This window comes from Tinamus guttatus, unplaced genomic scaffold (genome assembly GCF_059628265.1).
Source record: "Tinamus guttatus ecotype Peru unplaced genomic scaffold, ASM5962826v1 Tinamus_guttatus_pri_ptg000301l, whole genome shotgun sequence".
NCBI lineage: Eukaryota > Metazoa > Chordata > Aves > Tinamiformes > Tinamidae > Tinamus > Tinamus guttatus.
Genome location: NW_028288835.1, coordinates 4,131,546 through 4,275,724, shown reverse-complemented (window position 1 = coordinate 4,275,724; position 144,179 = coordinate 4,131,546). Strand labels below are relative to the sequence as shown.

Below are 144,179 nucleotides of genomic sequence, written 5' to 3'. Positions count from 1 at the left end.
AAAGAAAGTAATGATCTTGCAGCCTGGTTTTCCAGAGCACTGTAAGGTGGAAATAACACTACAGCATTACTCACACCTTTGAAATATTTATTCAGTCAATCTAATTCCAGCACGATTATATCCTGCTGGGTTAGACCCGGTGAAGGCGTCATTGTACCTCTCCCATCAAGGCTGGTAATCTTGACCAGTGAGAAGAAAGATACACTGGCAAAAGAGCAAAGTCAGACAATTTATTGTGCAGTCGCTTTGCTTTCTGCAAACCTCCTGGGGTATGTGAAGATGGCAACAGACTAGGGCTTGGTATGATCCAGACGCATGCGAAGATCTATTCAGAAGGCCTTCCTCGCAGCTGTCCCCTGAGACAGTCTGTCAGAGCACAGGTTTGCAGGGTGAAGCCACCTCACGGGTGAGCTGTAGGAACACAGCACCTTTCACTGCGGCCCTGCCCCGGCACGTGGCACGGGCAGCAGCCATCCCTCCACTGCGTGGCTCCTAACCAGCTGCAGTCACCGCTTGGGCCCTGCTTGGACAAAACGCCTCCACTTTCTTCTCTAAACAGGCTAGATCAATGACAAAGCTCCTAAGTGTCTAAAATATATAGTTAGTGATATATATATATATAGCATACACATCAGAAAGAATCTGTTCTAAAAATACCAGAGGTGTCCTCACTCTTTACACATGTTGCAGTACTGCAAATGAACACTTTTGCAAAGAGCTGGAAAATGCTCAGTTTATCGATGCCCAGCACATACCCCATGGGCTACAGCAGCCACAGAACCAAACAAAAACTCCTAACACACCCTCACAGTGAAAGGAAAACGCGACAGTGTGGTCAGTCCTACCTTGTGTCAACTACTGCACTTAGAAGGAAGAAGACGACACCCTGGAGACTTTGCTACAGCAGCAGACGTAACCTGACCTGTTCATGCAGACTGGTAACATCTTTTTGGTTTATCTATTTTTTTCTACCAGCAACTTGTATCAATGCTGGTGACACCTGTTTGATAAATACCTCTGTGACTTACTTTGCAGAGGGAGCAATCACCTAAGCCATGCACCTCGAGTCTCCATGCACCTCAATGAATTGATTTTGCAAATCCAAATGCAGTTTTATAGAGCACTACCACTTTTCATTTAACTGAACACGTAGTTCGGGAATATGAAGGTTTTGTTCACTCATTTGTTAAGAAACATGCTCCTCAAAGTATAGTTCAGCCAAGAGCAAGCCTCAAAATGTTACTGAAGTGCCCTTAAATATGCAAAGCTACTGCTTGCTGAAATTGCAGGAAAACATAATTATAATGAACATGTTATAGAAAAATCCTAAGTAGATGTTTTGCAGCCTTATTCTATGATTGAATCCTTTACTTCCCTATAATTTTCCCATTTTTTTGTTATAAAACAACAAAAAAAGAATATCTATCAGCAGAATTATTAAGCAAAGGCAAATACTGCACAATTTACAGATGGCAACCCTGTTGCCAAGACATGTTTTTAAATATTCCAAACTTACACTGTTCCTGAATAGTTCTGACCAGGACCATTCACGTTATCTATCATCACAAGGAGAAACACTGTATATTGAAATAACATACATTTGGATACAGCCACTCAACTTTAACTAACTTACCATGCTGGTCACACACAATTTTAAATCTATTTCCATGGTAAATAGATGAAGTAATTTTACTGTGAGAACTTTTTTAATTGTTAACTATAGAGCCCATTGTGCTGAGAAGTGCAAATGGAATACTTTCATATATAAATTACAGGACGTATAATTACTTTTGTACTCATAGCTAAGAGTGAAAATACATTCCATAAAGTTGATTCATTTTAAATGCTATTTATTTCTTAATTTATCAAATAACCTTGAGTATAGGAGATTTATACAACAAAGGCTACTTCTCTGAAGGAAGGTGTGTCTTAAATGACGTGGAAATTAAAAAAAAAAAAAAAAATCACAGTTCAGTAAGTGTGTGAGGATAAACACTTGTTATGCCCAAATACTGCATTCTTCATTTTAATCACAGAAAGTTTGTACAAAGATAGTAAGTGTGTTTTTCATGATTTTTCATGATGTAAACCCATTTTGCCTGGCACTTCATGGAAGAAGATTCTCTCTTTATAAACATCATTCTGAGTACTCAGGCAGCTGAAATCAGCTAAATTATTTGACAATTCATACACATTATGACACAATTTTCATTTAGAACAAGCAATGATCACATGAAAGGCAAAAAAGATCTTTTTAAAATGTTGTGGTTTTTGTCACAGAGGACAAAATAGGGCAGAGGCATTTTAGTTCTCTAATTAGTGGGCTGGTATGTAAAGGAAAGTATTTGGTGAGCAGATTTGTAGGAAGACTGAGCTGCTTGCTATATTGGCTTAGAGGAAAACAAGTTCCTCACCCTACACTCATCCTCTTCCACGTGCCAAGGTCCTAATGAGCACATACACTTAGACTTAATTACATTCTCACGCCCTAAAGGCAATATTGTCTGAAGCTGTCCATTTTTAGGTCATTTCATAAACCTTCAGAGACTGCTGTTCTCCAAATGGATTTCCAGACTTCCAAATTAAAGTTACTTAAATAATAACTAATTTGCCAAGCCTCAGTTTTGAAAATGAGGGAATAAACAGGGATTGATAGCACATAGTTCTTGCTGTATGCTGTCCAAGCAATACTTCACAGATTAGCTATGTCTGATCGTCTACACTGGGGAGAACTTTTGTCCTCAAGAGCCTAATACCAGAAATGGCATCTCATGATCCAAGTTTTTTGTTTTGTTTTGTTCAATTGTCTTTCATGTAAAATCTGATATTTGAAATTAAAATGAATCTGTAAGGCAAAAGGCACAGTTTGATTAACACACTTCATAATTGCAGGAAATGTTTTTTGACCCCTACTTGACTCAAACCTTTTTCTCATGATTATTTAGCAGAATGATCTACTTCCCTAATGAATCACTCAGAGCAGCTCAGAAAAGATCTGCATCATACTTGGAAATAGCAACAGTATCTTGTTATCATTCTGAAATCGTCTCTATATTAAATAGCTTTGTATTTTTAAAACAGCCTCCAGATGTGAAGAACGATGATGCTTGATTTGTGATAGGCCTAAAAGCTTGCTTGCCTTTTCTCTGGCCTTGTGGCACTTGAGTTTATGGCCATGGTGCTCTAATACTTCCAGCTGAAAGGACACACATAAGGAAATATTGTCATCATCTCATCTTAGGCTTCTCACTTCCATGAGCAGTGGAGCCTTCAACATAGTCAGGGAAGCCTCCAGAGAACAGTTCAGAGCTTGTAAATTTGAGGCTAAATGTCAGAGTGCAAGAACATCCTCACACAGAAGCATCCTCAGAAGCTATTCTAATACAGCACACATTTCAAAAGGCAGACAGGAGATTCAGATCCAAGCAGAAAACAAATGCAATGGGCCACACATCCTCACCGATGGGGCGGCTAGAACCCTCCACCAAATGCTTATGCTTGTCCACAACTTAGCTCTGGAGTCAGCTGCAGATCTCAAGCTCGTAAATCACAGCGTTCCACAATCACACTGACCCAGCTCCCAAAGATTTACAGCTATGTATTAATCTAAAAGCACCGAGCAGTTTCTTTCATACACACTACATTAATAACTAGCATGAGAGCCGTTATTTAGAATATTTGCAATACAATGTTCCCCAGTGCAGCTAAGGAATGGACTCAGCTCCTTTTGATGGGGAATATTCTTTTAGAGAGCCTGAGCATTGGGGAGGATCTGTATTTCCAACACCACCACACCCAGCCAGGGTCACCACGTAGGAGTAAAATTAATAGAAAAGGTCACACTGCTCAGCAGCATTACCAAGTAACATTGTTAGAGTCAGGAAACAATTTGCTGATTATTTATCAAGACTATCAGCTGTACTACAAGGAACTGAACAGAAACAGGGCAACAAATTTTTGCTCATTAATAAAGGGACTTCACTAGTTCTAACAAAGCTCAGAGAAGGTAACCAGCACAAGATAGCTCAGACTGATTTTAAATATCACCAAAAGGCACAGTATCACGTCAGGAGGAAAAGATTTTTCAGACTAGAAGATCAGTCGAATGCGTATTTCAGGGCTGGTTTTGGCCATATAAATTTAAATGTTAGTGTATTTGCATTGTAAATCTAAAAAGTTGTATCAATGTAAGGAGCTCTGTATTTTGTATTCTTTTAAACAAATCACCAAAACAAACAAAAAAGTCAAAGAATGCTTTTCAGCACAGGAATGACATATTGTAAGTACAAATGCTAAAAGACACCCTAGAGTCTTTCTATATATAACAAGGGCGAATTTAGTATTTACATTTCCTGAGTTCAACCTGTTTTATTTCAGTAAGATACCCAAAAATCTTTTTATAATTATTTCCATTGCATATAAACATAATCTCCTTGCATTAGTAAATTAGCTTGGTTAAATATAGCAAGGAGCACTCATGTTTTATGGGGCATTTTCTCTGGTATGCAGCTAATATAAATAAAATGAGCAGAGAGAAGCTGGCAGGCTTCCATTGACATTACATCACTTTTCCTTAATAGGAAACTTCTCTGCAACTTAACATCTTGCTTTAAACACTCAGAGGTGTCTGTAAAGTCTTCAGTGAGGATCATCATATAAGGCCAGTGGTCAGCTGGAGAAGGACTAGGACATATGCTTGGAGCTTATGGTAAAATACTGAGGAGAACCTCTAATGAAAATCACCTTTAAGCTGTCACCAATGCACAGCAATAGAGCTGCAGTAATCTCTAACAAAAGCATGTGTGTGTATATATATATGAAGTTCTAATTCTTATAATTTAACTTTAGTAGAACCAGGATTTCCACCAGGAGCCTCAGCAAGTGAGGCCTAACCCTCCAGCCAACCACAGGAGGAGAAAGAAAAAAACAAAAACCCAAGCATCTATGATATTCATTTACTAAGAACAAAACGTTGCCACCCACATGCACGTTGAGCTTTCCACCACAAACAAGAGCACTCCTCGATGGCACATGATAAAAATGATAAATTAAACGAGCAGAAAATCCAGTGGCCCTGCAAGGTGTTTCTGAGAAAGGGCCTTGCACTCGAGTTACTGAGACTGCTTTTCATCTTACAGTACAGGACACAAACCATAAAGTCAACATAGCTCATGAAGAATAAAACCACCCAAAGAAATATATGTTCACGCTCATGCTATAATTAAGGTAAAGATGAATTCCAGTTATTCTAATTCTAATGAGCAACTACTGAGCAGTAACCCAAATCCTGGTTCAGATCTGTGTGCAGTGTTTGCTGGCATGGAATTCCACTGCAAGCATAATTCATCTAGGCACCGTCACACACAAATATGTATTTACCACAGTACAAAAAGTCAGACAAAAGGTCATTTAGCCCTCTGCATCTTCCAAAAAAGCTGAAGAGTTTACTGTGTGGCTCCCATTGCTTTTAGTGGCAACTATGTAGCACACAGTTGAAAATTTGCAGGAAACGTTGCCACGTTTATGTCAGCGACAGGAAAGAAAGTGCTAATCCACTATGTGATCAATAAATGCAAGATATGATACATTGGGTATCACCATAAATTTTCTCATGCAGGAATCATGTGGTCTTACAACACTATTTCCTATATCCCATTAACACAATAAGACATCTCTAAACACTTCTATGCAACCTTTCCTCTTATATCCAGTTCTGGTATCACTAGTTTGGGCATCCTCATGACAGAGTGGGTAAACGAATTAAAAGCTGAAAGTTACCCTGGATTAAAAAAAAAACAAATAAACCAAAAAACACACGAAGATTAAAGAGCAGCAATAGGATCTGTGGGTGCAAGAGGGAGGAGCTGATCCAGGAGCAACCTTGGAGCCCGACCTTCCCAGTCAGTGCTGGGAGGGAATTCCTGCTCAGCAAGGCAGGGTTTGGGAAATGGTACCTTTAGTTTGCTGTAAGGGAGGATGAGCAAAAGCCTCTACATGCACTTCCTTTCTGAAAAACAGCATCCAAAGCCCTTATGCTTTAATTTGAGCATACATGACTTCCCATTTTTCGAACTGCCCTAAAAACCCCGCAGTCCTCAATGCAAATAAAGCCAATGTTCAAGTTGCAACAGGGAGAAGGGATTTCAAGCTAAGTACAGCGCACAAGGGTTAAGTCGAATTAATTTCACTTCCATCACAGGTCTCGTGTGAGATTTCAAACAGAGGATATCTGGGCAGCGTTAACACATGCCCTCCAAGCAGTGGCCTTCATTTCACTAAAAGTGACGATGTTTAACTTAAGTCTTGATGGTCTGAATGACGGAGATATAAACAGCAATATTAACCTGACCAGCTTCATCTTCAGCGTACCTTTATTGATCTGTGAGGGAACTGGCTCCTTACTAAATAATTCACTTCATTCTAAAACTAAGTACAGAATCAATGTTGACTTTTTAAAAAAATACTATTTTTCCAGTGACTTCAATTACTGCCCAGGCCTCCTTTTCAGAAAAGGGAAAGCAGCACTAGTTAAATTAACCTGAAAACACAAATGTGCATGACACCACAGCTGCATTTATGTAACATAAATTTAAGTTACGGCAAAACCTAACCAAACCCTGCTGATCACTGGATAACACAATTCCTGCTGAGCAAGTTGTTACGCTTCCCTGTTAAGTCCCAACTATTGTTCCATGTTGCATTGTCATTTTGAAAGCAGAGAATACACCTGCCAAAATAAGCTTTAATGGAAAAACTTCAGCTGAGAGCCTCTTTTGCTCATCTATCCTAGCCCTATTATTATGCAAGTTATAGTAGTCTACTATATATAGCAACCAGAAGAAGAACTGATGTGCTAACTGGCCACATACACATCATATCTATCATCTTTTTGCTTTATCATAAGAAAAATACAAACCAAACACAAATTGCAACAGCTTTCCAAAGTGAAAGGCATTCAAACTGTGCTATCAGCTCAGGCATGCAGACATTCCATCTAAACTAATGGGCACAGTGCTCCTTAGCAGCCGTGAAAATCAGGCAACCTATGTATAAGTCTAACTTCATTCAAGGTCAAAAATATAAGTGTAAAATGTCATCAAGCTATTACAAGAATTTGTTTCAAATTTTAGTTCCCGCTCTTGAAATATTTTTTTTCAGGTGAATTAAGTATCTCAGTAATTTGTCTGTGTTAAAATGGCATGGAAATATTTGGAGATGCAAAGGTTTCATACCGAGATTCCAAAGTAACTCCAATTGGTAGTGACAAAAAAATGATAAACAGCTGTTTAGCATTTGGTATTATGAGTGAAGTGAGTCAATCTCGTTCTGTTCCCAGAAAGTTATCACAAAATCTAAAAATATCACCACTGATCTCAACCCTTATGAGCAGAGGTAAGTAGTGAAGACATACAAGATGGAAGATGTACCCTGGGAGACGTCCCTGTTTGTGAGACAGTGTGGGAAATGTTCTCTGGATGGTATCTCATTTTCCCAGGTGTCACACTGGAGTCTTTTACAAGTCTTGATTAAATATTCGGATCCCAGGGAATGCTCATCCTGGCACACAAACCCAGGTGACTTAGATTAAACCGAAGTTAAACTTTAACAGAAAATAAAGGAATTAGGAAAAAAAAAAAGAGAACCTGAAGAACCTTCCTGTTGAACACAACAGTGGCACAAGTCATGCTGTCTTCAACAGAACTTTTAGGCTACAAATAAAATAAAGCGTTAATACTCTTGGTTCTTAACCACGTGCCCTTGTGCTGGATGCAGAAAAGCCTACCAGTGCCCTATGCACGTATAGGGCGTTTTGCCACATTACTCCCTGTACTTGCACTGTTGATCCTAGATGAATGGGAGAGATGGAAAACAAAGACTCCAAGAACAAAACCACAGGAAAAATGACTTCTGCTATTGAAGATACAGCTTCATTATCAGCGGAACAAGAGGAGTTAATAATGCTGCAACATTTGTTTCTCATTAGCTGCACACAGGCCGCAAAGCAGGGATACTTCATGGCATGTTTTGCAGAATGTCTCCCCCAGTTGCACAGCCCGGAGCGCCTCTTGGAACGTGCCACGGATCCTGCAGCCCAGGGGTCTGGGATTGCTCTCCAAAGAAACCAGGGTAAACAGGGCACGCCAGTCTCATTTCAGAGCTCCCTGGCACTTGTGCTGCAGAGGTAACCCACAGTGCTGAGTCTCATCTGCTGTATCTGACAGTGACAGCAGATATTAGTGCACTGCAGGTTCTCATAACATCAGTAGAACTTGTTCATAATCTGCCATCACTGTAAAAAGTTAGCATGTAGACCCATTTGCTCACTAAAATATGAGGGGGGTTTATTCACTTACATTCTTCTGGAGGACTCCATTCCAGCCTTCAAGTTTTGCTAAAAGTCTTGGATACGGAATTTTATATCATTAGCTAATTCACACGCAAAAACCACAGTTCTCTCAATGGATAAGTTTTTGCTAAATGACTAAGGAAAAGACCATAATACTAACACAGAGATCCGTGAATGGGATAATAGTTCCATTTTCTGGTATTGTTACTATGTTTTCGCAGCTTTCATAGTTCACACTGTGTGAAGTTCTTGCTTTATTACTATTTACATATTTATTATTATTCAATTATTTAACCACCTTAGTTTAAGAAAAAAACATGAAAATAGGAACTTGGCCTAAGATGCAGAATTGTAGAAAAATTAGGAAGTTTAGAGTAAAACAAGTACCGTGCCTTGCAAAACCACCATAAAAACACTGACAGGCAAAATAAATTATATCTTGAGGAAGATCAGACAATGGAGTCTAAGAAGAAATTCTGCCACTATAAGGCAAATTATAGTTTAAAATGTCTAGAAACATTACATAAATCAGATCTCCTTCAAATGGACCTTACTAAGTATAATTCAGTGAATTGTGACTTAGCAATCACTCATATTTTTATTTTCAGTGGTATTTTCAGCTGACTGTACTGCAGTCTGGAAATGCTGGTGGGTATCTACTGTATTTTGGACTAGGCACCTACTTATGCTTACGCATTTCTTCTAGAACAGAAGCATCCAAATCCAGAATAAATGATACATAGCCAACTAAACCCTTTCCAGAGACAAGCTATCATGATTTTGTATTATTCCCAGCTGTAGCCTGACCTGACAGACACATGCGTAGGAATACAATGAACAGCATCGCTATTTCTCATTATGTGTGACCATCAAGAAAGAGTACATATAATCCTAATTTTACTGGGGAAAAAAAAAAAGGTCCAGAAAAGGCATTTACTCGTGTCCTAGATAAATCTCAATAATTAGTATCTCAGAACAATGAGATTTGATTAGAAAGGCAGTTATTAGAGATGCTTGGGCAATATACACTACTACTGTTTTCCGAACAGGCACTGAAATGCTTTAATTAAGCCTAAAGCATGGCAGTTTGTTTGTTTGTTTGTTTTTCTAAAACATACAGCCTTCTCACCACAACATGCCAACCTCCACAACAATGTGCAATATCTGAATGACAGGAAACGACACGACTGCAAGATAACGGAGAGGAAAGTTTTGTGTACAATCAGCAAGTTATGTGACAACAGATTCATTTAGACCTCAACAGATGCATCCAAAAGCTTCTAAGGACAACTCTGCTGCATGGAACTGCTTCTCGCACCAGTTAGGACAATACGTTTTTTCAAGTGTCCATGAGCTTTCCGAAAACTTTTAATGTGAAGCTTTTCAACAACTCTCTCATATCCCTTATGCAGGACCCTACAATTACCTTTAGCCACTATGAAACACACACAGAAGCTTATTGTTTTCCACAAGCTTTGCCAAAAGGCAATGGTTGCAGTAAAACAACCTAAATTTTCTAATACTAAGAGCAATTAACTCAGAAAGTAATCAAATCCTTCCTTTTTAAATGACTCGCATCAAAGCCAATTTCATTCAAAAGAGTGGACAACCTGTAAAAAAATTCCAGAGGAATTTGAGGTAATTAAGAAGAGGAAGCATTTGAAAACAATAACCAACAACAAAGATTAACATCAGTATCTTGGGAAGCCTGACAACAGATTTCTGTGGTTCTTATTTGCAAAACATGTGAATAGCACCTTCTTAATTAACAGAAATTAAAAAAAATGTAAAAACACAAGGCCTGTGCCTCAGATAGAGAGCAATATAAGACAGAAATAACTTCTCTGAGAGATGACATTCCTTGGAAATGCATAATTAAATAATACTTAACATGCTTATGGGTTAAGGGTATTGTCTCTCTGGCATCATTGGTGGTGTTTATGATAGCTAAGAATCTCCCAAGCATCACAGTTTCACGCCAATTCACCAACTCTGGGATACGCTGCATAACCAACTTTGGGATTTTGCCAGCAGTGGAATATTTTGCAAACTTTCTTGATAAAGAGGGGATGCTCAGTAAAATATTTCAGATCAATTTTGTATGTTTGTACAGATTCTCTGGAAGGGTAAAAGAACAAAAACACACACACAAAACTCGCCCAGATCATTTGAATGCATTAGAATCGTATTCTGCTCTGCTCTTTATCAATGAGTTTGTTACTTTAAATATTAACACTGCAAACAGCTCCTCTAATTCAGTACACACTCAAGAATTCACTCAGTAAACAAGGCATGACTTTTGCATTTGTTGGCATTAATGCCTAAAACACAAGCATCTATCTTCTTAATCCAAAAAAGGACATGATGTGACTGCTGCTTATTGTTTGCAAACTGATAATTAGCCTTATTGGCATTTGGAGCTCTTTTGTAACTCATTATAAATAACTGTCCTGAGATCACTCCTTTTCTCTAGTTACAACTTTAAAAAATAAAAAAAATAGCTTTTCATGGATATGAATATTAATGTTACAAAGTTACGGAAATACTCTAAAGCAATCTTTACAAACAGCCAAAGGGAAGATGAAAGAGTCTGGCCTGACAGTTTGTAAAAGATGCAGACTCCAGTTAGAGGAGGACGAAGGAAGCATTTTGGTGACTTTCACTAAATCTAAATCTAACATTAAAAAACAGATACTTTATCTGAACTGCGTGCTTCACCACTCCTAAAAAGAGCCGTGCCCATAGATAATAATCACATCTTTGTAAGTAGTGTAGGAACAGCTTGTCTCATCATCAAGACTTCCATGGCAAAAGAATCTGAAACTAATTAATAATGGGTCGACAAACACCCCGATTTATTACTGCAGCCTGTAGCAGAACATAGACACTGGCGTGGGTGTGTGTTTCTGGGGTCTACATTTCTTGATATGTCTTCTGCAAAATCTCCCAATCGTTTGCTTGTGATCCAAAAAATTGCAGTGAAGTATTACAGACCAGCTGGATACACTGAAGCTTAGACAGGCTGAACCCAGGACCCTTGAAATGAGAGCTCCTGCTCCAGAAGACATTGTTTCTTCCCCTAGAAGATTTCCCAGAGTTGAAACCAGGCTCGTGATCCTGGTCTAGCCATGATACATGCGTTGGTGAGGGCTGAGCTTGGCCACCTTGGGAAGGGCTCCGCAACATATGGCACGGCCGAGCGCGACGCTCCAGACAAACACCGTTATTCACCTGTCGGAGCATTAATTGCCTTGTACTCTTGCTCTCTTTGTAGCCAGCTATTAAGATGACTACTAAATTTTGAAAGGATGGGACACAAAAATGTAGATTTTCAGAGCTAGTAGCATGGGTTTTGTTTCTAACATTTCAGAAACACTTAGGGATACTCTGTTTTGGGAGTTAGAGACAACCACAGAACTAACCTCACAGTCAGGAGCTGAAAGTTCATTCTTTGTATCAGAAAGTGTTGACAATTTGTTTTGGTTTTATGTTAATATGCACTACGTTTTCTTTCCTTCCATGTAGGCAAATATGCATGTAACACACAACTAACTTCAGTTGTACTTATATGAAAGTAGATTCTAAACTTGCCTTTTTTTCCTGAAAGTTGTATGTTCTGTTAATACAATTATCCTTAAAATACAACAGATGTTAAAACGCCTTAAAAAAAGGGGGGGGGGGGTGGTTTCAGAGGGTGTTTATGATACAAAGAAGAAAAGAAAAGCAATCATTTTCCAGAAACTCCTGATGAACAACTTAAGAAAGTTAATAACCTTAAAATCTCTCACAGAAATGCCAAAAGCTACTGAAGATAAAAGAATGGAAACCACGTGTAACATCCTGGACACTCGTAAGGCAACACAACCTACTTCCAATATAGCTTGAATTTCCATAGTTTTACTTATAAATTGGATTATCTCTCTCTGTACTTCAGCTACAGATCTCTAGATTTTTATGAAGGTACAAAAACATGAACATTTATAGGAAATGGAGATTTCCCAGAACAAAACCAAACAGTATAGCAAAATAGTGCCTGAAAAAATAGGCAAAAAAAGTTATACATGAAAGAAACATTGTGATTTGGTTCAAGATATTGAACCAGGACATACAAAAATTACAACGTACATTAAAATTATAAGATAGTTTCTCCTCCTCCCCTCCTCTTTATGGAAATGTGTGAAAGACATTTTTAACACATGTATCAACATTCTCTGGCAGTGCAGCTATCAACACTCCTTCTAAATCTTCTTTACATCACTTTGTTTCAGGCAAATAAAAGGCATCGTTTGCAACAGACAGACTTGCTCTTGGTAACATAATACCAAGTACCTGGTGCTTTCATTTACCTGGCCTCATCATACACACAAATAGAGAGTGCACAAAAAATCCCATCCAGAAAACATTTTGACCACCTCTGAATTTTTCAAAGCCCCACTTGTACTAAAAAAATAATAATAATAATAATAATAATAATAAAAAAAAATCACTAGATCTTTGGTCGCTATGTAATACATCTATAAACCAGGGTGCCCTCCTGAAACCTGCAAACATGGAAAACAAAGGCTTAATATTTCAGAGCCAAAATAAGTACAGTAGGGTGGGCTAGAAGAAATACAGCACCACTGGGTTTCTGTGCAAGGAAACACTTCTTTAATTTGTGCAAAACTTTCTAGGTTGCCTTGGTGAATCTGTTCTGTTCGCCAAAGCTCAGCTTATTAAAATTGTTTTGCACTTTAATAGCTGCTTTAAACAAACCATCCCCATGAGTCAGATGCAGATTTTTACTGATGCTCTGTATGGACACACACACATACACACACATGTATATATTCACACACACATATACACTTATGCACAAGGAAACAGACTTGCAGTATCTCTTCTTATAAAGATGTGGAAGATATATAACTTCTCTCATAAATAGATGTGCACTACGTACTTTTTTGATGTTAGACACACACGTTTTACATAGGAGCCATATATAGACATGCACATGTCCTTTGAACAAGGACTGAAAGAAACTACTTGGTTTCTAGTGCCCACTTTCAAACTATGATTCAGCCCATTCGGAATAACTAATTCCACCATGGAGAAAAAAATTTAAAAAGACAACAAAATCCAGCAAGAAGAACATAATGATCATCTTGGTAAGGCTTAGCTCTTCCAAGACACGAGTAAGGTGCAGAAATGGGCAGGAGTAAGCCCAAATTAAAGCTTGGCCTAAAACGGGCAGGTTGGCTCTCCTGGGAGAAAGTTGCTGTAACACGTGCAGATCTTGATTTAAACCAGATTGCTGCATTCAGTGTTGTTGGAGAACTGGGGTCGTGCTTTTTAAGTGATTCTGTAACAGAAGAATCAGAAAAAAAAGGGAAAATATTCCATAACCTTTCTCTCTTCACTTGAGTCTAGGCAGGAACTCATAGTGAAGTTTCTCCAGACCACTAGATACTGTCCGGATGCATTTCTTGCTCTCTGGAGTACATTCATCACAAAAGAGAAATTCTTTTTTTAAATTTCAGTTTAAAAATCAAACTCTTCTGAAAGAATCTTCATCTCAATTCTATATTTTTAATGCAAAGTTCAGACATCTTGTAAATGCAAGGATTAAAACAATCTGGCCTGAGACCATAAAAACAAGGAGTTAAATACTAACGTTGTACACTCGATTTCCTCTGTTGTCCCACGTTTATGTGCGTGCCTCTGACGCTGTGCTAATGAGCACAGTAGCATACCAGAGGAGATACATTTTTCATTCTGAATTTGATGAGTTTTGTTGATTGATATAAATGTTAACATTACTAAAACAGATTTTTGTGTATTCATCTATTTTTACTTTTCAGTCTGGAAAAAAAAAATGTAATGATGTTGCCAATGAAAACCAAAAAATTATTTTCCTGTACATTTCTGTTGGCTGACACATCACGTCTGCAAATAAGTGTCTTTCTCTAGTCTTTTCATCACACAAAACCACCAGGACGAATGAAACATGTGCCATGTTATGAACATTTACCAAAATGTGAATACTTAGGCAATGTAGTATTGCAGTTCCTTATACACAGACTCAGCTCTCCAACTAACTCTTTTGTATTTTTAAGGCTGAAGTATGAGCTCAAGTTGACATTGTCACTTCCTGTTTGAAATATTCCATACTGAACTATAAGAAAAATGAGATTCATTTCTTCACTCTCACATTTTAGAACAGCACATTTAATACAGACCATATCATGAAACTAATAACAAGCACAACTCTGAGCCCATTCCGGAGTTGTGAGGGAGAGAAACATATTCTGGAGATGTGAAGGAGCTGGAATAAGAACCCCTAGCCTAAGAGAAATGTCTTGAAAAGACTTGGAAGGACTTCAGGATAATTACAACCAAAGGGTAGTTTAAGCTAATGCCATGACCTAAAAGTTGATCTAAGCTAACTGAAGATTTCTCATTTGGATCATCGTGGAGATAAACTCACACTGTGGCAAAGAAATTAGTTGCTCTGCGACTCATGGGATTCATCTCATGCTGGTGCACCAGATGGAGAAAGGCCAGGTAATAAATTGAGCCCTCTCAATGTTCTTTTGTTTTTGCTTTTTCTAAATAAACTTCCCTTTGTGGAAGGGGAGAGTGGTGGGGAGTGCCATAAAGATAAACCAACTATATCACTCTCTGCTTCAATAAAGGAAGTACAAACTTCCCATCTTGGCAAGGACTAAAACGTCTCAAATAGATGGAACAATGACCAGGATGAATGTCTATAGATCAATGTGGAAGAAAAATGCTTCCTATTTTTTTATTCATATTCAATCCAGAAAGTATATTTCAGATATGTGAAAAGATCAGCCTTAATAATGGTTGTCCTTCTGTGATAATGATGGTGGTATAGAAATATTTCTAAAATTATATGAAATCTAAAATATTAAATATTTAAAGCTCAAGTGACTTGCAGTCAAAAAAGATTCCCATTTTTATTTGCCCTAGATTAGATTAAGATTATAAATTAAGGGGTTAAAAATGAGTCTTTTGAGCCTATTATAGCTTGGCTAGCAATTAGCCTATATTCTTCCTAATTCTTCCAGACTGATGCATTATCACCGAGCAATCATTGCTTGGTATTGCAGTCGGTACTGTGGAGCATCACTCCAAAGGGAACTTCATTACACAATGTAGAACTAAAATTCTAGCTGTCAAAAATACGGGAATATTTCCAAGAGGGAAGATGATTCATGAGCACAAAATTCCATAGGCACATTTTGATTAAAGCATATTCCCAAGATGAAAGATTTGCAGCCAATGATTATGTTATCAAGAACATATGGGACTATCAGATAATCGATATGCCACTCATTACCCTGTTTTTTTAATAGGAAAATAAGCATCTTAGGGCCACTGCTTCTTCACAGGTCAGTAAAGCTCCAGTAGACCCTGAAGTAAGAAAACACTCCTTTTTGAAAATGTGTTTACAGAAAAGGAGCAAATGAACACAGGACATTTCATGTAGAAGTTGTACAAGTAATTGTACATATGCTTATGTTCATCTTTCAGACAGAGAGCTTCTTCTCATACTGCACATTTTCATCTTGGAAACTCACATTTTAGAAGGAAAGGTCTTTTTCTTCATATCTTTCAGGTCTAGTGACCACCACTGCTCATAACCTACAGGAAACAGTGTCTCAGTTGAACACTGAGAAAATCTACACGCACGGCATCACACTGATTGGTGCTTTGCTCTCAGGACCATGGACCCACATCAATGCTTGCATGGATAAAATCACAAAACAGCCAGTTTCAACTGAGTTTGTTGAGGAACGGATTTGCTTTTGAAGAATACAATAATTTCCCTTCAAAACAACGATTTTACAGAGCAGTATACTTTGCCCAGCCGAGAAACACGTGTAAGCAGTTAGGAAGTCAATACAGCAGAGAAGGAGGGAACTCTATTTCCGTGGGCTGCCCAGCATCCCACAGGTCTGCTCCAGCTCGGCTGATGCTTTTGTCTCAGACATGCAGCGCCCAACAGCTGAGCATTACTCATCAAAACTGCTGCTGTGTCCTCGCCGGCACGGAGCCTCGAGCGTCTAACGTGGCTGCTAGAAACTAAAGCCATCCAGACCGAAGCGGATCACGGAACTGGAACCCCACTCCTGCTTCTGGAGAGGCTGGGCTATCCTGCCCTACGCAGCTCTCCCCTAAGCTCAAAAATTCTCCAGTGCAGAGCAAAAGCCAAAAATAAAGCTGTTTGCTTTTGCCTGGACCTGTAGCTCTTCTATGTTGTCTACACTAAGTAATAATTGCTATGGAGTGCAACACTGCAAAATCTTGTATGTTGCAGTGATCACAGGATCTCTGCGAAGAGAAACCAGTAGGTTCTGCCTAGTCTAATGGTCCCAGTACACGAGCATCCAGCAAGCACCCATCTGAGCCTGCCAGAACAATATATACAGCTGCTCTTACACAGAGAAATAGAAGAACAATTTCAACGTAATACACAATTTTGTAGGACTTTCATTTGAGAGCATAAAATACATGTTCTTACCCTAGTGCTTTTTAATGACATGCTGATACCTCTGGCTGCTTATTATTAGTTAAAGTAAACTTCATATTTGCAGAAGGGTTTTTTAATTAAAAAAAAAAAAAAATCTCGGTCCTCCTAAAGCTACAAGAAAAGCTATGCTGCACCTATCTGCCAACTGCTAATAAACAATTACCAAGCATCTCCTGTTCTGGTTTTAGGAAAACTTTTATAATGTCACATTCCACTGTAGGGTAACTCTTGGCAAATCCTGACTTTGTGATAAATAAGCCAGCATTCAGCTATCATTCTCAATGACTGTTTTTACCCAAAAGAGGCACTATAATTCTAGTAAAACCTGTATTTTTTAGGAGTTTCAAAAGCTGTAATCTATATGTCTCACCTACTCTTTCTCATTCTTTTCTTCAGACTCTCATTCCTTTACCCACCTTTTCCCACAGAGTTTCCCCTTCTCTCCAGAAAAATCAGTATCAGAATAGTATTTCATAGGCAAATGTTTCAGAATTCCTTGTCCAGTAAAAGCAGGACACAACCAAATCTCTCTTAGAATGCTGTTCTCCCAAGAATTTGACCTGTTTTTCAGAGGCAAATGTTTTAGATACAATCAATGGACAAAGGCTGAGAGTCACTGAACTTTTTATATGTTTTTTCCATCCTCGTGTTATCAGTCATGTATCTTAATCCTTCTATGTCTGGTATGTACTGTGAATCACAGGGGAGCTCTGGGTGCCAGTGCTGGATGCCTGGAAGCTGCTGGGCTTCCATAAGATCATCATCATCATCGTTTTTCCCCACTCCAGAACTCCAGGGAGTTTTGGTGCACAGACACACCGCTTCCCACATCCTATGGGGTTCATGTCACAAAGAAGGGTTTGCTCCCAGGAACCACAGTTCCAGTTCAACACAGCCACAGAATACCGCAGCGGGGGGAGAAGAAACCTTCCTTGACCTCAAAGCCTAACAAAACATAGAATGTGTCCACCTCTATTTTTAGCTGGATGCTCTACAGTGCCATATTCCTTAATCTAAGGCTGATCCAAATGTTCCAAGAGCAGACGTTGGTTTCTCTTTGATGGCCAATGCATATCTCAGCTTTCCAAGTTTCTGTAAACACATCATTATAAGGAAGGCCAGTCTTTCTTTTCCCAGCCTTCTTTCTAATTATGTGCCTGCTGCCAGGAAACTTTCACGTCTTTTTTTTTTTTTTTTTTCTCCCCTCTTTGCTACTAAATTTTAAACAAACGCCTGCTACAGACCTAAAAAGAAAGAGAGAAAAAAAGGAAAAACGCCACATCCTCCAGAGCGGTTTCTGTTATAAGTTGCAAAGTTCCTAGGTAACACTAAAGTCTCCGCAGCACCCAATTATAAACACTCGACCAAAAAAGTCCGCAAGAGCGCATCGCCGCTAACTCACCAAATATGTCTCCCTCGCAGCCTGCCCAGCTCCCCGGCCCCAAGGCGAGGCTGCAGCCCGGCCTCCCTTTGGGCAGCGCGCCCCAGCTCCGCTCGCCGAGCGCCCCGCTCGCGGGTGCCGCCGCGCTCCGCTCTCGCTGCCGGCGCGGGGCTCTGGCCGCGCACGTGGCGCAGCTGCCGCGCGCGGCGCGATGCTAAGCGGCCGCCGGGGCCCGCAAACAAAGTCCCGGGCTCAACAGCGGGGGCCGCGCGGGAAAGAAGAACCTGACGAGGGCTCCCCCGCTCGGATCCCGCTCTGCGCCGCCCTCCCTGCGCGCCCCGCGGCTCCCACCCTACCTCAGCGCTCAGCGGCGCGCGGATCGCATCGCCGGGAGGAGCGGAGCGGAGCCGCGCCGGGCCGGCCGGGGAGCGCGGGGCGGGCGGAGCGGCGCGGCGCAGGTAGCGGCCGCTATATGGGCCGGCCCGGGGCCGTCACTCACGGGGCCGCCACCGCCTCCCGCCTCCCGCCTCCCGCCCGGCGGCTTCACGTTAAGAGTCCCGCGGAGGCGCTGCGGCTCTCGGGGCCGCCGTCGCCACAGGCTCCGGCCCCGCGCCCGCCCGTGGCAGGGAAACGGCCCCGAGCCGCCCCGGGAGCGGACGCGGCGCCCCGGCCCTGCTCAGCGCGGCGCCCCGGCTCCCCCGTGGGGAAAACGTTCCCCGCACTTCCCCAACGCTAAGTTCACAGGACAGAACGGGCAGGGCATCTACGGGCTTCAGAGCACAGACCTGTGCAAGCCTATCTCTGTTTAACCCTCTAAACTTCCTAATGCTCTTTCAAAGTAATGACTTAGAGCACTGCTCATCTTTCAGCTTCTCAAACTTTTCAAAATAAACCCAATGTAAAATTTTCTCAGAAGTTCTGTAGCACTGCTGCACACTGTAGGCACTTGCTTCACACATGGCCTCCAGCGTCCTGAGCTGCCAGGGGACAGTGTCCAAGCTCAGAGAGCACTCGCTCTTTGGCAGCCTGATCCTGCAAACCAGAGTGCCAAAGGAGTAGGTACAGGACAGACCCGTATATACACCACATATATACACATATTACTACTGCGTACTCCACTAAGAGCATCACTTGAATGCAGATGACAACTGAAAAATAGATTTCTACTGTGGCTTCATACCCTTCCTCTTACCGTCAATTTGGTCTGGAGCCGGGGTTTTCCTGCAGATTACATGACAACTTCAGTTTCATAAGAAAGCACAAAACAAGCCTTATGTCAGCAACACATCTATTTAAAACAAAACAGACAAGCTCAAAAGACACATCTAGAAAACCTCTGCTCTCAAATTCATGCATAATCCACACTGGAGACGTGGGTATCACTTTAATGTTTTACAGTGAGGACAACAAAACAGCACATAAATGCTGTTAGATCTCTATCAATACCGTTAAACATCCTAAACGCGCAGTTAAGACATTCAGGGTAATTGACAGTAAGGGTGTCCTCATCCTTTTCTCAGATCCACTTTCCATCAGCCTGTTGTGAATCATAGCCCAGCTCTGGCTGCCTGACATCTGCTGAGTTTCCACAGCAATGTCATCATAACTATTTTTCTCCAACGGGTGTGATTGTGCAGGACAGGAGAGGCCTTTACCTACAACACTTCATTTGAAGGTGGCCGAGGAAGGAGAAGGTGGCTCTGCAACCTCCCCTGCTTAGTCCAACACCTTTGTCCCTTACCCCAGCCCTCCTCGCCCCAGCACCAACAGGGGAAAACCAAGAATTGCTGCCAACTGTGAAAACAGAGAGGGGGAATGAAGCATTTCCAGCTGCAGCCACAGGAAGTCACACAGCAGAGCTGGTTCTGTGAGAACTAGTCCCTCTCTTTCCAATTCTGGTGCATGACTAGGGGTGGAAGCATGGTAGCTCATACACAGGGTATTTATGTAGTGCAAAGATAAAAAAGAGTATCATTCACCACTGTTCAGGTCACTGTATGATTTTGGGAAAGTATACCACTTGAAGACAGCTTTTTATCTAATAAGCAGAACACAATTCAGCCAATAATGAATTGGATAACGGCTGTAGTAATCACAAATAACCACGAATAATAACACAAATAATAAAAAACTGCTGCTGGAAAAAGCCTATTACAGGAAAACACTACCTGGATTTAAGACTCCCATCTGCACGTTCTCATTCACATTTCCTTTTAGCAGAGACAGTTAATACTGAAGTAAAGAAAAACTCCTTTGCCAACATCATGTCTTCTATTATCACAATTCTTAACATTGCCTGTACTTTGCACATACGTTTCAAGAATTTTGGAAAATAAGTTTATGCCTATGCACATATGCTCATGTTCCCTCCATGGGGATGGGAGATGGAAGCAAAAGGACAGCTTGGGCACATGAGCTTAGCTCAGGACGCTTGCTTCACTGTGACTCCAGAAGCATAACTGGATGTTGGAACTGGCACGGAACCCAAAAATGAAGCTTGACTTACTGGCCACCAAATACGGGGCACAATGCGAGACAGAGATCCAAAGAAAAAGGAAGCAAATCATACGCTTTGCTTAAAACTTATCATGATCATCATGTGCATGACTTAAAATCTATCATGATCTGTAATTCTTTCTCATGAACAACTTAATATAACATTACAGATACATAAATGTTTCTATAGTTTAAATAATTTCCAACTATATGTAAAGAATATCCTGTACACTAAACTCTGGGAAATTCATTTATATACAACCATAGAAAAACTGCATATGACTATAATGAAATAGCAATATTTAACTGAAATGTTTAATTATAATCACAATTACAGCAAACATTTTGGGAAGAAAAAAAACACATCAAAAAGCAAAAGAACAATTAACTGCCAACTGATGGGGATGATGGTAGATGCTGTTAGTGAAAACAACTGACAGAACAAGTCTTGAGAATTTTTGGTCAGCATTCATTGAAATTTAGAGAAATTTCACAGAGATGTGATATTGTACAATCCCAAGGAAAAAGATGGGTGGAAAAATCACAACTGAATATTGCACGAAATCAAAACATCAGTGGCTTACTATGATGATGATAGCTATGATAACTACAATTACTATATTAATAGTAACTACTGTACCAACTGCTCTTTAGTTTGTTTTGCAAGAGAGACAAGTTAGTTAACTAACTCTCTTTTGGAACAAATTGAGAAAAGTGTAGGAAGGATGACACACTTGGCACTTTATAGGATGCCACCCTAAGCAATATTAGTACTAGTAAAATTAGTTGACTTCAGAAAAAAAGTTCAATTTGAAAATGCTAATGGAATGCTCTTACACAAACTAAACACTTCTAAAGCAATCTGAGAAAAAACAAATGATTATAAAAGTTCAATGGATTTCCTGAGAGCCTGTCCAATCTTTAAACTACTAATGCACAGTATTTAAATGTTGTCTTTTTGTTTGCAATTTATCTTCAGTGAAGGAAGTATATTTTAATATGGTGTATACAGTGTCATTCACAACATCTAGTTTCCATGTGGTAGTATGCTACAAATAAAGTTGTATTGCCTTTCTTCTACTTGCCTTTTTGGCCTTTTTTCATTATGATATTTAAATTTTTTATAATGCTAGCTGGTGAGTAACAATGACATTATAAACTATGTGGAGTGTATAATTTCTAAGCTAGGCTTTTAAGAGTAGCCTTAAATCTTAAATTCTTTAAATGCCAATAAGCTATTTTCCAAAGGAAAACAAAGAAGTAGAGTTTAAAAGCTCTGAAGTCTAGGATGAAATTACAAGTGAGAATCAACTGGCCTTTCCTAGATTGGGTGGACATACATGAGACTAGATTCTTTTGATCTTAAAACCTGGACAGTAATTCAAGAGTATATATTTGCCCGTAAATCAAGCCATGTAGTTTTCAACTAGCTACAATGGAGCTTTGCATCATATTACAGCTCAAACATAGCTAAGCTTGGATGGAAATGCCAGTGACAGGCAGCAGCGAACTAGGAGAGGGAACTGAGACTTCACAAGGGCTCAAACTGATTCATGTGCAGCTGACTGCAGTCAGTGATGTACCAAACCCAACTCAACGATCTTCCTGGTTTTCTCATGTAAAGGAAATACATCCCATGAAGATGACTTGTACCAGTTATGCAAGCATAAATGACATGCCAACCTTAAAAAAAAAAAGTAACCATCTCCATAAAATTAAATCCTTTTCCATTTGTCATCTGTCAAAATTTAAAAGCTTTGAAGGGGGGCTCTTGGGAGGACAGGAACCAGACACAAATTATATTTGAATGCAGAAGAGTTAAAAGATTTATTCAGAACACTAGAACCCAACATCATGTTCTCTTGAAAACAAAAAAGCACTATACCTCTAAAGCAGGCAACTGCCAAACACCTGCCACTCCTAAGTATTTAGCACCATCTCGGAAGAGTCTCTTGAATCCCATGCTACCGGCATCCTGTACTAGCTAACCTTTCGGGTGTTGACAGATACTGGGGTCACAACTGTACAGCACTTTGCTCGGTATCACTTCCTGCGGGTGAAAATGGCAATGTCAGAATTGCTGAGTTGTACTGAGTTGTTTGTGGCATGTGTTTTCTCAATGCTTCTGGAAAACAAAGCATCACATGCTTGGTAAAAGACAGACTACAGGAATAAACATTTTCAATCATTTTCAGTTCTGCCAACACACTCCATCAATGCCATGTTTCTCACAGAGAGGAAACCATAGCTACAGACAACATCTGAAAGCAAGTTATCCTATGAAGCCTCTGATCCATTAAAAAATAATGCAACAAAAATCAATAAAAAAACCAAAATGACAACAGAATCTTTTCCCGAACTCCCAAATATAGAGGAAAACAGAAATCAGTTGTTGTTCTTTACTGAGACAACTTTCATAAGCAGGAGCTCAACTTTCTAACTGACATAGAGACATGTGACTAAACACAAATACACATGCACATTATCAATGGTGATGACATGACTCATGCTTAAAAGTTCTTTGTGGTAGCACTGATTACTATTTTCATCTGAAAGGTAAAGGAAGGGCCTTCAGGCACTGAATTGTTTAAATGATATTGATGAGACTTACTATGCAACTCCTACGAAGGCACGGAGAATGCCCTGAAAGCCCAGAACAGCTGCAGAACAGGTGAGAGATATAACTCAGGCATTCCTTTAGCCCAGTGGCTTCCCTGAAGTACCTGAATATTTCAGGCAACCAAGTTCTCAGTCCATTTTGACTGTGGGCAACCCCAAGGAGTTTCCTAGTCTGTAAAACTGCAGGGGTAGCATGCTGCTAAGCTCCAAAAATAGTTACATTAAATATAATAAAATAAAGACCTGGAAGGCACTGATCTGTCAGGGCGAGAGACCCCTGGAACAGACTGCCCAGAGAGGCTGTGGAGTCTGCTTGTCTGGAGATCTTCCAAGCCCGCCTGGATGCCACCCTGTGCCCCTGCTCTGGGTGTCCCTGCTGGAGCAGGGGGGGCTGGACTGGATGCTCTCTAGAGGTCCCTTCCAACTTCAACCACTCTGTGATTCCATGTGATTCTGTGAAAATGATTCACTCCACAAACTCGGAGGAGTAACAAACAGATCTGTGCTAAGGTGCCCATTTAACCCCACAAAGGAGAAGCATGTTTTAACTCCTGTCAGATTTCTTTTCTTTTCCCGGCTCTACATCCAGTTCTGCTCAATATTTGCCTCCCAGCTCTTGCAACTTTTTCTTGTACTCTCATCCCCTCTTACACTACCATTCTTCTCAGATTCTCTATTTTTATTCAATGAAGGAAATTACAAGGTCAGTTCCAATAAATTCTTTTGTTTCAGTGAGCATATCAGGAGTAAGTGCAAAATAACCCTACCTGGAGCTTACCCTTAGGGGTTTTGTAAGCATCGTTCCTCCGGTTTCCCCCTTTAGACCATAGCAAAACTTGCCTGACACTCTTCAGCTGTGACACTGCAAAATCATATTTGTAAGCATCAATATGCGTCTGTGATCGACTACCTGTACTTCAGATGGTTAAATTGTTAGGAGGCTTACATCAGGTTGCAGGTGGTTAAGGAGATTGGAATGTGACCCTTTAGGCCTAATTCCCATTTCCCAACTCAAATCTCAAACACTACATTCTCTCCTTTAATACTCCTGGTATGGTAATACTGCGTGGGTTATATCTTTCAATTAGTTACACTTTAGTGACTTACAGCTGCTGTAATGGGAGGCCTGTCAGGAAAGACGAAGAAGCTGTTTCTTTTGTGTCAGGCTTCACCCATAATATTTAACATGTTTTTCAGTAACAGTTTATGAGCTGATCTATTCACAGTTTCAAGATCAAGGCATTTCCTTTCATAAGGGTATCAAACCTACAGTGTCTTTAATTATGAATTTCAGGAGACAGTCTCTTGCAAACATTTTGAAACCACAGCAAACCAGGCCAGCAATGCTAAATGTTACTGCTGAGGTTTGCGCCCACAGCTATTTAGTTTTCCCTGTTCCAGCATTCGCAGTTAGCAGAAATCACAGCTGCTCCTTCAACCCCTGCATCTTGCTGCTGTGTTCACTGTCCCTGCAAGCTCCAAGTGGAAAGGTGAAGAGCGCCCTGTATCCTTTCCTTCAGGAGTAAGACCTTTCAAATCCAGTCCCAAATAAACAGAAATTAATAATAATGTCCCACGATGGTGAGTTAAAGTTGCAGGGTGTGAATTCCATAAACTCAGCGGGGTAGCTCACTTGCATTTCTGATATCTTGGACTATCTTCCCACCAATTCATTTTGAAGCCCTTTTCTGTCAGGATTGACAAGATCTGGGTTGTTAGTTTTTAGTGCTCCTTTTCTGTCTTTTCCTAGTGCAGTTCTCCACTACCAGGCCGTCTCAGTCACTCAAGGGGCACATACTCTTCCTAGATTAGCTTCTAGGTTTTGCTCAGAGCACGGTACTAGGCAGCAGTTACCCACAACCCTTCCCCAAAACTGAGAGCTGGCTGTGATGGGCATTTCTGCATGGGCAAAGGGGGACTCATCACCCTCCAGACCGCTGCACAACGGGGCCACCAGAGAGGCCTCCTCTGCAGGCCGCGTGCTCGGAGGAGCTTTCGGCAGCAGCAGGACCCAGGGCGAGCGCTGCTCCGTCCCGCGGCGCTGCTAGCAGAGGAGGGCCCAAGAACACGGGCAGCTCGGGCGCCCGCGGCTCCCGTCGCCTTATTTGGCGGCCGGGGCTGCTCTCGGCGCCGCGGCCGCCATGTCCATGTAAGGAGCCGCTTCCCTTCCCCGCCGGGCGCAGCGCGGCAGGAATCCTTTATAAACCTCCCCTGCAAAAACCCGCTGAAATTAGATCCTTTCCCTCTTTTTCGCGGGTGTTCACTGACTCTCTGAATACAGCGAAAGGAACTACTTTTAGCAGTAGCACAAAGACAGCTAATCTGCTGGACGAAGGTGCACAGTCAGGAGCTGACATTTCCTGCTCTTAGTGCTGTTGTTTCCTACCTACACAGCAGTGCTCGCAGCTATCCGGGTGATGAGGAAGCTCCCGGGAAAGAGACACTGCAGCCAGACACACACGTTCGCACGAGGCCAAGAGCGAGCTCGGACGAGCACCAGCACCGAACTGGTCTTGCTGGCCACAGCACTTCTCTTTTCTTGTTCATATCTTACAGATTTAACCGCTTTCAACTGGAAGATCTTGGGCATTTGTGGGGTAGTTCTGTTTTCTAAAACAAATAGCAAGGAATCCTTCATGAAGCAATTTCATTCCTTATGCTGAACTGTGAAACGATAACATCTGGGAACACACACTAAGTATGTCTGCAGTGATAGCTGAACCCAGCAAAACTAACACGCACAGATACCTCTATCTGACTAAGGACATTCTCGAGCTGTGACTCCTTAAAAGGAATACGCTGCACTACGTAATGACTCAAAACTAGTAAAAGTCTTGTGAGACAGCCTGCCCAAAGGCCGCAGGACAAGAAACAGTATCTCGCAACAAAGTAAGAAGTTGTAGCTGAACTTCTAACTTCCTAAGTCTATTTGAGAGCCTGGAAGCATGCCCTGATTTCTCATTAATGTTGCTTAGTATCTAGTTGTGAAAAGAAGTGCTTAGCAATGCTAAAAGTTTTTCTTTTCTTATTGCAGCCTCCAGCTGTTGGGATGAAGCGGAAAACAAGTAGCAGCCTGGAACCAACAGAGCACTGCATTACACCACTGACATACAGGGAAATAAGCCACTGCTCCTGGTCTAAGAGATAACAATTAGGGGGAGTACAAAGGCCCATTTAAAGGAATCACTTTTCTGCACCACTCCTCGTGCTGCACCCATCACACGGCACCCATTATGTTTTCAGCTTGACAGAAAAACTCGCCAAGGTATTTTCATATTGCATGCTTGCCCTCAGCAGAGACCTGGACAAGCTTATTTGTGAGAAACTCTCAAATCAGAGAAGACAAAAAAAGAAAAGAAAAAAAAGGCGGAAAAGAAAATAAAACAACTAAGAAAACTGAAATGTATTGACCACATCATACATTACATCCTTAAACCTCCTCATTTAATTTGGCTCTAGAAAGATTTCTCCGAATGAAAAACTTCTTAAAGGAATAACTAAGTAGCAGAACTTACATCCAGAAAAAGCTGCTAGTTTCAGATTATCCATTTCTAGATTAATTTAGTAAAAATATCACCTGCAGCAGGTAGTTTGCACTGCTGACAGTCCCTCACCACTCAGGCTGCCAGCAGCGCCATGTCCTTTCATCAGTTCTCCCGGATGAATCACACCACACAGGATATGCTCCGGCTGGAAGGATACAACCTTTGAGGTGCTGTCCTATGTTTGCTCTTTTCCTTCATATTTGAAAGTAACTGAGCATGTCTTTGCTTAGTTGGGAACCCTCAGTGCTCTCGAGGAGCCTACATAAAAACTTTGATAAATGCATACAAAAACAGAAGGCACTGCATCTTAATTTAAAAGAAAAGTGTGACCTCCTGAATGTGGAAGTCAGCACCGAACTGCCTTTCCATGACAACTCTTCACGTCTCCTTGGTCAGATGCATTTCAAGGTTCAGGTTTCCTCCAAACACTCCACAGAGTTAAACTGCCACCTTTTACCCCAGTGGCGATATTCCAGCGAGCACAGACTGTGTGTTCCCCATGCCAGCTTCTCAGCTTGGTTGCTGCCAGTTTGTGCACGCACAATTTAATCCTTGCTTGTCTTCCCGTAAGGAACCTGCTCTCCTCCTGGCCACGGCCTGCAGCCGCCGGCGGCAACGTGTCCTTGCGGCCTGGCCTCACACAGGCTTCGTGGCACAGCTCTGTGGTGTTAATAGGCAGTAGGTCCTGCGGGAACAGTGGGATCCACGTGTGCCAGGAAAGATCACAGCAGTAACCAGAAGGGCCTGGAAAGCTTTATCATCACCTCAAGATGAAGATATTACATCCACACAACCACTGACCAAAGGTAGAGTGCTGGCACCGACTCATTTAGCCCTCTAGAAGGGAATACCGATTGCATAAACTACAAAAATGCTCTACTCTTATTAAGAGAAATATGAAAACAGCCAGAATAAATTAGCATTTTATCAGTAAAATAAAGCTGAATTTCTGTGTTAGTGTTCAGTTTTCTAATTTATAATAAAAAAGAATAGGGGCATTGTAACAAAAGTGCTAAAACATTTAATAATGCTGTAATGCATGATTTAAATATATATAATCACATTTCTCAGACGGAACATTTTGCCATTATAAACAGACTTTATCTATTTTTATATGGAACTTCAACAGTTTTCTCATCTAAGTATGAGGCTACATAGTGATTTAGCTGTTAAAAGTCATCCCTATCAGCTCTGTCATATCTGAATATCCCTGAACAGATCTTTTTGGAGAGTGAGGGGGAGAGAAGCAGTGGGGAGTTCTTTTGTCTAAACATAAACGTTGTGGAGAAGAGGCCCATTTGCCCTTATTTTTATTCGGTCAAGCCTTTATCCTAGGCAGTCCCAAGCCTTTCACAAGGGATCTTGCTGAAAACCTTTTGGAAGCCAGTGGACTGTGTGAACCAAATTCCGGTCAGCCACATGCTTCTTGTGGATTCTTTCAGGGAATTTGACCAAGATTGTGAGATATTACCTCTGATTACAACAATCAACATTGATTTCTCCAAAATGTCATATGGTATAGCTTGTATCCATGAGCCTATTTTTAACAGTAATTTATTTATTCTATATTGCACTACTATTCCTATATTCTCTTAATAATTTGTTAGACAGGGCCTATCAAAACCCTGAAAACACTCATAAAATTGGTGCAAGGTTGCTGCCTTCAAAGAAGCATTTAATAGCTAAATATACTATATTTTTCCTGGTAAACTATGATCATGAATTGTATTGGTCTATTTATGATTCTTAAATCATAAATATTTAATAATTTAATCTATTTTTCTTATTCGAGAGACTTCAGATGTTTGTGGAAGAAACAAGCGTTCACACTGCAACCAAGACAATGCAGTGAAGGACTGCTGGCTAATTACTACTTGCTGTAAATTTCTCCCAGGGTTTTCATGGAAAGATATGGAATGCATGCATGGAACTATATAGATATCCATAAGAAGACAAGAAGTCACACAGACATAAAGAATGATATTTCCTGAATTAAAATCAATCTGTGTAGTTTAGCAGTTCATTAGGCTATACCAGCATGGTATCACAAGAAAGATAGAGACAGATTTTCTACCTCAACATTTTCACCATGATAAGCAAAACAGATTCTCAACAGGAAAAACAGCTTTGTACCACTGAAGTACATGCTTGAACTTAGAGAGAGATTAAACGTTCAAACTGGAGTGTACAGAAAATCTTCTTATGATGGATTAACCATTGTATTAAAATGATTTTTTTTCAAGTATCAATGCACAGATATTGGTCAACTACATATGTAACTTGGACTCTGAAAGAATTGTTCTCTTTTACTGGAACTGAAAATGGGCTTCTGTGATATCAAAATCCACCACGGTCAATAACTTCAGTACTGCTGAAGTATTCCCATTTAATCGTAAAGCACGCTTTTCTGATTCCAAACCCTCATGAGCAACATTATCATTACGTATCTGAATGACTTTCATAACTAAACAGTATTGCCAGAGTTTTCAATGCAGAAGTACTAAAAATATATCCACGGGGAAACCTGGATAAGAGCTATTCTGAAGCGTAAGGCCATTACAAGGGGTCAGAAGTCATGCATTTGACTTAGGTGCAGAGCAGCAGCCAAGGAAAGCATTCCTGCTACAGAGACTTGGGCACAAATTCATGGGAATAGGAAGTATTATTCTCCATATGTAAGGTAGACATGCTCCACTGTATTGTATTTAGATCTGGAAACCATTTGCCATGTCGTTATCCAATTGTAGAAAATGCACAGAATGGTGGCAGAAATAACTGTCAATGGCAAGTAGGCGATTGCTTTCCAAGCTGGTGTAAGTGAGAAATATATCTTGCATGACTTCATTAAGTGATATCCGCAAGTGGTAAAGAGTAAATAAGAACAGATTACAGCAAGGAGTGGTAGGATGAAATTAAGAAATGACAAATTGAAAGTGGCTATAAAGGAAAATTTGCCAGTTATTCCACAGATCTCAGTCTGCTGGGCAAAGTTGATGATGATCCATGGATCAGACCGTACGGTGCTCAACAGCGGATCAAGAAGCACTGCAATAGATTTAGTTGCTATAAAATCATTTCCTATTAGTTCTCTTGGTTCACTTAACTAGTGAGACTTCCACTGTAGGACTCGTGTTTACTGGATGCTCAGGATAAGACTATTTTTGAATAACCAAACTCAACTACAATCTTTACCAAAAAAAAAAAAAAAAAAAAAAACCCAAACCAAAAATCCCCCCAAAACACATGCATTGTCCAAGATCTTCAAAGCACAGCATGCTCCAGACCTAATTTTGTTCTTTTGAAACCAGATTTCTTTTCCCTAGACATAACAGTATTTAAAAAAAAAATTAAATAGTAACTTGCAATAACTAGCCTTATGCACTCCTAGTGGGAGTTCAGATTCACTTACTGTGAGGACTGGTGGGCAGGAGTTTCATGTTCTATTTACATTTTCTGGAAGCTTAAGGAAAAGCAGTCTGAAGCAAGCTGCAGCTAACATGCCACACAGGAAATGAGGGAAGAGAATCAGACTTAAGAAAGACTTACATTTATATAACGGTGATGGCTATGTTTTGCTTTAGAAAAAGGAATGCAGTTGTTTTAAAATAGAACAGAAAAGCTGTTGATTGGCCCTCTTCCTTACTTTGTACAGCAAGACCCATTCAAGCCCTGTGTACTTGATCAAAATGATTTTTTTTTTCTTTTTTGGTGAACTCTTTCACCACTGCATGGTACTTGCTTAGAGACCAAAACTTCTGTAACCAACAAACTCTCTCCCCAAGACAACCAGAGACATTAAATCCCTTCCTATGCCAAAAGTTTTGGTGTGAAACCCACCAGGGCATTTTCCATGATTACACACGGCTTGCAGATGAGCAGTAATATGCTGCTCCAAGGTATCACATAAGCTTTTACTAAAATCACCCACCGCACACTGACAGAAGAACCTACAAACAGCTATTTACAACTTTGCAAAGTTTCCCAGTTGAGCTGAAATACTCCATGACAAACCTCTGCCCTGTGTGTGCATAAGTTTTAAACAAAGAAGATTTAGCTACTTGAGAAGTTTTGATATTGGAATTAATAGAAGCAGAGTGTGCTTGCTCTTTTTATCTTAAGCATGCCCTGGCATGTGAACACTTCTCTAGAAAATAAATTTATTTGGTAAAGGATCTTGCTAGTGCCAAAAGTAAGTCTTTTTTCTCTATACAGGCCTATAGGAACATTTAGCCAATTTACAAGCTTTTTATTTAAAAGTAAGCAAACAAAAATCATATTAAAAATCACTTTTCATTTGCTCAACATGACTTCAGAATTTACCAACCACATTTTTTCAGCATGTCAGAACCCGTGGTTCTTGGAGGTAGAGTGGTCCACGATGGACCAGGGGAGAATTATCGACTTAGCAGGACTCGACATGAAATTCCTGTTCTGAGTCACACATCCGAGACCCAGGAACTGAAAGCAAGGAGCCTGGCTCACCTACACTCCCACTGTTCATTCAGATGGTGGCAGGGCAATAGGACAAGATTCTGTGTGAAAATCAGACAGCAGAGACTAAAGGGAATCAGTTCATAAACTAGCTTCCTGTACCCAACTTTTACCTTTTATTCATATGTCCCTGTCTATCTTCATATGTCCCCTATCTATCTGTATCTTTCTTCTGTGTGGGTGAACAGGCCTGTCAAAGTTGGTTTTAATTTCAATTGTCTTCATCCTTACATGCTAAACTCAACCAATTGCTACCATTAAAATTGAGGTTGCACCATACTCCTCTTCCTGGGATACTGATTGGAATTTTTGTGAAGCATCCAATTTTGCATGTAACAGCAGCACCATCAAATCTGTTTTAATAGCAAATCCTTTCTGGAAATACAGTTTTGTGATACCATATAGAGAGAAAAAAAAAAGCTTCTAAACCTCCAGCAAATGAGGATTTTTCCAAATCACAAGAGCAATCTGTCCCCAGATGAAAAGGGACTGCATTACAGATACACAGTTCCTCTCAGTAAACATCTACTTACTTTCTGTTCAAAACAGGATTTTATGAACAAGCTAGGCCCCTCTTTTTTTCCCTGTAACAGGGTGTGTGCCAGTAAAGAGTGATTGACAACTAGATACTTCTCTGAAAGGTCTACTACTTTGATTAAACTAAATATAAATTACATTTGCACCAAGGTTTTGTCACAATACTGTAATGTGTATGGTTCATATTTGAAGAAACCTAACACTTTTTGTTAAAACACAGCCGTCATGACTAACATACACTAACATATCCTGATTTACAACATTTCGTTAAGGCTACCTTAAATTTTCAGAACATGGCCACAGCTACAATGTAATCTTCTTTTGGAAAAAAAATAAAATAAAATCCACTAGGAATTCAATAGGGGTTAAGGGGAAGAGGGAAGACAGTTCCCCAGCACCCTCAGTGCCAAACATTCTTGAACTACTTCTTTGCCAAATCCAAAGGAAGTCTACGTCTGGGATTGGCATAATGAGAACCCTCTGCAGGTATCTTGCATAATGCAGCAGTGGTTACTTCTCTGCAGGATCTGTTCAGCCCATGGAGCCTGTTTGTGAAAGGACTGCTGTGCTCTTTACAACTTCACGCTCTGCCCTGCTGTAAAACCTATGCTTCCTTCTACTTATTAGCAGGGGAGTACCTAGGCAGGGAGGATCTAATTCTAAGATACTCTGCTAGTTAAAATTGCTTAGTATTTAGGACTTTAGCATTTAGGACTTTGTTGCAGGATATTTATCAGATTTTACAGATATTTTGTACTTTGCTACAATGAAAATAATCAAAATCCCTTGTTCGGTCATCCAATAGCTGCAAAATAACCCTCTACAGACTGCCCTCACGTAAGTAACAACATGGAGGAGAAAAGAGTGGTCCTGGAAAACAAAAAGCTTAGCTATATTTGCTATATAACAGCTGGACATGTACTTTGAAAGGGGTTCAATCGCTGCATGACCGGCCCCAGGACTGCTGTAGCCTCACAGGTGGCCAGCAGGCAGAGCAGTTCCCACCTGGATGCCCTTGCAACACAGGGAAGAGTGTCCAGGTGATCCATGCAGCTAGTGGCTATGCCAGCTTGGTGTCAGTCCTGAAACGAAGGGCACGCCGGAAGGCTCAAAGAAGAAAAACATAGTGGCAGGAGGTTTTCCTGCAGCTGTCCTTGCCTAGCCAGGAGCCATATAAAATTGTTGCTGCTGTGAAGAGTATGACAAGCTCTTGTGTTTCCATCCTGACAATCGTCCGGCTTGCTCAGAGAAGTAAGACTCAACGTTCAGGTGGGTCACAAGAGGCTGCTCTGATTTCAAGCAGCACCAAAGCCACATTAAGGACCTAATTTATGCTTGAGGAGATGATGAAAGCACAACAACTACAAAATCAGAAGGAAAAAGTTACCCGAGAAAGTCCCAAAGTCAAAAATGGTATTTCATTAGGCAAAGAACATGAGAAAAATACTTCTGATTGGAAAAATCTGATAGAATTAATGATAGTCCACAAAGTGAAATGTAATTCAAGGATTGAATTGTAGATCTTCTCTGGACAAATGTAACTATACACCAACAAGAACAAATTTCTACCCAGACATGTCTCTACCATGGCTGCCTCGCTAGCCGTACCGCTGCCTCTTCCCATGCTGCCCTCAGGCATATTCCAGTGGGAATTAGACCTCAGGCCTTTCAATCTTGGAGCGTCCTCGAAGGCCGGGTGGGAAATTCCACTGTTTGCTTATTCTTAGGCTGCTACTCAGATTACAACAGGTTTGAGCTGTGACTGACCAAGGAGTTTGTCGCAACATACATTTGCTTCTTCGAAACAAAGCATGATTTATGTCACAAGACTTAAGGTACTGCACTTATAAGAAAGAAATGTGTTTAAACAACAAAACAGAAGAGAAACCCCACCAAAATGAGCCTTACCCTTTCAGTGCATAAGGGTGGAAAGGCCCGCTTGGTCACACACCTCTGTGCTCCTTGTGACACAACCTCAGCTTATTTCCCCAGCCTTTTTCACTGTTAGATGCAGAAGCCACACTCTCTTTTCTATCAGAGGTTCCTTTTTTTCTCCTTGAACCTTCTGTCATACATTTTAAGTATCCTTCATCCCCCCTGAGCTCACCCTAGGGAAAAACATGCTATTCTTTTCTGGAGACAGCCGGCTAGGTCATTATGCTAGTTCATGTTGTTTTAACACCTTTAAAAAGCTGCGCCCGTATGAGTGATTGATTTTCATCAGTATTTCCTCCCTTGCATTTTGAACAAACACTGTATAGCTTCCTTTAAGTTAAGTGTACATTCCAAAGTACGTGATATACAGTGGAGGGAAGAAACAGCCTCACATATATGTAAAAGGTAATACAGGTATTTTTAAAATTTTCTGGTAAGCTAGGGGAAAAGCCATAGACAGTGCAGACAGCAGAACAGTGGGACTGGCAGCATTTTCTTATACTACTTTTACCAAATATTGCCTGGACTGAATCCCATATATTCTACAGTAAAACAAAATACAAATAAGTGTTTGGATTTCTGAAATAAGGAACTGCAGTTTTACTCAGCGATCTGGGAAACTAAAAAACACCACAAGCACCAGAAACAATAGCCGCTAAATCAAAGCTGAATCATTTCAGACAGAAAACCGAAGCCAATAGAAAAAAAGAACAAGAAAAAAAACCCACACTTGAACAAAGCCTGAAGGAATCAGATGGCTTCAGGCCAAAAAATGCTAATGGAACACATACTAGCTGAGAAGAGGTGAAACAAGTTTCCAAGAGCCATGGAAATTATTTAAGATAAATATTCATTGTTCAGGAAAAAAAAAAAAAAAAGTAACTCCACTGAATCATTTTCCAAATGTCTGATCTTGCATTCTTGCATTCTTTGCACACCCAAATTCCCTTTAAAGTAATTATGAGTTTTGGCTGCGTGCCAGGATTGCATAACTAAATGCGTGTCTTAAAAGACAAATGCACAGTAGCACAAAGCAAAAAAATATAAATCCAGGATCAAGAAAAATAATTCGTTTTGCTGGACAAGTGAAAGTATGAATTGGAATAGTAGCTGAAGATGAGGTACATTTTTAATCCCTTTCTCCAGAACTGGAAAACATTAAGGAGGAGGAAATTGTGACTGAAGGGGATGAAATTGGAAAAGTTAAACAGGCTTGTCAAATAACAGAAATATTTGAGGAACATTTCCTAAACTACTTTAAAAGGGAGTAAACTAACTAAATGCCATCTGAAATTGGCTGTATGCCCAAAACTTGTGTTGACTCTAGGGTCAATAAAGCAAAGGACAGACATCAGCTAGAAGAGCACAAAAATCAATAGAAATATAGATACAACACAGAGGGAATTTATTACAGAGCATCTGGAAATGCAAATACAGAGTGGGTAAATATATAGAGTTGTGTAAATATATAGGCTGGGGTACTATAAGGTTTAGTAATGTTACCTTAGAAATAAGCCCCGACTTGCTGATGAAGTTCAATAAATCCTTTGGTCACATAGCAACTTAATTAAATTGTTTGTGCCTCTCACGTGCACAACAGCACCCACAAATGGGACAGAAAGCAATGGCTCAAACCAAACCAGGAAATTCTAAAGCTGTTTCTCTTCCCAATGCTTTCCTTCTAACTTGCAATGTCAAGCACAATTGCTTGCAGTGCATGAAGTTTTAAAGGATTCCTGAAAAGCTTTCAGGAAATTCATCAATGTCAAGATTTTTATTCTGTAGGGAGCCATGTCAGAATCAACACAATAAATGTCACTGTGAAGTATTGCTAATACGGAATTCTCACAAGCAAATTTTCTTCTGCAACACAGCACAGGGCAGGCAGTCAAATCTCATATGTGTTTTTATTCCAACATTGCCTTTTCTAAAATATTCTGCACCAAGAGTAACTTTTAAAGGATCTTATTAAAAATATACTGAAGGCATCTCTCACACTACAGATGGAGCCTGTCTGTTAACTGATCAAAATTTGGGCCAACACAGAAAATGGTAGTGCTCTGGCTGAAAACAAACACTACTTTGTTTGCTTGTTTACTTTCCAATCAGATCAGCCACCTAATTCAACTCACTGCAAGACTGCTAGTGCTTACACCAGGGAAGAGGTGGTAAGATACTCAGGGTATTAGGAAAGACAGCACTATGCTTTTCCTGGGAACATGAGCCAAGCACCAAACTACACCCTCAAAACAATACAGTGATCCTAGATTCTACTAAGCCTCTCTGCTTAGGACATACCTTGTACTTGAGAGTGGAGGTGGAGGTGAAGAGTCCAGCATCACAGTTGTATAAACAGAGGATTAGACAAACAGAGTGGAGCGAGGACATTAAAAATGTTCTTGAGAAGAAACTGGACAGAAATCAAATTCAATGGAGTAGCAGCTTAGAGATCTTCCACTAAGAGTCCACAGCTCTGCCTAGTTAAGAAAGCCGACTCATTTCTATATGCTTCTCTCATCCTTCTTCCTAACTGCATTGCTGCATGTTCCCTATGTTTCCACTTTCCAAAATAACAGGAGCGCTGTCCGACAGCAAGGGCACACCTGCTCCATTAGGTCTCGCAGTGCCACTGCAAGGGGTGGACAGTGGCTGCAGTTGCTGAGCACACACTCAATTCACAAATCAAAACCTGAGAGGTATATTCTTTTTCCAGATGTTTACGTGAATGTTGATGACAGTGAAAATCAAAAGCAAAACAAAACAAAAAACAAACCTTGAATACAAACAGCATGACAGGATTAAACTACCTGTCTTTGAAGGCAGGTATGAATAGAAATTGAAGACAGGTATGAATTTAATCAATACTGCTTTCTATATACTGCTTTTCATGTGAATTATATGGATGCTCCTCAACAACAAGAAGCTGTACCTTTCAAATTTTCTCTAGATAGATAACAAAAAAGGCTATTAGTATTAGCAAATACTAACACTTTTTTTTATTTTTTAAAGACAGCTCAGTTTAGATTTAGATATGTGGGCAGCACGAAGGTCTCATTCGCTCTTTAACCCTTCAAATAGCAGTCCAAGGAGCGGGACCAGATTCCTACTTGGCAAAACAGACTGGTTTCCACTTTCTGTTGCTGCAGGGACAGATAATTCACACTACCCCACCCAACAAGCTTCCCTCACTAGCAATGACTTTGAGAGTGCATTGCCAGCTCTACTGGTAGAGAGAAACCTCGCCACCATACACAGTGGCTGTTCTATCCATCCACTAATGCCAGCTCTGGCACTCTGCAGTCAAAGTGTGGGGACATTAGGTGGTCAGAGGCATTGCAGGCTCCATCGGGGAAGAGTCACAACTGAGTCTGCTGCATCTGCATTTCCACTCTACGGAATACCCTAATCAATCAATGCAAACAACTGCATTTGAAAGCTCTCATATCAAAAACCATCACTCGGCTATACAACTGACAAACACATTTGTGTGCAGCTGCCTCAAATCGAAACCACATATCTCAGCTTCCAGTCACCAGGCCAAGAGATCTGGGAGGCAGCCTGCCTGGCTGCATTTCCATGGGACAGGTTACATCTCACTGGGAGACAGGAGGCAAGGGAAGCTATCTTAAAAGGCTTTCAAGAGCTTCCTCAAGCCTTTCCAACTATTTGGCAAAAAAACATTCAGGATACACTGAGACTAAACTATGGTGCTGGGCCAGTTCATCAGAGTAACACTGACCACAAACACGCTTCAGGGACATTGCTTCATACGCAGTCCAGAGCACAGACCTGGGTGACTCAGTTGTGATATTCTACAGGACACTGTCAAACATTTGCCTCTTTAGGCTCTTCCTTGGGGAGTTTTCAACTCTTAACTTGCAGTTGTTCTCTATCTGATGTAAGCTGAAGCTCTTCTGTCCTCCCACCTCATGATTGAGCTACACTGTTTCAGAATGTTTGGAATTTTTACAGGAAAAAAGAACTGGAGGAGATTATTATTATTATTGTTGTGTACGACTGAAGATAGGTTTGAAGCAAAGCCCATCTCTGAACTCCCTTGGAAATCAGATTCATATTTTTCAATCTGAAACACTTCTTGATCTCCAGGAGAGAGAACAAGCCTGTGGAAAAATATGAAAGTACATGAAAATAAATCAAAAGCTACACAGACTATGGTGGTGACTATGTCTGAAAACAACCAGGCAAAGAATAGAGATGTAAAGCATTAGGGTATGTTGTGGTTACAACAGTCATTTGTAATAAAAATATCACAGTCTCTGTGTATTTTAAACCTGCAGATTATGCTTTGTAAAGTGTTAACAAACCAAAATATGGAGGTTCCTTTAATGTGTTATTCCCTCATAACCTGCTTTCACAAGCTCTTAGTTTTGCCTTGTTCCTTATAAAAAAGTTCTACTGTTTTATAATTTACTAGATAGTGGGTGAAAATGAATGACTGTTTTCAATGAAAAGTAGTTGGTTCAGTCAGATTGTTCCCATGGCTTTCAACCCTCTGTCAGTGTATTTTAATGTCTATTTTTATAGATCTTTATGCTTTGAAGATACATGCAGACATTCACAAACCAAGACTGGCACCAGCCTTATTTTGAATGTCAGCTATGTCAGATTCTCTAGAAAGTAAGCCTTGAATACACAAAGGCAGAAATGGAGGAACTGCCATTCTAGCTACTTGATTTTTTTTCCACAAATGAAAAGGGAGGTTTTATATGAACAGTGTTAATCCATAAATCAGTCTGTTCTTGAATAAACACACTACATGACATTTTTCACATTATGGAAACTGTTCATAACAAACACATTTTCAGAAGTACTTCTGGCTTTTGATAAAATTGTTGTTTGAAGGAGGGATAAATCTATGCTCTAAGGATATTTATGTTGGAATTTTGTGTTTCAATGCAGAGTTCTCAAAGTAAGAGCTATAGGTAGTCTAGAAAGAAATCAGCAGGCAAATCAGCAACACTGATTTTCAAAAATGTCAAAAAATGAGAGAGGGGGGAAAAAAAAAAAAAACCCACCAATCAGACAAAACCTTAGCCTTCCTTGATCTGGAAACAAGATTTGAAAAGTGTGGAAGGTGCATCCTGGATCTGCTCTTCAGACAAAATCATGTGATTTGATGGGGTACCTGGATCTTGAAATACTTTGGGATTTCATAGTCCCATAATCTGAAACAATTTCCACGGAACCTCCCCCTGCTTTACTAATCAAACAGGAGACCATGTATAACCAGTCGCCTCATGTAGCCTCGTTTATGTGCATAAAGCAGTGTGAACAACTTGTACTTCTCTGCAAGCTGCAAGTCACTGCTAAGCCTAAAAAAAATGTTTAATGTCAGATGTGGAACAGTTCTTGCTAGACAAAGGGCTCATTACAAAGGCTAGGTATCCCGGCAGCTTGCCAGCAGCTCTACCTGCTCCTGTAATTGGAATAGTTGGAATTGCTTGGAGTGGTGCCTGCTAGACCTGCAGCCTGTTCCCTACCACTGTTAATATCAGACCTAACCCGATTTTGAGGCCACTAGGTCAGAACTTGAACAGGCCAGTATGTTTCTCGTCAGTCTTTGGCTGCTAAGCATAATACTAAATGTAGTGACACATGACTTTGAGAATAGCTTAATTCTCTAAGTATTTGTTGCTAATAAAGCTAGTGCTTTAAAAATCAGATCACGTTTAATGTGCTTCATGGGTGGTCATGAGTAAAAATACCCTGACAATCAAAAAATTACAAGAAAGGATGGGTTTCCTGAATTACCTCCCTTAGGGAGATTAAGGTAGGAGACACAATAACAGCATTCTCTGCTGACAAACAGGAGCTTGGATTTATCTAAAGAAAAGGGAAACTAACTACTCATAGCGTTGGAAAATCAGTGGGAAGAAAAATCTTTAAAGACTCTTTCTAGTTTACAGTAAGTGGCTACAAGCCTCCCTAGGATGCCTTTTTTTTTTTTTTTTTTTTTCCTTCGGAGAAGAAAAAGCTTCATTCAGATTCTTCTCTAAAAGGCAATGTATGAATGTTTCTCATCCTGTTTCCAAGCAGACTGATAAATATATGCAAACAGATACATGCCCACAGGGAGAAGAGTCTGGTTCAGCAAGTTAGCATGATTCATGCTGAAACGCTTGATTGTTCTGTCTGGAGCACCCAGTGTTTTACATCTCTTCAAGAAATATGCCTTTTTTTTTTTTTTTTTAAACACTGCTACTTTAGTAAAAGGAAATGATTGTGAAAGGGTATTTAGAAACTTTTTCTTTTTTTTGCTTTAATTTGTGTAAACAAACTGGCTTAGGGTCAAATCTTTAAAATGAGAAAAAACAGCTGCAGCACACAGTTACTGTGATTGCACACCGATACATTTGTAGCCACATAACCAAACATGGACATCCTACAAGCAGTTTTATGGATATTTAGACTAACTGCTGATCTAAACATTGTGAATGTACACAATTTAAAAAAGTTGGTCTTCCATTACCAGAAACAGAGATAATGACAAATTTGCCACACTGGCCTCAGAACCTCAGGGTATTGCATAATGGTTTTGGATATCAGAACCCCAAACTCTCATGAGTTTTTGCCTTGCTTTAACTGCAGTCAGTGACGAATTCTGTGAGTTGTCTATATGGCTCTGAAATAATCATAATTCTACCTGAATTATTATCAGATATCATGTTCAAATATAACTGCCTTATCTTTTTATTATCGCTTAAAGAGGTTTCTTTCAGAGACACACAAGCTGATTTGGTGTTTGGCACAACGTAAAGGAGAAGAACAGGTATCTGCAGGATATAGAATGGAATATAGTACGTGAAGGGATATAGAATGGGATACAGTACGCGAAGAGGAACATTTTCCATCAGTAATTTTGGGATCTTTGTCTTTTCTTTCCTCTTCAGTCACTTCTTTGTCCCTCTATCACCAGTACTACAGTTTCTTATCACTCTGCTATGCCAATACAATGTTTGGAGACAAAAATAATTTCTTTCTGTGAAATAAAAATTACTGTCAGTCACATAGTTTTTTTTTTATTCTCTTAACCCAAATCAGTACAGTTACTGGTTGTCTTGTTAAGGAATGTAGCTGTTGTATTCGTTTTAAAAGGAATAACTGGCACTACCAGACTGCCACTGTACAGGAGAGACAAAATTACTTTGTATTTGCTAATTTTTATAGTTGCATTTGTTATTTTTTATAGTTAAAGGTTTCACCTGGATTTGTGTATACAGTGTGGAATGATGGAATGAATTTGGGTGACTACATTTGACAAGCCAAGGTGGGGAACTGTGGGGACGTGGACAGGAATGGAAACAACCCTGGGCAACAAGGAATTGTCTCCAAGCAAGTGAAAAGGAAGAATGCTATGGCACTCTTCAGTCCCCGTGGAGCTTTCCACACCTCATTTTCTCTTGAGAGAGGGAATGTTTCCTGATGTTTTTCTGAAAGATGGGGCGACGCTCCCTAACACATTGCTTGTGTTTCTTTGGAGTTTGATTTTGTAAGCAGCTTTGTCTCTTCAGCTAGCAGGCCTCAAGGGATCGCAACTTCAACGCAAGAAACAAACAACACTGAAGGAACAAATGAACTCATGGAGAAAGATCCCTTCCTCTTAAAACCCTTCCTCTAAAAATAAAACCCATTTATGTTGTCCATCATAAAAAAAGCCTTACAGCAACAAAAATCCTTCTCCCAAAAGGTTCCTCGAGCAGCAGGAGGCCTCCTTTGTTGGTACGGCGGGAGTCTGGAAGCCAGATCCACACATTACATTTGCCTTGGTGCCTAAAAGCATCTCACCAGCCCACAGCGACCGCCGGCTGCCCCACAAGGCAGACACCCGAGCACTGCGCTACTTCCGCCACGCCGATCCCAGGCCGTGCGCTGCTCCCAGGGCAGCTGTGCCATGGGCTGCGCGGGCTGAGGGGAGGCCAGCACAGCCTCACGGCAGCACTGACTTACACGTCTCTAAAGGGCACGCCTGAGACCACAGCCAGGACAAACCCTCCTGCATCTTTCCTCCTGGCACGTTGAGAGCAGTCCAGAACAGAGAAGGCCTCCTAGAGCACACATCGCTCATACTCTCTGCTACTGAGAATGCAAGAAGTGCCTACAACAAAGCAATGCATGTTACAGAAGGCTGGAAACAGCTTAGGCTCCCAACCCTCTCAGAAAACCGGGCTCACTACAGCTAATGCAAAATCAGCTCCTTCCTTTGCCACGATTGGAATCTCTTGCTCTCAAGTTATTCTTAACACTGAAAACGCTAGGCAAGAACAAAGCTATATACAGTTTACAGTTTCTTGCAACAGAAAGCTTTTCTAAGCTTTCCATGGGGTATTCATGGGTCACCGGGTTATTAAAACCACCCACTAAAACTACTAACCGAAAGTAAGTAATTGGTGAAAAAACAACTATTGTCCTCTCTTTTTCTCAGAGCATGTTTATAATGATTTCGCTTTGCTTTGGCACCTTGTTTGAAATTGCTAAAACTCAATAAACAGTTGTAACAGGGCAGTTCTATTTTGCCTGATACATCTTTTGGCAGGCAAAACGAGTGCATCAAGCTTAGATTGCCTCTAGAGCTGAAGAATGTGTTTTGTTCAAGAATATGGCTGTACAGAAGGGACACTGCAATGCTGCCGCAAAGCAAAAACCTCACGACAACGTAGACTAACTGGGGAAACTGCAAACACAGTCCCATAGGTTTAGGTCTTCTGCACTGCTTTGCTAGCCATATCTTGCTGCACATGAAGTTAAAATTAAAAAAAAAAAAAAGTTGGATCCAGTTCAGCAAGGCTGGATTAAATGATTACAAACTGACTTCTAACAGACTGTGTGACAGAGTATTTACATCACCAACCTCATCAGTCAGACCACCAATACAGGCTGAAGACCATCTGATCACTTAAGCCTTCTGATCTTTTAACTGGGCTGTGAAAATCCTATGTGAAGTGTCGAGAGATGTGTCACACTTCAGCACAATGTTTGAACTTCCTCCTACACCCAGCTTGGAAGTAAACTTTGCAATTAATCTAGTAAGTAACAATCTCTCAAGTTGGAACCAATGTTCAAAAAAAAAAAAACAAAAAGAAGAGAAACACTATAAAGAGCAATTTTAGAAAGTTTCATGGGGGCAAGTTTGCCTGGACTTGAGCTCAGTAACTCTCCTGATCTTTTAAATGACAGAATCTTTTAAAACGATTACTATATGCATGCATACATATACATACATACATACACACTTACTAGTTGGCATAACCATAGACCTAATCACCTTAGATTGTAGAAAATTTTGGGGTGCTCATGAAAGGAAGGATTAATAACTGTATTATTTCTACAGGCTAAAAGGTCTGTGTAACATCATAGCTCTGGCATAGAACTGGCAAGGAATTTTTTCTGGGTTCTACTCCAACCAGCACAAGCCTGAAGTTGCAGCAAGATATTTACCAAAAGATAATTACTGTGGTCTGCAAATATTCAGGAGAGATGAAATGATTAGTATCCAAAAAGCCTCTTCTCTTCACTTTCATGCTAACTTTTATAACTTATTTCAAAGGGACTTGTAAAAGTCTATCCCCTTCCAACCAGAAGAAAAGGGCTTAGTGATATCAAACAAGAACAAAATCCACTTGAATTTCTGGGTAAAAAAAACTAGAATATTGCATGTTTTTAAAATCTGTTTCCAAGAAACTACATGCACAGAGAGAATTAAGTGGATAACCCAGTAAAGCTAAAGAAAATTGGAGTTCAGGATACTTCAAACAAAAACAGGGATTTGAAAAGTCCAATTTCAGATATTTTTAAAATTCAAAGTTGATTACTAAAACAACAATAAGTTTTACTTACAAAAATATCATTGTCTTTTCAGAATTGTTTTTTGCATTTGCAACAGAGTCAGAACAGTCAGTATTTTCTGTTTATAATGCTTTTCTCTCCTTGTAGGCTTTGTTGCAGGGTATTCTGAAGTTTGTTAAGTGTTTCTCCCTCTATTGGGAAAGCAAAATAATCTTTCTTCTAACCACAAATTAAAGTAGTAAAATACTTAGGCTGTAAACAAGCATTTTTTTCATAATAGCTTATGCCAAGTCCTTTGACCATATCTAAAAATAGCCTGTGATTTATGAAGGACACTAGGTGGTATAAAAGCAATAAACAGATCCACTTACAGTATTTAAAAGCGCATGGATTCCCATATAAGCTAGAGCAAATGGGCATACAGAATGCAAAGAATTTGGTATATATCTTCATCAAGGTCAACAACCAAAAATCAACCGCCAATGTAAATAGCAAATAAATTTACAGTGTGAAATCTAGACTCTTAAAAAAGTTTTTCTGTCCTTAAAGAATGCTGTCCTGCATTTCTTGTTGGCAAGAAATGTTGTAGTTTCTCAATATTTTTTTTTCTGAAACATTCCATAGTGTGTCCACATGAGATGTACAAGTGGTACACAATAGCTGAAAAGAAACAGCCATTTCCTATCCTTAATACTTCCTTTTGAAAGCTAGATTTATACTGTTGTCCCAATCCCTAGCCGTTGTTTTCACAAGACACTAAAAGCACTTATCTAATATTTCATTCTAACCTGTCTTGTACAACTTTGCAGAATACCATTATCCAGAGCATTGATTGCAAATGTATGATTCCAAGCACTGCCCGATCCTGCTTGCCAGTTTAGCACTTGCTCTTTAATTATTTCAGTACAAACTATAGTTTTAGATTTGGCTTCAGATGTTGTACAGGGATGTTCTAATGCACACATGCATTACTAGAGGGATCAGATTTTCTCCTTCAAAACTCTTCTTCATTTTGTTCTCAATTCTGATAGTTTGCTATAAAGAAAGACTGTAAGATACTACATGAGCGGTTGTTTATAACAAGGTGGTAAATATTTTCTAAGCTTAATACTTTACTGTTGATGTTATTACTAGTATTAATGGTACCCATAAAAGGATCCGAAGAAACCTCACATTTTATCAGTAAGCTCCTCCCGCTCTGGTTACAATTTCATTAATTCCTGAATTAACTTAGGAATATTTTTCTGGAAGAATAAGTGATGATCTGTGAAATTAGTATCAGCTCTGGTGACTAGAAAAGTTGTTCCAAATTGGTCTTAGTTCATTTTGGAAACAATGGCATGATCTATCAAATGAACCAAATCAATGTCTACTGTCAGACAGTAATTTAAGTTACACAACATACATACATAACCCCTTTTCTTACAAGGGTTACAAGGGTTAAGTTTGGCTTGCTTTAGCAAGGCTGGTTCTCTGGCAGAAATCAGAGAGGCTTGTTTGGAAAAGGATTTGACATGCATGCTCTCTTCTGTTCAGAACTGGCAGAACAAACCTAATATAAAAAGTCTGCTACATCAAAGCTTGGGAAGACTTAGTCGCTCATATATTTGGTTCTTTTTAAACAAACAAACCAACCCCCATTTTTCCTCGTCCTTCAGTCATTTTGATGAACTATACCTTATTCTCCACTACATTATTTGCAGACTGTACAGGCAGTAACCAAGCCAAACAACTATGGGTAACTGTTTTTAAGTTCCCATGCTTATTTTCAAAAGCATGCCTTAGATTCAAAATTTCAACCCTACTTATTTCCAGCTTGACAAATGTATGGAAAACAATAAGATATCCCAACGAAAAGGACTGTGTTCCATCTTTCATATTTTTCTATCTGTGTCTATTGTGAAGTCATTTTTTCTTCCTGGTAGGAGAACAATACATGGCAAGGCTATTTCCAGTATCTCTTCTTTAATACTAACAGACAATCGACAAGCTTAGTCTTTACAAATTAGCACAGAGTATTATCGTAGAATCATAAAGGTTGGAAGGGACCTCTCGAGGTCATCTAGTCCAACCCCCTGCACACGCAGGGTCACCTAGAGCACGTGGCACAGGACTGCGTCCAAGCGGGTTTGAAGATCTCCAGAGAAGGAGACTCCACAACCTTTCTGGGCAGCCTGTTCCAGTGCTCTGTCACCCTCACTGGTAAGATATTTTTCCTTAAGTTCCTGTGGAACTTTTGGTGCTTCAGTTTGTGGCCATTTCCTCTAGTTCTGTCGGTGGCCACCAGTGAGAAGAGGCCAGCACCATCCTCCTCACTGCCTCCCTTGAGGTATTTCTAGACACTGCTCAGGTCCCCTCTCAGCCTTCTCTTCTCCAGGCTGAACAGGCCCAGCTCCCTCAGCCTCTCCTCATAGGGCAGATGTTCCAGGCCCCTGATCATCCTCGTAGCCCTGCGCTGGACTCTCTCCAGCAGCTCCACATCCCTCTTGTCCTGTGGAGCCCAGAACTGGACACAATACTCCAGATGCGGCCTCACCAGGGCTGAGTAGAGGGGCAGGATCCCCTCCCTTGACCTGCTGGAGACGCTCTTCTTAATGCACCCCAGGATCCCATTGGCCTTCTTGGCCACGAGGTCACACTGCTGCCTCATGGTCAACCTGTCGTCCACCATGACACCCAGGTCCTTCTCTGCAGAGCTGTTCTCCAGAAGGTCGGTCCCCAGCCTGTCCTGGTGTCTGGGGTTATTCCTCCCCAGGTGCAGGACCTTGCACGTTGGACCTTCTCCTATGCTGGATAACTTCTGGGACTGATTAGGTGAAAATCAAAAACTTTTCTGTAATTCCCAGATTAATTTACGTTTGTCAAGAATTAAGTCTTAACCTTCTGAAGAACCACCTGTATGCTAATAACTAGCAGTAGATTGTATCTAGGAAAAGCATGCCACTTCCATAGTGTTCCTATGGCTCTTTAACAGCTGTTTCCTCTACACAGCTTACAGCAGAGAGCCTCAAATGAGGTGTCAACAGCCCTGCTATAAAATGATTCCAGCAAGATGTTGGTCTAAGCTCCAAGTTTGCTATGAGCATCTGCAGTACCTCTGCAGTAATCTCATATTAGCCTATTTTAAAGGCTAACATGAGATTACTGTCTTCCCATCAACTACCAGGCTTCAGCACCAACCAGATAATACAAAATTACTTACAAACAAGTAACTCGCACCTTACTTAAGCTGTTACAATTTTTATAATCTGTCAGTGGTCATGCACAAATGTCTGGTTAAATTCTTCCTGGGAGGTACTGTTAATGCAAACAGCAATAGAAAATAGTTTCTCTTGCTTTGTTTCATCGTGGTACCTACTATGAGTGTTCACTGCTGTGAAATATCTGTTGCTATGCATTTATTTTTTCCCCTAATGAAACCATTAGAATTTAAATATTTACTTCAACTGTGAATGAAAACTGTTGAATACTTTGATTGATAGATGATAATTCAGCAATATCCCTAGTAAGGTGCTTTATCTGCCGCTACACTCACCAAATAGGTGACTCATTTGTGTCTTCCTGAAGTACAGATTTAATGTGCCCATCAATTGCACTACAAGACACAGCACGGACTCGAAGTCAGTTGTAATGAATATATCCAGTATGACCAGGGAACACACAAAGCTCACCTACTATGATGACCTGCCTAATTCTATGCATTTGTTGTCTATAAACAAGTCTGTTAAGAGAAACATCTACAAACCTGAATGCCTGATATCTCTACCAACCTATTTTGGATATATCAGGAGGTAATTATGGAAATAATTTCCTACTGTTTCTATGCATGAAGAAAACTACATTGCTTATTCTTTCCCCTTTCCAATTGAATGTTGCTGTAGCGTAGGTAAATATATATTTCTTTTTTCCTGTAATAACATTACTGCAACCACAGTCAGTTAAGAAATCCTCTGAATTAGTGACAGAAAAAAATCAAAGTCTCCATCCTGTCTTTCTTCTTTCTAATGTCAGGGACAAGAACTCATAGAGGAAAAATAATTTGATCTGATCAAAAAGTACATACACAAGAGTTTGAACGCAAGAGTCCTATCTCAGAGACTTAAATCAAAGGCAGCACAAGTGTTTAAGTTAGCAGTTCTAAGTACGTTATTTACATACACACATCCATAAAATATATATATATATTCACCTACACTACAGCAACATTCAGTCTGGACACTGGTAATCTTCAATGTTTCTAAGTTTGTTTTTGTTTTTTTTTTTTTGTTTGTTTGTTTTTGATTCTGTGCTCTGAATGGTTTGAGACTGGTGTCTCGAGGTACTCCGCTGTGTCAAAGTGCCAAAACCTGAGACTTTAATATGATCAGGATTAGGCCTGCTGCATTATGCCAAGGCCTATGGACATTGATAGAATGTTTATGCTTATTGAGTATTTTGAGCTGGACAGCTTCTGTGGTGTTTATTGCTAAATAGCAACATGTTTATAAGTTTAAATGGAAGCCAAATGCACACATTTCTGACCTCAAGGGCTGACTTGGCAGTTCGACTCAGGCATTTGCTAGAAAAGAAAATCTGCAAATGTCACTGAAGGTCATTTTAGACTGTATTGAGAGTTAAGTAAACATGATTATTAAGGGGCAAATTGGGTAGTTGCGTGTTTCTGTTTATGACAGAAAACACTGTTTATCCTCTATTGGTTTATGGAGGAAGAATTTAATTCCCAGTTAGCATTACCAAAGTAAACAAAAGTTGAAGTGAATTCAACTCCAAATTCTAAGCAATTTCTAAGCAAACCAATAACACCCAAGGCAATATAGCAACAATTTTCCCAAATATTTTATACACAAAAGCAATTAATCAAGAAATACATGATACAGGGTACTTCTAATCAATATAATTTCCAATAACAATTTTATCCTGTAAGGAGTAATGAGAATTTACTTAATTTTTAAGATGAAACTACGTCTGGAGCAAGCAGCTGTTGGAAAATAAAGCTATACCCCCGATATTTTTGCCATTTCAATAACAGGTATTGAATATTCAATAATAAAATAAAAAGGGTCATTTTTAAAGTACAGCAATAGAAGATGTTACCACTCAATTCAGGAATGCAGAAAATGCCTCCACGCTTTCAGGTAAAAACAAAACCAAACTGCTGCAATGAAGCAGTTGTCACTGCAGGCTCTTTGAGCTTTCTCTTTGTTTTTTTTTAAAAATTAAGCCACCCTCAAAATAAGTGTGTTATCTGAGTATTCTTCCAAATTTCCCTAAACTAAAACTGTGGGAATCCATGATATTCTGCTTTGCCTTTTGGGACTGGGTGTGCTATTCATGCTCTAATTTATTCACTTCCCAGTGAGAAATATGAGCCACTGAAATGAACTAGTGACCCACAAAGTCTGGTTCTTCAATCAGATCTGCTGCATCCTGTTCCTGCACACCTGAGAAGGTGCTGCCAATACAAGATCTGCTCACCCGAGTCCTTTTAGAGAAACTGATCTGGAAAGACTATGCATGCATGCTCACACCATTGGGAAGATAGGTCCTTAACAGGACTCTAGATGCACTAGAAAACAGAAAAATGGTCAGAATCCTTTCCTTTAGTTGCACTTTTAAATTTTTTTAGCCAAAGGCTTTTCATGCTGTAATTTAAATAAACATAACTTTTCCTATAGATCATTATTTGTATTGCTTTCCCCTTGCATTTTTCATTATGGAAATACATTAACAGCTATAATAGTATTGGAGTAAACAACCACTTGGACTGAACTGACTTTACCAAAAGAAATAAAACAAACGGTATATACTAATCATTTGTAAACTTTCAGTACTAAAATTCTAAAAAATATTAAGAACTTGAATTGATGTGTACTCAAATAAGCAGTTTTAACTGATCAAACTGCTTCCAAAATAATTTTGTTTTTTAAATGTAGGCCATTCCCTTCAATATATTGCTTTCTGATTGGCAAATATAGGCACTCAGTCCAATCGGTAATTGAGGAACAAGGAGATCAAAAACCAAAGATCGTGTTTTCATTTATGAATATGCTTTTCTCATGTGACCTTTATCACTTTCCTTACCATGTTTCCCATTATTCCTTTGTTAGCAATTTATTGATGGTCTTTAATTTTATTATTAACCCTGAAAGCTGGTGAACCCTGCCATTCCCCAATTTATTTTAAACTAATTTCTGGAGATACGCTTGCTTCTGCCAGATATTTTACGTGTTTTGGGCCTGGTGACCTGCAAAGTATGGCTGTGAGTTTTGTATTTTTACAGTAACATGAGACACAGTTACCTATAGGTCCTATCAATTTAGTTTCAGCTATTCTTGAGTCACCAAAAGTGTACTTTATATATATATATATGTTGGCCATTGCTTTGTGTTGCATATGTCTCGTAAGGCATGAAAAAGCCTTCTCAGTAAAAAGTCACCATACCTTTTTGAGCACGTCATGGTCCATAACTACACATGAAGCTTTTTCTTAATATTTTAGCTAACTAAGCAAGTTCTGTTAAGAACCAACAATGTTTGTAGGTAGATTGGGCAGAGCCAGATATTGGCTTGGAGTAAGAAAAGCACGAGTACAACATAAGGTTAACGTCAGCACGTGACACTCGCTGTATTGTGCTTGCTAGTGGGGCTGGCCGTAAAGGACAAGGCAAACGCAGAGGAAGGCCCTGCCACAGGCAACCAGGGAAGAATTTTAGAAGGCCAAAAATTTCACCACCTTAGGTTTCTGTGAATATTCATGAGCTCTGAGTAGTATATTTTATCAAGTTTACTGGAAGATACAGAGGTGGTTATTCCTTTGGCAAACTACTGTTTTATTTGACACCAAGGTCAAAGCAAGAATCCCATTAAGGCAATTTTTGGCATTAGCTTCTGCGCTGTTCTGTGTAAATATTGCTAGTGTCCTACCCTGAGCGCCTTCTCCCTTCACGGGTTTCAGCTTTCTGCCCAATACCCAACTTCCCCCACTCCCCCATCCAACCGGGGATTCTGACCAGGACATGAGCAAGATATCAGAGCATGGCTGACCCCGCTCTCACCACGAGCTGTTCTCAGCACTCTAGAAAGTGTTGAGTGTCTCCTGGACAGACACTTACCCAAGCAACACAGCTCCCTCCCTCAGATAAGACTCTTCAGTTTTTTCCTCCACAGCAATCTCTGTGACAGCAATAAGGCACCAGCCGTATCAGACAGCTTTAATAAAGCTGGCAGACTGGCAGAACAGGACTTGCAACTGCTTGTTCAGTCCTTAGCTCCTCTCCAACATACTTAGTTTGGGACTTTGCTCAAGTACATAAACTAGGAATTAGGCTTTAAATGGCTGATAAGCTAGTATCTGTGGTCCCTGACACTGCTATTGGTTCTGTTGTTCTGCCGGTTCTTACAACAGGGAAATTCTTCACCGGAAGGTTTATAGCAAGTATACTGAATGAGATGGAAACCCCTGCCGCTGAGTTCTAACCTCAGCGTTTTTGTCACCAGAAAACACTTCTCAATATGTGGCAGTTACCTGCATGAAAAACAGAGTACGTGTATGCAAAAGAGAACGGCAGACAAGCCTGAGGACGGGGAGTCAAACGCAAAACTATATTGATGGAAAAGGTTTGTAGTATAAGGGCAGTTGGAAAGAGCTTGGAAACCATCAGCCAATTATATCACTTCAATAAAAAGAAACTGGCATATCTCAGGAGGGAACAAGGGGATAATAAAAACAAGTAGCTGTATAACTATGCAAGTTTATGATTAAACTTCACAAGATATAGCATCCTGTCCAGCAATTCTCCGTGCCCAAGAGCAAGATTCCACTTTTCCAGATCTATCTATTTTTGCAGATTCTCTGCAGATAAGACTGTAGCATCAAATGCAGATGGCTACATGTTTCTGCAATAAGGGAAATTCCAGCAACAAGTTTATTAAACAAAGATGACACCCTGGCAAGAAGTACTGGGACTTTGAAAGTAGCCAAAATCCAAACATGCAACCAATTTAGCTACTTCTTTTGCATATACATTATACAAAAAGGTGTCCACTCCATTAACCCTTCAGAAATTATCCTTGGTAAATGAATCCTTAAGTTCTTTTTTATTGCTACCAAAACTCATCATAAAGAAATTGATAATTGGTCTTCATGTCACTGTAGATTTCTATCCAAAGCCACGTAATTTCTGACTTGTAATCCAACTGAACTTTTCAGCTGTGTCTGTTTTCGCAATTTGAATGAATTACCTGTCGTTTTCCCCAGCTATCATGCACATGACTTTGTTTATCCCTTCATGGACTACTGACGTGTGCATAACACTTCAGAGCTCTTATTATCAAAAGGAATTTCACATCTGCTTATTTATATATCCAGACTCTACTGAGCACGTTTTCCAAATAAAATGAACGTTGGCAGAACAGGCCAATGTTCTCATCTTATGTTTTCAAGTCATGAAAACTAGCTACAGCTCTTCCAGAGAGCTCAGCTCAAATTTATGCCAGGTAAGTCTCAATCATAGTTCAAATATTTCTCTTAAAAGCTTCTGGTTGCACAATTTCCCCATTATATGCTTCTTATGGGGCAACATTTTCGCGTTTAGGCACTTGATGAAACATGAGCAGCACTTTTCCTCAACTACCAGCATAAAACATTTAAAAACGTTCTCCTGAAAATCTTCGTAACAGTTACTCTGATATGTTCTTAGAAACAATAAAATCCACAAAAAAATTTATACACTACTACATCTCTTTTTAATTGATACACTGAAAATCTATTGGGGTTGAGCCTATCATAAAATTTTCTCTCCAACAACAAAGATGAAGCTCCCTTCAATAGGGTGTCTACAGCAACTGTCTACTATATTTTTTTATGTTTAAGTCCTCTTAAAGTTTTGCTTTTCCATAGCAAACCCATACTAGAGAGAAGACATCTCAGCACTAAAAGGTAATTCTACGTAAGCACAGTCTTCCCTCTTAGCTACATTTCAACTTTTCAAGGTTTTCCTAGTGCTTTTTCTTTCATATTTGAGAAAACCAAAAATCCAACCTTTGAACTCAAACTTCTACTAAATGTCAAAAATCCGCAGTGCGCTAAAAAATTCATCTTCCAATATAATAAAAATATGTGTGTTTTTTTCAGTCAATTTTTATACAGAAAAAAGAACTTAATAAATAGTACTGTGAAAGCACGTATAAAAGAAATATGCAGTCTTTCTTTTCCCCAAAGTCACACTGGCTGATGGATTTTCTGAAATTAATCAACATCTATGTCATGTCTCGGTGGGTAAGGAGATCCAGCTCCACATTTTGGGGTTGCATATTAAATACTGATTGTAGAATCTTTTCATTTCTCCTTGACCTGTGCACAAAACGAAGGAGTATGGAAATCTTCTGTCCTATTAATTAAACATTCTTAGCACCAGCCAGAAAGGACCTCTCTTTGGCAAGTCATTCAAAATGCAAAGAAAAGAGACCCATTATTACTGATATTTTTTTAATCTTGCATCCGTCTTTCCTAGCAAACCAAATATAAGGAGGTGCTCACTTGCCTCAGTTTTGAAGCTTCATCAGCTACCTCCTACATACAAAATAAGCAGTCTCAGGAAAGCAATTTTTCTAATTTTAAGGCCAAAAGTAGTGCCAAACTACCATGTGCTTTCTCCACAGTTGAAGATTTTTGTATTCTGTAAATTATGCGCAAATTGAGTAATTACCAGGTCAGGGATAAAACAACACTACGGTAAATGTAGCTGACTTTCAGAGCCACATAAATGTGAAGTAAGTACACTGGACTAGAATACACAGACAAGTTCACATGAAAGGCTTTTAAAAGAAATAAAATTAAGAATTTTTTTATGAACAATTCTTCTGAGAAATCAAGCCTGCAATATCAAGCCCTGTGTACCTCTGCACGTACTGCCCACTCAAAGCCACACTGAGAACCTTGCAGGAAAGGCTGCACAGGAAGAGCAAACATTCTTTGAACTTTTAGGCGTAACTGCTTTGGAAATGCAGGATAATGACTGATGATGAGTAGGAACAGGTCATTAATAAAAACTGGTCTGATTTATCAGGCTTCTAAGCACTGCTGTCACAGCAAACTAATTCCCTTGCTGATGGATGGATGGAGCAATCTATCTGCCTATACACACATTCAGTTGCAACACACTAGACTGTGGAAGTTCAAAGAACATTCTTTTCCGATGCCAAAATTTGGATCCGTTTTGCTTGATCATCTCAAGTACTAAATCCAGTCAGTGATTTCAGTTAGAAAGAAAAAAAATGTTTCAAAAGTGTTCCCTTTCATTTTTTTAAAGGTTTCCCTTTCCCTTTATGAAACAATATTTTGTTACTAAATTTGCAAGTTGACTACCACGAGCTGTTTTTGCTGACTGGCAGTATGACGTTTCCTCCTGCATCTTTGGGTTCAAGGGTGCATCATAAACTCCTGGCATAGCGTTGTTACAGAGAAGAAACAAACACACACACACATGCACACATATACCCTGACCTTTGGTACAGGCTTATTCAGTAATCCTGCCTGCTTTTATCTTGGCTTCTGTACGATGCCATGCGTTTTCGGCACCAGTTCCAAATGCGGAACATTATGAGCACTCAGGGCGAGTTCCTAATTTATATTTGCTTCTTAAAAGACAGGTTGGCCTCTCATTTCAACAAACACATTAGATGGAAACTAATTGTGCAAACCACACCAAAACAAATACGAAAAATGGATTTCCAGCTAGCCCCATTCAAGCACAGCCGCATGCACCCAAGGAAGGGTGCCAAGGGAGGCACCAACAGTATGAAGTAACAGCCAGGCAGACAAGAGAGGGAGGCAGATTTTTTGAAGCCTTTTAGAGGCTTTGAAATTTTTGCAGGCTTACCTCATATCTTGAACCACACATTGAAATGCACATGTTTAAACTAGTGACTGAATCTGTGCCCATTTCCCTCCATTTCCCTGCCCACCCTATTGCCCATATTACTTTCAGGTCTTAAAGGAAATAACTGGAAACACAGAAGTCATTCCCTGTGCAAATTTTGCTAAACGCACACACGAGGCTGCAGCTTTAGAAGGGTATGCACAAAATACATAAAATACTTTATAACTAGTTTGAGGATGTTTGTTTTTTCCTGTTAAAATACTGATTAGTTTTTATGTAAGCAGGATATACAGTTAGTCCTCTCCACCTACTTAAGGTCAAAAAACAGGCACTATCCATGCCAAAAGAAGAAGAAAAAAATAACTAAAAAGATTATTTCTTACCTACCTTTAATCTTTCATGTTGTAGCTATCCCTTGTTATCAAGAGAAATACTTTTACTGCTGCAAATTTTAAAAGGCTTAGGGTTCACTAGAGCCTTTGTCACTATTTAACAAAGGCATTGGGAAAAAGGAAATTTCTTAGCAAAACTGCTATTGTTTTTGAATTATACTATTTCTTGTTCTGGAATAGACCATTACGGTCACTGAAAGCAGAACAATCACAAAAACCCGTTTAATATGTGCCAATTACATTTTTAATTTTACCTGTTCTTAGGTTTTCATTAAGGTCACTGTTTAGAAATGGATGCTAACATGACACTGGGCTGCCTGGACAGTTGGCCTTTAACAGTAGGCAGATTGGCATATAATCAAGTCAATACTGAAGTTATTTGTGCTTGTTCTGAGGAGTGAAAAAACACATTTTTAAATTATCTCTGTGACAAGAACTGTCTTTTAGAACTCAAATTAGGATAGTGTGAACAAAAAGTTTCTTAAAATACAGCATCAGACCTGCCTGTCTGCTAATTCTGGAACAGCATCTCCATTTTGAGGCGGAGCTGGATAGGTTTTACATCTCCTCTTCACGTTGATACAGTTCAGTTACAGCTGACAGAGCATAAATAGATAAATTTATACCATTCTCGAGAAAACATTGCAATGGAGTGGTTTCTAACTTTTTATCATACCAACTGCAGGTAATGAATTTTTCTCAGCAAAATTGTGCCACCTTTTCTCATAAGAAAAAATATGTCTGAATTTTGTTGGCAATTCTCAAGAAGAGAGTCATCCACTCAGAAGTACTCTTTTAGTCATAAGGATATAAAGATGCAACAGGTCTAAGACTGGTAGGAACATAGAATATTTAGTAGAATAGAACATTAAACCAGCTGATATAATTAGGAAATTGTGAATTACGTTTTTGATCCTTAATCTCTCACTGAGTTTTCTTGAAGACTTTTGAGACAGGTAATTGATTGTACAGCTTTAACATCCTATTACCTGTCCCATTTTTCATCTCTTAAAGCACTGGGATAAGAAACCACAAAACGCTAGGAAATATTATCTGTTTTTGGTTGGTTGGTTGGTTTTTGGTGACACTAAACAACACTCGTCTCATCCCTCAAAATCTTTACAGTGAAGTATAGACCATAATAAATAGGTGCAACTTTCAACTCTAAGTTTCTTTATGCAATTTAACATCATAATCACTCTTTGCATCAAATAAAATGTATTGATTATATTATTCAGAACCTTCAAACTTTCTGAGTAGCTATCATTATTTTAAATCTTTAAAGAGCTTTAGAAAAAAATCAAATTATAATAAACATGACTTTTGTTACGTCATTGCTAGCATATCCCTGCTCAAAAGGGAATCACTTTGCTGGCCGGGATAACTACCTCTCTACCAAGCTGATTTTCATGTAATTATTTTCTTAGCTTTGACTCAGGAGGCAGTTTCACAATCACTGAAAGTTAAGTGTCTGCAGCCCGACATTCCTTTTCCCTGCTCCTGATCGCACCCTTTCCCTTATGTTGGCACTGGGTTTGGGACCAACGCGTTTGGCTGAGATGAAGGCAAGATTTCCATTTCTGACAATAGTACAGACCTATGTGTTTTGATTGGTTAAAGCCAGTGCATCTTGACTGCAATCAAGATCAGTTTCTTGCACATGGACGGCTGATAATGAGCAATTGCAGTAGAGATTGCAAGTCCATCAATTTGGAGATCAGCACTTGAAAGGATTCTCCTAAGAGCATCCCTCTGGCACCTCTGTATGCAGGGAAAGTGGCATGGCAGCCCCTACACCGAGCAAGGCATGGCAAAGATGTTTGGTTGTCACCTTTGTCTACTCCTCTTTGCTATATTATAAATCTTACTCATCTAGTCCTTGCTCTGAAACTAAATGCATATTTGGTATTACCTGCCTGACAACAAAGAAAAAGAGAGAGCTATTCAAATATATGACAGATTCTAATCTCCAAGAAAACTGTCTTTTCTCAACAGCAATCAGATCAGCTCTTTCTATGGCAAACAGGAGCAGGCTGTTGTAGGGAGCTGCTGCTAAGCAGTCAGACTGACTATAATACTCATGCAAAATAATGTCAAATGATTGGTCTCATGTTGTTCATTTTGCTTCTGCATCGACAAAAACCTCTCTCAGGTTTGTTGCAGGTTACAGAATGCTGGTATGAGTTGTTTTCTTGCTCTAACTGCTGGATGGTTTACTGCAAGCCATATTACTGCAAAGTCATGGCTGCAATTTTCATGCTCAGGGTATTGGTGTTTCGTACAGTGCAAACTCTGCTAGACAGCAGCAATTAATAATAATGAATAATAATAATAAATAATCTCTGCCCAAGTCCTGAATAAGGCACTGCTACATACAGAAGTAGAGATGTGGACTACGGCTACTCAGGGAGAAGCTGAAAGAAAAAATTGCTTTGAATTAGATTGAGTTTTATTCCATGCCAGCAGCAAGATGAACTTAGACACACTGAGTAAAAGTGTGCGACAAAGAAAATACAGTTTTGCCTCCGGCTATGGTGAAGTGGAGCACAGCATTTCATCCAGATCATAAAAGACCAAGAAACCTTCATAAGATATTGGGACATCTAGATTCTGCAGAAATTTCCTCTTAGACATTTCATCTTAGACTAGAACATCTACTTGCTGACTACCTAAAAGGTTTTGGTCATCTAATTAAATGATTTTAATTAAATTACAACTTTGAACTTGTGGCAACAAGGATGAATTAATCTCACAGAACGCTGGAGGCCAGAAGAGACTACACGTAATCAGGACCCCCAAAGCAACCAATATCTCATGGCGAAGGAAGGAATTTCTAGGTTTGGGACGTAACCTTCTACTAGCAATGAAATAACACGGCTGTATCAAAGCCTTAGGTTTAAACAGAATGAGTAAGTGAACTGACTAAGGCTGGGACACACCTAGTCCAGATCCAAAGACAAAGTAAAGGTAAAAGTTCAATGCTGTGGCTACTTTCCCTTTTTTCCTTCCTCTCTTATTTTTTTCCATTCAGCAGAGCAGTGATTTCCAATATTTGGACTAAAATGGATATTGTTCATCCCAAGAGAACATTTAGAGTAAAGCAGAATAAAATAATGTAATCTTCTAATACAGTAATTAATTTTTTTCAGCTAAACTTTATCATATCTTTTGTACTGCACAGCTGAAGTACCCCATCTGACAGCACTATTTTATCAAAAGACAACCAGGTTCTGGGTTTGTCAGCTTAACTGGAGCATAGAGTCGAAGCTCTGCACTGAGAACACGCTCTCTCCTGAATTTCAGAATCTATCTTCTTGCCATTCCAACGCCTTCTCTTTTCAAATGCGGAAAGCTGCCTAACCCACAGAAGAATTAGTGACTAATTGGAAAGAAAAATCCAGATTCCTTTGTACTTGAATAGTCTATGTTGAAAGTTTGTTGAAAGACTCAAACAAGTCATGCTGGCACTGTGCAAACTCATACCTGAGCCACTCATCTTCCTTTTAACACTGCTGCATTGTCTGGTTCTTGAAGATAAAGACTATATTCTTCGAGCAGGAAGAGCTCAAATCAGAAGGATCTGCAACTTAGTTAACAGCTATTGCTCTCTTTCGCTGGCCACCACTGCTTCAATAGTTCTTGTTTATATCCCCTAGATAAAGTTCCACGTGCTATCTTTGATGAATCATAACACATAATAATCATCACTCTATGTTTGAAAACAACAACGACAACAACAAAAATTGCACACACAGCAGTGAAGATTATACGATGGGAAGGTTATTCCACAGCGGCCTTTTGCTAGGGCAGCCTCGTGTGGGGAGAGGAAAGCTCTGGGGCGAAACTCTGCTGATGCTGCCGCCTCTCTTCTTCACAAAGGGGCCGGGCTGCGCAGCGAGGTGAATCAGCGGCTGCGTGTTCCCGCTCTCAGCGCTCTCCCTCCCACACACGCCGTCGCCACACGCTGTTCTCCCTTCGCCCTGTCTTCCCGCTTCTGCACTCATCGCGCACTGCTTAGAATGACAAGGCAACAGAAAGGAAAGGCCCTGGTGGCATGCTGGATCAAGCATGTGTTTTTCTGTTATAAAGTCAGAAATATGTGGTACGTGGTTGCAAAGAGAGCAGCATTTTGTATTTTGCAAGTTATTTTGTGAAAACCTGGAATTAAACAAACAATCTAAATTTGAAGACCATACTTCTTTCTGGATACTTTTTTTACAATTAATAATCCCTTCTGAAATAGTCCCTTCTTGTTAAGGTGCAAATGAAATAAAAATCATTCTATTTGGTATGTCACAGTGTAAAAAATTCTTTAAGAAAGAGGTGGAAAAAAAAAAAAGTCTGCACAAGGTTAAATACAAGCTGTAAACTGACATCCTCATAACATCACTACTGTGCAAGTATTCTGTCGTTACTGTCCCAAGGCAAAAATGTTCTTGTGATTTTTCCCTTTCTCTTTCCCTTCCTTGAATTTTTCAATTTTATTTTTTCAGTTATAGTGATTTAAAGCTATTGCAAACCAGGTGACAACAGAATCAGCTGCATGTTATACATTAACATAACGTAAGAAATGTTACAAAAACTACCCATGTGCATACTCACTGACCATGCCAAACTAAAACCATTCAGAATAAAGATGGCTAATCAGTGTCAAAAAGGGATACAAAGTATGCAAGAATCTCAGCCCACTATGACATTTAGGTATTGTGACTAAAAAAAAAGTCACTAAAACTTACCTATTCTCTGATTTTTTCCTAAAAACTATGTAGAATTTGGTATACTCAATACAGCTGCATTTGATGCAACACGGAAAAAAAAAAAAACAAACCACTTCTTTTTCATACTCTGCTCTCTGGGACATAAACTGCAGCAATGAAGAGCAGCAACAGGAAAATTATTCAAGGGGCAGGCACACACACTGGACATTATTTGTCTAGCACTCAATTGCTTGTAGGTGAAAATTTGCTTTCAACAGCCAACTAGTTTAGGAAAAGAATTAAAGAATACTCACAGCTTTGGTTTGGCAAGCACGGGCGGTGGCTCCTTAGTGGGTGAAAGCAAGCCAGCTGGAGAGGGGGTGGGTTTATCACTGTTTGGTTTGCTGTTAATCATTCCATTTACTCCATGAATGGGATGGATACCATTTGTTTTCTCCTCAGAGGCATCATGCTGTAACTGAAGGGCTGTCACACCAGATCTCAGTTCAGAGTTGTTTGCCTGGTGGGTCTCTGTGTGTTTCTTAGGAGGAAGCTCAAGTGAGCTAATTTCAACCGGAGGAAGTGGTGGGAAATGGTGGAAATCATCACTGGTGGATTCTCTTGTTAATGATTCATGGCTAGAGTTTTCTGAGTTGGCTAAAACAAATCAAAAAGAAAGTCTCTCCAACACCTTGCACGTGAAGTACAGGACACAGGCATGCTGTACTTTCAGTTCAATAAATGTAAGACCACTTTGTTTCTATGCAGTAACTATAGCAAATAGATATCGTTCTAGAGCTCTCATTGATAATTTACGCCAAATTAGATGCCTCGCTGGTTATTAATTTTCTAACTTTCCTTGCGCCTCAAAAGCAAAGAAAGAACTCTATGCACACCTCTAAATATGATCTAGAAATAAAGCTACTAATTGAGAGGGTTAAGCACTATTGGGCAACAAGAGCTGAATCACCACTTCCCTCTTCCTGGAACCTCATGATCTTTTAAGAATAAATCACTTGCAAATGCTGAAAGATGTACAAAGACATGGCATGCTTGCAATGGCAGCTGGGTTAGTGCATGCAGCAATAACGTATTAAAAACCTAAACATTCCATGTATTTTACTTTACAAAAAGCATATGCTACCCTTGGTAGCACAATTTCATCTGTTTTCATTTTGCCTCTGCTGCCATCTAGCCCCAGACTCCTTATGCCTAAAAATATGCCAAGGCTTGTGACAGCCACATTTAAAAATATATTTTGCTTAAAAAAAAAAACTAAGAAATGAGCCAATAAATGCATTCAGTTTGCTTTCAGTGATACAAACCATCTGAAGTTGGCAGTTTGATTTATATATGTTGATATAAATATTGTCAGGTAGCTGTCTACCATTTTACAAATGATACAAGTAAGACAGAGATATGAGACTACCCTAGGATGATAGCATGCATCAACAGTAGCACTGGAAAGACAGGCTTTTAGCTCTCTAATTGCTTGACTGCAATAGAATTCAATTAAGGTTTCCTGAGATGCTTATTTCTTGAGTAACAACTCTAGGATAGATATATTTCAATAAACACAAGTAAGTAAAATCAGTCTCAGCAATTTCTCAAAGTTTTCTACTTATTTTCCCAAATTACTGTGTAAGTCCGTCCATCCGTTCGTCCTTCCTCCCTCCTTTCTTTCTTTCTTTCTCTTTTTTCATGGATGCAGTGTTTTATCATCAATCTTACTAGCAATATACAAGCTGCTTGAGGAATACCTTTTATTTGCTATTTTATATTTTCCACATGTTCTTTTTGGAAGAGACCTATCCTTGACGTCTGCAATGCTCTACAAGGAAACAACGTCAGCTCAACTGTTAATGCCTGCGAGGGCACTTGGCGTCTCTCAGTTAGGAGCTGGACTTTTGAAAGAGATTTAGAAGGACCCATTATAGTTTCTTTTCATGCCATTTAAAAACAAACAAAATTACATTCTCCCACCCAACAGCAACAATTTTTATATTCAGATGATATCAGTCAGAGTCAAGGGAAGTGTGTAAAGAGTTCAGGACTGAAAAGGAAATCCACCAGAGGGGTCACCATCTTAGAGTAGCTCTTTTGCACAGCAAGCAGATGCATATTGTCTCAGGTATTGGGTAAATTAATTATTTAAGGTCTGTGATACAAACACCTCCTCTCCTTCATCACATACCTGAACAGACATTCAGTTGTGCACTACTCGTTGCTGTCCCATGGTCATTTGTTGCTGTGCATGTGAAAACTCCTGAATCTTCAGGAAATGTTTCTGCAATTACAAGGGTACATATCTCTTCTGCAAATAAACAGAAAAATAAATGGCATCATAAAGTATTCGAAGTACCATGAAGGCTTCGCATTGCATGTTAGTAGAACAGCATAAAATGTTCCAGAGACAAAACAATGTCAGGAAAACTGTAAAAACTTCCATAGGATATATCTATAAAGAAAATCATTCTTGTATGTGAACCTTACAGATTTACTCAACTCAGTTTTCAAAAGGATCCTCCGAAGCCTCACTTTACACACACAACAGCAACAGTCCTATGCAGGACTAGTACAGACACATACAAATCAATTTATCAGTGTCCACTTATCACTGATACTTCCGAACTCCTCTGGAATCTGTGTAAATAACATGAGCTTATGAATGTCTGTTTAAAAGAAACCCAATAAAAAGAACTACATACAGCGAAATAAAGTCTGAAACAGTATATTATTTTTATAAAATTGTAGCTAAAGTAAAAAATTCTAAAAAGTGTTGATTTTTTTTCTTTCAGTTCTAACAGTATACTGTTCTGAACTCACGGCTCTTACAGTTTAACTAACATAAACATTTCCTAGTAGTTTTCTTTTTCTTTCATAATTTTCATTGAGAAATGGTGAACCAGAATTTCATTTAGTTTAAAAAAATAGCAATTTTTTCACTTTTAAATGACAATGCATCCAAGAACTTTCTGTGCTGGAGACAGGCTAAAAATGAATGACGAATAAAGATTTGGCACAGAGTTGTTTTTCAGACAGCAGAACACGCTTTTTTTGGCAACACAGAACAGTGATTCTGTGTAGCTGCAAGAGGCATGTCTGGTAGTACTGTAGCACGTTGGATCTTATCTGACCCAGATGAAGATTAATGACTCATGAAAGGTCTTATCAGGAAAGTAATGGGTAACACACGCTAGTTTTTGGACTACTGAGATCAGTTTTTTCAGAGTCTTGGTGTGTCATAAGCAGCTTTAAGCTGTGCTGTTGAATACATATGCATCCTCCCTCTGGGGATGCAATTTGATACACAGAGCACAATAGTTTCCAAGTAAATGAGCAGCAGAATTCTGAAAGCTGGGTATTTCAGGACTGCAAATGGAAACCATTCCCGCCATGCTGAGAACTATTGTCTGAGGGAGGGCAAAGGTACTAGCAAATATAGCAGGCAGCAGAATGGCTATTTTACAAACAGCACAGCTAATTAATACATGTTCTTTCAAAGTTTTATATCCTCGCTATATCATTATTTTTCTTTCTGTTGTTGTGCTAAGAAAAATCAGACGATTTGAAGTAAATAATGTCTGTTCTACTTCCCAGCAATCATCAGCTGACAGATAATTTCATCACAAAAATGTGTTCCAGAAAGCAGCTCTGCAATGCTGTTCTCAGGGCCTTAAAACATATTTAACACTTGACTAAATGAATACAAAAGCATTCTGTTCACTGAAACATGTAAAATGCTTAGGCATGCAAGTACTTGACTATTTTTCAGTTATTTAGCAGGAAAGATTACATTTTACAGGGTAATCCTTTCTCTTTATGGCTCATGAATCCATTAGGAAGAACTAATCTTTTCTGAGGCAAACTCCAGAAAACTGTTGCAATTTTTAAAATTCTGTCACTGATTATGTGTTTATCTCTGGAATGTTTCTACATATCACTGACTAAAGGTAAAGCATTTCTAAGACTTGCAGCTTTAATCTCCAAATGTGATCATTAGCCTCCTCCACTGTCCTGCAAACTGTTCTGGGAAACACGTAATGCTTTTTTATTATTATTATTATTTTTAATGAAACCCATAATTCTCTGGTAGGATATTAGCCATCAGTGTCATCAAAGACAATAGTAGGCCTGTAAGATTTTTGTCTTCTCTAAACAAATTGCAACTGTCTTATTCTATCCAACCTTCAGTTTCAGTTCAGTTTCTAGCTTCAGTTTGTCAAGTGGTTCTAGGAATCAGTTTTGTAACCAGTTGGGAAAACCAAGCGTAGCTGATTTGTCATAGACCAGATTTTTTTGTTGTTGTTGTTTTAGTTGCTCAAGGTGGCTGAAATCTAGCCAGTTTGGGTACCAACAAATAGGAATAATGCCATGGTAGCACGGACTTTAGCTCCTAAATGTCTGGCATTGAGAAAAAACAAAAGCCAATGTCAGGATGAAAGAGCAGTTCATGCTAAAACTTACACTACAGCAGTTACAATGCTATAATGCTAAAGCAGTTATAGATGCTCAAGTCAGCTAAGTTGAAATATATGCCTAGGAACACACCTGTGATGACTAATGCACCCCAACAGCTTTGTTTAAGAGAAGGCTGAGAGTTGATCTTATCAATGTGTAGAAATACCTTACGGGAGGATGTCAAGAGGAGAGGGCCAGACTCTTTTCAGCGGTGACCGACTATAGGACAAGAGGCAACAGCCACAAATTGAAGCACAGCAGTTCCACCTGAATTTGAGGGAAAGCTTCTTGACTGTGATGGTGACAGAGCACTGGAACGGGTTGCTCAGACTGGTTGTGAAGTCTCCTTCTCTGGAGATATTCAGCACCCACATGGACACAGCCCTGTGCAACATGTTCTAGCTGACCCTGCTTGTGCACAGGGGGTAGACTAGATGATCTCCAATGGTGCCCTGCAACCTTACTCATCGTGTGCTGTTGTGTTTTATATATTTGCAATTGAAGACACAAACTAGCAATCATTTCAAAGTCACATAGTCCAAAAAAAGATCAGAGGTTTGCTTTGAATTTAGAAGCATCAACAAAGACAATCGGAGCAGTCAAATTTAAAATGGGGTCATAGACAGGACCAGAATTTGGCAGAATACAATTGAAAATTTAAGCAGTGGCACAGATGTTGATCAGATCTTCTTTAATGAAAGATAATTTCAGTTTATTTAAGGCTTTTCTCTTTGTTTAGAATCCTGAGTCATCCAAAATTTTCAGAGTGCAGAGTCTTCAAACTTTTCCTCCTTGCACAGTAGTGAAAGCAGTAGCCAGACTCTTAGTCATAATTCTTCTGTTTGCACAAGAGCTGAACTAGCCTAGGGATCCAACGTACATACTGATGTACTGAAGTTTCTGTGTTTTGAAGCTATCAGCTTGAAGCATCAGCTCTCAGAAAGCTGATATTCTTGGTGAGTAGGGAGGAAAGGAGCATTTCTATGACATTTGTCATGCATTTTCAGTTTCTAATGTTATGTAGAAATATGTGAGAATTTTCAAGGAGTTACTGGAGATGGAACCTTGGGTCATAGCAGCCAGACAGGGAACCAAGAAAGCACAATCCAAGAGAAGTGATGACTATCTTGAAATGTTTTTGGTCAACATACGCAGTATTGTGCTTAGAAAAAAATATATTTAGCAATTCCCTGGCAATGTAAGAAAAATTACTTCATATAGTTTTCCTCTTACATGCCATCAGACAATTGTTTTAATGTAATTCAATACAGTTTGTGGCTGCCTCCAGACAGCTGAGTAATGGTCAAAGTATCAACAGCTGGCAAATCTCTCCATGGGATTTTTCATTCTCAGGCAGCCTGTTCTTTGAAGGATCCAATCAGTATAAAGTCAAAATGTCAAAGAAAGAAGTACAGAGCAGGTAATTTGACAAACTGTGATGTTGGCTTTAAGTAATCTGACTAGCTATTAATTCACAAAGCAGTCTGGAGAGATTTGTGATGCTAGTTGATTTCTGTCTAGACAGAAAGAGGAGTGTAAAACACATTAGGGCAAACAGAATATCAGAATATACCAAAAAGAAAAAAAAAAGGAAAAAGAAAATCCTTTTGCTTCATAATTTCTTACCTGTGTTAGCTATTTTTTTTTAATCATTAAGACTGACTTAACAAAGGATAACCAGTATTCCTGGACACTGTAAAGCACTTACTGGCAACTGAACTTCTGTTGACAAACAGCAATTAAAGCCCTTCTATTACTTGTTACAACTTATGCAAAATTCCATGGGAGATGTACAATTGGGAAAAATTTTAGCAATTACATCCATCTCAGAATTCTGAATACTTCTCTAGCACAGGCATGTTGGTTTCCTTCCTGCATCCCTGCACATTCTCATCATCTGCACTGAGCAGCAGCCGCTTGTTTGCTGATGAGCAATTTCCTTTGCAGGTTTTGTTTTGTCTGGCTTCTTAGATCCTGCGTTGTCTCATAAACCAGTGCCGTACCTATGTCTTTCTGCAGCCCACCCGGCCTCTTACTGTAAAAAACTCTAAATTCCTTAATGAAATCCTAAGCAATAGGATTACTTATTTCTGTTATTGTCAGTACTAGTACTAACAAAAAAAACTCAACTTGCAATTTATGTCAAAAGGAAATATGCATCTTTTGCCCACACTTCGGTAATTTATATGCTCTTTATATGCACATCGTCGATTTTAGTTAAGAGCAAGACACACTGTACCTTACTGAACAGAAACTATCATAACAGAAAAAGAAAGCGTTTATCAGTGATACACATACAAATCTTACAGGGGCAGTACTTAGTGAATTCAGGGAGAACAAAACCACAAACTGGAACTTTTTCACTGGTTTTAGATATCAGGAAGGAGCCTATTAAAATATAACAGAATTACAACCATGAAAAGAGGGAGAAACAGAAAAAAATGACTTGTAGATGGATAAAGAACATTTTTTGCTTGCTGAAATCTAGGAATTTTACCTTGTGAATATACTATAAAAACCCAAAGCACCCATTTTTCTTGGAATCATCTTTTGCACACATTTGTCAAGCTAAACTGGAAAAAAAAAGGCATTTAGTATTTGGGTGTTACGAAACTATTACGAGCACAATTTGTGTGATGGAATTTTGTGGGATTTTTTTTCTCATTAGCTTGCAAAATGCTTGTATTCTGTGAAGTAACTCTGCTTCAAAGTTTAGACTGTAGGGCTCTCCTTGCTCGTCTGAATGGAATTTACTGTTTAACTAATAAAGGAATTGATGTAAAGCACAGTGTAAAGTATGCAGACTGTGATAAAGAAACATTGTCTTTAAGGGAGTTTCATATTACCAATGCTCAGCAGAAACATTGTTCTATTTATGGCTTCAATGCAAACACAAAGAGCTAGTGAATCAAAAGATTATTTTTTCATATGATTCTTACCAGGTTCAGTTGCAGATCGTGGCTCTGCATATCACATCACGAGGAAAAAAATAAGAAAAAAGAAAAAAAGGTGTTAGAGGTTGCATTAGGAAGCAGCTCCATATTAGATGAACATGAAGTACTGTAGACAAGTACAGAATCTGTGCAGACATATTAAAAAATAAGGATGACTGAAATTGTGCCTTGGTAGCAGTAGTTCGATCATTACTCTTAACCATTAAAACCACTGAAATGCAAGGAAGAGAGGAGTCAGCCAAAACTCAATCCTGACAGACTAACTTTATGATTTTCCCCCACATTGTCCCAAATGAAAAGTAGCTGCTTTGGATTATTGTCTTACTTTTTTGGAGAATTCGGAAGTCTGGAGAATCTTGAATTTGTGTACCCTGGCGAAACCACTTGACATGAATAGGAGGGGCTCCTCTGACCCTGCATTCCAACACCACAACTTGCCCCTCAGATGCCGTGGAGTTTTGTAGCTCCTGAAACACACAACCATTACACTTCGAATGAACCAGAGGCACCCAATATTCACTAATATACTCTTTCCTTCCCTTTCTTTTATTGTGTCATTGTATTTTTGCAGTAGTCATTTTCTATGAGCAGTATTTTCACTCTCATTACACTGAATATATCAGCTGTATAATTCAGACCAAACAAAGATACTGTTTTCAAATATATTTTCATATGACTACAGATTGAAAACATGTAGAAGTACTCAGTTCCTCAGAACATGACAAGCAGACAGTTATGGTTTGATCTTTGAGCCTTCGTTCATCTTCTGCAAGATGGAATTAAAATTTGGAGCATACAGCTGACTATGCTTTGATCGAGTCAGTTGTGAGAGAGCGGCTGTGCTGCCTCATGTCATCCTCCAGAATGCAGAGTTGTCTCCCTCATTTGTAACCATCCAGGCAAAATTAAACCATGGAAATACAATTAGGATATATTAGCTCATGCATGGATATCTTCTGAGACAGAATTATGGCTGTAATAGATTCTTACACACATCTGAAGGAAAACATATACCTTGGATGAAAACCACAATGATAGAAGGGCAAGCAGAGTACTTAATTAACAGAGTAGAAAACAGACAGATACTATGTTTGTCTTTGCCATCTGAAGATTACAAAGCAAAGAGTCTTTTATATTGCATGAGCTGTCTCATTGCCTGTCCCGTTTATTACTGAGATTTTAGGCTGTGATCCAGCAAAGCACTTAAAGTTAGGTCTAAGATAAGGGTTATCCCTACTTACTATTCACAGACCTGTATTTAATCAAATATATACTTTATATATATATAGATATACACGGAAACCTAACAATCTTTCAGTTCTTTCCTGAAGTTGCATAGAAGAAAATTTGTTTTTGTTCATTTTTCCTATAATTAAAGCTCTTTCGATTTGCCATGTCCCAACTGGCTTAATCCAGTTAATATGAGATGTCAGAAACAATGGATATGAAGATTGGGAGGCAAGACTGGGGGTTTGAATGCTTTTTCACCAAAGTTTTTCAGCAAGGTTTGGATTCCTCTTATTTCCTACTCTTAGTAAAAGGTTGTCAGCCTCCCTACCTTGTAGCAACCCCTCTCTCTAACGCCCTGCACCTCTGCTGTCCACACTGCTGCGATGCCTTCGCTGCCGTTGCAGCAGGGCAGGATTGGAGGCATGGAAACAGGTCTTTCTTGCCATGAGGAAGGGATGCGCTCGAGCCGAGCTGCAAAGCTCTGGAGAACAGAGCTCACTTTTCTTACTATCTCCTTTAGGTAAAACTGTTTGTTGCTTCACATCAACTTTTAGTAAAATTGTTATTCTGAAATAATAACCAGAAATACTTTGTTTTCTTCTTTGATGTACAATAAACAGTGATTAAGTAACAGACCCTGCTATAGAAATCTTTGTGTGCACAATGCAGATTAGAATTTTGCTGAAAGCTGTATCTTAGAGAACAGGGAGGTAGGCTTTTTTGGTCTTACATTGGTTTGCCTAACTCACAAATGTTATGCTTAGTTCGGGATGAATGTGCAGATAAACATTAAATTCAATAAGTTAAAAATTACTGAATAAAAATATCGTTTGCAGCAATTCAGCGCCTTACATTTTAAAAGACATCCCAATAAGAAATATCTGCATTGCATTTTTAACAAATGTACCTGGGTGGATTTGTTCCAAAACCAAATTAAAAATCAAATATCCATTATTTGTTCTTTTAGGAGGTGAAATCATGGAAAGAAAGACTATCATGATAATGATGCTTGACTGGTGCCTACCTAGTTTCATTTTGCAAAGTTTTCTCAATGGATGACAGTAATGGAAGCAAGATAACATTTGCTGATTATTCATGCAAGTTTTCCAACTATTTGGAGAGGGTAGAAGGTATGAATGATTTTACTGTTGCAATGCAAACTATTTTTTTAGTCAACTGTTTGTATTCAGACTGAAGCAGACCTTTATATTGAAATTGTAAAAGGTTCAATAGGATCAAAAATTCCTGCATTAGAATATATCATTTTGATATTTCCTTTTGGAAAGGTATGACATAAAAATCATGATGACTGAAACAGACCTTTGTAAAAACAGGTGCAGAATAGACAGGCTTGGATCCATCTAGACGGTGGAGATGCGAAGTAGGGCTTTGGACCTGGAAAGCAATGCAATAATTCTATGAAAATAAACTGCAACCGGTTTATTGGTTGGATTAATAATATGATCTGCACAATCTATGCAATGATGGAAATTTGAAAATGTACAGTCTCATCACGGCATTCTCATTACAGCACACTTGTTGAGTGACATCACTACTTCAGATCTATAACATTTCTGAAATTGAAATGCAAGTTTTAAGGGCTTCTATACTCCCCCTGAAAACTTTGTGCCCAGCTGGTGTTGCCTTCGAGTATTTTGTGTTTAAATCCTGTGAATATCGTTCAAATAAGCGCACCTTTGCATCTTCTGTTACTACATCCCTTATGCTGATAAAATGAAAAATAAAAGTTTATCAAGGTTAACTAAAAGCAGGGGAAAATAAGTTTTTACAGTGTAACAGAGATTTTTATTTTATTTATATTTTATGAATTATATACAACTCCATGCAAGTCATCCACAGAGCCTGTAAAACTTGCTATAATCTCATGAACATTGATTTTCTACATTTAACTTCAAGGCAGTAAAATTTAACTTCTCTAAAAGGCTGAGAGATGATAGTAATATGATTCAAACAGCAAAAGATGATAAAATTAAAAGCTTTGTTGGTAAAAACATGTCATTAATATTGTAGGCATTCTTATTATATTCTTTTGGAACTCTACTGAGTCATTATCAAGTTATATCCTATGCTGTTCTCAATATCACCAGAACTGCCACTTGCTCACATGCTGAAGTGATAACACTGTGTAAAATCCTTACCTTTATTTACTTTCATGTTCCATTCATTTTTTTTACTGTAACTCCTAATATAATAAAAAAGTTCAGTACCACACTTCCACAAAATAAAAGACTTAAAAAAAAAAAAAAAACGTAATTTTGAAATACAATTTTAAATACTAAGTGAAAAAATGGTGTCTGAATACCTGCTGATTAGGCACAGAGATAGGCTGAATAACAGCAGTGGTGACTCCTGACTTTGGTGTTGAAGATCCTATTGTTAAGGAAACGGAGGTGGTTTTCTTTTGGGCCCTGAGAAAAAAAAACAAACAAACAATAAACAAATACTCTTCAATACCTGAAATGAGACTGTGTAAGTTTGTAACAAATACGCATTGGCTTGAATCTACTGCCTTTTCAATAACTTATTTAAACTGGTGTTGACAGTGATCTCATATTTGTTTGACGATCTTAGACTTTTATTTTGGACAGAAGGCAAATATCAGCTGAAAATATCAGCATTGTAGGAAGTTTGAATAAAACGTGGTCATTGGATAATTTACATTTTAATACTATAATAAAAAGTACTTTTTTTAAAGACACAAACTGAAATTTTGTTTCTTTAATTGTAGGCGTCTGCCTTTTTTTTTTTTTTTAAGGAATATGTCTGGGTGGTTGAAAATTGAGGACTGGATTAAATAAAAATAATTCCTAAACATGAGAAGTCTGTATCAACAAAAATGTTGTCAGAGCACGGCCAGACTTCCTAAACAGAATAAGCACATTAATAAAATTCACAGTCATAACACAAAACATTTGTATCACATTAGTGAAGGGGAAAAGCCAAGGACAAGACACACACATACATATTCTGTCCAGATGCTTATTCAGATCCGAAACTACCAAAGATTTTCTGGGGTCCCTTACTAAGGACATTTGCATAGTATGTTTACATAGCACTGGTTCTACTCGGTACACTTACTGTGGCATAGCTCCAGATTTTGATTTGAAAATTAAACTCTCACTCTCGGAATCTGTGGAAGTGGCACCTGCAAAAGAAAGAACGTTCAGTTCTCCTGTCCTTTTACTGATTTCTTGTATGTTTAAATTTCAAAGAATAATAAAAGCTTTGCTGCTTTCGCATTTCACTCAAGCTGACTTGCAGGAGGCACCTTTAATAAAAACACTGTAACACAAGGCTGAGAATTCTCTATAATAAACTATTGCAGCTCTTCTTCCCCCATTAAACTCTTTGTAGACCATCACAGGCATCACAACCATGCCAATTTAATCACAAACTGTTGTCCTTAGGTTCTTAGCTGCCCTCCCTCATACTGAAGCAAATACTACTGCCACTGTACTGTAAATCTGTTTTTTTTTACTTTAATATTAAAGGTTTTAAAAAACAATTTTAGTATAGGGGAGGTCAGTGAACTAATTGAAGGTAGCACGTGGTGTAACAGAAAAAAAGCTAACAAAATACTAAGTGCTAAGACACATAAGGGAATTTTGCCAGAGGCTGTTTAAAGTAGGAATCATTAAGCATTTATACTACATAATATACCTTGCTTTCTGAACTATCAGATGGTGATATTAATTTAAGCACTGGTTTTATCTTACACAGTGGCCCTGTATGTGCTTGGGTGTGAATGAAATTCCTAAAGTGGAATCAGTTGGGTCAGTGTGATTCTGAAGGTGATTTTTTTTTCCTTTCGAAGAGAATAATGAACTAATAAATAACGTTATCATAAACCTGCACAAAAAGACAAATAACTTTACTCTCCTTTCAGCTAAGCAGATATATGGCATATTCACAGGTAACTTTATCCTTAGTTAAGAGCAACTCAGTATAACAAGTCATCTGCAGACTAAACTCATTACCCACTATCTCCACAGTTCAGACTATTAACATTGAACTATACATAATATTTACATAGTGGTGTTTCCTAGCAGTGGAAGTTTTGATATAAAGTGTTTTGGAAATATCCTGAACTCACTTAAAGGGAAAAAAAAAGTACTAAAGTATTTATTCCCATTTCTCATTTAAAGAAAAAAAAAAAAGTATTTATTCCCATTGTCTTAATGGAAATAGCTATACCAGTATAATGAAAATTGTTATTGGCACTACCAGTCAGTTCTTTGATTTATAGACACTAACTGACCATAGTACCTTTTTTTACCTACCTTCAATGAATATTTCAGCAGAGGTGCTATCTGAACCAATGGAATTTGAAGCCAGACAAGTATAGCGCCCAGTATCGTCTTCAAAGGCTTCTGCTATAATTAGTGAATGAAGTCCTCCACTTCCAGAATGGATCTGGATGTCAGGGGAATTCTGGAGCTCTTTTCCTTCACAGAACCATCTGTAGCCCACACACATTTAAAAAGACACACACACACGCACACACAAAAAGTAAAAACATAATGGGTAATTAAAATTAAATCCCCTGTCCTTCTTGGTGCAATTAATGCTTTCTACACGTTTATCTACTTGCTTGCTTTAACTACAGTCAACCTCATGTCTATTTAACCTGTTGCTTCTTTCCTCCAAGTGTCACACTCTTAGAATGTTTGGTTTTTGAAGTACCATTTATTTTCTATTTCTATTTCATTTTTTTTCTATTTTTCCATTTTTTTATTTTTTTTCTATTTCATTTTTCAGTGTTTCATATCTTCTTTCCATTTTTTTGATTCTCTTCTATCAGCCTGTCCTATTCCCATAAGAAAAAATTATGGAATAGCTTATGTCACACAGCCCAACAAGTATTGGCAGTAGGTTTTTATTTTATTTTATTTTGCTTTATATTTTATTTTATTTTTCCCCATGGCCACTATACAATTCTGTGTGTTTGGCAGCTCAGTGAATCACAAAAGTAAAGCAAGGAAGAACCTTCCTTCTACCCTCAAACTTCCCCTGTCTCCTGAAAACTAATTCTGCCAGATCTTTCCCAGTGTCATTCCCATTCCAACAGCCTCAACTCACTCTGACCTCTACCACTCTCCCTTGCCATCCCTCACTCCATGACCCTCAGCTGGACTCTTTTACTGACCTCAGCTCTCTTAGTGCCCTCCTTTCCTTCCAAACCTACTCTGCCAGCACCACAAAAACCGAACCTTTCTGTAATGAGCGTAAAGACAAAATGCCTAATATTCAACAGCAAGCTTGGTAAATGCACTTTCATTTACACTTACACACAGTTTTAGTTCCCCAAGATAGTAAGGACCTTTATAAAATAAATAACTTCATTGAGACTTTACCTCAAGTTACAAGGCACTAAAAATCTTTTTAAGGACATAGAATCTACCACCAAAACACCTGATGATATTATTTATTATTATTGACTCTGTACATACTTCTGCGAGAAATGTTGGTGTTACAGATGTTTTGCTCTTCTGCCAGTCTCCAGAGAACAAAATCAGCACAGGGCGTTACAGACCCCCGACTTGTGAGAGCAGAGCGGGGTGCCCTGCAGCACCGGCGCGGGCGCCCCCGCAGCAACGGCTCCCCCTCTCCTGCCTTTCCTGCAAACTAAGAACATGCAGCTAGCACATAAAAAAAGTTACAGAACTTTTTTTTTTTTTTCTGGCAATATCAGATTGCAGAACCTGAAAATTTGTGTTTATTGCAGAATGCAGAGTAAGAAATACAACAGATTTACACGAGACATTTTTTCTGAATAATACTCATAACTGGGGACAAGTCCTCTGTGCTTCTGAAGAGCAGAGCTGCTATTTCTGAAAGCTACAAAATGTTGAAAGTGGCATTAAAACCATATACAGTTCTCTTCTGTAATTAAAACACTAAAAAGTTCCTTTTCTGTGTTCTATTGAGCCCAGAAAATGCACATAGAAAGTATCATTTTTTTAAAGGAACTAATAAACTTCCCTTTGTTTACTCAGGAGACCCCTCAGGCCTACTTTTACAACCAGTGGGCTCACAGACAAATTTATTCTTGTCAGTTTAGCTGCCAAAATTAACATTTCTGTTCCTCCTCTTGGCCTCCCCTCTGCTTGTCACAACTCCTCCCGTCTCCTCGTGCAAAGATCTCTGCTGTTGTTTCTCCTGATCAGACCCTCAGCCCCAAACTCTGTGCAGTCTTTCCGAAGTTCTATTTTAAACAATATCTGTGAGAGGTTAATTCAACTTCTATACAGTCACGTACAAAAGCCCAGGATAGGGGCAATAGCCTCCTGCGAGGGAAAACCTCTCCTCCATACCTAATTATTTTCTGAGCTAGATCCCATCTTAGTTTCGTGAGTGTTGTACTGGTTTCTACTGTCTCCCAAATTCCATGTTCACCAAGTAGTTGAGAATTTATGATAAGCATGCAATTATAAAGCAGAAAGTTTTGTCAGATAATGTTTAATAAAGAAGCTGCTTTCTTCGGAGGGCAAGCCTTATGCTGTTGCTTCATTCATGCAAGTACCCAGCTCGCCTCAGGTGACATCGGTGGGAACTATTCCTCAGTGCTCGCTGGGACTGAGAATCACTGCATGTTTGGTAAATCACTGATTCACCACTGAAAACAAGTCCTGACCTGCTGCATCAGACACTGTCTGCCAGGGAGAGAAAACACATTAGCGAGCAATTCAATACAAAATTATCTCAACCATCATTAGTGTGATATCTGATGAATGGGAAGCAGGCTTCATGTTTGACTGCATGGCTTATTGCAGAAAGGAGAATTCACCAGCCACACCAGGCAACAGCAAGGTTTTTTGAAATGAAGAATAGAAACAAAGAAGAGCTATATTCTCTTTTGCTTTCCAATTGCTTTTCTGTTTTATTCTTGTTCAGCTACTTGTTGACAGAAAGTGAGAAGCAATTTATGTGAATTTTGTTTGAAGATTAAATAAAGATTACAGTGAATGAGAAAATACCCAACAGAAATACTTCTCTTGCAATTAACTTGCTAGTTTTCCAGTTTGGTTCACCAGAGTTTAGGAAGAAAAAAGTATCTGACAGCTAATAAAACTAATTGAAGTAGCTGCTGCCTGAAGAAAGACAAAATTTCAGTTTTCATCTTTTATATATTTTGGGCTATAGTAAAGAACAAGATGATAATGGATAGATTATGGTATCCAGAGGCCTCATCAGCCCTACTGCCATTACATGCGTAATACTCAAGGAAAGAGGAATTTCTGCTCCTAAGGACTAAAAAGGATTGAAAGAACAATTTTTGAGGCATTCTCTCTTTCTGGAGAGAGACCACCAAAGCAAACAGCAAATCACTATCAAAGGGAGACAGGCCCATACAAACACAAAGGAGTCACGGCTAGACAGAGAAAAACAGCCGCAAAGAAAATCTTACAGGAAAATTCCAAGTTTGCGCCAACTAGGACAGCATTAACTCAAGTGCAGTCTATTCCAGCCTACTGATCCTCCTGGGATAAGAGGATTACTACCCAGGTGTGAGAAGGCAATAACGCTGCTGCTTCTGGAGGGTCCAAAACCCCAAACTAAACCAAAACCAACAGACTGGAACAGTAACAAAAAATAATAATAATAATAAAAAACACACAAAACCGGAGCAAACGTTTTAAGAAAAAGAGAATTCTCACACAAAGATCCCTGGTATGAGAGAAAAAAAAGGTGTCTGCCTCACAGGTTCCGGACACTTAATGGAAAAAAAAAAAAAAAGTAACCTACTCTTTTCACTGACTCTTTGCTCTAAATTCTTGATATCATATAAAGTCCATAGATAGAAACAAAACAGGGAGAGAGACCAATAAAAGGCCTTCCAGCTGTCTGCCCATAACAGTTTACAGAACGCGAACCAAGAATCCTGGCTTGTCTTCATGGTCGTGCTAATGTTCATGCAAATTTGCAGAGAAACGGCCCCTTGAATGAGCACACAAAATGTTGTAATGATGGCAGAAGGTAGGCAAAAGATCAAAGGAATATAGATTTTATATAACTGGAATGAATGTTATTAGCTATTAAAGATCTTACCAACTTTCACATCACATCGCATTTCTCAGAGCTTCGCTCCTTTCTTCTCCATTCTGTGTCTTGCCTGTATTGCCACTCTACCATCCCTGGCTTTTTCCTTTCTGCAGCAAGGCTTAGCTTTCACCTGCACTTTCTTTACTGTAGGTTAAAAATAGCAATTATGTTTTGAATGGTGACACTGAAACACAATCACTGGACTAGAAAGCCAATATTCCAAGCAAGCAAATTTTGGCACCAGCGATAGGAACAGCAGTTAAGATACTTGCTTTGTGTGCCCAACCTTCATCTCCTTTTCCTTGGGATACATTAATGTATGACAGCAAAATTTGATAAATAGACTAGAAAGGACAGCCAGGGACACCAGGTGAGAAGCAGTTTGCATACACTGATATTAAGTAGCAATTCATAATTTGCCTTTCTTCCTCACTCTTCTTTACTTCTTGACAAACCTCCATGCATGGAAACATACGAGCATGTGTCTGGGATTTTAATGACTGTGAACAAAATATAAACAGAGTTGAACACTACACTGACTGAGTGAGCACCAGGGCCTAAAGAAAAACAGTTCAAGGCTCCTTCTAATGCATAAGCCTGCTGGAACCTGTGTTTTCTGAACGTCACTAAGGAATAGAGAGGCTTTCCTTTCGGCACATTCTTAAAAGTTAATTTAAGATGGCAGCTGAAGTGAAACTTTAAGACATAGCCTAAGGGAAGTATTATAATAGGGAACTCAGACCACTACAAATAGTGCAGAGAGATAAGTTGTAAATTAAAAAGTAATTTTATCCTTAGTGGTGTTAAGTATGTCTAGCGAGAGAAGTTAAAATGAAATACTCTAACATTCTTGTACTGGCAGAGTCAGTATTTCCATCCTAACACTATATAGCTTCTACTTTGTAATTTCCCCATGCAAGTTATACAGTCCAGATGCTTACCCTAGTTGTGCATAGCTCAGTTTTTGTACAAATAATAATGCAGTATTTTTGTTTTAATTTTCATATTTGTATAGGTATTTATAAAAGAGGTACCAATAGCAACGCACACACTTTACATGTTTTTATTTTGAAAATATGGATGCTGAAAATCTAGTGCTTCCCCTGAAACTCTAGTCGAGCAGGTCCAGAAATGCCTGTAACACACTGAAAACCACAGAAGCCATTTAATAAAAAGAGGATAGTATTACAAATGAGTCTGTTGCTTATCCATATAAGCAACTCAAACGATTTTTCATTTGGTGCAAAGTGATCTCCAAGCTCTCACTGATTTCAGTAAGGGCTTCACAAAGAGCAGAGTAAATTGCAGGATTATATACTCAGAAATCAATACCATCTTCCCAGAAGAGTATAAAAGCTGAGAGAAATAGCAAAAGGGCTGCATTTTTATGAAACAGCTCAAGACGTTAGCCCGCCATTCTGCTCCCACTAAAGTCAGGCTGTGCATCACCTTTTTTACAAGGATTCAAGGAGGAGAGGGGAAGGAACCCAGGAATGTGACCAGTTGAGCCCTGGCCTCCAAAGTTCCCACAAGAAGGGGGCAGGGGCACCTATTGCTGCAGGCTGCAGTAGCTCCATGGATCATCTTCAGCTTATTCCTGTTAAGAGGAAAATTCCTTCCCTCCATTCTTGTCTCAGTTCTCTCTGTCTCTTTCTGTTAGCTCTTCTTGTGGGACAAGGCTCTGCTCAACTTGCTCATTTTGGCTGCAGCTGCCTAGCCCACTGATGCTAGCAGCGCAGGAGATATTTAGTGAGGAGATCCTACGGCCAGGGAAGTCAACAGTGAAGCTCACTTCAGCTTCTGACAGACACTCAAGCAAGATATTGAGAGGCAGAGCGGAGATCCTGCCTGTAACCGGGATTGTTCTCTCTGGGTACAAAAATTTTTGTGGAACAAAAGGACAAAAGAAAACCAGTATCATCCAATTAATTGAAAAGTAATTCGTTTGTCTTAAAATCAGAGGTTTTGCTTAAAAGCTCTTAAAATATTTCAGATTGTATCTCATCTCTGTCTTTGTAATTCTCGGCCTTACTTTGCAGTTTTGAAGTATAGAACCTTTTAAAAAAGTATTTATTCTGTATTTATGTTTTCTTAATTACCTGCCTTATAGACATGTTCACACAAGGCAATGCAAAATGGGTGCAAGTATTGACTACACTGGGAACACAAACATTTAGTTTAAAAAGTCTTTAACTTCACAATACATTGTCTTACAAAGAACACACTATATTTCACATTTTAGCTTAAGATAATTTAAAACTTTTCTTTGTTTGACAGTTACCTTTGCTTGTTTTGCATTCTCTCACCTTCAGTGGAGCACAAGGCTACTGATTTCAACTCAGTATTTTTATGCACAAGCAGAATTTATGCCACAAGTGTTTCCTTCTGGAATTACCAAACTCAATGAAATTTATTCTCAACCTTTTTGTAAGTTATTTTTAATGAAGCCCCTTAGACAAAACAGTTGTGCACATCATAATACAAACTAGAGGAATGAGGATACTTGGGACTATGACTACACTGCTCCATAAGTCTCTACTGAAGCAAAGATTCACAACAAGTTTGTCCTAAAATATTATTCCTTTATAGTTCTCCCCCACACTTTTTCCTCACATTTCTGTTTATTCAAATACATCATTTTCTTTTTGAAAGTCTTAAAAGATATGGCCCTGGTGTGGGAGAAGTGGAACAATAATTTAAATAAGTCTCAGTTCTTTTAATGCTCTGCATAATTTGACCCTCTACTATGGAAAATGATTGAAAAGAATCAGTTAGTAAGGCCAAATCCTTCTATTCCAGTAAACCTTCATTAGGATAAGTTGCCTGTCTCTGTGTCAACCCACACTCTTATAAAGGTCTAGAAGATATGCATGATTCCATGCAGTAATAGAATACCTAAAGTGAAAAAGAAATAAAAAGAAAACTGGCAAAATGGTAATTGAAGAATAAGCCTATATTACATTCCATCTTAACTCTGAAAAAGTTAAAACTATTTTTCTCTTTATAAAGGCCATGGATAATATACTATAGAGAAAGGAAAATAGAGTATTTGTGATTAATAAACATCTCTGTTATAGAAGGCTGTGCAAGACATGAAGGTAACATTCACTACTAGACACTTCTTGCAGCAGTAACTTTCTAATTGTATATGTTGTATATGTTTTTATAATTTTGACTACTGGAAAAATACTAACTTGAAAGTTTATCAGAAAAACAACTGAAGCTTGAAAAATGACAAATATCTAGCAACTTTCTTGTTGATGAACCTGCTTCAAAGTCTTGGAGGTACATTAATGACTAAAGAGCCTAGGGGAACAGGGAAGTGACTCTTACCGTTTGATCATATTATGGGTTGGGGCAAATGATATTCTGTACTTCAGGTATACAAGTGCCCCCAGTGGTATCCAAAGGTGATACAACACTGCAGCTAATCTAGTTTTGTTATGTATAACAGAAAGCATCTGTGCAGATTTATTTATTTAGTAACAAGAGGAAAGAGATCACCTTTCTTTAATTGACCAAGAAAACAGAAAATATTAAATAAACTGCCTGGACAGCAACTTCTTCATATAGGCAACCAAGGAATGCTGAATAACTCATCTTCCATTCCTGAAGACCAAAGTGTAAATCCTACCTCATATTATGGTTTGATTTACGTTTGATATTGTTCTCATTTGCGTCTATCACCAAACCACAAACTTTTAACTGAGCGGCTTCTGAAGATAAACGCATTGAGCATTCGTGGGTATAAAGCGTGGACTTGAAAGAGGAGCTTGAGTAGCGTAACACAGAACTTAGCCTTCTGTGTTGGGACACAAACCAGTGGTATAAATCTGCCATTTTCAGAAGCGGCAATTTCACTGACAAACAGTCTTGGACAAACTCAGTTCCTTACAGGTTTGGGTAATCATGAGATCATGGAAAAGAGAAAACACAGAGCTGCAAACAACTTTTCACGACAAGCATACGGACTCTGCCACATAAACAGCTAGTCACATTAAAAGTAATAATTCTTTTGCATTTCCCAACTTCTGCAAATAGTGAATTTATGTATATATAAGTTTATAAATTATGACTGAATGTTCGTATACATAAATAAAAACAGATGAATTAATGGGAAGCTAACCTCAGAGGCATAATAAAACATGAACAGGTTTTACGATATTTAATGTACTAAGGTTTTCACACCATTTATGAGAACTTTAAGAAAATGAGATAATTATATTACCTGTTAATTAAAGACTTTTTTTAATAGTAGTCACTTTCTTCAGTTTTACATTATTGCAGAGCCTGTGATAAATTTCACTTAGAACCAAGCAATTATTGCCTGACAATAAAATATCTTCAAATTTGTTGCTGTTAAAGGCCAAGATTGAACTGATTAAATTATTTTCCTCAAAAATGAGCACCCTGAAAACTAATCATCAAATCAGGTAAATTTCTGGGGGAGAAAGAAATAAAAAGAGAGATTAGACAGGAAATACTAGCAAGCCATGATGATCCTACAGTAATTAAAAAACAAATAAAAAAAATCATGGCCCTTATTTATGTTTGGAAAGAGGTGGATCGTTTCATGAGTAGACCAAAATAAAACAGAATGCGCAGAAAAGGCCAACAGAGAGAGAAAAAGAATGCTCCTGTCACTGTTTGCAGGTCCATATACCTGGTTTCAGCATGGTTTATCCTGAGAACTGTAGGTGCTATGAGCCATAAGCGAGCAGAAGGATGAAGCAAAGCACAAGCTCAAACTAGGAAACACAGCAGCTTGCAACTAAAAAGAGTGCAACTTCATTTCGCACCCTAACATTTTACGCATCTTTCTCAGTTTGTACTTCATAGTTCATAATTTGTTGGAAGCGTCTTGTTTCTTTGTGAAATATCTTATATACTTTGAAACCTTTTAAAATAGGGGCAGTAGCACACCTCCAATGCTAATAAACACGCAAATTCCTTCCATATATCTAAGAACAAAGACAAAATGATTTATAGATATGCAGAAGGAGAAACTGCAGTCACAAATGAGGTAGAAATGCACCGTCAGCTATTGCCAGAATAAAATTATTTTAAGTGCTTATATGTATATCTGCCTCTATGTATGATTTTTAACGAAATTCAGGTTTAAATAGTTACCACATATAACCCTTCCTTTTTCACACTTTTATACTCTCATGTGAGTACCACAAAACTGAAATACTCTATGCAGAATTCAGTATATGAAAAAGCGCAGCACCTGAAATGCACAGTTTTTGCAATTAACTGGTTACTGCATAGGAACCCCTATAGTTTTATAACATGAACTTCCAGACATGGAGCAGTAATTTCTTTCTTTATGACAGGTAATTAAACTGAATGTTTTTGTGCAACTTCCTTCTTGGGCCTGGAACATCTTACCCTGGAGTCAGAGTGTGGTAGACATTATCTGCGTTTCAGATTGTTCCACTAATTCATTTGTCAGTATGTCAAGCAGCCCCTTTCTGCTTGTGTCTGTTGTTGTGCCAGCAAAAATTGATTTATTTGCTGTTTTGTTACATGAAATTATCATCTCCTTCCAAAAAATCAGAATATTAGATTTCTAAAGTAGAACTGCTGCTCTGTGTTTTTTACCCTACAGTTAAAAAATTCTCTTCCTCTCTCTCCAAAATGGATTCTAAAGATGAACCAGGCAGTGTTGCCTGTTTTATTTTCCATGGATCTTTCTTAAAGGTTTGTTTAAAGGAAGTTATGGTAAGATATTCCACACGTTTTAAAAAGCACCTTTCAAGTGCAATCTGCCCTGTACTGAGAGCCAGAAGTGGAGGAAGCATCTCACAACAGAGGTAGAGTTCAGTGCTTCAGAAGCACTGCACAGGCACATGCTATTAGAAGTTACATTCTCACTTTTACATGGTCTGTTCTGCCTCAGAGAATGCTGGAAGAGCCAAGTATTATTACTTCTCATTTTATTCCATCCTGTCCTCCTCTCCTCCATTTTCCATTCTATCAGATTAGATGTATTTTGAGTAAGAGCATTCATCAAAATTGCCTGAAGCACCTAAGACCAATGAATATGAGCACTGGATTATGGGTCTAATGGGTCAAAATAACTATTCTTTCTCACCTATGACCCACACAGCCGGATGCACGTGCACGTTCATGGCTCTGATGTAGCCTAATAACACACTGCTCTGAAGAGAAACTTTTTAACATAGGCTTTTCAACTAATTTCACAAATAGCAAAGTGAAACAATAGGACTTTGAGCACTGAAACAATAATTGGATAATTAGATAATTACATAAGTGCTATCAATTGAGAAACGGAAGTGAAGCCCTCTGTTATCCAAAACACATAAGAAGCAGGTCAGGACTCCGATCCCTCTGCCTTACCCCAGGGCCACCTTTCATGGACTCACTGAACTCTTCAGCATGTGACTGGACTCTGACCTTCCCTCACCAGACACGTTGGCCATAAAATTACCACTCAGGCTCCACAGGCCTGAAGGAACAGACCAGTGCGAGCTCTCATCTCCAAGGTCTTTTCACTTATTGTGTCATGGCAGAGTTTGGTGGCAGACTTCTGTTAACTACAAGTGCTGCAAGTAGGTCTCTTACGCACTGACTAAATAATTCTAACTATTCACTTAAATTACAGCTACCATCACTTGACTTCTGTTGATCTAGGCTTACATCAAGTTGCTACTACTAGTAATTGATACGAAATGAATGTGATTACAGAAGGGAAGAAAGAAAATAAAATCTGTAAAGACTGATACAACAGGTTAAAATCAAAAATATTCAATAATCTCATGTGAGGTGTTGGACATTTTTCAGATGTAAAGAACTGTTAAGGCTTGCAGAATTAACAGGATTGCAAGCCTAGCTGATATGGAAGGCACATTTTCTATAACCCAGATTTAGTGCTGAACAGAGCTATCCATTATAACTGTATAGTCCTTTGATCAGAGAAGGATTTTGAACCAGCATACTGTAATTATTTTTCTCGTATCAGGAGGGGAACTGCTTACAGAACTGCCAGGCATTATCTTCCAGTCGAATAATGTTTTATATTGAGAGGACAGAGTTATGAGGATAAAATTGCATTTACATAGTGTCAGTTCAAGACATAAGATATATTTGCATTTATATGGTTTAGTTAGAGACAAGTTCACAGCCAACAGATTACTGATGAGGAAAGAGGCAGTAATGTTTATTTTTGAAACCACAATAGAAGAAGCTGAGAAATATTTTAGACCAATGATTCTGGTTTACAAAAAAACTGAATAACTGAATCATGAGCTCTAAAAACTTGCAAATCAACTAGCAGCAAAAAGAAACCCACGTCCACAACACACAGTGTAATTCATACTGTACATACAAGATGCAGCTGTGGCACATGGTGGCTTGCAGGCTTACCCTCAGAACTGGTTGGAATCTTGCTAGAGTTACACTGTACACAAAACTATGAAATAAACTATGACATTTATTTCAATTGCCATGCTTTTTATAGGCACTATTAAATGATGTTTACAGAAGACATTTATCTACATTACTGTAGCTGTATAGCAAAGCCTTTTTAATTGCATCTTTAATACTGGATAAAAGGAGGCTGAATTAGCAGAGAACGAGACCCTACATATCCAATACATAAATGTTTCATTCTTACACAAACACTCTTCCTACCACCATTTCCCTTCTTTTCTTTAGGTTGCCTCCATGCCAGAGCCAGTGAAGAGAACTTTGCTGATCAGCAGATCTGGTTCCTGTGGGTCAGGTCAGCAGCTGGGCACCTCACATCAAGTAGGACAGGAGTGGCACGTGGTCGCTGAAGGTGCCACCACAGAGATTGGTGTCACTGTGCAGAGTGCCAGCATGTAGAGAACAAGCATCTCAGCACCTCACTGACCACAGGGCTCAGTGCTAGACACGCGCCCTGAGTTTCTGGGATGCCAAGGAAGAAAACTTTTATCACAGGGGCATTCAAGATTACAAAGGCCTGCATTCAGAAAGTTGCAGGGATGTTGATGATAATCCATGTAGAGGATAATACATTAATGAATAAAGACCGAAAAGACGCAATCCTGGACCCAATCCTGTGCCACATGCTGTAGGTGACCCTGCATGTGCAAGGGGGTTGGACTCTAAAGAGATCATCAACCTTAACAATTCTATGATTTAGCAAAATATCTAACATTCAGTGACACATCTTAACAGAATATGCACTAGCAAAGGATTTTAGTCTAGCTGCAATGAAAGCTGCTTTCCTTAAATTAAGAAATCAAAATCACTGGTCTCAGACAAGCCTACTCTATTCAGTGTATCAGTAAATAACCTTTCTAGATAGAAAGGACTCAAGGCTGAGAGGGCTCACTCTTTCGAATGCCAATTAGAATTATTAATTTGTAGCTTAATGACATTGAATGAGCTTTGGCTAGTAGACTTTTCTAAACAGAAATAAACCATACCTCTGACACACTTTTTGCTCTATCTGATGAAGATTCAAAAACCTAGCTTTGAAGAAGTTTGCTGTAATTTTTGTTGGCTGAGCTTTCCTCCAAAATGTAAGCCAAGATCTCTTAGTTCTTCCACCTTTTGACCCCACACTCAAAGTTCTGAGGTGCTTTAAATCAAAAGCATGAGCCTCTCCAGCTTTATTAAGGACATAATTATTTCTCTTTTCACTCAGTATATAAATATAGTGTAAAAAGATTTTTATAAATTAATGTGTAATATTTTAAATATATTTTTAAATATATTATCAGCAGACTTACTACCCAACTACAGAAATATGACTCAATTGCTGCCCAGGATAACAGGCATGTGATGTGGGTTGGAAACTTGCAAAACTTGCATAAATTAAGCAGACATACTACATTTCTGAAAAATAACTATTCACATATAAAGCAAATATTAGTACATCCCCAGTATTCCATGTCCGCATGTCTTATGATTGAGGACTATCATTCATATTGATCTACTAGATTGCTTTGGATAAGCACATGTCCACTCATGATCTGAACAAGGAAAAAGCTATTTTCACTATTCACCTAAAAAGTATGTGTGTGTGTGTGTGTGTGTGTATATATATAATATATATAAATAAATGCATATATATATATAAAATCGATCCTTTTATGTATTGTACTGCTTAATGGTGTAATGCAGTGTCTTTCTTGAATATGCTAGCCATACAGCTAATTCTTGCTGTGTCTTACAGGCATGCTGGCATATGTTTCTTAAAGCTGTAATTCAGAGTCAGTGGTGTTGATTTCTTTATATATAGACAACTGGAAAATGTTTATGGAACTATTTAAAGAAATATTTAGAAAAAAACCCAAATTGTTAAAGCTGATGTGTCTTTTAAAATTGCTGACCATCTAAAATTTGCTTCCTTTCAATAATAGATGAATATCTAGAAGAGCTAGAGAGGTTCAGGCACTTTGCAAACCCACATTTGTAAGTTAAGTAATTTCTATGCCTACTCATCTGAATTGACCTTTCTGAACTGATCTGCAAAATTAACTAGCATAATGGTACATGAGCAATACTTACTATATCTGTATAAATTCCCAATGTAGTATTACCAAATACATGTTTCAACAGTTACTGGTATAGGAAAGGCATCATCTCTAGGTAACGGCTGCCACCATTTACAAGCGTCTGTATCTTTCTTGGATATGCTCTTTTTCTATTGCCTACCTTGGGTTAGGTACAACGAGAGGAACAGTGAAAAGCTCCTGATAGAAGAGCTGAAAGTCAAGGCTTTGACTCTCTGAGAGCATCTGCAATTTCCTAGACGAGATTTAGAAAGGAAGGGCAAGCTGGTTCTCCCACTCTGCCCTCTGGACACCTGCAGGGTACGATCCCCTTTCCTCAGCGTGCTGAGGTACTGCAGCCCTTTGGAGACATCTCACAGCATGGGCAAAAGGTGATACCTGTCACCTGGGTTAACCCCTGCACTGCTGCACGCTTCAAACCGCACATGGCACTCCTGAGGGAAGGACTACATTCACTGCCAGAGCCAGAGCCGAGGGCTGCACCTCACCTTTACCTAATTAGCAGTGACTACCCAAGACTCCTGCTCAGCACGTACATTGGTAGCACCTCTTCCTCCCGCCCTGCCTGCCAGCTGCAGCACGGCTCCCGCTCGAGCCCTCGCTTCCCGGATGGACAGCGGAGCTTCTCCCTGGTTGCCGGGGATCCCAGGGCACGCGGGCCCCACTGCTCTGGGCGCTGCCTGCGCAGCTCTGGCCAGTGCCTGTCAGCCTCCAAACGCCCTCCACTTCCACCACTCCTGCCCCCACAGCCTGAAACATGCCCTGTGTGTCCTGTGCACTATGAAATAGCTGGAACGGGAGTTTTTACTGGGAAATAAAATACTCCCAGTGAATCTAACTAGCTCGAGGTCAGTGCTTGAGTCTCCAGAAAGGTAAATTCCTTACTTCAATGACTAGAAATTATACATACTTTCTGTGGCCTGGGTAAAACCTAGAATTACCTGATTGCTATTTCCGGCCCTTTCCATCATGCCTCTTTCTACTATTTGGAAAAAGGATGAAAAGCAGAAAGAATTTGCTTTATATACGAGCAGCGCAACACTGATGGCATCAACATCACAGTCAGAGAAGTCATACAAGGAGTCATAAAGATTGGTAAGAGTGACAAATGTCCATTTAATTATGGATTATCTCCTCAGTTAATACCCATATAGCATTAACAGCTCTGTCAAAACCTTCCCTAGAGCTGCCTCAGTGTTCACACGGAGACACAAGCATCAGACACCAAACTATTCTCAGCTATGGCAGGCAGAAAATCCTTCACAGCTCTGCTTGACCCCAGGTGTGAAGCACTGAGATGTCCCAGCAGTTTATGCCTGCAAATACCTCAGGCAGAAGACGATCTTTCTGGAACACCACAAAGCTCATACCCCCTCACATGTAGAAAAATTGCACTGTTTTATCATGCTGCAGCTAATGATGCTTATTTATAATGACGAGCTACACACAAATCAGGTGTTTTTTAAAACCTATTTCATGTAATGTAATATAATGTAATGTTAACACACAGTAAAATTGAACATTGACACAGGAACTTTCTCAGAGAGAGGAAATTCAAGGTGCTCTGGTATACATTTCGACATCTGATTAATACAGCAGTTACTCAGAAATACTAATGGCTTTCCCATATGCATCGTCTACTTCAAAGTTATACCAAACTGCAAATCAGTTTAAAACGCTTATGTTGTAGTTTATACGTGCCAGATATTAACTAACCGGTGATATATGGGCTCTGATTAAAGGGTGAGAGATTTTAAGTTAAAAACAAAGTTTGCAAGTGTCTTGGCAATTAGAGAGGTAACACTGAGCAAAAAACTAGTTCAAAAGGATGTATGAAGTTATATGACTGATTATTTTATTTTTCAGTATCAAAAACCTAAAGTTACTATCCCAGTACTTAAAGACAGCAAAAAGGAAGCAATTGATGTTTTTTTCTGGATTTGCTGTTGTAGAATAATACTCTTATATTACACCTACATAAAGTATTGGGTATACTGAAATACTGTAAGAACTTCCTATTTAATTCATACTCCAATCAGAGGCAAGAATAAACAGCATTTAAATGGGATGCCTGAGAACAAAGTACTAGGGGACATTGAGGGATGAGGAGCATTTGCTGAAGAGTTTAACAGAATCAGCAGTATGCATACAAAGAGCATAATTCTAGACAGCACCTAAAATACAGGTTAGCTCACTCAGGTTATTAGTACAGCTTAATCTCCTTCACAGATTAAACATTATTGTAGCTAATTACAACAGGCACCACTGAGTGAGACCATGGATGTCCATTTTTTTTTTCCTTAGGCTAGCCATATCCCCAAAATGGGAAATTTGGAGCTAAGGTCTTTGTGGTTTATTTCATTTTTGTGGTTGTTTTTTAAGAACATAAGCAAGTCTAGTGCACTCAAGCACTATACCAAATGAGCTGAGATGTAAGTTCAGTATGAAAGAGAACCTCAAGGAAAAAGAATGTATTTTAGCAGCAGTATTATAGCTACCTCATAATTTAAGAAAAAATCTGCAATAAAGTTACCATAGCCACAATTAATTATTTTCTCTTGTGTATCAGACTAAAGTTAATTTACTACTGGTATTTAATATATGTCCTGTTTACAAATAAAAGGAAAGCTATAATAATTATGTTCCCTTAAACATACACTTAAAAGCATAATTACACAGAGCTTTCACTCTGCTCGAGGGTAGCCCAGGAGGCTCATTTTGAGAGCACACAATGAAGCCGTGTACAACCAAAGAGGACATTGTCCTTCCATTTTATTTCTCATACTTTCCATTATTCATTTAGAACAGAACATATTTAGTGTGATTTATTACAGGGAGATCTTCCCTCATCCCTCCCCCTCTCAAAACAGGTCACCAATTCCCCTGCAACATCCAAAAGAATTCCTGGGATATGTTTGCTCACAAGCGAGAGAGAGAGGCACGTTTCTATTCTGTGCAGTATTCAAAGAAGCCATCTCTCCTTTTATTTAAAGGCACATTAAAAACTATTTGTTTTAAGCCTGACCTTACCATTAACTGCCATTATCCCAACTCTTAGCCTCTAGGCAATTAAAGAGAAAAAAAAAATCGTTTGAGTACATCCAGCCAACAATTTTCATGTTAAAAAAAAAAAAAAGTGTAAGTTGGAGCCATGTGGTCTCAATCAGGCAGTAAAAAACCCTCTGTATTTTCTTAAATGCACAACTGCAGTATGCCCATAACCTCTCTTTTAAATCATCTTAACCAGATCTGAATCACTCTCACCACAAATGATTCGGTGGCCCTGGAATGTGCTGGGGTAGACAGAGCTGCTCTGCAGTGGACATTGGGACTTTTCCCACTTCCCCAGCACTAAGAGACTAGGCTGCAGCAAAGAAAAAAAAATTTTTTTGAAACGTTAAAGCCAAGACAAAAAGTGACATCACAGTTCAATCATTCAGGAGGAGAGAAAAAAATAAAAAAGTAACTACTGCCTAATAAATCAGCGCTCTGTGCCACAAACCCCAGCGAGCCAACACCGCCAAGGGCCTGCTTTTCTTGCTGAAGCCAACACAGATACCTCAAGCAGCTGGCAGGCGCATGTTTAATTGTATTCACAGAGAGCCATTGTAGCCATTAAGCTGGCCAGACTCAGAGCAGTTGATCAATTAAAAAAGCAGAATAAGCCTGACTTCAGTAACAATCTGAGCTTCCCTTTACACTGCATTAACACTTTTCTTACTGTGGGCTGCCACAGCCTTCAGTGTAGATAAGGATGTATATGGCACTGTCATTGCAGGTTCACAGCAGATCATTTAGGCTCAAACACTGTGACGTACTTGTACTATCTGGATGAACGCAGCTTCGCTGAGGTCAGCAGGAACTGGAGACACTCCACACCTTCCTGGCTTTCCCAGCATATCTCAAAAGGAATCTCAAAATATTATTTACTTCTGAAGCTAATAACAGAGGAAGGAGAATATAATGCACTGGGGGCTCCTAAAAGTCAAGTTTAAGCAGCAAATAAGTGAGCCATGCTTACCTAGCTACATTTTTTTTTTAATAGCACCTTCTCTTTAAAAGCTTGAAAGATTTCTTTCAGTCTTAATGGAATTACCTCAAAAAACAAGTTAAACATGTGGCCTAAATGATGTGCATCTTAAACAGAAATGGGCCAGAGCCAAGCCATTTGGATCCTGATATCAACTTTCTCATAGTTCAAGGATGTTGGAATCCAGGGTTTTTGGTTCAGGCCCATCTCTGGTGTATAAGTGCTGAACTCAACATTCATCGCCAAACCTCACAGTCAGTACAAAATACGCTTTAATATATCAAAGCAGGAAAAACAGTGTAAAGATGTCAGATTTTTCAACCACATCAATGAGAAAAGATGATATTACAGCACCCATGTATATTGTGAAACTGAAAGCAACTGCTGAGGAAACCTGACATGGTGCCATCAACAGGGGGGAGCCCAGCTCTGGAAAACACTATTCCAATTTTAGCTCTGAAAAAGAATCTTTGCTAGTTCTAGCGTGCAACTCTATTCCGGTGAATAACTTGCCATAAATAGAGCTAGTAACTGGTATAGAGAGAAGACGTGCCTTAGTACAACGCAAACAAAATTTGTACTAGGCATCACTACCCCTTAACATATTGTATGCTATTCTGCTGAGCATTATTTTGCAGTCGTTCCATAGATATAGAATTTAGCAGACTGTTTTTACCAAGTACCACACCACAAACATTATTTTTCCAAATGAAGGGTTAAAAACAGAATGGGACATCGCTAGTTACAAGTTTCTGAATTTAAAAAACAAAGAAAAAGAAAGAAAATGACAGACCTCAGAATAGCGAATTGCCTGTGCCTGCTGCCACTCTTGGCACAATGACCCCTTTGCTCATTCAGCAGGTTTTTCATGTGCCTAGATTCACCTCTGCAAAGCCCTGATAAGCCAGCACTAAAGAAGGTGGTTGGGGAGGGAGACGCATGCCTCTCAAAATGCTGGAATAACTACTGCAAGTAGTTAAAAGAGCCAGAGTTAAGGGAAAGCTTCCCCCCCACACACACCCCCCCGACTTAAGTACTTTCAATCTCATGACCTTTTCTTTTTTCTCAAATTTATCATATATGTGAACCTTTGGATTTCAAGGCTTTCTCATTTATTGCTTTGTTCAGATGAGCCATCTAGCAAGACGTAAGAGCATGCTGATAGTAGTGCTTATCGGTGGCTTTAAGACAAATGGGTCCCTAGGTTAAATTTCTTTTGACAGCTAGATGGCATTTCTGAAAGCAAGGCAGCTGGATTAACCTGCTGTTGTGCTGATCACAGCAAAACTTTTCCTAAAGACAAGCCAAGGAGAAGAAAAAAAAAAAGTCCTGGTAACAAAGCTGTATGCTCCTTATGCTAGCAAACTTAGAAGACAGCTGTGCTAATGCTTTTATAAAGCAAGAGCAGCCACGCCACTCTCTGGAAGAAAACCAGGTTTCTTTTTGCAGTTCCTGCCCTCTCCATGATAGTAATTTACCCAAGTATACACTGCTTTCCACCGTACATTTGCTTTCACTTGTATGCCCCCAACCTGAAGACTTGCAAAAGCTTCTTCTTTTTAAAAACAGCTTCACTTGGCATGCAGGATAAAGGTGGTTGGGGAGGGGGGTTGAATGAATTCCAGTCATTTTTGAAGCGAGTCTAGTTCTGGTTTCTATAAGCTACGCAGTCTTCAGCCCCCTTTACACCCCCATCCTTACCAAACCTGAGCTCTGTTCATATCCTCTGCGATGAACAATCTTTATTTGTCCGGTTCAGCTGTTACACTAAAATAAATTATTTCCACCACTAGTAATTGTTACTCTACCGTACGCACGATTCACAAGTAAGCAGAGCTGCAGAAAGCCCCACAATGAAGCCATTTGGAAAGCTCTCCAGAACTGTGCAGCTCTTTAGGAATTTGGCTAAATGCATACATTCTTGAGGTGCTTTTCGGGTAGGTAGAGACAGGAGGACATCCGCGCCAGGCTCTGTTCGAGAGGAGCGCGCACGGTTCGATTCCCTCGCGCGCTTCCCACCCCAGCCCCCACCCGCAGCCAAAGGGCCAAGGCACCTTCTCGCCTCGCGCTTAATGCTGGCACTTACCCTGGCGGCGCGCGTGGACCCGCAGCCCCTCCAAAGGGGCTGGTAACTGATGGCCTCAGGTCCTTAACTGCTTGACTGTCCCAGCTCTCAGCTTCACTGCCCCGAACTGAGCCTAGTTTGCAAGAGCGCGGAGGAGATCAGGAGCGGGCGGAGGTGGCCGCGTCGCGGGCGCTGGCGAGCGGCGCTGAGGCCGCTCTCGGCGGCGCTGCGCGAACAAAGCCTGCTGGCAAGGAGGAAGCCCAGCGCGCTCCCCTGGCCGCGGGCCAGCGGCTGCTCTCGCTTTGCTGCCGAGGACGTGAGAGTGTTTGCGTGAGCTTGTAATGCATGCAGGAGAAGGGGGCTGGGGGAAAAAGGGGTGTGTGTAAGGGGAGGAATGCTGGTCATATCCAAAAATAACATGAAGGAAGTACCGTGGTGATCCCTCTCCCCTCGTTCTGCCCCGTTATTGCCTACGCTGAGGGTATCTCGACCCTGAGATCCCCATTACAGGAGCAGGTAGGGAAAAAATTCCAGTGGGACTTGCAGCTCCTTTAGTTGTACAACTAAACTGCAACTTAGGAGCTCTCCATGCACACGGGCACATGTTCTAGGAGCAACCTCTGTGGTAATACTGAGGCAGAAGGCATTTCACACAGCGTGCCTTTGTTTGCAAAGTCAGTGAAAAAGCTGGAACTGCTCTTGAGTTTACTAAGAGTAGGAAATAGAGCATCACATCTGCTTTTCAAGAAGCTCTTTAATTTCAAACCTTGATATTTCTATATACTGCTTAATATCCATTTTAAAAATCACAATTGCTGCAAGTTCACCATCTAATGCAGAAATAGAGATATAAAAATATCCCTGTAGAGCTTTACCCCCTACTTTTTTGTAACTAAATCGTTAGCAGTAATTCTACAATCAGAAGAGTAGTTCCTGTCTTAAAACAAAACTAATCCACTACCCACAGACACAGACACACACAAAGCTCCCCTCTCCTTTCCTTTCCCCTCAATAAAAACTGAAGATTTCCTCCCTGGATAATCCGAAAGCTGTAAAGTAATTGTTGTTGTCACCAGTAAAAAGCTTAAGAAATTGGCTGCAACAGTAATTCTGGAATTTGAAATCTTAAAACCAAACATTAATTATTAACAAATTTAAGGAAGAATGTTGGAAAGAAACTGGTATTTGGACTTTGATTATAGAATCATAAACTAGTAGGGATAGCCTCAGTATTTGTTGATTACTTCATGATTACTTCATTTAATTTGGACTCTGTCAAATAAATTTGAAGAGCAGGAAAGCCTCAGCCCCTTCCTATACGTGCAGATGCAGTCTTTGTGATTATTTTCAATTTTGGGAGAATCCTGTTGTATCCAGCATAGCTCCAATCTCAAGCAGGAATCCTCAAAATGAGACAAGTTAACACAATGTATTTTCTACTTTCCCCACACCATTCCTATCCTTGCTGAAAAGCATTATTTTTAAAAAGGAGGAATTAAAACATGGCAGCATAAAGGCAAGTCAAGGCAAATCTGGACTTTGTTTTTATCTCATGCAGAGTAATTTACATTTTGATGTGACCGATCAGCTACTGGGTATTTTAGAACAGCAAAACTACTTACTTTTAACAATGACTGGGTCAGAAAAAACGATTCTCACAACACCAATAAAAGATAGGAGAAAAGAAAAATTATACTGTAATTTTCCAGTGTCAACAATGATGGGGCAAAACAGCCACCTGTTTACACAAGAATTTCTTCCTCAAACAGTAGGGATCAGACAACAGACACAGTGATTTTCCTATCAAGGGTAAATAGCACTTTTTTAGACTTTTTTCATCCTTTCATAAGACTAATTAAGTTTAAGATTAGGAACTTAGATATAATAGAACCCACATAATACAGTTCCCTACATTCCCATTACATAAAAGAAACTGCAATGCTTTTTCAAGGCTAGCAGCAAAGAGAATTATTATGATAAATTTAAAATTACAAATACACTCTGTGCTGAAGGTAAGTCTCAGAAGCCTATAGAAACCATCTGGAATGAAAGGAAGTTATGATGATTTAAATTTGCTTTCCTGCATATTCACTAGAGACTGAATTTCAATATATTGTAAGGCCATAAAACGTTACAAGTAAATCCAAGGTCTGTATCAGGAAGTTCACTGAGCTCTACCGTGATGTACTTTTCTTCTGGTCCTTTGCTCCTTGGTAGCATTAGAAAGTCTGGCTTCCTTCGTAGCTTCAAAGCTTGCCAGCCCAAATTCGACCTGACAAATCTGACATGCAAAGAAAGACCAAGAGCAGACAAGATTATCTAAGGGCTTTTAGCCCACACCTCAGCCCATCTTGAGCATTAGCTGCACTGAGTTTGTCAAACTGGCTAATTGCTCTGATTTGAAAAACATACACACACACAAAATATCAAAGAAAGAAGTAATGGAAAGCTGTCACCTTCCTCTGTCCCAGTGCTTCTGTCATAAGCAGATGCAAACCCATGAAATAGCTTTCTGCAGATTTTGAAATCCAGAAGAACGAAACCTCACATAAGATGAGATAACATAACATTGAGTATTCAGTAGCTGATATTCTATATAACACAACCCTAACACATTTAAGGAGATATGATAACTTCACATTTGCTAATTTTCAGCTGGTCTGACTCCAGAGAACATCTTATTTTCTGCCTAGAAATCTTTCAGCTGCAAGTTTCAAGTTCTGATGGCCATTTATCAGATTTCAGTTTGTTTTCCAACTGTTCTCATTTCCAGTCAAGGAAGGGAGGAAGAGAAAAGAGGACATATATTACTTTTTTTTTTTTTTTTTTAACTGAAAGTTCATTTTCATTACATGCAGAAATGAGACAGGTGGGAGTAACGCTTCAACGGGTAAGATACAGCCATCATAAATTGGTTGCTGCTCAGAGCAGATGGCTATAGTAATATCTGAAGGGTTAGATAAATGGATCAGAAATTATAACCAGCAAAAATAATACAGATTTAATAGATTCCTTAAGGGTGAACAAAGCGTTCTGACTAATGTTGGAGTTGGCTACTGGCAGCGGCTTCTGAACAGCAAGCTTTTCTCCTATTACTACGTGGCAAAACTCATTCAGAGAGGTTATGGCAGCTCCTTGGAAGGCTTACACTATCTGCATGAAGAATCCATTAAATTTGTGCTCTCTCCATAAGAATAATATATGATAATGTCCACATATTAAGCAGAAAAACAATTAACGCATTTCCTTTGGCAAATTACTAGCCACAAGTTCTGGTAAACTGGTCCATATAACAACCTCAGTATCTCATACTTCATACATATAAACACTTTGTACACAACACAGCATGTGTAAATTTGACATTGAACAGTAAAAGTCACAGCTTTTGGAACACAGAAAGGATTTGAAAGATATTTGTAATCCAATAAAGGAAACAAGAATGAGAAATAAAAGTATAATTACAGAAAACTGAGAGCATACAGTTTGAATTAGGAAACTGCAGACATTTTCAGTCTAGAGCATGTTTCTGTGACGGATATTTAGAGAGGAGTGAAGATAATGTGTGATCCATTTGCATGCTCTGAGTTTATTTATATGTCAAAATTTAACTCTCAAAAGGGCCCAACAAGTGTATAAATGATTTTGGAAGAGAGATTTCTTGTAGAGTTCCAAGATCTCTGTTTTAGAGAAATAAGATAAGGTAGGGTTTAAGAGAAATAATTGTTGGGGGGGGAATTTATATATTTGAATAAGCCATTAAGGATATAAGATCTAAAACTGAGGAAATGAACATTTTCTTAATATTTCTCTTGCACCAAAACTTTCTTAATAAAAAAAAGGTAATATACATAAATCTCTTTTGTCTCTCTGATACTTCTGTTTACACCGTTAATTCATTTATGCTTTAGTATAAATATCAGGGCACTATAAAAAAACACGGATCTTGCTCAGCACACATCGCCATTTTGTTTACACGTCAATAGCAATTCCTCAGAGACCCAAATACCCACTAACAGTTTTAAGACCTGTTACTACTACATCTGATTTCAGTGAAAATGTTTCACTTTTTCAGAATAACTAGGCACTCTTTGGTACATGTGACTCTAATGGCTGAAGGACTTGTTCACAAAACTGAACAATCACATATTTGTTTTTTAAATTCATGATAATCTCACCAAAATCAGTCCGAAGAAAGAAAGGTGCCATTTAAGTAGTTAAGCAATGAAGTGTCAAAACATGTTAAAAAGATGCATGAGGAACTAGCAAAATGGTAAGGTGGAGAGGAGAACTAAATGTTTCTAAAGGCAGCTCATTGGCATATTATATTCACACCTTGTCCTTGGGATTCCAGCCCTGACTCTGGGGATATTCTACTTGACACTGCAGCTTGTAGGAACTATTCTTAATAGACACGGAGTTTGAGAACCTCGTGCCTTCACTGATGCTTTATGTGCAGCTTTAGTTTACATTTATTCTTATGTTGAGAGAACACATAAACGTAGTGTAGAAACAATGATTCTTTTTCCCTTTCTGTCAAAGTACAAACGCAAACAGTCATTTTAAGATAGTGCACACATTCTGAGTCAGAATTGAAGATGTCTACAAAGCAATTACACCTTTGAAAAACTGCTAAAAATCATGTTCTATCTTTTCTAAGATTTCTAAATCTAAGACAGTGCTGGAAGCAGGTGCCAGTTTTGGTTGTGAAAGAACAGACCACACCTAAAAAATAGCTGAAACTCAGTAAAATAATTTTTAGAGTGAATTCCACTTAGTTCTCCCCTATTATTTCCCTTTCTCTCTTTTTCTTTTCTCAAGTCTATTGGTGCTTTATTTTGCTAGCATCTACTACAGAAAATCCATGAAAAATACCAGGTACAGACGTAGTTCAAACAAAGCACAGAACTTCCCCGTTAGTCATGAAAGCGACAGGAACAAGAGGCATTTAACAGCCTCTCTTCCCAAGGAAACAAGGTTAGGAGAACTGACAGACTCCAGAAGTACACACACGACCTCAGTGATTTGAAGGAGGAGAGCAGCCACTATTAGTTCTGGAAACAGTGCCCACGGCTACCAGGGTATCTTTCTCCATCCAACCCGATGCCCAGGCAGGAGACCCTGCTTCCACCTGGCCACCACTTCCATTTCAACTGAGAAAATGGTGAAAGAGCAATAGTAGAAGCAGCCAGGAATATAATTTCAATTTAATCTAGAAAAGGTGTTTCTACAAAGTTACAAAGTAAACATCAAGTCCTGTATAGGATACATATTCTTATCTTATTTACAATTTTAAGAACCTATAAAGACCACAATCTATAAAGGGGAAGAGGTCTATACATTAGTTTTAGCTTTGTTTACATATATATATATATATATATTTTTAATACATAAAACCCCAAGTCTTTCTGCTATGAACTAACAGTCAACAGGAGTTTAATAACAAAAAGTAGCACTAAAATAAGGTTTCTGGGGCTTCTGTCACGTCATGGAGGTATAACACTCACCATAGCTCTCATACAGATTATCTGAAGCTTTTTTTTTAAAAAAAGACAAAAACAAAAACAAAAACCTATACTCACTGCCTTATCCCACTCTAGTGTAGAGTAAAGAATAATTTTCTGGGTGAAAGAATAAGTTTCTGCAGTGTATATTAGTGAAAGGAATATTAAATGAAGCAATCCAACTATTGCTATATCTGTTTCTATGCAATATGCAAAACTATATTTTAAGATTGAATGAAAAACCAAACAAACATGCATTTGGTAAATAAATAAAATATAACCAAGTTGTGGAGGAAGGTCTGTCTCTCCTGTCATGTCCCGAACATTCATTTCTTGAACCCTGACCAACTGTTCAGCTGACAGGGAAGCAACTGTCGTGCACTGAAAGTCCTGCTACGGTTATTAAAAAATAAGTTGCATTGCTTACAGCTAAACCAGGCAAACCTTGCCCGTCTCACCATACAATAAAACCTTTTATGCTCAGCTAACAGCAGATTAAAAAAAAAAAAAAAACAAGAACAACCACCAATTTTTAAGATGGGAAGAACAACCTCCTTTTAATGAAATACAGTGATTAGTTTAAGGCAAGTGACAAACACTACCTTTTCTCAAGATGTGTTTACTAAGCACTGGAGGAATTCAGGGAGTTAGTGGCTTGCCAGCATTTATAACTTCTCATAAAGAAAGCAGCTAAACTGAAGAAACAAACCCTTTGCCTTGGGTTATGATCTTAACTTCAGTATTATTTGGGAAACTCTTATATTTACGGTATCGAGATTTTGTTTTTAATTTTCAAAGAAAACTAGGGATCTTTGATTTACTACTAAAAGAAGAGGTAAATTGTTGGCATATGAGTTTTGAGGTAGTCAAGGCTAGCATCAATAAAAAACAAAAGTTCATGCCCATCTGAGATGACTCTTTCTATCATGATCAGTGTTTACCACTAAATAAATTACAAAGGTGGCCACATTTATCTTGTATAATACTATATTCTGAGAAAAAAGAGAGGATGTTTTACATCCAAGAAGTGTGATATTTTTCTAGGAAGTCAAAAATTATTTTTATTATCAATTAAAAAATAAAGGAGATTACATTTCAATACAGAGGATAAAAGCTAGAAACAACTTAATGCTTGTCAGGAAGTATTGTGTCAGCAGAAAACAAAAGCTAAAATCGAGCATACATCTAATTGGAATGTCAGAAGAATATCTGACTCTTGAAAACCCCATTCATTTACCCATTCTTTACAACATTTCACTTTAGAGTCAAGACAGGAAAAAAAAACAGACTAAAAAAGACTGTGCAATGTCTCTAAAATGATTTCCAGAAAAGATATTTTTGGCATGAGCATCGTGGAATAGGTTGGGTGGGGGGAAAGCTTCCCAATAGATCACCTAGCAGAGACTGCTGCCTGGACCATAAGGGGGTCCCAGTCCACGCTTAGCCTGCACTGGGCCTCCCTTGAACATCAATCTTTTTTTTTTTTTTTATTTAATATAGAATCAAGCTTGCTTTGCCTGTTTAGATAGCTGTGGAGTGAAGGTTGAGTTTTAACAGGCTGCCTGCTTCACCTACTTCTGGGACAAATCTCCTTTCATCATTTGAAAAAATCTTAAAAATGCTATTCAGGCAGATTAACTGCGCAGCAGTAATTCTTCAAAAGTAACGTGAGGTAAACCACATATTTCTATTTCTGAATACAGGGGAAAAGTAATTCAGGAAATTAACTCATTCACAGATTAAAAAATAAATATATATATTTTTAAAATCTTTCTTCACACAATATGTTAGCCCCTTCCAATACACTGCTTAAACCTTGGAGAAGTGGGGCTGTATACACACGCTAATACATGCAAACCGTACTGCCTGTAACCAGTAGTAACAGAAGCTGTAGCCAATATTTTTCTTCTTTAATGAGAATTTAAAGTTATGGGGTTTGTTTCCTGCACCCTCAGATGTTTTATATTACAGAGTATGTCGCAGGTTCTGTTAATCATTTTTTTAAATCTTTCAGCCATTTTAGAAAAATCAAGCTATTTTTTAAAGCACCATCAAATTTTCAGAAGCAATATACAGCATTTTTGTTTTGCTTTTAATATGCCTATAGGTTAATATGCCTAACTGCTTCTTGGGCATATCTTCTAAAAGAGCTACATGTGTTGTAGCAGGCTTTTTTTTTTTTTTTTTTTTTTTGACATTTATCAGTTAGACCCAGCTTCCAAGCCAGTAGCTCAAAGAACTACTGATTTGCAGTTTAGGAAACATGTCTCTGGGATGTCCCTTCTTAACGTGCACGTTGCCTTTCCCAACAAACATCAGCCCACAGTTAAGAGAGATTGTAAACAAGTCCATACTTACAAAGTATTAATAATAGCATATCCCAACCCCTAAGAAACCCATGGCTGGGAATTTCTTTCTTTTCAGCCTTACCATTCCTGGTGCTCCTGTCCCATTGCAAACCTACGTCATCCCAAAGTCTGGATGCAGTTAGCCCTCAGACTCACTCGGCTTGCAGGAGGGCTGGTTTAGAAACATTCCTGTAACATTACGGATTAGCTTGAGCTATTTCAAACAGTGATTTCTTACCTCAGGACAACCAACTTGATACAACTTTGAAATTTTACATAAAACTTTGGTAATCTGCAGAGCTGATCCCTCATGAACTTGCATGACCTATGCCTTCCCCACCATAATATTTTAACAGAGCTTTCTGTATTACCCAGATCACTTATCCCCTCCTTGTCCTGATCAAAAGTGTCTGCTCTCAAATCTGTCTTGTAATACCTTTTATGTCCCCTAGCTACCAAGTGATATATGCTATCTTGACACTCATCTGTCAGTCTGCTCTTCAGTACGTACAAGCTGACTCATCATGCAGCAGGGCAAACAAAATTTTAATTTAATGTAATTATTTGCACCAACAAAGAAATCGTAAGCTCAGCATGTATGCTCGCTTTGGCCTCTCATTTTCACAGAACTCTTAAGCAGTTAACTTCAAAACCTTATGATAAGTTTTGTTTGAAATCAGCTTGCAATTCAAAATTAGCTATGCTACAAGAGGCAGAAATATTCAGCTGAAAAGCAAGCACATCATGTTTGAGTGCAGTGGAGCTGCTTCCAGAAAGGTAGCGTTCGTGAATGGGCTGGGATAACTGAAGATCAGAGCTTCTCCCTCTGCTGCTCACATGCTCCACCACCTTTCTCATGGCAGGCTGCACTTGCACCTTTTTTTTGTTTTAAACTGGTCCCTTGAAACTGTGTTGTGTTTTAACTGAGGCTGTTGCACTTGAGCCCTGCTTTTTTTTTGCGATAAACAAGAAAAAAAAATCAGTGACAGTGTCACACAGATCATTTCAAAGACAGAAGCTCTCTGAAAAAGATGAATTTGAGAAGTTTTACTGAGAAGAAAGTTTCAGGACGCCTGTAAAAGACTAGGTGAGCTTGTAACAATGAGTAAGTACTACATCAGAGGTACTTACTGAAGTGAACATTTTAAAATAAGGACAGTCCTTTCCAAAGAGGGCAAATTCTCAGGTGACATTTTATAGATCGGAGACATAACAAGGGCAAGGCAAGAGGTCACTGGATGGAGCAGCAGGAATGCTTCCCTGCACTGTGTACTCAAGCACTTGTGCTCTTCCCCCCTGCCCAGGCTCTCTAAGAGGGAGCGTGGCCCTTTACAACCAGCGAGCACAGGGCCTTGTGCCTGCTCACACTTACTCCCACGCGGGGTATAGGGCAGCCCTTGGCACTGCTGCCTGCCCCGAGCTCTCCTCGCTTGGCAAGATGGACATTCCTGCCAGCCAGGAGCCTGAGAACTAAGTGGGAAGAATTTAGGTACCCTCTTTGGGGTTCCAATCTGCTGTTTATGTCTCTACATCCTATATATTTCATACTCCTTGAACTTGCTTGTGTTTGGAGGTGGAGGCTGTTGATCTGCTGTGGTTCTTCAGTCTGTTACTGTTTCACACCTGGCTCAAGTGTGAAACCATCTCAATCTGCGTGGACACCAGCAGCTACTATATGAAAGTAAGAGCACAGAGATTGTACACGTTTCAAGGTAGGACTTGATCACATTTCACATAATTCTACAAAACAAGAGTCAACTCTGAGCTAATTGCACAGCTCATGCAAGCAGGACTTACGGTGAAAAACGGTTACTCCACACATACAATATCCTAAATGCCTTAAGCAGATATCCTGCTGCTCTCCAGTGCAATGTTTCCTCTGATCTTTGCATGCCTTCAGCTATATCCTCACAGACTGGAAAGTGAGCAGACCCAGCAGCTCTGGGAGCACATTCTGAAAGCCTCACTCTTGCAGCATGGCCAGCTGCTTTATAACATTGATGAACAAACGCAGAAAGCATCCGCAAGGCATTCGAGCACTGCTTGCTCCCGCACTGCTTCCCTGTGTGCAAAGGGTTAAGCTAGGTTAAGATGACTGATGAGTAATGCAGCTGGCAAGAAGTTCTCTTTTCATATCCCTCGCTGGGAAGCTGCCTTTTGTTTCTGTATTCAGTGAATGAACTCATGCAGCAGTATCTGTTGGCAAATCCTGGCTTGTTGCATTGCTGAGGTATACGTACAAGACCGGCAAGCCCTTGATGTCTTCACAGATCTCCGCTGCGTGGGTTGGTCGGCCAGGGCCTCCTCCAGCCCACACAGTGCCAGGAGGCACATCCATTGCCACATGCCAGGCGGAGCTCGCAGGACGTGGAGTGCTTGTGTTTGCCAGAGTTTGTTCACAGGCTTCTTTGGGAATATAGCTGGAAATGCCAACTCCTCATTTAAAACGCAAGTCATTTTAACTCTGTAGTAAACAATGCAAAACTGATTTTTCCCGTCCCTTCCTCTGACCTCCCCTATTCCTGTAACAGATATGGTTAATGTTGATTTTTTGCTGCTTTTTGCAGAGATCTATAAAGATTCAACTGTACATTTATTTCTATTTATTATATATTTATACAATTCCAAACATTGGGGCCTGTGATAAGTGGAAGCCATTGGACACTGCTATGCTCTATCTTTAAAAAGAAGTTAAAGTTGTCACATAATCCACTCTCCATTTTCTGTGGGCAATTTGTCTGCTTTGTAAAGGAGTCAGAAATAAAAGCAAAGGCACACACACGAGTTAAGTCTGTCTTTGCTCCTGTGATTCTTTTAACAGCTTCTCAGTTCCAAGGGTAGTTTTGCCAATATTACCTCTTCATGAGCTGCCTGTAAGGGGACTCATGTATTAATTGCATTGCAGCAGAAGTGCCTGAAGAAGGAAACTGGACCATTTTAAAAGGTAACAAGTGACCTTTTACGCCTATCTATAAGCATTGTTTGCATAAGATGCTCATCAAATACATGCATAAAATTTATGCATAAACTATTTTATGAATAGAACATAAAAAATCTCAGGCTTTTCTGCATTTGACAAGCTAGAAAATATTACTTTCCCCAGGGGAAAAAAAAAATCAGTTTAGAAAAGAGTTATAGGATTTTTTTTTTTTCACAAGACCACATAGAATTTGCTCCCAAAGACCATTAGATCTGAACTGTCTATTGATGTCACAAAATAGGCTTTCTAAGGAGAAGTCTTCACAGCTGACAGTTCCAGGATAATTGATCCTCACACAGATTTCCTTCCTAAATCTAGCATTCACAGGTTAAATTTGTTGCTTTTCATCAACACACGCTGATGAACAACACGCTTCGCTTTTACACACGTTGTTTTTTTTTCCTCCATCACCAGCAGAACTGCTGGAGCGGGACATTATTATCATCACTGTCTGAGTAGCACCAGAACAGCCAGGCTGCAGGCTCTTTGCTGTAACCGTAACTGCTTCATCATCCTGCCTTTACTTTGAAGAAGGACAAAACAGTTCTAGACATCTCATTCTACCCATAAAAATACTCCTTCACATCATTTCTGGTCTCTTAAGTCTCTCAGTCTTCTTTCAGAGACATGTCATTAGAACAGGTGATCATAAAACTAAAGTGACAGCATTGTAAGTCCAGTATTGATTTGCAATCTACTTCTCTCTGTATTTGCATTAAAACCTGGCCTGAGCTTACCAAGAGTGAGTGAGTCATCACAGTGATAGCAAAGGGATTTAATCTGAAATTTAGTTGAGCATTACCTGAAACAAATCTGGGGGGGGGGGGTGGTTTTGCAAAATACATTTCTAAGCTTTGTTGTACTTGCATATATCTGTATTACATAGAACACACTGCTGTAGATCACTCCTCAGCAACTTTCTTCTAAAACACACTCTTCCTGTGCTTCAAGTTGTTTAGTCACTCTTTTTTTAACATTTGTACATAGTATCATGTTTTTCTTTCCCTTTGCACTCAGGTTTTCCAGCTAAATGAGCCATCCCTATTCACTCTGTAATAAGGAACTGCAGCGAAAGATTAGAGAAAAATCTCTTTTTAAGAACCAATGGCAGCTCAGGATTTTTTTTTTTTTTAATCTTGGAAAGTGTCAAAGTGTAATGTTGTATATAACTGATCTACCTTGTACTTTATATGTCTGTCCAAAGGTCTTAAACACGCCAGGGGACTGCATTTGAACCAGGACAGACTAAAATAAATAGTTCAGACAGTCAAGGTGCAAGAGCTTGCCATTCCACTTGAGAGTTCGGGCTGTTACCTACAAGTTTACATTCTCCTGCATGACAGGCACATAGATGAGTATTCCAAATCTTTAGCCTGTTTTCTAGCTACTGGTAAGCTGCAGGAAGATTGAAATACCACACATCTCATTAGCTTCTTGTTCAGCATATGCATCTGATTGATCCAAATTCCAACATGGATCAACCGCTCTGGAATAAGACCAATTGTCCAGTTTCAATCAAAAATCGAGCTTCATTCTGGCAGATCAATGATTTTGTCACATTTAGTTCTGCCAGCACTTCACTGAGTCTCGTGAAATGTACTTTATAACCCCTCAATAAAACACTAAGTAGTACAAAAAGTAGACTTTCACATCCAAAGTGGTATAAAATGTAGACCTCCTTCTAAGCAGCCAGTTCTGAATAGCCGCTCTGAGTTCCAGAAAGCTGAAAATCCACATTTTCAAATTTCAGTTATTAACACAAAGTCACTGAAACCTCTTTTCAATATACAGCAGCTCTCAAAGGAGCAAGTAAAACATGGAATCATCTATTTTGCTTCGGTATTGGTTATCTTATATCAAATATAAAGCATCCAAAAGGCAACAGCATTTCCGAAGCACCTTCTATAGAGTAGGAAGGGGGAAATATCCAGACCATACACTAGAGTGCAGTACAGAGGTGTTTGAGCTAGTACCAGTCCTACTAATGAATGTGTATGTTATGGAACAGAGGCACTGCACAGCAGGACCTCCAACCTCACCAAATGCTGTCAACAAGTCTCGGACACAGCTGCTCTGGTGGTGGCTTTTACAGGTGTCTGATACATAAATCTTTAAAAATGGTTCATATATAAACGTCAGTATTTCTTTATAGGCAGATACCTATAAAGGCAGAAAAAAAAAAAAAAGCTTATAACAGATGTAAGCAAAGTATAAAAGGCTGAGGATGTTTCTGCTGAATAAACTATTCTGTAAGTATTCAAGATGAGGCTTCTAACACTTGGCCAAAAGGATCAGGTATTGGACAGTAATGTAGTAAAGGAATCTAGTCTGAATTCTTCCTTTATTATTCCTTCCCCCCCACAAGCTTTGTCATGAAAAGAAGCTAACAGAAGGGAGTGGAACTAAATCACTGAACTAACCTCAGCACACCTGCCTGCAGCTTTCCTTTCTGAAAAGCATCATCTTGCATATGCATTGCTTGTAACAGGCAACAGAGGCTGATGGCAGCAGCAGTTCTAGAGATTGGACCAGTTACCAGTCATCACCAGAGAGGGAGCTGGCTGACACCACATCAGCTAGAAGGATAATCTCATAAAATATTACAATATATAATGACTTTTTGTGTAATACATGGTAGTATTGTAACCTGCATACATCAGGCAGTAAAGAGATAGTTCAGTACAGGTTTCCTTTTAATATGTTGATGAAAACAGCTTCTTTCAGCATCCTTGAAATACAGACTTCTGTGCAAGAATGAGTAGCAATTTTAATGTTAACTACAATCAACTGAAAATGTCACTGTTGAGATATAGCCCACAAATTATCTATCAGTAAGCCACAATGTTATCACATAAGTTATTTGCTATTCAAACAGTGTAAATGCTAAATCCACAGTAAGTTGATTTTTCCCTGCACCAAACTGTCTTCATAAAACGAGACACTCTATTACCCTCCAGAACAAAGGCTGGCTGCAAGGAAAGAAAAAAAATCTCAATCCTTTGGAAACAAATATGAGATGAGAGACCAATGGCCCCTTTTCCAGCTGCATACTATTTCCACCACAGAAATGGAAACTGCCTGTTCAGGTCTCCTAGCCAGAAGAACCTCTCACACAGGCTCATTTTGGCTGAATGAAGAATGCACAATGACAGGTCTAGTTGGACAGGGGTAAAAAGTGCTTACAAAAGTGCAGAAGTGGCTACCTGGACTGTTAAGCTTGACTCCATCATATACTCATTTAGAGGCACTGCTGCCAGGAAAGCAGTTATTACTGCGTAATTAAATTGCACTTCATTTCTGCTGTGGCACTTTGGATAGATGCTCCTGCTTATCACAAGAACAACAAAATTTACTGTATTAAAAGACAGAACAAACATTTCTATTTAACCCTTAAGAGCAAATGTTAAGACATCAAAGGGTTTATTTTCTTTTGTCAGCAAGCTGATTTCAGAATGTGACATCAAAAATCATTCACACATGTATTTGCTTAATAAGATTTGACCTGTAAATTACTTCAACATTTCACTGCAAATATACACAAAATACACTTTCCTGTCTCGCAGAGGAAAGAGAAATTAATCTTCTTCAGTTTATGAGTGCAAAATGCCATCCCAAGCTATAAAGCTTACATTTTCTTTTTTTCTGAGTATTTTATTTTAAAACAAAAATCTATGAGGGATCCAACAATACTTTCAGCCTCCAAATACTCATGAGGAAGGAAAAGGATCAGAATGGACAATTAAGGAAGTGGTCAAATAAAATGCAGGCCACTATTTCATATGCATTTTGCATGGCTTAAACCTTTCAGCTACATCAACGCAGCTTCTTCTATAGTCTGCCCAGAAGACCCTCACTTTATTCTCTTTTTGATTATTCCTCATTGGTATTGGCATTTATTGGAGTAAGACATGTTCTTTACCAATTCATTCAACAGCAGTCTTTGACTGATTCAAGTCATCATATTTCACTTCATCTGGTAAATCACCTTAATGGAACAGCTACACATGAGACAAGCTTATGTTCATGTCTTATGATGGCAAGACTTGTTTACCTAACATATATCATATTAATCATATTTATTAATGTATTCTATTTCACAGACTCTGAAACACATTAAAAGAGCTGAATAGTATTTGTCATCACTGCCTGCAGATATTTAGGTGTGCAATATGCAATTGGTGATAATGTGGGGTTTTTTTTTTTTTCCACTCTAAGAGCATGCCTGCAGAAGTACTGCATAAAATGAACTTGTATTTTTCAGCTATCAATTTATTCTTAAGATGGAATCTTATCCTGGATGGAATCCAGGTGTGTTTATTCTACTCACTCACTCCTCTTACAGATTACATCTACTCTTGGTATTACCTCGCATACTCATGAGTATCAAGATGTGTGCTAGGGCTAAGAGAAAGCAGAAGAGAGAAACAGAGTGTCTACAGCCTTTCTCTGGCCTTCTTTTGTCAGAAAGCATGGTCTTCCACTGGCAAGATGCTGAGGTGAAGTGCAGGCCTTTGGGGTTTGACAGAAACAACACGTTCTTTAATTTGATCACAGAATCACAGAATATTTGGGGCTGGCAGGGACCTTGGGAGCTCATCTAATCCAAAACCCCTGCTCAAGCAGGGTCAGCTAGACTGTTTCCAGACAGATTTTGAATTTTTCCAAGGATGGACTCTAGGCAACCTATTTCGGGCTTCAATCACCCTCACAATAAAGAAGTTTCTTATTTCAGAATGAATTTTCTGTGTTGCAATTTGTGCCCAGGGCAAAAACCAGAAACACTAATATTCATTATCATTTCATTCAACTCCCATTCTGTAGTTTCTTCTGATGCTTACACAGACATTCCCATTAATCCTCCATTCAGAGCAATCTCAGTATTCCTGGTGTGAGTCTCTGCAGTAGCATTCCCATAGCCTAGACTTCTGCTCCCTATCACCTCTCACATTCACCCAGTGAAGTCCTATCCTGCATACTCTTGTTTGGTAGGACTGGTAAAGCAAAACAAACCCCACGTCTGCTTTCAAAATCCTGTCAGTATCCTGCTGCCTTATACCTTTCCAACCAGCCTGGGGGCTGTCCTGAAACCCTGCCAGTCTACACTACCAGGGCAAGACCTGAAATAAAACAGTCATTCAGACTGACAATTTACTGTACTATGCAACTCCTCACCAGGCAAAACTACACATATTTCCATACCAAGGAACATGCAGTTTACTACTGTTACATTGTGCCAAAGTAAATTGCTTCTGGCCAATTCTTGCTTACCAAGTCAACGCTACCCCCTATTCCCCGTACTCCCACACAACCTGACATGAACTCTCCCCTTTGTCAGCTCTCTGCAGGCAAACTTTCCTTGGCTCTGCTACATTCATTAGTCAAGTTTTACACAGTTCCTTCCAACCACACAGTTATGGGACTTCCAAACCCCTCTGGAAATAAAGATGCAGGTACCTATGAGTCTGAAAGAGTTAACTAGGAAGTAGAAACTACACACTTAGGAGAAATGTTAGATACTGGTCTCGAGAAATATCAGACATACGCAGAAGGCACGATGGGAGAAGCATTCACGTCAAGTTTCTAGTTAAAATAACAATAATCTGAGCAAAGGCTTCCACAACGATGCTGCTTATAAAGGACGTAGAAAAAAAGCTGCAGCAAACATGCTCCCTATTAGGCAAGCCCATCAGCTTCTTAGTTGAGGCCGTGGGCCTTTCTTGGGGAATGGACTTTTTTGTATCAAGTAGACTTCTTCTGATGCTTTGTTGCTTTCCCTTCAGCAGGAATTTATATGTGTATATATACAGATGTGTGTGTGCGTATATATATATGTGGTTTAAATTACTATTGGGAATAAATTTAAGGCTAAGCAGATTTTAAGCCAGTGAATTTCTGAAAAAGTGCAAAGCCTATTCCACATGATATCTAGTATTCACCTGCATTGCAACTTACGTTGCAAGTTTACTACTACATCTCCCCAGAGAAAGGCTCCTGTTTGTTTTTAAATTTGAGATAAGAAACATCTAAATCAAAATTTTAAACACTGGTATTTGGCCTCTTCTGGCCAACCCAAGCACAGACAACAGGCTTCAGCCTTCCCTGACAAATGTAGGTGATTTCAGAGATAAGCTCATGCGAGCTCACTAGCACCTGTTACTACAGCAACTAAGGAGGAATATCGAGAAATAACAGCTATCTGCCAATTCTCTTCCAGGCCTAAATACTACTTCCTTTTTCATATATGGCAGAGGGATATACAGTCAAAATACCCAATTTTGGAGCCCATGGATCCAAAAGACACGTTTAGCTAAAGCATGCGGGATTTATTCACTGCAATTAGTTTGGCTGAATTAATGGACAAGATTGCAAACATTTAATCTGGGATGCTATTCCATCTAAGACAAATAGTTTTTAATTAGAAGAGTAAAAAAGTAACCCTAAAATCATGAGACCAAACAACTAACCACGGAATTTTCCTTGTATTCTCTTCTAAGTCTTAAGTAGTCAGTAGCGTCTACTATACCTGAGAGAGAAATTAATTTATAAGAGGTAGCTACACTTTTATTAGCTGAACCAACTCTCATTTTTAATGACACAGTCCTTCAAGCCACACTTATACTCCTGGGGCTTAAGAAAAGCAAACATTAGAAAAGGAAAAGGGCTTTGGTAGAAAAGCCCAGATATGCAAGGCCATTCTCCTTTTTTGTACAGAGCTATGGTTGGTTCATAATGAGTCAAAATTTAAATTTATAGTACAGCTAAAATGGTAAAAATATATATATATATATATATATATATATATACACATAATAAAAATTAAATAAGGCTTATTATTAAGATACTTAGGAACATTCCGTGTTCAGATTTCTTTCTTCTTCTGTAACAGCAAGATACAATAAAAACAGAATTTTGTCTACCTTTTTAATCTCATTTTATCACTTTTCTGGTATGCTTATCTGTCAGCAGGATGTGGAAATTAGAGACTACGAATGTTAATTAAAATGACACAATTCAGTTTGGATGCAAAGAAGCCACAAATTTCAGAGCTTGAATGCAGTAACTGTTCTAAAGGTCAAGATAAAGCATGTATAAATGCAATATACCGTGATATCATTCTTGTGTGGTTGTAGTGAAGTGGTGGAGACTTGTGGCTGTAAGAAGATTCATTTTGTATGGAAGAAAGCACTTGACGTCTTGCTCTTTTATAGACTAAAGCTACTCTCATTTAATTTGAACTATTTCTAATTCCATCTTATAGAAACCATATTAATGTAATTCTGGGACAAAAAAATATCAGCATGAGGGTAGTCCAGGAAAGAAAACAAAAGAAATGCTTTGTAACCAATGCTTTCACTCCACTTTCAAGGAAGCTTAAAACTGACTCATTTTACACACACACACACACACACACACACACACACACATTTTTTTTTCTTTATTTCACTCATTTGTCTCCACTTACCTAAGATCATTACGGGGAAACTTATGGGAGTGAATTAATGTACAATGATTGAATTGTTATAAATAGCAAGCATAGTTAACTTAAAAATGCCCTAAATTTTCCACCGCTTATTTTTTTTAAAGGCATCCAAAAATGTCTCAGTCTACATAACTCCTATAATAATAATGTTGGCAAGTCCTAAAAGAAAAAGAATTTCATAAAGGGTAAACATAAGCTTGCTTTACATTAGGAACAGAACTAACAAAAACAAACAAACTAAACATACAAAACACTTAGGTGTTGATTTTAATTGAATCTCTTTTTATCTGAAATGATTGTGTGCATTCCCATGCTTCTAAATGTTTAAGTTCCACTTAAAAAAAAAATTTAAAAAGTCTGTTCAATATTCCTTGTCAGCAGGACAGCACAGACATTGGAGTTTACACTTTTGGATCTCATCCAATTTTAAATTTAACTTTGCAGCTCACCTTTAAGGACCATGTGCAGAAACCATTATATCACTGACCTTTCTTCAGATGAAGCTGGCAGACTATTTTAAGTGACCTATTCATTACAAAATCTGCATAATCAGCAGGAATCAGAAGAACACATTCTGTATACATTGCAAGAGTTTATGGCATAATAAGTGCTTTTGTATGAATAATTTAGGCTTTCTCCTTATGTATTCATGAATTAATTGTGAAAGTTTTAAAAATGAAATAAAATTCATGTGATCTTTGTGTTATTTTATTTTGTAAAGAAATGTTAAATCCAGTACTGAAGTCCAACTAACTGAAATAAGTACAAATCAGTCAATTCTAAAAACAGAGACCAAAGTTCTACTGCGGATACTTAAGCAACTGTTCCTCTTTATGGTTTCAAGATATTAGAGCTGTTAAAATAGATCTCTAGAGTATTCTTTTAAAATACTTGCCAATTGGCAACTTTTGAAAAGGGGCTTACGGGTTTTAATCTATACATGAAAAGCAGCACCTCTCATTTCATAAATTTACAGGCAAACCAAACAGCAACTCTAAATGATATATTGATAATGTCTCCTTAGAAAAACAAACAAACAAACAAAAAACACTTCAATTTCTAGGAACTCTTTAGAGTAGTCCTATACTCCTACTAAGTATTTGAGTTTAAATGTTGAAAGAAACACTACTATTGGGCATTTGATACTTTTGTATACTCATTACTGCCATTCACACATACACCGTCAACTTAGACAACTGTTCCGCACGCTGTCTACAACTCAATGAAATACCATCTTTAACACATACCATGATCCTATTTCAAAAACAACTAAATGGAAAAAACAGGTAGCATCCTTCCTTCAACCTGAAAGACCTTTCTCATCTTTTCGAGCTGCAGAAGCATTTTCATACACTGTTTTTGCTTAATTCTTTAATACATACAAAAAAGGGTTAAAGACTATTCTATATCATATTCAATACCAGACTACACACTTAAGACATTTACTCAGAATATACCATATTTAAACTGAAACGAAAAAAAGAGATCTTCATGGTAATAATGGCACATTCATAGGAAATGCCATAATAATAAAAACATGCACAGAAAACGTTTAATGATACAAATATTTCTGACTTAGATTTTTATGGCCCATGCCTTTGGATCCTCCAAGCAAATGTTATACTAAGAAAACGTTACAAGGAAAGGCAGGAAAGATGATACTTTACAATTTCTTCTTCTTCTCAGACTGAGGTAAAGACATTCTAGCAACAAACTTAAGAATTAAAAGTGGCATCATCGAGTAGCATATTTTAAGGGCTTATAAACTAGGGTAAAGAATGTTTTATTTCCCCTCTCTACAGTCACTGCTTGTTCTGAACAATAAAAACCAGCTGAAATCAGTTCCACAGAGAGGCCCTAATGACAGTGAGGGCTTTAAATAAAAACACTATGTATCAAAAACTTCTCTGGCACACTGCACAACCAAATTCTTACTGAAATTAAGAAAAAGTTAGCTTAATTGAGAACATAGTTTTCTGTAAAAATAAGTTATTAATTATAGAAAATTAAAAATACTCCCTACCTAAATTTTTGGTGAAGCAAGTCTCAGCACTTTGTAATACTTTCCTGTCATAAAAGTGCCAAGTATTTACAGTTTGCAGATGAGATCATTCACGTCAGTGAAATGGGGAGGGGGTTGTCGGGCGGAGACGTTGCGGTGCGGCACTATTGGCACGAGCAAGGCTGCCCCAGGCTGCCCTGCCTCCGCCGGCCACTCGGGCCCTCTGGAACAATATTTGCTGGTTGCTATGTAGCTAGACGCCGCTGCCAATTCATCCCATGAACAAGACTGAACCTGGTTCTGGTTGATAAGAATGGTTATTGTTTGAATAAAATGTGCTGATAAAATGCTCCTTACAGGTAAAACTGATTGTTCTTATGTGTTTTAATATTGTCAAAAGACCAAACTTAGGCTTCGCAACATCTTATTAAAAGAAGCTTTTATTTGCCTACAGTCTTTGCTAGCCTTGGTTTTTAGTAGATTTGAAAGAATGAATCCTCATGTATATCAAAGGGTACAAAGAATTTCTTGAGTATCTTAATAATTTCGACCCACAGGTTAAATAATCATTCTAAAATAGCTATACAATTTAGGATTAAAAAAAAAAAAAGTCTGCGAAAGCAGCTGTATGCCTCACGAGCTTTTTCTATGCATCACATGAATAATGGTTGAAGGTTTGGAGCTTCAGATATTATACTTGGAAAGAAAAGACATTACATATAAGCCCCCTACATTAAACAGCATTGCTATGAACTTAAGCACTCGGAGGTCAAGAGGATGCCAGCGAACACCTAATCTGCAGTGAATTCAGTGAGCACAGCACAACACTGGGAAGAAACCTTAGAAAGGATGAAACTTTTCTACTACACCAACATTTGCTGATGTGGCAAGAATGGAATAGTAAAGACTTGAGAGTCTGAGAGAGAATATTCTTCCTCCGTTTGTTCTCAGCTTGATATATCCATCCCCATTCACGTTTTCTCTCTTCTGTAACCTTGGATCACCAAGAAGCATTCAGACTTCCTTTCTACACAATGCCTACCTGACTTCAGTATCTCAAACATGCCCATTTCCAATATTTGCATATCACATTTTTAACTTCAGCAAATATAAGCTAAGAATAGTAATTTTCTGCGACTGCAGCCCTCACCTCATGAGGGAGATGAGACTAGAATCCAAGAGTTGTGGTGGATGCCATGTAATTGCATATTCTATTGTACTGTTTAATCACAGCTTTGTTTTCTGCACTTGAGTCCTTCACTTTATGACTTCAATACTCTTCATAGCAGAAATATTTTCAGATTTCTTGGAACAAGCTGACAAGATAAATCCTATTATGCAGCACCACAAAAAGGCACAGAAAAGCGTCAGAACCTTTTAGGTCTACAGCAAGGATATCTCACATACTAACTGGTCAAGAAGATGGTTGGACATTGTTGTCCTCTAAGCTTGTTCTCAACCCTCCTACTCTTCTCTCTCCTATATCTACAGCTTTTTGTTCAGGCAGCCCTAGACAAAGCCCCTTCAGATTTCATGGCCATGTTTGAGAGAGAAATATGGCCAGTGCAAACACAGTCTTTGCTTTAGGGCGAAATTCCTCAATCATGGAAGCACATATAAACACAGAAAGAATTGCAGGTTGTAACTTGGCCAGCTCAGGGTGGATTTTCATAGGTGTGGCAAAAGGCACATCTCTAACACAAAGGTTGCCCTGTATCAAATTTCAAAATATGCCCTAAAGAATGGGCAGGATAATATATATATGTATAGACATATTATCTGACAGCATTTTCTTGGAATTGAGGCAAACCAAGCACATAATTTCCTGCCCATTCTCCACTGCTGCCAAAAAGAAAAAAAAAGAAAAGAAAAAAAGAAAAAAAGAAAAGAAAAAAAAAAACCCAACCCACTGCTTTCACTGTCACTAAATCCTTCCAAGAACCTTTTAATTGGGACTTTTGAAGCTAAAGAATAATGTGGATGTAGTCAGCATGTCTTCAAAGGATAGAAACAATTAAGGGAGGCGTGGATGCCCCCAAAGAAATATTACATATGATATGATGTCACTACAGTATCTGGCACCATGAATTGGAATGTAAGCAATACTAACATGACTTGATGCTGATTCTCCCAAAATAGTCACAATATAATTCCTGCACGGCATTAGCAGAAGGAGGGGATCCCAAAATCCACTCAATAATACCTTTTTTTTTTTTTTCAACATCCATTCAATTTCAGCAAGAGAGGAGATCAGTTTCACTTAATGGCAGAGAATGATTGTGGGCCTGAATCTTTACCCCCTTCAGCCCACCCCAGCCTACCTACACCTTTTAAAGCTTTGTCAATATTGCCATTGTTGAATCTCTTCAGAATTTATTTCATACATTTTGTGACAGCTTCCCCCAAAGAGATGGAACGATGTCCAACAACTTGAGTAAGAAAATACATATCTGTTCAAATTTAAGCAGTGTATCTTTTTGCAAGATAAATAAAGCTGCCTTTTAAAGCACTAAAACCAACGAAAATCCTTCCAAGTTATTCATTTATACTCTAACGCTTTTGTGAGTCAGCCCCTTCTGCTTAGTCTGATGCTATAGAGACACGTATAGAGGTCTCTCCACAAAGACTTCATAAAGGTGAACAAACATATCTGCTACCATAAACAGAAGATGATGATAATTACAGGAGCCATCACTACACTTTGCAGAGTGTACTGCTGACATTGATTGTGCTGAGAATCAGTTCTATTAACGTGAATCCTGCAAACGTTATTTCATTGTTAGCCTTTACGATCACTAATTTGTACCAATGAGTCACAAATAGAGTATACTATTTTCTAATATATATTGCAGCATAGCACTGTACACTAGTAATAAATCTAAAACAATAGCATTCTGTGGCTTCTCCTCTCTCTCCCCGCTACAATTAAAGTATATTTAAGAAAAGCATGGAAAGAGATTGCAAAATGCTTTCCAAGCAAGAATTCTGTTCTCCGAGGTGACAATTCTAATTCTAGAAAGCAGCATGAAATGAAGCTAGAGTCTCTAAAAATATATTACTTTTCAAGTTACTTGATACCTTCACTCTCCTAGAGAAAGTTTCCTGCTCTGGCTGATGTCCAGAGAGATTAAACAGTAAGAGGCTGTACCCTTTTGCCTTTCATTATCTACACTGTATTTCATACTACTACAATGTAATCAGAATACTTCCCTTTTGACAACACTTGCCCTAAAACAGGTTAACATTTTTTCCTGTTCATATAATTAAGTACCTATTCTGAGGGGCGAAAAAAAAAGTGGAATCTCACAGTTTCTTCATTTTTCCCTTCACGATGTGATAAAAATCAGAAATATTCTGTTAGATTTATGATGACTATCCTCAAAAGTTTCTCAGGCTATAAGGTTTCATGAAGCATAAAATTAGAAAAGATTCAATTATTAGGTGAAGGAATCACTTCATTTTTCTAACCCCCAAACCGATATACCTCAAGGGCTATTTATGGAAAGGATGTAGCAGCATACAAATAATAAAGCCATTCAGATATGTTTAAAAATTTGCAAAAATTATTTTGCTCTCTGTTTTTTCTCACTTCAAGCTTCCCTCTTGATTTCAACAAGAGCTAAGCAAAGCTGCTTTAAAACCAAGCTAAGAGAATCTCTGCTGGACTTGCTGGCTTAACTGAAGCTCCAGAATGACATGACTGGTCAATCATTTGCCATCCTGGAAGAAATGTTTCTTTTGATTATCATGTAGTCATTAAAAGGGTTTGTAATAGTAATACAGTGCGTTGACAAACCACAGGAAACTTATTTTTTCCAGGATCCTTATCTGTACAGGAAAGATTTCAGCAGGCAATCGTATTCGCTCAAAAAGAGCTCATTCAAGGAGTGCGGACTGCCATAGCAGCTCTTGAATGCTCTGGTTACAAACAGCATAACTAAGCAGAGACTTGTCACACTCATCCAGTGTGATGGAAGGACACCATGTAAATCTGTAGTACTGATAAGAGGTGTCTGCAATTGGGGTGCAGAGCTCAGCACCTCAAAAGCTCAACAAAGATCATACTCACTGAAAGGTGCAAAATTCAACAAAATTATGGAAAATAATGATATTTAAAGCTTGAAGCAAGCACCATCCATACAACTATACTTGGATGTTTGCATAGAGATACCCCAAGGTGCAGGCAAAGAAAATGCCAGTTGGGGATGTACAAGCAGAGTAATCTACCAGAGGACTTTATGAGGTCCATTCTAGTACAGATTTTTATAGCTTTGTAGCCTGGTTACACAGATAAAAGCCCCAGCTGTTCTCTGTTACCTTGTTCCATAACTGAATTATCTCAGTGATGTCCACTGCACGGGATTAAAAAAGGGATTGTGAAGAGCACATAATCCTGTCACCTTCTTGAATTCAGTCTCCTAGCTCCCTGTTTACTGAACTTCTCATGATATTTTGAAACAGGAACTGGTTGTGCAACATTTGCTACCTTGAATAAGTACAAACAATTTGTTAGAAAGCTGAGATAACAGTCAGTAGTGTTCCTGTCCCCCGACTGCTCTCACTAACACCCATCTGCTTTAAAACCAACAGATCATGCAACCTCCTTTTGCTTCGGCCAAGAAACAGATGAGAACAGGATAACACCTGCAAGCAATTTAAAGACACAATAATGGGGCTATCACCAGCTATAAACAACTTGTTTACAAGTGGAGTCCTTTTTCGCCTACTCTACCTTCATATTTATTCCGGACCTTGAGTGTTAGTGAACTTCTTACTATAAGAGCTTGTATCACTAGGAGCGCTATAGCATTTTTTTCTCCCCCCCAGAAAACTAATAACATGAAGAATAATTTTAACTTTCCCAGAACCATCATGTAGAAACACTATACAGTCAGAAACCAATCTCCCTACAGCTGAAATTGTCAATTTGAAAGATTTTGGCATTCTTCAGGGAGTCAAGGAGAGGTTTATTCTTACAGGATTCACTGAATGAACTTAACCCAGCAACTGAACTAACTGATCTCATAGCCAAAGCTATCCTGCTTCAGCTTACCCAAGAAAAGTTAATTTTAGAAGAATACCAGATGCCTGAAATATATATATTTAGGAGTTAAAGTGAAATGTGCCAGACTGAACATTTGATACTGGGTGTTTAGATGCTTTTCTTCATTTTGACATTTAAAAAAATACAGTAGCTCTTTAAACTACCTCATAGAAGCTCAAATGCTTATCAAAGACGACAGCTTAATTACGAGTTATTCACATATTTAGTTTTGCAGTGTAGTTCCTCAAATAATACTGGTGATATACTAAGTGCAGTAATAAGCTATTAAATATACATTCACTATAGTAAACATGGAGAATGACTAATTCAAGACTTTATTTTGCAAAAACATCTAATCTCACAACTGAGAAAATAGAAACTTCTCAAAATTTAGCAGAAATATGCCCAGTATGGTAAGTACTACTCCTATATTTTAAATCCAGCCATGTACATTTTAGTGATCTTCACAATAGGAAAGCAGTTCCACTTTAAGAAGGTCTTAGGCTTTATCATCTTTGGAAATGTGTTTTGTGGGTGCTGTTTGTTTGTTTATAACACGAGAGATTATTGCAGGATTAACTGCCATAAAACTCTTCAAACAGACAGGAAATCTAGCATATTTTTTTACCAGAAAGCAAGGTCCAGACCACACTACGACTTAAGTCACCTACAATTGTATGTTTTGTGGGAAAACGATAGTACACTGTGTTTCAATACAGTTCTGTAGTGTTCTGATCTAAAGATCTGTCACCTTTCTGATTTCACGCAATTCCTAAGTATCTGATGTACAATTTCTGACATAGGTATATGGAATTTGGTCATATTTTGTAAGTGAGAAAAAAAAAATCAAAAACCCACACCTTCCCCAATTGCACTTACTTAAATGAGGTAACAGAAAATCAGATGGATATAAGGGAATTCAACGGGGCTGATTTTTCTTTTAGCATGAAGGTGACTCAGAATCCTTATGGAGCAGTTCTATAGCTATACCTATAATGAGATTGCGCAGTTCAAACCTAGATGCACTGAAAAATAAATAAAAAAGGAAGAGAGCCCACATGAGAAAAGGACTTATGTTCCAAAGGAGTTGCACTTTCTGAGGAATGTGACATAGTCAATATACATTTCAGAAGAAATAAAACTTAAATGCATGGCAGCTTATTCATCATGAGTTTTCATTTTTGATAGTTTTTTGCTGCCAATAGCTTAACTGCAAACATATTTCTTTAAACTCACTGTGTGACTGTGGATAATTGAATCAAAATGAATAGGGGGAAAGTCATCTCACGCATAGCAGGGCACTATGCCCTTATCATACTTTGTTATTAATTCAGGAAGGAAAGCAGTGTAAGTGTGAAAGATGATATCTTGCAGCTTAGAAGGCAATACTTTGAAGTAGAGGCAGAGAAAAGAGCAGTTCCTCTGAGAACCACTACTGAAATTGCCTTACATCGACAGTCACATGCATTCTTCCTAAGCAGACACCAACCCTTCATTCACTGCAGAAGCAACAAAGAAAACCCACATTTTAAAAAGCCTACCTTCACTCCTAAACAAAATTATGAACATCTGTTTTTTTCAAATATCGCATCTGTGTTAATTGGCTTCCGAAATTTCTTCTAGTTCACTCAGATATCAGCTATTAATAATGATTTTATTTTTTAACACTTGAAAAGTGAGGTGCCTCTGTAGAATGGAAAGATACATTCAATACACAGATACATTCAATACACATGAAACGCATAATGGAACAGCACTCTAAAAAAAAAGTTTCATTATCTTTGAGATTTGATTTCAAATAATCAAAGTTTTGAGGTCTCTATTCTCAGTTGCCCCTTGAATATTTTCATCCTTTCTTATGTTACATTCTGTCATGAATTTGGTCTTCTTTTTGAAGAATTATGAGGGGGAAAAAAAGCCTTTCTGTTCTTGATACTGCTTATACTGCTTATATAACCAGAAACTCAAATAATACAAATAACTTGCTAATTACAACTTTATGGTAAGACAAAAAACAACCCAAATAAGAAATAACAGCTTTGGGGTTTTTTTTGGTCCAGTTCTGAAAGTATAAATGCAAAAACAAGAAAAGAAATTCATAGTAATGAAGATGGAGAAAATAAAAACAGAAAGTATGAAGCTATTCTCTGGGCACAATTTATCTCACTATTCAAGAAAGAACTCAAATATTAAAAATTAGCAATAAAAAGAAACAAATATTGTAGAGGAACAAAGGACTGATAACTTGATGAAATACTTAACCTTTCACATAGTAAGACATGCTCTATATGCAGAAAGACAACACAATCAGCATCACTTTATGAAAGATAAGAAAAACTAAGTCATCTCATATTACTCAGCTTGTGCAAAATCTTCTCTTTAGATTGCTTCTCCTGTATGACAGCTAACAACAAGCAGCAGCAGCACATAACAGATGGCTGGGGAGTGCAGTCTACTGCAGGACCAATGTAGCTGCAGCCAAACAAGCCAGCTCAGCTGAGGTCGCTTCATGACAAGATGACAAAACTGCTACTTGTATTTTAGTAGAAGCAGGATATATATCCTGGTGAAATACCTGGAAAAATAGTGAGGAACTTCCCTGGGCTACCTGGCATTCCTGCAGCTGAGTTTCCACAGCCTGTTTTCATTTGTAAGTTGTATTTGAAAATCAGATTGAACCCGAGGAAAAAGAATTAGATTCTGGAGGTTACGCATAAATGGGCTGACAGACCACCATGTTACACTATGGAAGACGAAATCTTCTGAACTGTGAGGAAAAAATAGATGGGAAAGATGAAGATTTTTAGACAGACAAATTCTGGAGTCACTTGATTTTCCAAAGGAATAGAATTTTCTTCCATGAAAAGAAATCGACATACTTTGAAAGGAAGACAGGTAAATCTTCCATGTAGCAGAAAGGTAATGTTCTTCCCAAGAAAAAATATCAGGTGATTTTTAGATGCATTATTACAGATGGATTTTAAAGTAGAATTCCCTATAAGTAATGTTTTTAAAAAAACATAAGATAAAATATTTACAACTCTTCTGCTGTACATGACAGTTATCGTATCTATAGAAGATAGGCAGTGTTCTGCCTATTGCTTAAATAGTAGAAATAAGAAATATTTCTACTGAAAGATAATATTTAAGTATGTGGTTGGCAGAAAAGGCACTCAGACTGTAAGATTGCCTCTAAACCTGTTCCTGGGAAGCTCTGCACCTCAGTTACTTCACTTTAGATGAGGAGATAAATATAAGACTCTGTCTACAACACTGTAGTCCTTAAAACGACATCAAAAGCAGATCTGCATTGATTCTGGTTACTCTCATTTGAAGCTTGAACCAGTCCAATACGGGCAGCATTCCCAGTGCAGTAGTTCACGCTTCAAATCTTTTGTTTCACCCATAAATAGTATGTTTGCATGTACTGTAGTTTTCTTGCAGTGTCAATTCACAGAATGTTTTAGATGCCTATGGGAGGATTCATGCACAGGGGTCAGCGGGTCCTCCTGTCTCCCACTGACACTTGCATTCCAAGAAGCTTTACTGGAAGCATCAAAGAGACTTTCTTAAGCATCAGAAGCTGCTTATTTCACCATAGATGCTCGTTATCTAAGGAAGCTACTGCAGTACATTTCATAGGAAAACCCAGATAAACTGTCAGGGTACAGCTTCAGTGCTCCTGGCTACCAGTAGCTATAAAAACGGAATATTTCACTTCTAATTGTGCTACGTTAGAAACAGCATTTTCATTTAAGTACCTCAGAAATATTTCTGCAGTTCTTAAGGCAACCAGGCTATTTCCAAAAAAAATTATTTTTACTATTGGCTTGTTGCCCAAAAGCTGTTGCTGGCTGCAAAAATATTCTTAAGAGAACAGAAAGAAAACTGGGTTTAAACTGAATTTGAGCTTATGGGAAGACCTCATGCATACCTAAACAAAGACACTTAGTTTGTTTTGCCCCATGCTTATTTTTTATATAGAAATTCTGTTACAACACTAAGTCAGACCGCAGGTTGTAATGACCTCTTCCTGAGTTTTTAAATCATACCTTTTTTAAAGAAAATGGAAAAAAAATTTTTTTGTAACTGATAGTTTCTGCTGGTGCAGAATGAGGGTTATTGGCAAAGCCCTGCACCAGCCAGCGCCAAGAAGAGATTTGCCAAACAACATGTTTCAGTTTGAGAACAGATTTCATTGAAGTCTGTTGAAGAATTATACTGTGCACTACAAGGCTTACCATGAATTACCTTGCTGAAAAATGGAACTGAACTTTGTTTTTACAAAATATAAATTATTTCCTCTTATTTCTGCAGAACTTTGTCTAGGAATAAAATTAATGTTTTGGATAAGAAGAGTGAAATTCCTCCAAGATGTTCAAGATGAGGGAGGAAAAAAAAAGAATACAAAGAAATTTTTCCTGCAACTATACTTTTTAGATTATTTTCCTTTTTTTTTAGTGTGCAATCACTTGTGATTTTGGGTACTCATTTTATCATTTAAACATGAATCCACTGCTAGACAGTGTTCTCTTTACTTCAAAATATAAACAACTTAATTCCAGGGGATAACATCCCAGTTCAAGTCGCCCTCACTGTGCAGTCTTACTAACTCTCACATCCCTTTTTCCACGGAACGGGTGAAGAATGGATACTATTCCAAAGAGTACCTGAAATACCAAATTAGGCCTTCTATAAAGTTAAGCAAAAGGTAGGGAGAGGGAAAAAGCAAAGGAAAAAAAAATAATATAGCGCACATTTAGTTCTCCTAATCACACATTTGTTTAACAAAACAGATAGAAGGCATAACATAAACAGCAAAGTCCCAAGCCACTGCAGGACTCTGTTTGCTAAAGTCAACTTTTCTAATGGCACCATAAAACCCACAGAATCACCCTAGATTCTGAATTAAACAAACAACAAAAATCCAAACAAATTCTTTTTGCCTGAGAGATTATTTTACTACGCACCAGCTCATCTTCCCAAGCGTCTGAAGTTTAATCTTTGATGTAATACGTTACAATGCTCTAACTGGAAGCAGAAAAGTCATGGACAGAGTTACATAAATTCAATCTAGAGACGCATGTTGAAACAGCAATGTCTCCTTTCACGTCAATGCTTAGCACCTGATCAATATTTAGAAAGTAGCATTTGACTCACAAGCATCCACGTTATTCTCTGAGGAAGCAAGAAGCAGAGAAAGAAGAATGTCAAAAAATGACTGTGCAGCAAACAAAGAGTCACCCTTGGGACCAACACAGCCCTAGGACGTGAAGGCAGAAGGCAGGATCAGTAGAGCACTAGCACAATGAGCAAGCACCGGACGGGAACACACTCAAGACACACTGACTCAGTTGTCATTCGTACGTTAGGCCAATTTTTTACTGCTGTTTCTATACGCTGCATAACATAATAGCCTTTACATACATAATATCAAGCAAAATACCAACACCTAGACAGTGGCTGCATGCTGAGAACAGCCACTTCATATCACACTATGCTAAAATCTGCAAAATAGACTATATGGTTAATGGGAGGAAAAAATAATACAAATCTGTTTAAAATACAAAGTATTGTGCTGAAGGCTGGTAACACTGGAGCCATCTTTCAAGAGGACAGAAGGCAGAGTGAGAATTTCCTTAAACCACAGTGATACGTTAAAGGGTACCTATCCCCAACCAGCCAGCCAGAGAAGTTTTAATATCACATTTTTCTTCTAAATCTGAAGCATTTAAGTGTTATTTGCATGTCATACGCCTAAAGAATAGTCCTTTTGAGGACAGAAGCTGTGGAGGAACGTAATACAGGGGGCCTGCTATAGCTATTAAGCTAAGGAAAGTCCTTCACAAACGCCAATTGTTGAATCACTTTACATAGGAATTTGCCAGGAGTTCTAGTCCAGTTCTGAGTTCTGCAAGACCATATTATGAAAATTCACACACACTCCATCTTCAAGTTGCTACTTTGCTGGATTACAGTAGCTGGATTACAGGTGTTTCCTCTATTCTGCATATGATACTAATTTCATTTTGTTTCGGTTTGGGGATTTCTATTTGTTTGGAAAAAAAAAAAGGCTTTAGTTTAATTTTAGGCTAAAAAATCCTCTAGAACCTCTCTCCATTTTCATGTTAGGACTCTGAACTACTGCGTTCCAAGTTTGCTGTCAGCAGCATGTTCTAGAATGGTATGCTTTGGCATCCCTAATAGCTTCCCTGTTAACTGCAAATCACCATCCCCACCTACTTCCTTTACAAGTAAAATACTCCAGAATTACCTCTTACAGCTACAGAGGACAGGCTTTTATGGATTCCTTCTGGCTACAGGGCAAGTCTGAGGAAGCTCAGATAGAATCAGCTCCCCCTCTGTCCCAACTCTCTCTAATTAAGCTTAAAAGCCAACACCTGCGGCAATCCTGATTTGGAAAAGGCAAAAAGCACACAGGAACATTTACCTCCATAAGGCTGCAGGTATTTTCTCTTATTCCTCACTCCACAAGAGATACTGAGTACCAACATCTCAAGCACATGATATATTGAGAATTGTCCAACTCTACAGTCCAAAAGACAATATCGAAGCCTTTAGGACCAGTAAATATTGCTGTTGATAATAAAGACTATAACACACATATATTCTCAAGCATTGTTGGAGAAACTACCCAATACAGAGATAAGGAGAACTATTTTCCCATCCATGTTTTTTTCTTCCTTTCCATATTTTGTTCTCTGATGATCAGTTAAGTATAATTACAGTTTAATACACATAAATCTCTATTTAATTAAGAAGGCTGTTAAAGTGCAGAAAGAGAAATTGAGAGAGTCATCTAATAGCCTCTACTCATTTTTTTAATCAGTTTGGATTAAGACACCAATTATCAACTATGTTATATTATACATAATATTGAAAGTACAAGTCTCAGATTAGCATACAAAACAGCTCCAAGAATTTGGGAATAAAAATCCCATTCACTGATCACCACGGAATTCATGTTCTGAGGATACTCCATAGAGCAGTTTGAATTCAAACGTTAGTTTGAATTAAAATCGTAGTGGCTTAGTTACTCATAATTAAGGCAAGCCCTGGGGAAGAGGAGGGAGTGGGAAGGGATGTTTTCCCCACTTTTTAATAATGTCTTTGATTCTGCATAGCAATTCCGCCCCCCTCTTTTTTTTTTTTTTTTTTTTTTTTTTAATACTGATATACTCGTATCTTCTGTTTATCCCTTTGAAACACCTATCAATCAGTCACTGTAGAGTTTACAGGCAGCGCAAACAAAAACCTTTTTAAACAGGCACCTAAAACAAATAAATAGCTAGGTCATTTATCTTAATGTGAGTCTTTATGGTTTAAAAAGAAAATTCCGAGTGAAGGGTTCTAACTAGAACTAACAATGTATTTTGCCTACAAAGGTATTTAAAGGGAGAAACTGAGTTTATATATTTAGTGTAAAGAAAAATTAAAAAGCCACTTTTACACCTAATATTGAATTTATTAATTATCTACATGGTTCAGAAAATAACAGGAACAGAATTAAGCTGCTAAGGAGGTATTTATATACAATATTAGAAGAAGAATATGTTTCCAAGAAGAGACAAGCAAATCAGAAAAACATTGATGAGTTTCATGTATTTTATATTAAATGGTATATCAGATCCTAGAATAAGAGTTTAAAGCCATTACACTTTTTTTTTCTAAATCAGCTTATGTTGAACCACAAAAGACATTCACTCATCCAACAAATTAAAATTTATAAGAACCAACTTATACGATTCAAAACTTGTATATTGCAATAAGCATTTTTCCTAGAAAAATACTGAAGTTGAAGACAAGCATGTCAATTCACTTGTTACCTAAATTTCCACTCATTCCCTAGATAATCCCACCATCAGCTATTTATACAAGTTCTGATATTTGATTTCTGAGCTAACTTCTACCAAAAATGTGTTACTGTGCGCTTAAGAAGCAGTATTAGACAATGATGAGAAAACCTTAAAAACCTCACTTCTAGAAGCACTTATTTTAAAAAGAAAGATCCACCCCTCCCCACCAGTAACATTTTAATTACCCAAGTTTTTGGATAAGATCCCACTATAAGATTCAAGCTTTTACTTGATTTCTGAGCCCCGAGAGTGCTATTGCAAAGAAGATCTCATGGTAGACTGATCATGGCCTTACCTGTCCAACATAAGGCATTTAGAATATCTAATTGCAGAAACTAGCCATTGAAAACTATTCTACCTTAAAGAAATAAAAAGAAATAAAACAAACGCACTCTTTTTACTTCTATACATAACATCTGATTAAGCAATTAAACCTTACACACTGAGGGCATTTTTCTGACTGATGATGCTAGGACATATTTTTGCAATACATTTGCTAACTTTTGCAATTGCTCTTTAACTTGACAATCACTAGGAACATGTGCCTACATACAAAAGAGAGAACAAGCACTTTTATCAATTTTGCAGGTGTCTGACAGAATACCATTCACTGCACTGAGCCTGTGCTATCGTGAAAGCATAAACCAAGGAGAACACGTTGTGACAGCTTCTGGTACCTAGCCCCTAATTATCAGTACATTGTTAGTACAAAGGACAAAGTATGATGTCATTGGGAAAAAAGGTAGCACACCAGCAAAATGCCAGGATGCCAAATCCTGGCCAAGCACTAAGCAGAATTAAAAAGCTCCTTTTCAACTTATGCTTGTTAAGACTAGTTTATAGGAGTAGCAAGCCCTCTGATCAGTTTTACTTCAGTTAATGCCTCAGCCATTCACAGGGCAAATACCTCCCAAAAGCAATGATTTGGGCCATGTGTCATTTTCTGTGACATTAAAAAAAGAAAAACAACAACAAAAAAACCCACCACCCCACATTAGCTATGTGTACCCGTCAGTTGCACCCTAAACAAGAGAGAAATGGATTGTACTGCTCTAATCCTCTTCCCTTGGCCATCTAACAAACACACCCTTATGAAATAAGAGGAGATAAACTAAAGCTGCTCATGTTTTCAAGCTATTCAAAAAGAACTGAAATACTCAGATGAAAGGCACTGCCTAAGTGCAAAGTATTAATTATTTTTATGACATTAATGCATACATACATTGCAAATATACATCATTAAGTAAGATGGAACTATAAAATCATTTTTATTTGAAGCTGCATGTTTGAGTTAGACTAATAGAAACATGTCTTCATAATGGATTTGCTGCACAAAAATTTTAGTCCTCTACTTGCTTTGACCTGCAGTTAGTTGAAAACAAAACTTTCATTTTGTTGCTTTGTTTTTTTTAAATGGGTGATTGTACCTGTTAATTACCTCCAAGCCAGAAGTGTTTTGAGATATTACCCTTTCCCACAGGAAGTCTAACCTATTCCAATTGAAAATACCCCTGATCTTGAGTTTTGCACCCATTTGCAGAGTAGTACCACACTAACTGTAGGATTATTTAGCAAAAATAAGCTTGTTGGTGTCCACAGCAAGCACCTTGAAATACTTCAGTATCTGAGATAAGATACTCCTATTCATGAACCCTTTCTGCAGCTTAAAAATATCTTTGTATATATATATATACTTTCTATATTTACAATATCTAGTTGTATTATTCCGCCTGCTGATTTCATAAAAAAAGCATCTGTTCTGCACACAGATTACCTAGGTGTATGTCTAAGAATTCTGCTCATTTTCTGATTTACAGAAACACGTTGTAAGGTTACCTATTCAAGTTTCCAGCTCATCAGCAAATTCCCTGCTATTTCAGTTGTTTTAAAATTCTTCACTATTCTTACCACCAGGTCCTATTTTGTGAATTGCCTCAGATGAGACATTTGAGACTCTCCTTATCAGTTTCTGCATGTAAGTTTCTAAAAAGTTTCTATGAAAATGTATTCGCATTAAAACTCTAAAAAGTATGAGCTCACACTTTATTTATGAAATATTTACATGTACACCCATAATAATCTTTATGAATGCCTTAAAATTATCCTTGCTCATTCCTTTCTTAGATAGATGTAGAAGACATTTGATTTATGCGATTCCTTCCTGACCATTTGACTACTTGATACTTAAGAAACTATTATGCCAACATACATCAAAAGTAACATCCATTTTTGTCTCATGTGAAAATATTTTCATAAGGTAGTTCTGCAGAGATGAATGCTTATTGTTGCTTTTCAAGGATATAAGTCCTTATCCCCAGTTCAAACAGGCGTTTTTGTTAAGGAGTAGCAAAATTTTGACTGGGCAGAGCCCTGCTTTTATTTCACAAGTTGCATCATTCTAAATTATCACTGCTAAAAAAAAAAAAAAAAAAAAAAAACACAACTAGAGAAGCACAAGGTTACATTTTCTTTCCACTTTGTTTACTCTAGAATTTCTGACTACCTGAGGCACCACCATTTTATTTAGTCAGAAGGCATTTTGTGTTGTCACGTGCTTATTTGCTGCTGTTCATACATCAGTCACCTCAGAAAGGTAGTACAATGAATACAATCGTATCAGGTATAAAAACAAAGTGCTGCTAATTCCTCAATTTTCCTGCTCACTCTACGTCACTTTATGTTTTTCTCTGTGCTCAATGCACTCATGCCATAAGACATACTTACTCTCTTATATGTAGCAGAGAGGAGGTGAACAAAGGAATTTCTTTTTCTTCTTTACTTTTGTGTGGGTCTAACAGGTAAACCTCCATCTTAGTAAACTACCCATATTCAGAAACTATCTACCAGAGCCCTATCAAACTGCAAAATTTGTAAGAAAAATATACGTTCCACACGAGTTCTAGAACTAGAAAAATAAGCATATTTTTCACTGCTGTTTAGTGTTTCTTCTGCATTTTGTTAATTATAAGCCATTTTCTATCCTTCTCTATGTGTTCCCCAGGTCCTGTCAGCCCTAATTTCTTGAACTGAAGTCTAATATTTTGAGTCGTCAACTACACATGTTTGCAGAAAAATCCCATTTGTTCAATTTCGTGGTCCAGATCTCTGAAGTTAAGATTTTAGTTGTCAAGAAGGCACTTACAGAGCACATTTCAGACATGGCAAACAGTTTTGCATTAAGAAACATTTTTCTAAAGCATCAAATTTTAAAATGATAATTGTATTTACCTCATTTATATTTATAAAGCAATGTATTGTATCTTACAAAAATACGTGCTGTTTAAATAAGGTTATTAAATTGCTGTAATTACCCTTAAGAAACTTAAACAATCCAAGATGTGGTATTGCCTTTAGGCAAATGAGCAAACATGTCAAAGAATAAGAAGCGTAATGATTTAAAGAGGACTTGGAATAGCATTGCATACCTGTTGAACATCGATAGGTAATGATGCCAAAAATACTAATTCCAAAAACCTCTCTTTACGAAAGAGTCTCAGTACCACACTTCTCCTCCCAGTAAAACTGTCCATTTCTAAAGTGCGCGGGTTCACTCCCTCCTCTGTTCTAGTCAGCCTCAGGATTTAGCTTTAATTTTCACACATCACGGTTTTCCATCTGGTTGTCTGGTGACAACCACAGTGCTAATGTATTTCCTCATTGTCAAACTTCTTGGCTGTTGACATTCTACACAATGTTGGAATGGCCCAGACACATGTGACATTTATATAAATAAATCCTGAAACATGAAGTAAAAGCAGCCTCTTGGAATATTGCCTCTGGCCCTATTTCAGTAGAGCTTTTGTTGAAAACCTGCATTTTAAAACCTACTTCAATTAAGCTTACTTTTTAACTAAAAACATTTAAGATAGGCAAAACTAGCACAGCGAAAGGGTTTTCTGAAGACATGTGGTGCCTTGTTTCAGAGTTGATCCAAGACCCATTCAATTCCTATGTAAATAAAATACAAAAGTTCTTTTATATATTTATTGATTATGTAGATAACAGCACTGTTTTTCTCATTTTAGAAGAGTAAATTTTAGTAATTTACTTTTAAGCTTTTCATATTTGCCTTTAAGCATAGTATCAGTACTTTGATAACATGCTCTTCTAATCTTTGAATCTTTTTATAAATAGCAGTTAATATGTTATTTATTTGTGGAGTGCTAGTAAGGAATTTTAGATCTGCATTCTTTTATGGAGAGGCAGACAAAGCAGAACAGCAGAAAAAAAAGTAGTGAACTGAGATTCCTTTAAAGTTTCAGTAACATAATTAGAAATACACCAAGACACAGACATTGGTATTCGTGAACAGACAGTGAACAATAAACTAACTGAGCTGGAATTTCTTTCTAAATCCAACTCGAGAGAACAGTTCTAGCTTCAACAACTGTCCCATTGTTTTTACAATTGCTTCTCATAACATCATACATCTTCGTACACCTAACTGGCTTTATTTTCCCTATGATATTTCCGTATGGAAAAAAAAAAAAAGACTGTATGCAATTTTGAGGCTTCTCCTTTTTCTTTTTTGAAATAACAAAAAAGATCGTTTAGTGTTCATGAAAGATGAACTGACTGTCCTGAGGAAAAAGAGCTTGTTCATGCACAAAGCCTATATTAAAAAAAGAAAAAAAAAATGGCATGCAGAATACGCAGACATCATGTAGTCAAAACTATTAAACAGAGACAAGAAATACGCAAAACATAAGAATAATGCACTCTCCTGGCCCTATAGCTCCCCTGTGAAGCTTTTAAAATAACTCGACCATTCTTGATTTTACATCTTTGAATATTTGCATCATGATGGAGTTCTCAACATAAATGTGGCTTGAAACAGCAATCTTATTTTATGTAACTTGCATAAATTATTGTCTTATCAGCATCCAAACCTTATAAGGATTTTTCCACCTAGGAAAAAGCCGGACTCTCCAAATGCCCATCTTCAATACTATATCATTACCAAACCTGGTTATTTCTGTTAGAGAACAAAATAAGACTCTCCCAAAAAAAGCCAGACCACATAGGATATGCGATTGTCAACCACTACAACAGGCACCTAAACGCTATTCTTAAGTAGAATGATAAATAATCATGATTACTCTTTTCAACATCTCAATGGTTCTAAGAAGAAAAGCCGTATTACTTATGAAGCAAGAAAACAGAGGCACTACCAACATTTCCCAGAGAGGCCTGCACACTTTAAGGCAGACAGGAAAAAAAACAAAAGGTATTTGATAGGTGCATGTTATTTACCTAAATGAAAGGAAAAAGGTGAAAAACCTCATGAAATTCAACAAGGCCAAGTGCAAGGTCCTGCACCTGGGGAGGAATAACCCCAGACACCAGAACAGGCTGGGGACCGACCTTCTGGAGAGCAGCTCTGCAGAGAGGGACCTGGGTGTCATGGCGGACGACAAGGTGACCATGAGGCAGCAGGGTGCCCTCGTGACCAAGAAGGCCAATGGGATCCTGGGGTGCATTAAGAAGAGCGTCTCCAGCAGGTCGAGGGAGGGGATCCTGCCCCTCTACTCAGCCCTGCTGAGGCCACATCTGGAGTATTGTGTCCAGTTCTGGGCTCCACAGGACAAGAGGGATGTGGAGCTGCTGGAGAGAGTCCAGCGCAGGGCTACGAGGATGATCAGGGGCCTGGAACATCTGCCCTGTGAGGAGAGGCTGAGGGAGCTGGGCCTGTTCAGCTGGAGAAGAGAAGGCTGAGAGGGGACCTGAGCAGTGTCTAGAAGTACCTCAAGGGAGGCAGTGAGGAGGATGGGGCTGGTCTCTTTTCAGTAGTGGCCACCGACAGAACTAGAGGAAACGGCCACAAACTGAAGCACCAAAAGTTCCGCAGGAACTTAAGGAAAAATTTCTTAACAGTGAGGGTGCCAGAGCCCTGGAACAGGCTGCCCAGAGAGGTTGTGGAGTCTCCTTCTCTGGAGATCTTCAAACCCGCTTGGACGCAGTCCTGTGCCACGTGCTCTAGGTGACCCTGCGTGTGCAGGGGGTTGGACTAGATGAGCTCTAGAGGTCCCTGCCAACCTGAAGCATTCTACGATTCTATGAGCATTCTAAATCCTACAGGTCACAAATTACTACAGGCAGCCATTGAAATAGCTTAACAAGTTGTACAAGCGAATAATCCATCACTGCATCAATAAAATCCGTTTGTCCAGAGCACAGTTCTATGGCAGCCACCGGAAGAAAGAGTCTGACAAGTCACCGAGGTGACTCTCTACACGACATTCCATCTGTGCTTGTGAGGCTGACACACCAAGGATACCTGGAGAGATGTAGGCCTTATCTCAAAGGAGAGACAGCAAACAAAGCGCAAAGCATAAAATGAGACAATAAAGTCCAGTAAAACAAGGATTGAAGAAGGGAATACAGGGATGGGGAAGAAGAAATAAAAGATTGACAAGATCTAGACTGAAAATGGCTAAATGGTAAAGAAGAGACAATGTTTTTCTATTTACACTCAGCAATAGTATCACGTGTTGTTTATCCTTTCACATCATCTTTTATGCTGCAAATATTATTTTTTTATACGTCCGTGTGGAGTCATTCTTGGAGGAAAATGGCCGCCTGATGAACCAGCCATAGGAGATGTTGGAGTAAGCACATGGCGCAGAACAAAAGGTTACTCGGAACCTGCGACCTAAGGGAGGATCGACGGAGCCTGAGAACAACCAATCAGATGAGATGGGAGCATGTGCACGCAGGAAAGGAACTGGTATATAAGGGACGGCTTTGTTTCAATAAACTGTTTTTTTCAGGTTGATTCCCACTGGATCGTTCTGAGCCCACGGTTTTTCTCTCCTCACGTCTGAATGTCTTTCTATGTTTTTGACCCAAAGATCTCCTGAAATACAACAGCCTTTCTCCCTTCTTAACAAATTCTCATGACACAACTTTTGCAGAAGGCAGGTTAGCATCCTGGTCTGGAATGTTTGCTAGAAGACCATTATAGATCAGCATATTATTAAAACATGTTTGCTTTTGGGCAAAAGAAGTAATATAGAGAAAACCAGTCTGTTTATATGGAGAATATAGAAAGTAAGATACACAGTTGCGAGTTTAACACCTAAATCCATTATCTCAATCAGACATATACGCAAAATGTTGTGGAGAGTTGTTTTTATTGGAACACTATTATTTGTGAAAATCATTTATAAGCAATTACAACACTGTGAACAATTATAACAGTTATTCACTAGCAACTAGTAAATAATTGTTTTATATCCATTCTTATTACGTAATATGGCCTTTGTTAATAAAATCACCTCCAAAACATACGATAAACAGAAAATTCAATATGCTAATAGAGAACACCAAACAAGACATAATTACTGTGCTTAAATGTTGTTAAAACATTTGTGCATTTATGTGCATTTGTGCATTTATGTGCATTGGAGTTAAAATGAAAAATGACACTTCATCCTGAAATTATCAATATCTAACTAAGAGACTCACTAAAACAGGTCTCTGAGGAAGCTGTAAGATTTCTATGGCTGTTAAGAAGCATATGAAGTGCTTAAAGAAAACAAACAAACACACACACACACACAACTTTGCAACAATTACACTATTGGCAATAATTTGACAGATTTAAAATACATTTATTCTCCTTAGCAACAGTAACTTGAAGAATTTAGAAATAAGCATTTGCACAGTCAGTGGTGCCTCAGGAATAAAGTAGCATTTGTTTCAGCTACTAAATTGTTACTACTTCTATCCTTTCTCAAAAAAACACAGAGAAAGAGCTTTGTTAACTTTGAAATGTGTATATGCATAGGAAATAATTTGTGAGAATCACAATAAGACTCTGTAAAACATGTGATTCTTAGAGTGTAAGAAATAATACTTGTGGCTGTTAATGATTTTCCAGTCACAAAAGCCCTACCACATACAGCACATACTGTCCCATTTAGTATTTTATGAAGAATTTCTGCAATCACTGTAGCTACAATACTTACATCTAGTTAATTTTGTTGTAAGACACATTAGACATTTCATTTCTCAAAGACTTTGTTCTTGGACCTTTCAACAATTTGGGGTTAGCAAGTAAAAAGAGAACTAATGAATACTTTAAACAACTTCCTCACGAAAAGCCTTTACTAAAGTTTCCATCTTAAATAGCTTAACTCTATATTTAAGTTAACAGACATCTGAAAGTGTTTGAAAAACAGGAACCAGATTAGCTAGATTACATAAAAGGAAAAGTAATAATTCTGAGGATGACCACGAGACAGAAAAGCTTGAAAAACATATGACAAGACTCAGAAAAGAGGCTTCTTGGGAACTAATGGTACCTAGTGTCAAACACTTAAAGGCTTTACATATGTACACAGCTACTCGTAACTAAAAATAAGAAGTATTAAAGGTTTACCATTAGAAAACTGGCAAAACACCTTCACCTACTTTTCTTCCCTCTACAAAACCCTCAGAACCAGAGCCCTTAAGAAACAATAAAAAAGGTCAACCCTAAGCCAGTTTCCTTACCTGAAGACTACTAAGAATTACATCTATGAATCCGATGCATTCCCAAGTCTTAAAAACCTCCCAACTGCTGTCTGCACAGTTGAACCACTACTGTCCTGCACTCTTGCATGTGCACCCAGCTGTATGGAGTTAAGCATTACTTAATTTGAGGTCCAATGGTCTGTGCAGCTGTGCGTGGTTAGAGAGTACTCAGTGACCAGGCCCTTTACTATTACAAGGATGATGAATGCAGAGCTGACTGTGCTTTAGACTTCAAAGCTTCTTAAGAGCTCTAAAAAAGGGGTAGCCTTTGTAAGTTCATAATAAAACCTTAATTCCTACAACTTTTAAGTGTTGTGTGTTGTATCTGTTTTTGTATCCTCTAATTATAATTCCTGGTTACAGGCAGGGAAAGTTTCTAGCTCAGTATTTCAGATAGCTTTTAGCGTAAAACTTGGGTAGAGAGCTCTTGGGAGTGAGTGAGCTCTCTGAAAGAGTTCGTGCTATGGCATATGCACAATGCCATAGTCGTAGTCTTTTTGTCAATTTATATTTTATACTCTATAGAACTTGAAAAGTATCCTAGATCTCCTCAGGCTACTCAATAGTCTTGGTTTTCTCTGATCTAGGTCCTAGGTCTGAGCTAGGAGTCTAGGTTGCTCAGCAATGCTAAAAAAATTGTGATCAGTGTCCAAATCTCGGTGATTTGATAAATAATTTTCTACTAGTAAAACTAGTAATTTAAACTTAAAATTTTGAGGAAATACAGTGCTTCTTAAAATGTGTATATTGTTTTGGGTTATTTTGTTGTATACATTGTTCTGGTTATTTTCTTGTGGTATTCAGCTCTAAGAATCCAGCTTAACATCCTACCTGAGTGTTAACTTCAAATGAAATTTAAGGTGTAACTTCTAAATTTATTTGCTCAACCCTTGTAGAGCATTACTTGGATCAAGTTTTGCCACTCAAATCCTACTACTTAATGACAACAGACACTTCTTGCTTTCTGTAGACCTATGAACACCTAAAAAACTAAAAAAATTAAGAGACTTTCCAGATAACATAATCTTCAAAGGTAAACTATGTTCTCACACTGCACTCAAAGATTTTGTTGCTCACTCTGCAACCTTGCTATATTTAGTTTTAAAAGAAGAAGGTTAGGGGAGAATTCTAGCTCACATCTAAAACAGGTCAAGGAATTTGCAAGGATTAGTCCACAAAATATGAAAAGTGAAGTAAGACAGATATAAAGATTATTTGGATTTTGTATAAGCTGTGATACACGGAATAAAAAATGCTAGGTTGGACAACTCCTTAGTGGTAGGCAAGATATCTTAGTGATTTTCTTGCCATAATTAAACTATTACGGTCACCATTAAACTATCTCATCGCTTTAAGAACTACAGTTTCTGCTTATTGTTTTCCCATATGAGACACAAAATGAAAATCCTGATTGTTCTCAGCCTTTATCACACTTATTACAGAAAGAGTATTCCAAAAATATTCTTTGCAGTGGCTACTGAAATGAGCTTTTCTCGGAAGAATCAGAACAGCTTTTCAATTTATAGGATTATGCTAAAAAGATTTGTTTACAAAAACAAAATATTGCAATTCAGAAATTCAAACACCTGCTTAAGTACACCATTTCAGAAAACTGGATTCTCTTTTTCTTTTCCCTAAATGCATAACTAGGCTCACTTTATTTTTTTTTTAACTCATATAACCCCCAAATGTATGGAACTGATCCTGACAGTGGCACAAACAGGAATTATGCTTCATACTTTTTGCAACTCATCACCTCGTCTCTTTTTCACTGCAGTATATTAACTGCTTACAGGATGTATCCTAAAACTCTTCTTCAGCTCTGGAGAGCAGGGAAGTGACTTGCAAATGTGATAATATACAACAGAAATCGCTTAGAAATTCCTAGTCAATGTCAACATTGCAATATAATTATAGAATCCTTTTTTTTTTTTTTTTAAATAGCTGTCAGTATGCGTTCTTTCCCCCAAGATTTACGGATTGGACTTTGGAGTTTGCCCTAAACTTGATTCAAATATTTGCCCTGGACTTACACACTTGCACGGCCTCTTGAAGCGTGTCTAAGCATGTGCCTTAGCTTTTGTTCCGTGGTTTATGCAAAAGCATTCTGTACATAAAGTGCTCTATAGTGTCCCCTTGTGGTGCTCGGGCCTGCAAAAATCTGCGACTCGTGAGAACTGTGTCCACGCTGTGTGCGAGCGACCTCTGGAGCCACGCAAGCACGACTACAGCAAGGCCACAGGGCACAAATTTATTCACTTCGAAAATGTTACTGTTAATTGCTTGCATTGCTCTGAAGTACTTATTAGTACCACCAATTCTGATAATGTACTGGCAGGCTGGAAAGTCTTGGAGAAGGGAAGGGAAAAGGAGGACATTGTGGCTTCTGCAATTGCGACTTTTTTATTCTACCATTGTTCTCCTTGTCTGCTTCATGAAGCTCTGAAGTAGGGTGAACAACTGGAAGTCTTCTGCGTACAGAACTACGTCAGGTGGTGAGAAGAAAATTAAACATTGGTGCAGTATACACTTTTTCATTTTTGTTCCTCTTCTTAAAATGGATTTTTATTATTTGGAGAATGTTTCCATTTATCAGTTTTCCCTTGAGAGTATTCACACTCCTCTTCCTTGTAAAACCCCTCACGCCATATTCAGCTAAGCTTTATGATTTTTCATAGATCTAATAGATAAGTCTGCTCTAGATTCATAATGCAATTCACTGTGATCTGTTGCTCTCAAGACTCAGTAATACTAACTGCCTAACTAACTAATGGCTTAACTCACTCCATTCTTTTTCTCTGTATCTTCGCTATTGTCCATTTTCCTCAGAGACTGCTAACTCAATATGAAGATTTAAAGTATTGAAACCGATCTTGCAAAGTGCTTAAGCATGCAAGTAAGTAGCTGTTCAAGTCAGAGATCAATATTTGGCTTCTTAGCATACATTCAAATATCAAGTTCTAGATAGAGCTGCATATTAACTGAGACATTTCATTCATGCATGAAAAGCAAAGATCATATATGGAATGAGAAATATCTGAATTAACATATGCACGCATACAGTATAGTGATAATTATTTCACTAAATGAAAATGCAACAACATGCAAGTTCAAAACACAGCTTTGAAAATACAGTTCAAATAAATTTCAAATTGATTACTGAAAGACATGTAGATGACTAATGGTTCATGTCACTAACAAATTGACATCTAAATGCATTGCAATGGCATAATAGTTACAGTGGAACAAAACCAAATGCAGTTGTATTTTAGTTTTCCACAAATATTAAAAAATAAAGTACCAAAAGGACGACACAGCTGTCATACTATGTGGGAAACTGAGAAACCGTGAGAAACTGTGGGAAGCTGTGGGAACGGTGAAAGTTAGGAGTGAGAAACTGTGAAAGTCAGGAATAACAGATTAGCAGATAGAGAAACCTAAAACGCAGGCCAGGCACAGCGATCTCTGGTTGGTTACCTGTTGTCCGTTAGCAGCATTGGACCCAGATGGCAATAGAGCCAAGGAATTGGCTAGAGGCAGTGGGAGGGAGCGCGTGGACAGTGTATGCTCACATACTCGGAGAATATATGTTTGGTCTGATGCTCAATAAAATGGCTTCTGGCTTCTGGTCCTAAACCTTAAGCCCCAGCTCCTTCGATGATTCCCACAATACAGCTTGATGGGAGCCACGGCATCGGTGATTATGCTCCCCCTCTCGTCCCTTTTTTTTGTATTTATGGGGGGAGTGAGGGGAGTGGTAGGCTTCCTGACCTGTTTGCAAAGCTCATGATGAAATTCCATTGTTTACACTAAATTAGATGCAAGGGTTGTCTTGGTTTAAGAGCTCATTTGGCCTCAGTGTGGAGGGAAATCTAAGGTTGGTGTCAACATTAAGGTATTGGGATGCAACTTTTTCCACTTTGTAGACAAAAACAATTGAACACACAAGTCTTTTGACTCTCTAAAAATTTCAGCTGCTCAATATTTTCCTTGTCTGGCATGTATTTTCATGGCAGATTCAGATAAAGATCTAATCTTTTCAAATTCGCACCTCTGTATATGCACTTTTTAAAGGCTGTTCTCGAAGGATGAGTTCAGTTACAGTATGTATGAAGACACTGTTTAGTGATGGACATGAACTCTGAGGCTTAAATATCAACAAGGCTTCTACAAATGACCGTATCAGGAAGCAATCAGGACAACTTCATACAAAATAGAAGTAACTTCAGAATGTTGAAAGATTTTACAGAAGAAGATATGAAGATAGTAAATCAGGACATGTGTTACGGGAAAGTCACTGCAACATTCCTATCAGTATTTGTTGAAAATTTTTGAACAAGCACTTGGTCTTCAGAACTGAAGAACCTTTACAAAAAGTTCTTAACAGGGAGCTACAGATTTTTTATTGTCCCAATAGCCATTTGTGGAGACAAATTTCTCTCAGGGATATCAAATATACTCAACTGACTTCAAACAGAAGAAAGTTTGGAGGAATTACTAAAACTAGAGGTATTATCTATCTCTGTGCATTTTAAGCAAACATACTAGCACTAAGGTTCAGATTTGTTAAGTGGTAAATGATGCCCATGAAGCGCAAGTTAACCTTCTACTAATTTTAAAAATAAAAGAAGGCAGTGGTAACTATTATGAGTCATTCAACCCTTGTTGGTACTGCAAATGTTGTTATAACTGTTGTAAACACTAGTTACGAAAGAACCTAAAACAAACAAACAAAAAAATCCCAAAACTTAATAGTGTTTTGTAATCAGACCCATATACACATAAATTTAACTACAAAATATAAAAACAGAAATTCTGAAATGGGAACCTTTTCATGTCTTCTCAAACTGCCCTGCACAAGAGGGCATTTGTGTAAAGCAGAGTAGATCTAAATCTGATTAGATTTAGAAAATGTTGTTATCTCATAGCATAGACCCCAAATCCCATTGGTCTGTGCTTGGAGAGATATTCTAATTAATTAACAGCAAAACCCAAATACCTTTACGCCTGATGCATGCTCTTCAAAGGTAAACCATAAATTCTTTCCCTTGTATTACTGAGCTCTCAGTCACACAGAAGACTGTTACAGCCAATTCTGTTTCTGCAGCATGGCCCTTGAATCAAGGAAGACTTTATCTCCCAAGCAGAAATCAATGGAATGCTGTAGGGAACTGAAGAGGCCAGACCCTGTAATTCCATGGGTATTTAACAACAGCTTGATCTGCAATTCTCACAAGACCAACTAGCAGATTACTTCTGTACTGTACCTCTCATCAGGTCCACTGTGATATCTTTCCTTTGGTATCTTTGGCAATCAAAGATGATGATATCCAGGGTCTGTGATGTTTGTTAAAAGGAATGCACTTACCTGACATAAGGATCTGGGTTGCCAGTAACTCTGCACTCCAACAATACTTTGGTTCCTTCAGCCACTTCCTGGCTGCGGAGCTTCTGAATGAATCGAGGCGCTGAAGACTGGTTCTTGTCTGTGTTCGTGTTCATGAAAGGTTGGCAGAGGACCATTTCACTTTGCTGTGTGATGCTTTTCTTTTCAGCAAAGCGTTGTTCTCCATTGAGATGAGCTCCAGGTAATTTTGCCTCAGGTTTAGTCTCCTGAGGTGGCGTGCCAAAATCCTGGTTCACTGAGGTACTTATCATAGTTGGTTGTTTCTTCTTAGGAGACAGGTATCCACTATCTGGAGAAGAAGAGTCTCCATCAGGACTTCGACCTCTTGCCTTTGCTGCTTCTCTAAATATAGATGACAGTTCCTCAATGAATGTGGCAGCTTTGTCACACAGCTTGCTCCTGAAAGGAACTTCTCCATGGGATGCTGATTTGGATTTTGGGCTTGTCTTGGGCACACTTGGACCACATCTCTGTGAATTTTTCAGGCTTCGAATAAAGCTGGGACTAGCAGTTAGCAAAGGTGAGGTGCTTGCTTGCTTCCTGGAAATAGTAACGAAACCAGTTGCCGTCTGAGGCGAGGTGGGCAGCTCTTTCCGATTCTCTGGGAGAACGTGAGCTGCAGCAGATGAAGTCAGACTGCTTCTTTGAGGCCTCCATAAAGCATCTTGCTTGTGCAGTTTGGTCTCCCTGAAAGAAGCATTTTCTGAAGGGCTAGGAAGAGAGGTGTTGAAATAATGAGTGAATTCTGGAGCTGCATTCTGATCTTCCTTCACAGAACTGGCAATGGCTTTCCAAGCTATGTCAAGGCTCTTATATATCTCCTCCTGGGTGAGGAAGGCAGAGAGTTCATTTGAAAACTCCCCATCCTGTATGTCAGATAGGGAATCATAGAAAAAGTCATGTGAGGAAGAAGCTTCTGATATATTTTCAGGGTATCCCTCATTGGTGCCTCTCTCTGCACAGTGAGCCTCCTTCAGCATTAAAGAAAGAGGCAATGTCTGGCCACAGCTTCTGTCTTGCATGCTGGAAGACACAAATACAATTCCTTAAACTTTTCCATAAAAAAAGGCCTTTTATATCTTGGTTCCTATGAATTGGACACAAAACAGGGAGATGAGCAGAGGCCTAGTGGTGTATGGAAAACCTATCGTGAACCTTGGTTTCTGTTTCTAACTGGCCAGAGCTGCAAGTTATCTAGGTGGAAATGAGAACTTTTTTCATGCATCATGCAGACATACAAAGACATCCTTTCTCTGTATGCACACTAGCACAAGCTCAGTTCTGTTTTACTGATCTGAGTGATGTATCACATTGCTGCTATTACACCTTGCTTTTTTCTGTATTGTAGGCTTATAACAATTTTGGAAATATATATTTTTTCTCTTTATTATTGCTTTCCAGATTGCTGAATACTAAATTATAAATTCCAAGAGGAAAATAGTGTGCTAGTTGAAATCACTATGAGAATCAACATATTCGTAAGTGCCAAGTACATTCAAACTAAAATTCCCAAATTATTCTTGTGCTGACAATGTATTCATGGTCAAACTTTTTTGTTATTGCTAGGTATGATTTAGTAGCAGGCTTCCAAACACTGATGAATAGAATACTAAACTACCACTTCTTCTAAGTGTACAACAACTACAACAACACTGAAGGAATATTCACGATATATGTATCATTCTGCATTACATGAGCGTGCTATGCATATTTTGTACCATCCTCATAAGGATACTATGTGCCATACGTGCACACTCCAGTTTCTCCTCACATATTTTTAAAATAAGGATGTAAAACCAGCAAGAAACAAAACATCAGAGAAATCTCTCTTGTTCAAAGGAAAGCCACCAGATAATCTGTTTTTAAAAATAATTTCTGTTGCAAAGCATTTCCCTAAGTTGAACATCAATGTTTTCAATTATCCTTGACAAATCTCTTCTTATTATAACTTCTATGAGATTCATTCTGTACAGGTAGATTTTATATATATATATGTATCTTTTTCACTTAATATTTTAAAGTATTGCTTGCATGACAGACAGATGGCTTGACACTCATGAGATGCACTCGGATGTATTTGACATTGGTTTGTGCTAGCTCCCATTAACTTGAGTCACTTCACTGGGGCTTCCCCAGCATGTGGCCATTAGCTGACCGTTAGATTATTTGAATTCTTGGCCTAGCATATGCATTTCTTCATATCTTTGCATGCCTTGCCAGCAGACTACAACTCATCACAGACAAGTATAAGAGAAAGAGAGGTTATTAGGAAACCAAAATGCTTTTAGAATATATTGGTAGGTTTAGGCTTTGCTGTGATTACATCTTCTTTTCCTTTTATCCGTGTTTTCAGAGCAACAAATCTAGCAACCATGCCAATCTGTTGTCAATAAAATCTAAAAAAGTATATACAGTAGAACTGATTACCACACAGCAGCTTTAGAGAATGAATCTGAGAAGCCAAGCAAACAGTTGGTCTAGAGACTCAGCTGTTAGGGCCTAAACTGGATGAACGCCAGGGAATGACGGGTTAAACCTGGACTTTCTGTCTCCAAACTATTAGTTATTTTTCAAAACTCTGTACTCAAATAAACAAAGATGATTGTTTATTATTTAGACAATCCTGTTATAAATAACCATGCTTCAACTGGTATCTTTATTTGAATCTCATTCATGTAAGTTCTCAGCTTGCTCACATCTTAAAGTGATATATTCCATATTCAGATAAACTTTTGTGATTTCTACCCTGTGCTGTTCTGCTGTTTCAGTAGGTTGTGGGCTGAAGGATAGGGTGACATATTACCATTCATCATGAGAAGATGAATAAAATGAATATATTATGAATGAACACTTTTCCTAATACTGAGCTTTATGATGTTTTGTTGCTTGATATAGGAAAAAAAAATGTCTAAGTATATTGTAATCTTAAAAGCCCAGTGTCTTAATTCAGGCAAACCAATCTACAACTGGGTACTTAGATAAAGTGAATGAGTTTACATATGCACTGGTTATTGGTGATTTCTAGTGCTGGTTAACTCTCTCAGTCTGGTGCCTAAAAATTGATTGTATGTCCAGCTTTAGCTAACTGAATGGAAAGTATATTGTAGTATAGGAAATAACTATTCTTTTAGAGCAACTTGTAATCACAGCAAAGTAGGGGTAAAATATTGCTAACTCTATCAAGTAGCATATAAGAACATAATGAGAAATATCTAATGCTATTTCTGGCTTCTCTGCCTTAGACTGCAGCATATTTATAACAGGTTTCATCATCATTACTCACTAGGTAATGTGCAAAGCCATATACTATATCATTTAAAGGCACAAACATAAAATACATTACTGCATGCAAATTAGTGTTTAGTTTTATGTCAGTGTTGTTATATCTAAATTATTTGTATGGTCCAATTTTTAATATATAAAAAAATTACAGGTAAACATATTAAAATATGTATTTTAAAAATCACAAAATAATATAAATACTCTAATAATATCACAATCAACTCAAGATGTACTGGATTATGGTTACGATCATCTTAAAAAAACATTGGAATAAGTTATAAAATTAAGGCGCCCAAGAGATAAATAACAAAATACAGGAAACAACAGAAAACCAAGGGATTCATTTCAACGAAGTATAAGCATCTTGAATTAGGGGAAGCTGTGCAAAGAAAAAATATTGCCCTAAACATAACAACCTAGAGCCAACCTGTTTAAAGAAGTAATACAAAGAAAGAAATGTATCTTGTAAGATTTTTGAAACACAAAGGTACTCCTTTCCCCCTGGATTTTGAAGTCCTACCCAACTATTCCCCCAAATACAAAAAATAATTTTAGCAGAAAACATAAAACAGACCTTATAACGAACAGGCCAGCATGAAGTATCAAATGGCAGATAAAGCTGCTGTTTTCCTTTTTTTGCTTAAGAAAGCTTAAAGCTGCTCCAGCTATTCACTAAAGATTGCTTGGTCCTCAGTAAGCATCGAGAAGACTGTAGCCTGTGAGCTACATCTGTCCTCTGTGACTATGTAATTCTTAACCCACTCATCTATATTTGGCAACTGAACTCATGTTTCAGTCGACTGCTACTATCTGAATTCCAGGAGAAGTAACGTTAGGCCTGGAAGTGGCACAAAGTTCTGTGCACTTGGGACTCAGAAATTCAAAGAACTTAATCATTTCAACGATTCCTTTTTGTTTTGCTTAGCACTGTAATTCAAACCATTTAAATTATTACCCTGGAATATTAAAATGCAAAAATTACTTACTACCAAAGTCCTTATCTCCAAAAGGAAATGCTGTGATTTAATTATGGAAAAAATAACTCCTTTACGGCATTTTGCTTTAATACATTTTTTGACAAAATTATTTTTATGACAATAAATAAGAGAATGGGCTTTCTCTACTGAAAGTAGCTTAAAGCAGACAGTTTTCACATGTACCTTGACATCTTCTAAGAAAATAAAAGGCTTATTTAGTTTTATTAGAATAAGTGATACAATTTTGTGCATAATTTAATGGAATAATTACATATCTCTCTAATCATGTTACCCTACCTGAATAAACTTAATCAGTGATTTTTAACATATTGAATGAGGTAACCCTATCAAAAGGAAATAAGCCTGCTCAGAAATGACACACACAAATCCTGGAAAACAGGTATGCCTTATAAAGAACCTAGAATGCACTTCTGATTTCTTTGGCCCTGTATGCGGTAATGAGTAATCGCAGTCAACTTTCCCCTACTCTCCTTGCTAAGAAAGGACTTTCACCCCACCAAGGACTCCTGGGAGAGTTTTGCCTCAGGAAAGGGAAATTTTCTGTGAGAAAGCACACCTATGTATTTTTAAGTATATTGTTTCCTTTGATACTCAGTGAAAGGAAGAAGTAAACATGAAGATTACTGGTTTAATCCACAGACTTTATCACATAATTTGGAGAAATACAAGCAATGTGTGGTTAGGATTGTTTCTGCCAGACAGCAGCCTGATTGCAGAAGTGAAATTCTCTAGAATAAAAAGAAGCTGTAG

General features: G+C 38.5%; 1 protein-coding gene across 1 annotated transcript; it reads right to left on the bottom strand.

Moving 5' to 3' along the window:
* Positions 1–59,969: 59,969 nt before the first annotated feature.
* On the bottom strand, positions 59,970–140,171 carry LOC104567333 (palladin). Its single transcript, XM_010214142.2, has 9 exons — positions 139,111–140,171; positions 72,606–72,784; positions 71,404–71,470; positions 70,628–70,733; positions 69,625–69,699; positions 67,400–67,541; positions 67,060–67,083; positions 61,854–61,973; positions 59,970–60,316 (listed from the first exon to the last, which is right to left on the bottom strand). Exons 1-9 carry the CDS (start codon positions 140,169–140,171, stop codon positions 59,970–59,972), a joined length of 2,121 nt encoding a protein of 706 aa, XP_010212444.2.
* Between the last annotated feature and the right edge of the window lie 4,008 nt (positions 140,172–144,179).

What these genes read in the sequence shown, in the direction of transcription:
- LOC104567333 (XM_010214142.2), bottom strand. Translation starts at nt 140,171, where the DNA reads ATGCAAGACAGAAGCTGTGGCCAGACATTGCCTCTTTCTTTAATGCTG. An exon ending in AACCCAGATCCTTATGTCAG is followed by an intron (nt 72,785 to 139,110) that starts GTAAGTGCATTC and finishes TGTGGGCTACAG; the next exon opens with ATGGTTCTGTGAAGGAAAAG. An exon ending in CTTCCGAATTCTCCAAAAAA is followed by an intron (nt 67,084 to 67,399) that starts GTAAGACAATAA and finishes TGTGATATGCAG; the next exon opens with AGCCACGATCTGCAACTGAA.